Here is a 141,912-nt window from a genome sequence, read left to right as displayed (position 1 = left end):
ATTGCTGATAACACACTGATGTTTTAGTTGTTGCCAAGCAGTTAAGAACTCTTCAGCTTCTCATATTCACCTCCCAGTGAGAAGGCAAGGGTCATCTAAGAACCTGGGAGGGGACACAATCAGGTCAGCTGACCCAAACTGGCCAAAGGGGTATTCCATACCATATGGCATCATGCTTCACATATATAACTGTGGGGTTAGCTGGGAGCCAGCATAACTCAGAACTAGCTGAGTGTCAGCTTTGGGTGGTGAGCAACTGTGCTGTCCATCACTTATTTTGCATATAACATCAATTAATATCTATATTATTCACCTCTTCCTTTTCTGCCCTATTTAACTGTCTTCATCTCAACCTGTGAGCTTTACCTTTCTTTTCTTTTCAATTGTCTCCCCCCCTCCCACAGGGGCTGAGGGGGAGGAGAGTGAACAGCTGTGTGGTTGGCTTAGCCTGACACCAGCTTAAACCCCAGCAGTCCTTTTGGTGCCCAACATGGGGTACGAAGGGCAGAGGTACTGACAGATCTGACCAGAGAACAAATTCATTATAAGCTTTCATACTGTTAGTTCGGTAGTCGCTGGTCACAACGTTGAACTGTTCGTTTCTATGGCTGTGCAAAGCAATTCCTCGCTTGCCTGAGGTATCTCCTGCGCTGCTGTTTGCCTTGCCCGGGAGCTGGAGGAGAAATCCCTTGGCTGCACCCTGCGCGCCTCGCTGAAGGTAAGAGATGCTCACTGGAGAGGGGAGCGATTTGGTGGCGCAGTCAGCATCGCTGCCATTCCCGTACCTCGGGCGCCATCTCCCGGGAATTAGTAGTTACCACACGCTCTGCCTTTTCCCCCCGAAGAACCAGCCTGTGAGGGAGAGGAGGGAAACACTTACGGCTTCACCTCCCCTTTTTTGCTTCCGGCTGGTTCCGACAGATCAGGAGAATGCTGAATACCCTTGGGATGGTCAGGCCAGCCTGATTCCGTTGCCGGGTCCCTGAATGTGGTGCGGGTCTTGTTTAGGGTTAAACAGTTTCTCAGAGGTAGCACTCAGAGGTCTGACCCGAGGCCGGTAGTTATGAGTGGCAGGGTGCATGGGGTAGCAGGGGCAGATGCCTGGGATGCTGGGCACCTCCAGAGTTTTGGAAGGAGCAGAAGCCATCTGTGACAGGAGGATCCCAACAACTGACTGTACTAGAGGCCAAAGTGAATCCAACTGGGAATCAGAGACCTCTGGGCCAGAGGTTCTGTGCATCCTTGGTATGGACTACCACAGGAGAAGGTTTTTCAAGGACCCAAAAGGGTAACACCGGTGGGCTTTTGGCATAGCTGCCTTGGGGACAGTGGAAACTGAACAGCTGCCTACCTTGCCCAGTCTCTCAGAACACCCTTATGTTGTGGGCTTGCTCAGGGTCAGAGTACAACAGGTGCTGATCACTACCACAGCAGCACATCCAGGGCAATATTGCACCTGTGGAGACTCCCTGATTCCCACCCGCAAGCTGATTCGTCAGCTGGAGAGCCAGGAGCAATCAGCAGAAGGAAGTGTGACCCCTTAGCACCCACCCTCTCACCTACCCTCTGCACTACAGTGGCTCCATAATTAAGAATGACTGTAGATAGTTGCTAGGTGCTTGTTGAGAAAAGGATCAAAGGGAATTTTTTGAAGGAACGCCTGATAAACCAGCTGTCCAGCACCATGAAGAACATCTAATCTTATCTCCACACACAGAGCCAATTTGGCAGTGAAGACAAGTCCATGTGTCTTGAAATAAAATGTCTCCATTATAAAACCACTCCCACAGGTCAAGCAGACCCTTGCCCAGGTGGAGAAGGCCCTTCCTCTACATAAGTGCAGTGGTTGAAGATGACACAGCGATTGTTACATGTGAATTACTGGCCAGTGACTGTCACTGGGCACGTGCTGCCTGGTGACACTTGTGTATAAACACAACAGGAGAGCTGGCTGGGCGTGTGTGTGACCTGTGGGACTCCACTGAGCGCCCGGACCCAAATAAAAGTGCTGCCACCCCTGTGTGCGTGGGGGGACCAGCTGACTGTGCCCCAGGCAAGGAATCTGCTTTTCAGACAGAAACAGTGGCTGTCCTGCCCTGGCTGAAGTCACGCCGCCCATGGGTGTTGCTGTGCTGGACGTGCTGGAACTTCAACATGAACTGAGTCAAAGGCAGACAAGACATGTCACAACTGGTACCACTGATGTGCTTTTCTCCAAATTAACCAGGGAACAGCCCATGCAGGAGCCCTTGGGCCAGTCCAGGCAGGACCAGATGTAACACACGTGCTTCACAACTGGCCCTACCTGGAAACCCTGACAGAAAGCACCAGGGGAGACTCAAGGTCAACCCCTGGGGTTTTGGATTTGGGGATACACAGGGTCTGAAGCCGGCTACACTCCAGCTGAAAAGGAGATACTGGCAGAATATGGGGTGATTTGATCCCCTTCAGAAGTGATTGCTGCTGAAGCCCAGCTCCTCCTGGCACCCTGACTGCTGGTGCTGGGATGGGAATTCAAAGGGAGGGTCCCCTCTACACAGCATCCAGCTGATGCTGCGTGGAGTAAGCGTGTTCCACTGGTCTCACAGCAGGCTCAAATAAGAAACCTCAGTTGCCCAGGAATTCTGGAAGCGATCTGGGATGGGCCAGAAGGCAAAGATTTGGGAATGTCACCAGAGGAGGTGGTGTCACAAGCTGAAGGTGCCCCACTGTGTAGGAAACTGCTTCTCATTTTGTGTCCATGTGTCCTGTTCACTGATGGGTCCTGTCCCATTGTGGGAAAGCACCAGAGGTGGGAGGCTGCTGTGTGGAGTCAGGGCACTGAGGAACAGCAAAAGAACCAGCAGGTGGATCAGGCTACTGACACTGAAGTGACTTGGGTGGATTTTTACTGGCACCATAAGGGTCAGTTATTTATAGCTCCGTGGGTCCATGGTGTCTCAGGCCATCAAGGAAGGGATGCAATTAGAGATGGGCTTGTAATTGAGGTCTGGACTCAACCATGAATTATATCACACAATCTAGTAATGTTGACTCATCTAATATACATGAAACAGGAATCCTACAAAGAAAAAAAAATCTTCATATGGTCATTCTTAATAAAGACAGAACTCAACACCACACAGCTGGTTTTGCTCGATAACGTTGAGAGTTTGGTGAGCAGTTACTGTAAGACATTTTACGTCTTTTAGTAAATGCTAAGCAAAAAAATAAAGCAATGCAGTGAATTTTCTTAAAATATTCTTTTGCTAAAAATTCCATTTATGCTTGTATTTTTAGACAATTTTGTTATTATTAGTACTGAACTTATATTACAGTAACACTCAAAAGCCTTCATCTTCTCTATACAAATTTAAGAGTTAATTTCCATTCCACGCTCTGAAAACAAAGAACTCAATTATTACCTCTTGCTTGTTGCTCTTTTCAAAAAAATTAATTATGGGTTATAAAACACTGTCTTATAAACTTCACTTTACCTGTAAATGCCTTGGGCTTTACAATCACTGAATCAGGTCCATTGGAGAGTATCGGCCTTTTGATATTCACATCACTTGAATAAAAAAAAAAACAGCCAAACTTGTAAAATTTACTGTAAAATGTGAAGGAAGAAGGTTTTTTTAATCTACTCCAAATAAGCACATAGAGCTCAACCCCTTCATTTCCTTGAGACCACTATCACTATTCCGAATCAGGATTCAAAATTTCACGGCACTGGGGCACACATCTTGTGCACATCTTTCTTCACTGGCACAAACCCAGATCAAGCTATCAAGATATCAGAGGTCTGCAAGAAGCGTTGGGGGATTTTCTACAAAGATGGGAAGTTTCCAGTTTGCAGGAGACAAGCCATGGGAAGGGCATGCAGCAGCAGCAGCTCCCAGCTCTCTTCCGGGGGGGAACTTGCCACAGCGTGTCCCTCTGCTGAGGTGGTTACTACCATAATCCCACAGCCTGCTCTGCAGTACACAGCAGAGGACGTGGCAGTCCAGCATCACCACTGTCAGCAGTTCTAGCTCTAGGCTAGGCTGGCAGTGGTGCGTCCTGCCTCTGGGGGAGACCACAAGCCAATGTCCAACCAATTCCAGAGGTCTCTAGCAAGGTGGTCTTCTAGGGGGATGGTGATTTTCTGAACAGAGAAACAAAGCTCATTCTCCTAAACACCAAGACACATCACTATGATACACCTGGGACAGAGGCAGAGGTTTAATACTAGGTTCTTGCTCTGTCTTTTGTTGCTGCTTCCATGAGAATCCCCATCTAATGTTTTTCTCTATGCAAGAAATAAATTGTTTGGAATGTCTATAAGCAGTTTCAGTCAAGAATCTGAGCTGAACGAAACAAACAAAACAAGCTAAAGAAAAAAATAAAATACCCACTCCCATTTGATAACATCATGAAGCAGTATCAGCCCCATTTCACAGACAAACTGCTTGAGGCACAGAAAGTCAAAAGACCCACTTACAAACTTAGAAGGAATAGCAAAATAAAGAATTTCTCTGATTTTGATTTCTGGTCTTCAGCGACAAGCATGCATACGCACTTTTCTAATTAAACTATTTGGAGCTGCTACTCTCAAATCTTGCCCCAATTTAAGCCTCAAGAAGACATACTACCAAAATACTTTCTTTCAACACCTTTTCTGGAGAGCAAGGCAGTAGCTTACAACTACAGCTCTGACACTTCCCAGTAGCTCATTTTGTCTAATTTCAGCCGAGGGTACTTAAAGAGGCAGCCCTATCACATCTACCCATCCACTGAGAGATGTATCTTTTTACTATGCTAAATGCAGAAGAAAATGATGACTATGAAACTAATTTAACTTGATGCTTTATATAATATTCAGAGATGATTTCCACTTGCACAGGTATCAGGCAGTTTGTTGTACCGAGTGTTTTCTTCATGAGTGACTTACAATTACTCCTAAGATTTGAAAGTCAAAGTCATAGTGAGCAACAAGGAATATGCTGCACTACCTGTAAGATGATTTTTCCTGAGGATAAAAGCAATTGGCATTTTGTGTAAAAATAAGCCTAAAATCTGAACCTTTCTTAGGGAGTTCAGACTTGGCCAAAAATACATCTGAAAAAGTTGTTATTGGCATTGCAAACTTAGGTGTGGAAACAAAAAAATTTAAGGGAACAGTCCCTGCATTGACCCCTGTGTTGGGTCTGCCTTAGGGGCAGTCAGTGTCCCCACAGCAGCCCTCACAGCGCTGTGCTGCGCACAGGCAGCCAGCAAGGTTCCCAGCTGGGAACACACTGGTGTTTCCCCCTCACCAGCAGGCTGGGGGTGGGCAAGGTCTTGGGAAGGGGCACAGCCAGGACAGCCGGCCCCAGCTGACCAAGGGGAGGTTCCATACTGTAGGGTCCGTACTGCAGGGAGGCTGCTCAGTAAGAAAAAGCCACCAGATTTAGACAGCACGCTCTTGTGGAATGTATCAAGTGCACCAGGGCTGAATTCAAAACATAAAGAAGTACACTCCAGGTTTCTTCAGTTTAAGATTACTGTGTTCACTCATGGCTGAATGGGTGGGAAGAGAATATTCAACACTACATATCGAACACCTGTTACTGCAGTCACACACCTCCTCAAAGGCAATCCATCATATTTCACCAATAACCTAGTTTGTCTTATTAAAAAAAAGAATTACTTAACAGAGTATATGTAAATTCATCTATATACATACCTTTGGAAAAAGAGGCTTTCCTCCTTTGTCAGAAGACCTTTTTGATATCCACCCTTGGCATGGCTGATTCGGCTGGCACAGGACAGTTTCCGAGGCTTATAACAAAACCACGGCTCACCCGTGTAGAGGTCTGTGTAGTTACAGACTGGGAGATCTCCAGACAAGCAAACATTGCACTCAGTAGTTTCTGAATACCTTCCAGACTTGAACGAGCTTTTGAAGTAGACCCTGTCGGGCCGCTCTTCTCGTAAACGCAGGAGGACTTGGACCCCTTCGCTGGGATGGACAAGTGTCACAGAAATTTTGACCTCTCCTGGCCAAAGCAAGGTGAAGAAGACTCTGTAAAGGCCGTTAAGGCAATCCACAATCCTTCCTGTTGCTCCAGCTTTCAGCAGAGGAGAGTGAATTCGTGCCTGCAGATAGTCTCCACCATACTGCTTGGGTTTGCCTTGGAAATCCTTCACACGAACGAGCACCTCTAACTCATCACCCACCTTGAAGAACCTGCTGGGTTTCACAATCACGAAGTCACTGTGTGCAGGATCAGTGCTTTCTGCAAAGGCAACGTTGCCATCAGGAGGTTTTGGCCACAGTATTTCAGCAAGCAGCGATTCCTGTTCTGCTTGTTCTCTTTTGGACAAAGTCTGCTGCTTGTAACTGCAGTAAGGCTTCCTGGTGGTTTTGGTTGTCTGTGACAGAGAATGTTGGACATTGTTTTCTGTTATCCAATTTGATCCTGAAACTGTGTCATCATCCAGGTGCTGGGGAAGAAAAAAAGATTACCTGAATCTGTGCCATTGAATGAAACACAGGGAATAATACATGCTCATAAGGAAATGATCCCAAGAACTGGGCTTTGCTTTACACAGCTACGCAGCTGACCAAATGAGGCAACTTTACTAGAAGACACAGATCTATTACCTTGACCACAGGCTTTCTAAGGAAAGAGCTGGGCAACCTGTGGTTGGCAAAGAGGCTTTTAGATAAACAGACCCAGTATTTTCTGTGTCAGTATTCTGGCTGCCAGTATGATCAGCAATGTGAAAGAAAGTTACCAGAGGTCGTATAGTCAAATAGTAAACTGTAACTCCTGTTTAATTTTCCTACTGTTGGGAACATTTTAGTCTTCGAGCGCTACCAGGTCTGAAAGCCACCCAATATAATGCAAGGAAATGGGGTTTCTTTGACATTAATCTGAAGCACCCCCAGCACACGCCTTCAGGAGAAGTCTGCTGCATGCAGCAGCTGCCATCATTTATCTGGTTACAGTGACTCAATGATGTAGCTTAAGAGACATTGCTTCTTAGCTAATTATCAGAAATGTGGGTTTCCCTGTAATTACAGGCTGAAAGAAATGGAAGGGAAGAAAGGAATGCTTCGGGGACAATGAATTAACGAACTGGTGTGCAACTACAGTAGGCTATGACAAGCTGGGGCTAATCAGGAAAAGAAAAAAAGAAGTTTATTTTTAAGATTTTCAAATCTATATGTGGCTGCTTCTAAAGCCAAATGAAACACAAGCAAAGCTCCCTCTGAACCACACAAGAGTTTACAAAATAAAGTCATGAAATACAATGCTAGACTAAGAGAGGAGGCTTCTGCTCTGGCTTGAGATCACCTTCCTAAATTGTATTTTTATGCAAATGACTGCAGAGATACCATCTTCTCCATGACACTGCACAATTCTGCAGGTTTGCCTTAGGGAAATTTGAAAAGCAGCAGCCTAAGGCTCCAGAAGTAGATTTCCAATCAGCAAATCCAAACTTACAACTCTAATATGCACCATATCTGCAGTAAACGAGTACTTATCAGGTGTATAGAGCAGAACTTATCTATACTCATATTTCATAGGGAAGCAAAGTAAGTTGAACTGTTTTTCAAGCAAAGATTAAAGTTATACAGCGTGCCATTCACACGGCATCGGAGAATATGCTAGTTTAGATGTGAAGGATTGCTAAAAAATTTAAGCCACAGTATTTGAAATTTTTTAAAAGATCATTGTACTTACCAATAACCTGACGTTTCCCATTCACTTCCTCCATAATTAGCTACTCAGTAATGTACCCAAATTCCCAGCACTTACATTAAAGACTTACTGTTGCAAACCTTTCTTAGGTTCATTGAAATATCACCTAGGGTACACGTACATACTGAGCAGTTGTTCCCTCACCCCCTGCTACATTTTATTTGAATTTGCCAGTATATTAAAGTCATCTGAACAACACGGAGATTTGATTTACTGTTCCAGAAAAAAGGTGAATGGAACAAGCCAGTGAAAGGCAGAGGCTTTTGAAGGCTGTTACATAAGAAGTTGGTTTTGATCAGTTTAAGAGTAAGAGGATAAGGGGCACACTAGGATGTAGGATGGATACACAGAATCTTCTCTGTTTGATATCCCCGTTAGCTATTAAATCCAAAACATTTTAACCGTAAGTGTAAATTACAAGTATCCACAGATACACAGAATGTTATTACCACAACAGAAGCTTTTGCTTCTGTGTTACATTTCCACCTAGGGTTTAACAATTTTTCCCTGAAGGCCATTTGAGGTAATTCATAATTATTCCTGTTTTCCACCACAGCAGGCACAACCACAAATGTATCACGGCACGTTGCTTTGATTAAACCGGGAAATCTCAGGCAAGTCTGCAAATGAATCTCAAGCACAGTTCTACTTTACATCTTGCCTACACGTGCTCTTGAATTAAGCCAAGTTTCTGTTTTTCGGTGCCTCTACAACTTCTTCCTTTCACTTGGTTTTTTTTTGGGTTTTTTTTTTTTTTGAGTTAGCTACATATTTTGATGCATCCAACAATCTGGCAACTCTGTGTTAGCCTGCAAAAATATTTAAGTCTTTTTCTAAGGAGGGGTGGAAAGGAGGAGTACATGTGTTTCATTAACTCTTGTGTAAGCTCTCAATAGAAAGTTTCTGCATTTCAGTTGGTTCTTCAGTGGTTGGCACCTCAAGGGGCAAAGGGGGCATGGTAAAAAAATTCCTTTCAAATGAAGAAGAGAGATGGCTATCTAAAGGGGGATTACAAACAGAACCATCACTAGTTTTAACCTTCTGTAAATTTTTTTTTAAGGGTCTCTAACCCAGTCTTTCTGTCAGACCTCTGGAAGATGTCATTTATGGCCTTGCTGAAGTCTTTGCAAGGACACACTAATGTCTTTCAGTGGAAAGGAATGTAGAGAACACCCTGCCAACAAACTCATACATTCAGAAAGCAGTCCACCTACACAGCCTTTTTAGCAAAGCCCCAGGACAGAGCTCTTCACTGGTATGCAACTAAAGCCCTAGGCAAGTACTGTCACTTCAGGTCCAGCATCTCTAGGTTATAACCCATTCATTAAACAGAATAGGTCATACCACAAATGTTTCCTCAGCCAGTCTTCAAGGGGAAAAAACAATCCCTATGAATGTAAAAACAGAGTTTCTTCAACATCCTGAAGGACCCATTTTTTCTGTAACATCCTTATTCATTCCAGTTAAGAAAAGGAATGCATCAATTAATATGCCAAATATCCTTGAATAGAATAGAAAAGCTTTCCAAACCATCTCCCTTTCTTAAGTGCTTCTCAGGCTCATCTCCAAACAAGTGCTCAAGCTCTCCTACCCCTAAGGATACACATGGCTTGCCCTGAGACAGATTAATAGCTTAGTCTCTCCCATTTTATTCCCCTTCTTTCTCTGAAATTTCCAAATCTCTGCGGCTCCTGTATGTTAAGAAGTCATACAGAGACCAAGCAGAACTGTGGGCTCTCTACTGTACTTAGCAGCCAACATAAAGTTTCCTTTAAGTAGGGCAGATAAAGAGCATTAATCAAGATTTCTCCAGAGCCCTCTTCCTTGTCATGGTTTATCTTAAGCCAGCAGTTAAATACTACACAGCCACTCCATCACTCACCCCGACATGGGGTGGGAGGGAGAACTGGAAGAGTGAAAGTGAGAGAACTGAGATAATTCATGGGTTTTGATAAAGGGACTTTAACAGAAAAAGCCGTGCATGCAAGCAAAGACAAACCAGGAATTAATTCAGCACTCCCCTTAAACCAGGCAGGGGTTCAACCATCATCAGGAAATCGGGACTCTGTCGCAAGTAACAGTTACTTGGGAAGACAAACACCATAACTCTGAACCTTCCCCCACTTCCTCCATTTTTCTCAGTTTTATATGCTGAGCATGATGTCATATAGTATGACATATCCCTTTGGTCAGTTGGCATCAGCTTTCTCAGCTGTGTTCCCCTCCCAATTTCCTGGGTACGCCCAGCCTGCACACTGATGGGGTGGGGTGAGAAGCAGAAAAAGCCTTGACTCTATGTAAGCACTACTCAGCAATAAGAAAAACATCTCTGTATTGTCAATTCCATTTCCAGAACAAATCCAAACTGAAGCCCCATACAAGCTACTACAAAGAAAGTTAACTATACCTCAGCCAATACCAGCAAACTCTGCACCCCTTATTCCATACCAAATCCTGGGTTGCAACAATTTAAAGGTTTTTCCATTACAATCTCCACCCTCGGTCCCTTTAGACCAGGTTCATAGGGTTTACCATTGCAATGAACTCCTGCCCTTGCTCCTAGCCTTACTAGAAACAAGGTGTTCCAGCTATGGTAATCCCCATAAAATACAACCCAAATGATGGGTTATATCCACCCAGGATTAAATTCCCTTGAGGTACACATTCTTTTGCATTACTCACCAAGTGCAACCAGGTCCTTGAGCAAAAATAACCCCAGAAATAGGTTTAGCTTTGCCCAAGGAAGGAGTAACCTCGACTCTTTTCCCCAGCAAGTTCCTTATACATACTGCAGGGATCTTCTCTCCTTTTACAGCATGCAGGTGTTTGTGGGGCAGGGCCAGGCCAACTGGCAGATCCCCTAATGTAAACTAACCAGGTGGCCTTTGATAAATGTGTATGCCAAAGTTTGAGGGTCCACCCATTACTCTCAGTGTAGTCTTTGGCAGCCCATTGTACCATTCCACTTGCCCAGGGACTGGTGCACGGCCGGGACTGTGATACACCCACTCCATGCCCAGATGCCTCTTCAGCCCAGGTGTCTGTCAGGGTGTTGCCCAAAAGAGTCCCCATGTCTGACCCAATTCTTTCTAGGGTGCCGTGTCACCACAGGACTTGCTTCTCAAGGCCCAGGACACAGTTCCAGGCAGTAGCAGGGGACACAGGATGTGTTTCCAGCCATCTGGTGGTTGGTTCCACCACTGTAAGCACATGGCACCTGCCTTGGTGAGTCTGTGGGAGTGGGATATAATAACCCAGGCCTCCCCACACTGACATTGCAGCCATCGCCCTGAGTACCAGGGAGGCTTTTACCACTCGGCTTTTTTGATTGCAGCAAGTTTCACATTCATGGATGACCTGAACGATAGTGTCCAGACCTCAAATCATGACCCCATCTCTAATTGCATCCCTTCCTTGATGGCCTGAGACACCATGGACCCCTGGACCTATAAATAATTGATCCTTATGGTGCCAGTCCAAATCCACCCAAGTCACTTCAGTGTCAGCAGCCTGATCCACCTGCTGGTTCTTTTGCTGTTCCTCAGTGCCCTGACTCCACACAGCAGCCTCCCACCTCTGGTGCTTTCCCACAACTGGACAGGACCCATCGGTGAACAGGACACATGGACACAAAATGAGAAGCGGTTTCCTACACAGCGGGGCACCTTCAGCTTGTGACACCACCTCCTCTGGTGACATTCCCAAATCTTTGCCTTCTGGCCCATCCCAGATCGCTTCCAGAATTCCTGGGCAACTGGGGTTTCTTATTTGAGCCTGATGTGAGACCAGTGGAACACACTTACTCCACGCAGCATCTGCTGGATGCTGTGTAGAGGGGACCCTCCCTTTGAATTCCCATCCCAGCACCAGCAGTCAGGGTGCCAGGAGGAGCTGGGCTTCAGCAGCAATCACTTCTGAAGGGGATCAAATCACCCCATATTCTGCCAGTATCTCCTTTTCAGCTGGAGTGTAGCCGGCTTCAGACCCTGTGTATCCCCAACTCCAAAACCCATGGGGTTGACCTTGAGTCTCCCCTGGTGCTTTCTGCCAGGGTCTCCAGGTAGGGCCATTACCTCCGGCTGTTGTGAAGCACGTGTGTTACATCTGGTCCTGCCTGGACTGGCCCATGGGCTGTTCCCTGGTTAATTTGGAGAAAAGCACATCAGTGGTACCAGTTGTGACACGTCTTGTCTGCCTTTGACTCAGTTCATGTTGAAGTTCCAGCACGTCCAGCACAGCAACACCCATGGGCAGGGTGACTTCAGCCAGGGCACGACAGCCACTGTTTCTGTCTGAAAAGCAGATTCCTTGCCTGGGGCACAATCAGCTGGTCCCCCCACGCACACAGGGGCAACAGCACTTTTATTTGGGTCTGGGCGCTCAGTGGAGTCCCACAGGTCACACACATGCCCAGCCAGCTCTCCTGTTGTGTTTATACACAAGTGTCACCAGGCAGCACATGCCCAGTGACAGTCACTGGCCAGTAATTGACATGTAACAATCGCTGTGTCATCTTCAGTCACTGCACTTATGTAGAGGAAGGGCCTTCTCCACCTGGGCAAGGGTCTGCTTGACCTGTGGGAGTGGTTTTATAATGGAGACATTTTATTTCAGGACACATGGACTTGTCTTCACTGCCAAATTGGCTCTGTGTGTGGAGATAAGATTAGATGTTCTTCATGGTGCTGGACAGCTGGTTTATCAGGCGTTCCTTCAAAAAATTCCCTCTGATCCTTTTCTCAACAAGCACCTAGCAACTATCTACTACAGTCATTCTTAATTATGGAGCCACTACAGTGGTACAGTGTAGTACAGAGGGTAGGTGAGAGGGTGGGTGCTAAGGGGTCACACTTCCTTCTGCTGATTGCTCCTGGCTCTCCAGCTGATGAATCAGCTTGTGGATGGGAATCAGGGAGTCTCCACAGGTGCAATATTGCCCTGGATGTGCTGTTGTGGTAGTGATCAGCACCTGTTGTACTCTGACCCTGAGCAAGCCCACAACATAAGGGTGTTCTGAGAGACGGGGCAAAGTAGGCAGCTGTTCAGTTTCCACTGTCCCCAAGGCAGCTATGCCAAAAGCCCACCGGTGTTACCCTTTTGGGTCCTTGAAAAACCTTCTCCTGTGGTAGTCTATACCAAGGATGCACAGAACCTCTGGCCCAGAGGTCTCCGATTCCCAGTTGGATTCACTTTGGCCTCTGGTACAGTCAGTTGTTGGGATCCTCCTGTCACAGATGGCTTCTGCTTCTTCATGGCTCGATGGCATTAAGGTGCACTGTGTCCAGTGTCCTCTAGAGCTTTATACTCCTGTTGGGTCTGATGTGCTCAGTCATCAGTCATAGTCTGATAAACCCAGTTGTCCCTTTTTTCCACCTGGCTGGAGGCTGGGCCCCTCTGGTCCTGGTCACTGTGTTCATTGCTCACTTCTTGCAGAAAAGACTTAGCAATAGTCCCTGTGAGAGGATCTAAGTAGAATCAGGCCTCCGTTCTGGGGAACTGCCTGGTGGAAACTGGTCCAGCAATTGTCCTGGAAGAATCCCCTTTTTTGATGGTTTTTCTGTGCAGCTCACCTCTGCAACTCCCTCTTGGGTCAAGGCAAGTCTTCTGTGTTGTTTCCTCGTGTCCTGTCCATGGTCACTCAAGTAGAACCACAGGGTGCCTCATGATGTGTACCTCTATTTCCTGAGTAGGGGAAAGCTTACCCCTCTGGTCTGTACAGGTGGGGAGTAGGATCTTGGAGCTCTTGAAGCTGCCAGACCAGCTTCTCCACAGACAAGAGGGGGAGGAAGTGAGATTTTCTTTCTATTGCCAGAGTTGGCAGCCACTTCTGCTGTTGCTGCCTCCTCACCTTTCCAGTCCAGTAGTGCCAACCAGTTGGTATGTGATGATGGTATGCTCTGTACAAACTTCTACCACATGTGGGTAACTGCACACTGTCCAGATCATAATAAACCCTACACTGTATGGCTAATTACTTCAGGTGTTTGATACCTTTCTCCATGCTGCTCCACTTGCTTGGATGACATTCAACATCTTCACTGAACCTGACAGCAGTTGCTTCCAGAGGTTGAGGGCTTGTATCTTTTATCCAATTGCTTTGTCAACGCCCCCTTCCCTGGACAGGGATCCCAGCTGCTTGGCCTCCCTGCCTTCTAATTCCAGGCTACTGTCCCCATTATCCCAGCATCGGAGCAGCCAGGTGACAACGAGCTTGCCTGGGCAGCTGCTGAAATCTCTTCACATATCTCACAGCTCACTCGGGGACAGGGGTCAGCTGATGACCTCTGGTTCTGCCCCTTCCTCCTGTTCTTGGGATGGCCCTGGCTCGTTGTCCCTTACAATGGGAACTGATATTTTGTGTATTTTTTCTTCTGTGTAGGGGTGACTGATAGTGGCACAGGTGTGTTCTCTGGTTTAGCTACACTATCACAGGGGTTGATGTGGCTGCTGTGCCTGTCAGTTTGTCTTAGCCTCAGGTCCAGGGACCTTATCTTACCTTTGAGGGCACTGAGTAGTGTTGAACACAGCTCAGTGGGCATGGGCCAGGCTCCAGCATGTTGCAGTGATTTGTGTCTCTCTAGAGCTGCCAGCATACTTTTACCAAACATTCTATTGGGTTTTCAGGATTCTGTCCTTGTTCAGTGGGCAAGTCCCAAAGCTCTGGAGGTGCCCAGCATCTTAGGCATTTGTCCACCATGCTTCAATTGTTACACACCATTTGGCAGCCTTTGACTCCTGTTCATTTTGGGAATTCTAGAACGCAGTTAAAGGGTGATGGAGTTCCACTGAACACTCCTTGGATCTCCAGTTGCCAGATCAAGTTATGGACAAGAACAAGGATGTCTTGGTTGGTACAATTTTGTCACTCATACACTGTCATGGTAGCAAGTAGCACTTGCTCTTATTCAACCAGTCACAGCCCAACAACAGATGGATCCCCTGAGAGAGCAGACAAGCTAAACAGGTGCTTAATCTCTCTGTACTGAAAGCAGCTACTACTAAATACCATCTTAAAGACCAACCCCAGGTACCAGTACAGGTTGGAGACTAGCCTGTTGGAGAGCAGCAAAGGTGAAAGGGACCTGGGGGTCCCAGTGGGCTGCAGGATGATCACAAGATAGCAATGTCCCCTTGTGGCTAAGGCCAATGGTATCCTGGGTGTATTAGAAGGGGCGTGGTTAGTAGGTGGAGAGAGGTTCTCCTCCCCCTCTATTCCGCCCTGGTGAGACCACACCTGGAATATCATGTTCAGTTCTGGTCCCCTCAGTTCAAGAAGGGCAGGAAACTCCTTGAAAGTGTCCAGTGCAGGGCCACCAAGATGATTAAGGGATTGGAACACCTTCCTTACGAGGAAAGGCCGAGGGAGCTGGATGTCTTTAGCTTGGAGAAGAGGAGACTGAGTGGTGATCTCATTAATGTCTATAAATATGTAAAGGTTGAGTCAGGAGGACAAAGCCAGGCTCTTCTCAGTGATGGCCAGCGATAGGACAAGGGGCAGCAAGTGCAAGCTGGAGCATAGGAAGTTCCATACGAGTATAAGGGAAAACTTTATCACTGTGAGGGTGATGGGGCACTGGCACAGACCGCCCAGAGAGGCTGTGGAGTCCCCTTCTCTAGAGACATTCAAATCCCACCTGGACATGCTCCTGTGTGATTTAGTCTATGTGATTCTGTTCTGGCAGAGGGATTGGACTAGATGATATTTTAATGTCCCTTCCATCTCCTAACATTCTGTGATCTGCACCCTTTTTGTTCCTTGAAGTACTGTCTCCTGAGATAGTCCATACCAAGGATGCATGGAGCCTCTGGACCTGTCACAATAGGATGCTTTTGCCACTCATTCCCTGTTAGGCTTAACTCAGCCTCCAACATGGACACTTTTTGGGATTTTCTGTCACTCCAGAAATACAGATGGATTCTGTTCCTTTGCAATATGATAGTATTAGGGTACACCGTGAACCAGTGTCCACTAGACCTTTATACTCCCATGAGGCTTATGTGTCAAGCCACTGAATCCACACAGTCCAGTGTATCTGGTTGCCCCTTTCCTCCACCTGGCTGAAGCAGGGCCCCTCTATTCCTTGTCAGAATCTTAGTTTTATTTTAGTAATTGCAAAATAGAAGCCCGTTCATCAGGGTCAAAAGTATAATCAGCCCTTCCACTCTACCCAATGGGCACTAGAGCAGTAATTTTCCTGGATGGCAGCTTTTTGGCTGTTGTTTTCCTTGTGGCTCCTGCACCCAAGCTTCTAGTCTCCAGGCAGATGACTTCCTCATGTCCTACCTCGGATCACACAGGAAAAATCATAGAATGGCATGGGTTGGAAGGGACCACAAGGATCATAGAGTTCCAACCCCTCTGCCACAGACAGGGCCACCAACCTCTCCAGGTCTGGATCTACACAAGGTTGCCCAGGGCCCCATCCAACCTGGCCAGGGACAGGGCATCCACCACCTCTCTGGGCAGCCTGTTCCAGCATCTCCCCACGCTCTCTGTAAAAGACTTCCCCCTAGTATCTAATTTATTTAATATCTAATTTAAACCTAAAAAAAAAATTACAGGGTCGCACATGGTAGGTGCCAAGGGTACCTTTTCCCTGGAACAGAGTAAGCATGACTCTCTACAGCTGAGGCCTTCATTGCAGTGCATGACAAAGACCTATCCTTCTCAGTTTGCTTGGACATTTTAAGTCTGTCCACAGCTGAGACACAGGCCCATGTGGAGGAAGTAAGATAATCTTTGTATTCTCAAGAGTTGTCTGGCCAGTTCCTCTATAGCTTGTGCCTCTGTGTCCATCCAGCTTGTTATTGCCAGGGTTTACACCATCAGTGCATTTCATACACTGATTTCATCCAGGTCTCGGGATGGCTGGTTGTCAAAGATCGCCTCCAGCATAGCTAATTCCCTCAGATACTGGATACCTCCCTCAACATTGGTCCATTTGCTTCAAGAATTTGCAGATTCTTTCTTGAAGGGATACCTGCCCTTCACACTTGACACTTACCAAGCCTTCTCCTAAGCAAGGAATCCTAGCTGCCAGGCTTCCTTAGCCTCTAATTCCTGACTACTGTTCCAAATATATCAGCATCAGAGCAGCCAGCTGAAAATCAGCTCATCTGGTTGATGGCTAAAAATCTTTGCACATACCTCACAGCACAATTTGGGATAGGGTAGTTTCTGTCTTATTTATGATTTCAGTCTATTCCTGTTCTTGTGACTGCTCTGCTGCAGAAGAGGCTGCTTCTTCTGATTCTTTCTCCTGCTCCCTCTTCAAAGAAGTTTCTTCATCCCTTACTAAACAAGATGACTTCTGTTTCTTTTTAGTTGTAGGGGTGACTGATACAGTACCTTGTTTAGCCATACAGTCTGATTTCTTTTTCTTGTCCCTGAGGATGATACATAATATCAAGAAGTGTTTGGTAGATACTGGCCAGGCAGTAAGTTGTGCCTCTTTGCAATAGCCACGGCATATATATTTTTTTGAAGCTTTCTATCACTTCATTGGGTTCCTGTAGTTGTTTGGGAGTAAAGTTCCAAACCATTGGAGGAGAGAAGCTCTCTAGCTACCTGCCCATATTCTCCCACATGCAGTGCCACCCATGACCATATTCTCACAGAGCCTGGGTCATGTTTCTAAATTGTTCATTAACCTTAGATGAAACAGAAGCAATACTTCTAAGTAATACCACATCACCTACAAGTCCTGCTCTGTTCATGAACGAGCCCAGCAGAACATCTTCCTTAGTTGGCTCAATCACCCATTTATTGGATGTCCACCAAGTAACACAGACGGACAGAACAAATTGCATGTCAATTAAGTAAGCACAAACAATACACAAGCTGTTCCTGGTGCATGAGAGATGTCATTGCAAGGGAAAAAAAAAAAAAAAAAAGCATTCTCACTGCCAACTAAGCAAGAATTAGATATAACATGTAGCCACACACAGGCAATCATGCTTTCAAAGATATTCTAGAGGTGTTCACAGGGTTCTTGTTTAGACCTGCCATGAACACTTGTCCTCAGTTAAACACAATAATGTTGGTGGCTAAATAAAAGACGCTGAGTGTTTCAATCAAGTATTCCCACCATATTTCAAGTATCCCACCTGAAAAAGGTGGGACCCTGTCTCAAAACCCAGTATCTTTCACCAGCTGTACCTTTTAGCATGGCCAGTACATTTAGAACAATAGCTGCAAACCTGTGTGTGTCATCAGTGTGAGAGCTGGGAACATCACAGGAGGTTCCCAGGTGATGGGCACGGAGAGGGGAGAAAGTTCCAGGTGGCCCAATAGAAAGCCTTAATTTATGCAGCAGAAAGTATTTGATACTGAACAAAAACCAATTACTGAAAGGTTGGTCACCTTATTTTCAGTAATTTTATGCTCCAGGTACATTCTCCCTATTTATTGCCTAAGACAGACATGAGATCACTTCACTGCCTTTACTGTCTCACAGCACTGAGTGGGTGCAAAGTTATTCTAAGTGTCAAAGCCAATCCTAAAAAGCCATCACATGACAGAGAAGTGTTCCAGCAATAATGGGAGTGAGATACAGTTATCTTTTGTAGGCATCTGCAAATTAGCAGCAAGAATGAAAAAAAACAACCCCAAACCAAACCACCTCTGTTACGCTGTTCCTTTGTTCATCCTTGCAAGAAACTTCCCCTCTCCCCACACACTCTCTTTTCTAAGTGCTTTTAAATAAAAGAAAGCTCACAACCAATCCTGAAGTGGTTCTGTCACTCTAAAGGCAATAGGAACCCATCCACAAACTCTCCCTATCCTAAAGCTGTGATGTTGCCTCTTGGCAACAACCTGATACTCAGCAGAAAAAAATTGTGTCATCCTATGTTTGAAAAAAACACCCCAACACAGCAAAAACCTCCACCAACAATAAAAATACATTTCTTCTGGTACTATAATGCAGCTGTGAACCTCAAGTAACTCCTTAAAAAGCAAATTAAGCAATAAACACACTACCCACAAGGTAAAATTCCAACATGGGTAGGACTGTTGAGAAGATATCATCAGTGGCCTAAGATAAGAATTCAAGAGGGAAGATTCCAATATGAAAAAGTATAAAATCCTAAAAAGAATAAGCAGGGAGGCTAGCTGGGGGCTAATTAATAACTGCCTTAGCTCTTTAGCTTTATCCAGCTAGATTAGATGCTTGGAGGATGAGAAGCATGGCTGAGGCATTTACAAATACAAGTTTGGAATATCAGATACGTAAAGGTCAACAAAGCCACATAGACACTTATCATGAATTGTGGCAAGAAAAAGCACAAAGTGAACACCCATACTGCATTCTCCCTTTCACTCAAAGCTCTGTCAAAGCCCTTTTCCATAAGAAAACTAATTAAAAAAAAAGTCTAAGATTAAAAATATCAAAACTGTTCTTCACGCAACATAAATAGGCCCAAAAAGCCCAGTAACCAGAGACAAAAAGAGAAGAGCTACCCTCTGTGTTACATAAACAGGATCACACTAACTCAAACAAAAGGTTTACCAAACACAGCATGTTGATTTCCAGTAGTTTCCAACACCAGGTATGTGGGAAAAGAATACACACTGGACATGTTGCATTACTTCCTCCTGAAGACTTAATCCAGTTTCTAGCCCTTTATGGATTAAACACTTCTTAAACACTAAGGTTGACATCTTTAAGATCTAATATCACCTAATGGATATTTCTTTTATGAATTCATGCAGAGTTTTTGAATGGAACTTTTAGCAGCTACGCAGTCTTACTGCAAGGACTTCCATAAAACACACTCCTGCTTTCTCTGAATTTGGCATCTGCAGTTTATAGTTAATGTCTCCACCAGTATTGGAATAGGTAACAAATATTCACGCTTTAGTTATTGATCCTGTGCCACTCTTGAACATCTTCCTTGCCCTTATCTGAACCTCTTCCAAGTCAGCTATACCTTTTTAGGGGTGAGAGGAGATTTTACAGCCCCTCTTTTGGATCATTTCACTCTGGCATCACTAGCCAGGAGGGGAAAAAAAAAACCAAACCCCAATCAACCCAACAAAACAACCACCCCCCAAAAAACCCCTCTGCAAGCAAGATACATACAACTTAAACACACAAAGCAATTACTGATGGACTAACATGAGGAAGAGATAGCTAGAGTTTAATGAGGTATTATACTAAGCATTTTTATGCTCACCCACTAAATGCTGCCCTGGACAGTTTGGCAGCCAATGGACAGGGTCAGCCTCCAAGACTCCCTGGAACTGTTCCTCAGTGATTTAATCTGTTTTGACTTTAGTCTGGGTTTAATGATTCATGCAGTTTGAGCATACCTCTGCACTAAAGCAAGAAGTGAAGAAATATGCAAGTCAGACAGGAAGACAGAAAAAGGGAAAGGCAAAATACTTGAGGAGAAAGACTTGGATCAAGTAGCTGGGTAACAGCTCTGCAGAGAAAGACCTCGGGATGCCAGTGGACAGCAAACTGACTGTGTGTCAGTATCATCACATTGTGGCAATGAATTAACAAGAGCATAACCAGCGAATCGAGCAATGTGGTAAGTCATCTCAAACTGACCTTGGTGAAGCCACATCAGGGACACCGTGTCTGGTTTTCGGACACCCTGTATCACAGTCAGACTGAAGACCAGCTAGGAACCCCTGAGGTGATTAGGGGACTGAAATACATGACCACAAGGAGACACTCAGGGAACCAGACCTTTTTTAAAATTTACCTCTCTCTAAATGTCTGCAGAAGACCAACAGGAGATCTAACTACAGTCTTTTACTACCTAAAGGGGAATTACAGAGGAACTGAAATCAGAAGTACCCACTAAAAGGACAAGAGGCAACTTCCACCTGCACATAAGGGAAACATTCACCCCTAAGAGGTGGTTGCAGCACTGCAGCAAGCTGTCCAGGCCCGCTGTGAAACCTGACTGTCCTTGAAGACTGTCAAAACTCAACTGAACAATACCTTGTGCCATCCAAGCTAACTTTGAAGTTTGCCTCTTGAGAAGGGTGTTGGATTAAATACCTTCAGAGTTCCCTTCCAGCCTGCATTTTCTGTGATTCTGAGTTCTAGCTTAATGCTGTCAGTCACAACTCTAACCTCACAGTCAGAGCAATAGCACTGATCAAGCCAAGAAACAGAAGAACAGAAGAAACAGTTTCCACTTACCTCTAACTGAAAAAAATTATGGACCAGCACCACAACAGCCAGTACTGCCATAAGCAGGCAGAAAATTTGCAATCTGAATGAGTCACGCCACATTGTCTGCTCATGTCTTTCCCTCCCATGTTAGATGCTGCCATGACTTCCATCCACCACAAGTATGAATGGCATCTCGTCTCCGCAGTGCACAGGAGAATTCAGTTGACTTCCACGTCATTCCTGCAGATGCATTTATAAAAATTATATTAGGACACCAGAATATTATTAGAAGTTAACACTGGAAGTATATAGAGGGTGGAGCTTCACGTGGCAACAGCTGATAAAGGAGAGCAGTTAAAACTGATTTTTGTGTCATCAATCTGACCTGTACTATGTCACTCTCTCTCAGGCACGCCAAGGCAAAACCTTATCATAGAGCCAGTCTTGCCTGATTTGATTTAAAACTATAAATAAATAAACAAACAGATAAATAAAGGGGAAAGAAGAGTGCAAAATTCCTTTCTGCCAACCAAAAAACCAAGCCACCAAAACAAAATGAACCATCACCACCCTACTTATCCTTTGGGCCACACTGTAACCATCCATCATAAACCCAAGACTTGTAGCAGAAGCTTGTGGTTTTAGACATCTGCATATTTACCTGATTAGAGATTCCAGTAAGTTATTATTAAAGACTAAGGTTTGAAGCAAGTCTGGATAAGCAAGATAAAAGATACTCTCTTCAGTTTGCTGCTGAGGAGAGGGGGAAAAAATAGCTTTAACACCCATCAGCTAAACCAGAGGTATCTATCAGGGTTGAATGCACTACAATTGAGCTCCAGAAATCTCTTATAACATCAGACTACAACCTGCCTGTTGGGTTTGAGGTTTTTTGTTTTGTTTTGTTTTGTTTTTTTAATAATTCCTTTTACATCATGTGCTCTTATGCAGCTCTAAAGGTAAAAAAAGTAAACTTCTTGAAAGAATAGAGTATGGTGGGTTTCAGGTCTGTTGTGATTTTGGGGGTCAATTGGGTTAGTTGGGGGGTTTTTAAAATATAATAATAGTAGTGGTTTTATATATACTTTCTTTGAGGTTGCTTGATAGCTGGTCTGTTACAAAGTTACAGCCTTAACAGCTGCTGACACAAAGTTCTCACAGCTTAATACTTGCTCGGTTTCACTCTTACATGTTCCTACTTTCATATATGGTCCTTCTTTCTCAAAGGGACAATTTTTGAGACAGTTACTTTGCAAGCAAAGAAAGGTACTGTTCTTGCAGAAGGAGAAGCTCTAAACTTGGAAACAGACAACAGATGGCAAGGAGAGACAGTCAAAAGACACCAGTCTCTTCAAACCTAATATTCTCAAAGCAGAGTTACTCATACAGCCATCCACCGACTGCAACAATTCATCAAATTATTAGATGAACTTTGTAGAACTTATTTATACATAGCATAACCAAGAAGTTATACTATTTAATAAGAGCACATGAAGAACTCTGTGTAAAATCAAGTGAAAAGTAATGATACATTAAACATCAAAATTAGCTAATTAAATAATTCATTAAATGAACACAGACTAAAAAACTGAAATGTATTGCTGGTATAACCAGGGCAGGCTCAAAATAGACCTCACATGAAATTGCTTTACGAGGATTATAAAGGATTATAACTTCAAATGCTTCACTGAGAATTACAGAGATTGTATTTCTGGCTGAGGAACAAGCACTGAAAGAGCAAAGCATCCATTAAAGTGAAAGTATCAAACTGACAAAATGCAATTAAAAAAGTGCAGCTTTGTTGGAACAGTTTGCCACTAACTTAAAGTGCAAACTTGGTATGAAATACCAACTCCAGTTTTAAATGGTAACCAGTAATGAATACACCTAAATGTATTAAAATGCTTATTTAAGGCCATATGTAATGATTTGAGGAACAGAAACAAATACATTAGAGAAAAGGGGAATTTCCAATTTTGTTGCTGTGAATTACCTTTCTATCACTGAAAAGAAGTACAAGACATGGGAAATTAATAGAATGCAATTTCACATACCTAAAAAGGTCAGAGAAGCTACTCCTGCATATCTTTGTTCAAAAGTTTTTGTTCAAAATTTTCTGCATTTCTGCAAACGCCAGACCTTTTAGAACATTCCAATGCACAGGTTTGGACCCTTCTTTACACTGAAGGCCTTGACGTCCTTCCAGTTCCATCCTCCCTGCATAATTCATTGCTTTCATTCTTCCTATGATGGAAGCATATGAGTATGCAAAAAAAGCTTCTGATTCTTACCCTATTCCTGGGAGCATTCTCCAAAGTGATCCATGCGAAAGGCCAAAAATAAGGCCTGGAAATGATAAAGGGGGGAAAAAAGTTTACGTATGTATAATACACACAAATGTGTTAATAATAAAATCTCATATACTGGTGGTTTGGCTGCAGCAACGCAAGGTAAGGTGACACTTAAGACTCCTTACCCACAAGTTTGTTTCTATGATAATCCAAGGATTTTTATGTTTTAGAGGCTCTGCTAACTTCAGCCCTGTACCTTTGAACTCCCCACTACCCCTTGTTAAACGCTACCCCTCTCCGCTTCCTCCCGTGCCACCACAGGCCCGGCCAAGGTTAAACGAACGCAAACCAGTTCGATGAGATTTTTACTGACTGCCCCTACAGCTCTCTTACGCTTACTTACAGATTAGGTTTTTGTTTGGTTCGCTGGGTGGGTGAGGGGTTGGGTTTTTTTTAAAGCCTCAGCAGCATCGCACCAGCGCGACTGCTTCGCACGGCCGCCCTGCCCACCGCCACGGCCGGCGGGCCGCAAGGCTCCTTCCTCTGGCGACCGCCGGCTCCTCTGGCGACCGCCGAGGCGCGACGCCTCTGGGCTGGGCGCTTGCGCGGCTGCCGGCACAGGCAAGCCGGGTTTGCCACCGTTTTTCCCCTAACTGAGCCCGGCTCCGCAAGGCGCGGGAATAACCAAGAGCCCCCGCGGCAGGCTGACACTCGGGGCTCGGCTCGGCTCTGCTGCAGCCCTCCGCAGCGGCAGGATCGAGGGGAACCAGCCCGCTCCCGCCAGGCGGCACGGGCACAGCCCAACTCCCCGAGTAAGGTACCTGCACCCGCCAGCGAGGGACAGGGGGGGGACACAAGCAGGCAGGAAGCACCGCGCTGCCAGCTGCGCAAACCCCAGAGCGTGTTTTCCTGCTCGGAGGGTACTTTCTATCGCGCACTTTCCGACCAGAAGCGCGTATTCTGCCCGCGGCTCGGCAGACCCACACGGCAGCCCGGGCACACGCCGCGGAGCCGGCCGGCCTGCGGCTGGCGCAGCAGCTCGTACCCCTCGGGAGAGCGGCGCAAGAGGCTGCCGGCCAAATTCGGCAGCCCCTTGTGCCAGCAGGAAGCATCTTCTTCAGGCGCGAGCATCTTCAACCGTCGCCGAGGCGAAAGCCCAGCGAGGAACGCAGGAGGGCCCGGCAGCGGGGGGACAGGGCTGGGGGGAATCTAAGCAGGACACCGGCCAAACCCGGGAGCCCTCAACCTCAGCCGAGCACCCGTCCCCGCCGCAGCACCCCGCGCCCGAGGCCGCCCGGCCTCCCTGCAACAGCCCCAGCCCCGCTGCTGCTCCTCCCCGGCGCTGCTCCGGCTTCCCCCGCCAGAGTTTCCCCCCACCTCCTCAGGCAAGCCCCGCAGGCCTCACCACCGGCGCTGGCGTCCCCCTTATCGCAGTCACCATTCGCTCCCCCAGGCCAGAGAGAAACCTCGAGCCCCGACCCGGCGGCGGCTTGTCGTATATCTATCGGCCCCGCCGCCCCTCCTCCCTCCCCGCCCCTGACACGAACGGCGGCGGCCATCGCACCACCTCCCGGTCCCGCCTCTCGCAGCCGCTCCGCCCGGCCACCTCCGCCGGCCGCTTATTCCGATTTGACACGAGGAGAATTTTTCACCGGGAGAAACATCAGGCCTTGGAGTAACGTCCTGAGGAAAGCGGCGGATCCCCCGACTCTGGGTGCGGCAGGGCTGGTGATGGAAGAAAGGCTCTAGGTTTTCTCGGTGGCTCCTCTACAGCAGGGATAAGCTCCTCAGCTCATTTCCCATGCACTTCCCACACCAGGAGGCCCGCTGCAAGTTCTCAAGGGACTGGAGAACTTCGGCTGGTGTGACAAAAACGGACAGGAAGAGACAGCACAAAGGCACACAATAGTAAGAAAACAGCCCCGGCTGTTTCTCACACCCTCGCCTTGCTTGAGAATTGTTTATAGGCTTTAGTAACAGTTTAATTCTTTCAGCCCAACACACAAACAATTTCAACACCACGTGCAGAAATTTTACATTTTCCAGGGCATCCTTTGTGGTCATGGGCCTCCCGGATTTCCAAGATTAGGTAAAATGGTGTGGAAGTCAAAGCTTGTGACTGGTTTTGTTTGAACAAGGGAAGAAATAACAGGAACTATGTACAGGATGCCCAATGTTGTCCTGCACGTATCAGAAGGCGGCAAACAGGATCTTGGCAAGGAACAAGAGGATAGATGTCAGCAGTCCCAAAGCCCTCACATTCACAAATTCTGCCAGAATTTGCGTGGTCTGTACCTGAAAAGGTCCTAGCAATCCTCCCCGGGACAAGAGGCATGAGTGCCCGGGTTGGTATGTTAACTTCATTGGTATCGATGCTCCAGGACCAAGGAACATGCTGGATCACTTGCAGGACTTGTGGCAGTCACATGCACCTTTCCAGACCCACAAGAAGTTATGATGGAGTGTCACAAGGAACAGGTCTGAAAATATCCTTATGTATAGGCAGTCTCCACAACAAGCTATAGAAAATTAGAATGATCTCTTCCAGAGGCAGGGGTAAAGTTGGAACCTGTATGTTAAAGTCTGTCAAGATCTCTACATGCTGTCTCATGCAGGTCAAGTGCTTCCCTCTACCTAGACACCACATTGCTGGATTACATCACCACGGATCCTTCACAGATGGAGTACTATGGCTTGAAAGCAAAGACGTGCTGATGCAAGCTATACTTGGACATCCTGGGTTGTGCTTTTGCAACTGTATGAATACAGCAGAGAAAAATCAGCTTTCACGCTGTAACACCCGAGTGAAGGGGAAAAGTACCTCACCTACCACCTGGACATAGCGTTATGTAGCATTAACAGGAGTTTTTCAAACCATGGTGTCATACACAATGGAAACTCAGCTCCTAGTGTGTGTAAGAATTTCAGCCTGTAAAACTCAAAGTTGAACAAACTTGGGTCTGTCCACTAGATACGACTATCCCTTTATTTTCCAACTTTTTTTGCCAAATATTTTAACTTCTGATCTTATTACAAATACGGATCAAAAACAGGGACAAGAGGGACCTTCAACCTGAGCTCCTGGAGTGTTACGGTTACTATCCCTACAGTACACAGCATTTAAACTTAACAGTACAGCTTTAATGTCTTAACTACTCCAAGAGAAAACAGCACTTCTCTAAGACGTCAAGTCACTTTTGCTATGCCCATTTCCATCTTCCAGATATCTTCACAGAAGAAAAAAAAAGAGTCTCACCCTTCAGTTAATTTCTTCAGTGCAACGAAGTGGAAACACCTTGTTAAAAAAGCACCGGCTAACTTCTGTGTGCCAAATGAAAGTTAAACAAGACAAAAACTATTTGGGGTTTTTTTTTTTTGTTGTTGGTTTGGGGTTATTTTGCCTTTGAGATGACTGTCTTGCAGTAAAATGTGACTTTCATACACGTCTGAGCTTCTGGACTGTTTTGTCTGCTAAAGCCTGAAAGATGTGTAATTAGCATCCACTTACATAAGCACGCAGCAGGTACCCAACCAAACCCATACAGCAGGAGAGGGACCAACATGCTAACATGCTTTGCAACTCAGTTTCTCTTGATAAGCCCACAGCCTTATTTCTCTTTCTCCACAGCCAGGTACAGAATACTGCCACACTTTTTAAAGACAGTAGGGAATGAAGAGCATGGAAGAGAGGGCCAGTGATAGAAACAAAGGACTGCAGGTCACAGGTAGCAGTTTCAGTGGCATTTGCTGATCAGCTGAGTGGTGTATAAATCTCAAGCACCCTACCACACCCTGCAGGCTGGGCCCGTAGATGCCTCACCTGTCCCACCTCACGGACACTAACGCTTACCTTGCCGCCACTACTGCTTTCTATTTCCAAACTTTTTATCCCCAAAATAGCTCTCCAGTGGTAAGACAACAGCTATTAGCTGTAAGATTAAGGATCAAGTACAAATCCATATTTTCAATAAACGTACAAATCATTTATTTGAAGTCAAAACTCAGAGGTACAAACAAAATATTTAAGAAACAATAAATCCAGGAATGTCAACACTTATAGAAAATATACGAACTGTACCAATTTAACCACCCACCATTCTTCACAGAAAACAGTGAGAAGTAGAAAGATAAGTTAATGCCTGATTGCTTTTTTTTTTTCTTCAAATTCTAGTTTAGAGGTAGAATACTGTAAAAGCCTCAAGAAGATTTAGTTCAGTAGAATTATGCTACAAATTAATTTGGCCCATATACTTATAACTCTAATGAAGCCAGAAATGAAGTTCCTTATTGAGAGCTCTTATACAATGAAATTTGGCATGGCACTTTTGAAGAGATAAAGCACCTTTCCTGATAAATACTGTTTCATGTTTTTGCAAGTAAAGGATCCTGTGCTTTTTTCCACTGTTGACACAAAGGATTTAAAAATAGACAGGAACTCCCAATTTTTCAACAGGCATACAGAAAGCAAGTGTTTTTTAGTAACTCGCCCTAGAAAACCAAACTGGGGGAAAAAACCCAACCCTGTAACTATGAAAGATGACTTTTTGAAAGACTTCGTGAATTCTTGATGCTTACTTGTTTGGGTGGCACAGTCCACAAGGGGGAGGGGGAAATAAAAATTAATGCAACAGGAAAAAAAAGTCTCTTTTTCAGTAGCTGAAAGCAGGGGAACTGACCAGTTTTTATGGTCATTGGGTCAGTCTCCACTAAATGCTACATTTCTATCCATCCTCTCAGGAAAAAGTATATCTCTTATGGTGCAAGACACACTGTAACTTCAAGTCCAGTAAAAAGTACCCAGGTAGTCTCAAAGGAATGTATCTTCCGTGTTTGTTCATCAAACAACCTGCTACAAGTAGAAACTAAACTTAGAGTTCTTCAGACAATATATACAAATTAATAAAAAACCAGAAACAACTTGCAAGCTCAATGACATACAATATTATTCAGGAAAAAAAAAAAAACCCAAACTTGGTTTGTTTTTTTTTTTAATATATATATATATACACACAGGCTGGCTGCTAAGTGCATCATTTAAATTGCTGCATGCAAATAGAAACTACAGTATTTTAAGGAACTGAACTATAAACAAGCAGTCAGGCCTCTGCAATTTAGTTTAAGGAGGACTTCCTCAAGTATTTGCTGAAAGACACCTGTGTTTTAGAAGCAAGAAGATAAAATTTGCTGCCTTAACGCCTTCCTGCTTTGTGGTCTAAGAACACTTCTGGAGGTGTAAATATGACAAAATCCCAATTTTGACAGCCAGCTCACAAGGACTCAACTTGAGCACAGCCCTGCTTCTTTTAAGGAAAAAAAAGCAGGGTTAGGCTTCAGTACCATTTAAAAATGCCATCCTTACCACACATACTTCGTTTACAAAATAGCACCAGCCATCACAACCCTTTCCCCACCTCCCAACCCCCCTCCCTTCAGAGTTGCTGCATTCATTCAACAGCTAAACCTCCCATTCATTTAAATTACATCTTTAGGGACTAAAACCAGACTTGTGCCCCTTAGGGTCAGTACATAGAAGGCGAGGAAACAGAAGTTGGCTTAATCTCATTAACAAGGCATTGCCTTGTGATTTTCTTTTGTGAAGAAGTAATCTAACAGAGAGGAAAAAATGCAATCCATATACCTTACACCCCCCCTTGAAATGTAAAATGAGAACAGGCCTGCTTTCATGATATTCTCCCTTTTGAAAGACCATCTGGAACAGCATCTATCAAATATTAAATGCAGTAGAAAAAAAGCTGCATTCTTGAGCACATAGGAGGTTGAAATGTGCCAGCTATAGACACACTGCAGAGAAAACTGAAATGGTAACACCAACTCTTCTATGGTTGCTATCACAGACCAAACCTGAAAACACAGGTAAATGCATTTCCACCTCCCCCCTTGTCCCTACCTTCAGAAAAGCAGGCAAAAGGGTAACTTCTGCCACAGACTAGCTGAAAGAGGTTTGCACATGCCAACCACCTGACCTGGGGCAAAAGTAGCTGTGTTTAAACAGTTAGTCTGAGCTGTATTTAGCTCATTTTACTGAAGCAAATTAAAGGAGCGCTTAAATTGTGCTCACGACAGAGCTGTCAACACTGCCTGACAAATAACCACTGGTAATCTCTTCCATCAGCTCCGGAGGATCAGTCCAGGACAGAACAACACACAAGCTCTACCTTCTGCAAAGCCCATTCTTCTGGTGAATATGAAGCCTTGCAAAAGGAAATGCCAAAAGACATACAGCAGCAACACAGGAAAATCTCAGACACGGATTTTCACATATTAGGCCTTCTGATTCCCTTATGAGTTTTTCATTATATCCAAAGGGAGCTGAACAATCCCTATTCAGGTAAAAAAAATATAAAAATTACATACCTAGATTAAGAAAATGTACACAGAAAAAGAAGGGTGAGTGTTAAGCCATATATTAAACTATGATTATTTTCCATGTCATGGTTCTTTCAAAGCTGGTAAAGAGACTGAAAGAAGTAATTTTTTAAGTATGCAACCAGTTTGAGTTCTCATTTGCCCCCTCCATCCCCCACTACATCTCTCCCTGTACGTGTTTTAATGGTCAAGAAGAAAATAGTTTTTGTATATACAAACTAATTACATTCAACCCTGTAAAAAGTAATCCAAAACTTCACCCTTCTTTGTGATTTCTGTGTAGTTAGGCAACTCATCTTTTACACATACAAGATACTTTTCAGAACATCAGAAAACTACTATTTCCTATTTTACACCTTCCCCAAAAGAGTAAGATAAAAGTCAATTGTATGTCAGTACACACTTCACTGTACCTCATAAAATCACTCTTTGATACAAAAGTTTAAACAAGCCAACAGTTGACCTAGGCATTAGTTAAAATAAGTCATCCTGGGTTTCTGTTTGCAAGCCCTAATAACAGGGGGAATGTCAAGAAACATCTAGGGCTTCCATAAAAAAAAAATTAAATTTCACCAGGTTTCCCCTTTTGACATCTCCAAAATCAAAGTTGCTTCTCCTGCAATTCTGCAGCAAAAATGACAATAATACAAAATAGCAAAATATATATGGTCCCTCAGTGTCTTCAGTAAGTGACACATTTTTATCCAGACACCTAGTTTCTCCCAGGCCTTGTGTATGTTAATACAGCACCTTGTCACAAAAGAGAACTTGCTGCTTTATTAAACCTAGCCACTGCCTCCAGAATGTACGCCCCAACAACTGTTTCACAGACAGATATAATTTCTCTCTCAAAACCCAAATAAAGTCTCTTTCAAGGTTTGCACAAGATTATATATATATATATATATATATATATATATATATATATTTAATAACAGATCGACAGGGCCAAATCCTGCAAACTGTAGAGATCTCCAGGCATGGCAGGTTTAAATCCAAGTTGAGAACCTTCAGAGGTTCATGTAGATTACACACTTCTTTGCATGGTTAATTAGATGTTGTGATACATTAATACACCTGTACCACTTTGAATACCCAAGCACACTCATGCTCTAAGATCTAATTATGAATATGGTTATGCCACAAACACGCTGTAACTAGACTGAGTCAGAAAGAGAGTGCATTAAGAATCTACCACCTCAGTTGGTGGTTTTTGGGGTTGTGGGTTCTTTTGTTCTGTTTTGGGTTGGGTTTTTTGTGTGTGTCTGTGTGTGTTTTAAATGCTCTAATGTATGCAAGGAACAGCCAAATGTCAGCTTGACTGCAGTGATGCCTTTTCCGAGAAGTTAGTACCACAGAGCTTTTTTTTTTTGGGGTGCTGAGGGTTAGGGGAGTGGGGTAGGGAAAGACAGATTATGGTTACTCTACAGAGGCAAGCTTTATTCTTCCAAGGTGACCTTCACCACTGGGCAGATATCTGGTAGAAGTCCAATACACCATTTACATTCTAAATAAAGGCTAATGTGAAGCCTCAAGTGGATACTGGCCTCATGCCAAACTCCTGAGTAGTGGTAAATTTCAGCTCAGAACCTAAAGGAGACAAGCAAGCAAAGCTTTTACAAAATTTAAATTATTTTATGCAGTAAAATGGCCATAAGAGTCACTTTAAAACAGCACTAGTTGATTTTAATGACACCATAGCACCAGAAGTTAACCTATGAATTCAGAGAATTGTAATATCCATGTGTCATATCTGAGAAGTTAGTACTAGCAAACTACTGAAACACTGGCTTTCCAGTACACGTTGCAGCAAACTGAACTGACCCCTAGAAATCACAACATCAATTTTTATTTTACTAGTGTCCATCACAAATGACATGGCAAACCAGACTTCCCTTGCCACTTTCTCAGTATACTAAGACACTTGATCTTTCTTTCCATTAAAGACCCAACATGGCTAGACAAGATACACAGTGAAAGGCATTGCCCAGGTAACTTAGCACGTTTTGCCACAAGGAAGAAGTACAGCTTTTTATCTACATCTAATTAGACTAGGCACACAGAGAAAAAAAAATCCAATTAAAAACCCAACAGAGATGTCAAGAAATTGTTTTAAGTCATGGCATGTGCTTTTAGTGTTTGTACCTGTAGACAGACGTAGTCACGATCCATCAAATACACTAATGTCTTGAAAGCCATGCAGATCCAAATCCCAAAAATGGCATCCTTGTGGAGCTAAAAGGTAAGTCACCCTTTGCTGCTGTAACCCAGCAGTGCACTCTTGGAAACTGTGTTTCCAAATCACATGCCCTTTTGAAACATTTATTTAGTAAAGGCTGCTACTGGTCACACTTTGAGTCTTACCTGAGAAAGCAGGGAAGTTCAACCCCAGGGCAGAAAAGTGTCAAAGTTAGTTGAAGCCCCCTAAGGTATGAGTCCTCTAAGTCCTTGATTCAGTGCATATGTAACAGACCTAATTCCTTGCCAGCAGCTTCAAGTAAATGACAAAGAGTTACTGACTTGGACGTGGTTTTTATGGAATGCAGCTTTGAAACACTGACCAAACTACCCTTGTTCAAGTCCAAAGAAGTCTGAAGAGCAACAGCTTTCATCTTTCTCATAAGGCTGTACCCATACAAGCACACGCTGCCTACATTGATATTCCCATGTTGTTTCCTTCTCTTTGCAAAATAAGAACGCAATCCTGCTTTCTAGAAAAAAACACATACTTATTAACACATTCACCAAAGTGAATTTACAGCAAACACCCTCCCCAACAATACACCTACAATCTTCAGAATTAATTTAATGGAAGCCAGGTACTAGGATATCAGTTTTCTGTTTGAAAATAAAGTGCATAATAACGACTGTGACTGAGGCTTTTGCTGATTGCAGGTTAGCATAGTTAGTGTCAGTCCTCAGCAACATCGATAAAATACTAATTAAAACATGAACTGGTAACATGAGTCAAAGTCTGAAACAGCACACATGAAAACCAAGTTTTGATAACTGGGAGAAAGAGGGAGTAAAACGAGATGGAATCCCTAGTCCTTTGTGGAACTGAGCCTACTATACAGCTATCCCGACATGCAGCATCTGAAATGAAGAATCGCAGTCTGTTTGCTTCCCTTCTACTATTCCTGAATTCAGTTTGCAGCTTTCTGGTGCCTGACTGATTTCACCTCGAGCAGGAGAAGAGGTGTCTTGAGGGAAGTCTACAGAGACAGCGTCGGATGAAGCATCTTGGCTTTCCGCTGAAATAGCGATGGGTGGCCAGCTGCCTTCTGCTTCATCGTTGTGATGTGCCCCTTCATCAGCCTCTTCCAACTGCTGAACAGACTCCAAATACTGTTGTATTAGTCCGTTGTCCTGCTCATTACCAGAGCTCTCTTTACTTTGCCCACATTCCCCACAGCCATCCTCTATATCTGAGGAATACGCTGAAACAGAATTGCCACAAGGTTTGACAGTTTCCACCGAAAGAGCGCTCTCGGTCCCTTCTGTTAAACTCTTTTCAGAGCCACAGAAGTCACTGGCAGCCGTCTGATCAGCCATGGAAGAATGGAAACCAGAATCTGGGAAACGCAACACAGACTTTTCCTGAAGAGCATCACTTGCTGGAAGTAACCAAGCAGAACTAACAGCTGGAGCTGGTGGGGTTTCCTGCTCAAGCGTGGATGATTGAATAGGTGGTTCGGACGGACAGAAAGTACCGGCTGAAGAGATCCCAGGTTGCCACGTGGCACCTACGTTTTGTGTCACTGAAAGCTGCCACTGTTGAAGGGATTTAACCTGTAAAACATAGGGAGAATTTCATTATGAAATGCCATTAAGAAAGTACTTTGGTTTCTAAAGTATGTCTTGCAACAAAAATTTAACGTAAAACTTCTGACAGAGAGAACTAACAGGAGGTTCACCATACCTTTGGGGAAAAATATGTTCTTCCCACTGTTACATAATGGGTTTTAAACCTAGGTGCCCAACACTGACAGGGCACATAAGCCTCCCAGTTCAAATACCTGAAAAAAAAAGGAATCTGCTCGGAAAAAAAAAAAAAAAAAAGATGGGGAACCTTTATGAGTAACTCAGGCTTAAGAAAACAACGTCTCATTTTTGACAGAATAGCTTAAGAGAAGATGTGGTAATAATTTCTTGCTGTGGAAGTGAGTTGCTCAAAAGCAACAAAGTTTGACCCCATTTCATTTGCCCTGGGCGTCTAGCAGTCACATAGTTCTTCAAGGTTCTGCTATGTTTGGTTAGCTTCCCTTGCATTTTGTCCTCCTCCTCACACCAGGCTATAATATCACCTCCTGTAACAAAACCTGTGTTATTGCACTGATTCTTCTGAACATTATTTTCCACCAGCATATCAGCATAAAAAACAAGATGGCAATTAGATTCTAATAAGCCACCCAAGTTATCATTATTAAAAATTAATCATATTGACAAACTCTTCAGGATCAGCAGTATGAAATAGTGCCTTTCAAATTCACACATAAACAGAAAAATAAGAGAACTAAAACCATTTACCTGGTTCCAAAGAAATCTGACCGCTTCCTCCTGTACAAGCCTCTGAATCTTATCTTCCTCTCTTTCTTTTCTTAGTCTGCAAGAACACACATCCAAATTTATGCAGCTTAAATAAGCACCATTTGGGTATCAAGAACAGGGATACATAAAAATGCCTACTTATGTAACAGCACTTGAACGACAGAACAGAGCCAAACATTAAGACATTACTGCAGTCTGGCTTGCCATCGATACCCAGCTGCTGACTTCAAGTTTCTCTTTCCAAGTTACATTAAAGATTCTGCTTCCTTTTGCTGCAGCACATTTATTGACTTGCTAATACTTTAACTATCTTTTTGTAAGCTGAAGCTGAACTCTTCATATTAAGTAGACACGCTTCTTTTTCCAGCAGAAAAAAAAAAAAAACCCACAAAAAAACCCCCAGCAAACCCTAAAATAGTGCTTCTGGATTTCAAATTATGCTCTCTCCTGCTGATATCACTTGGATGCAGGCATGATGTGTAAGCACTAGGAGTTTCTGGAGGAAGCAGAGGAATGACTCTCAATACAGACACTTTATTTAAAGACTTTCTTAACTGCTAGGAGACAAGTAGGAAAAAAAAATTGCACTTAACAATTTCTGTTTTCATTGTGCAGTGAAACATGCAAGTCCTGCTAACAGGAACAGAAAAAGTTACTCTAACGCAATCCACTCTTAGAAAGCACTGGAGATGAACAGCTATTTGCATAACTGTGCTTATCTTACAGGAAGCACACACACACACACACACACACACACACACACACACACCCCGTCCGTAATCAGTTTTCTACTACCAACAGTAGATTCTACAATGAGTTGTTGTATCAAGACCTGCTTATGCCTGGTTATATTCATTCAGATTTTAAAATAGACAGCATGACCTGAACTTACTTTTCTATTTCATCAGTTAAACAAATTATATGCTCCTGCATTCTGTTCAGGCGAATTTCATACCGCACTTCTTTGGCTCTGGGGTGGTGGTTCCTCGTGTAAAATCCTCTCCAGCAAGCCTGAAGCTTGGTAGCCGCTTTGGTCATTCTTTGTAGTTCACCTGTACCTTGATCAGCAACAGTTAATGAACTTTCTCTTGTCATCTGGTCAGGACAGAGAGTTGTAACTCCCGATTCAGCACCTACCGAGGTGCTGGGGTGACTGTGCAGAGCTTGGTCTTCAGAGGATACTGAAGAGTTGCTTGTATTGACTGTCAGGCTCGCTGTTACTGGATCAGAAGACAACAGCATACCCTCTTTGATATTCTCTTGAGGTTCCACACCTCCCACTGTTCTGCTGGAGTGCTCTCTTGTAACACATAAAGCCTCTTGCTTGTTAGCTGTTTCTCCACTATTAACATCTTTCACACATTCAATCACTGTATCATCATCTTCTAAGCCCAAATTGATTTCATGTAGCTTCAGGTCTGAAGAAGGAGACACGGGAGACAAGCCTGAAGCAACTGGCATGAAAGTAGACTCCGAGGACAAAAGGCTGCTGTTGAGCTTGTCTTCATCTGTTTGTATATCTTCAAGGTACAGCTCCTTGCGAAAACTTCTTTCAAGAAGCAAAGTGTTCTTTACTGCATAGGAATGATCATCATTTGCACTTGGTCCAACCCAAGAATTCTTCTGGATGACAGGTTCTAGATAGGCAGAAAGCCATATTCAAAAGTGTCGTCATATTTCAGTAACGTATCTTCTTTTATTTCACAGGGATGCACAATTTGGTTTAGATAATCAGAATTTAGAATCAGAGGATCTAGAATGCTAGCAAGGATAAGCATTACTTCTACATAGCAATAAGGACAATAACTACTTCTCACAGTAACATCTAGTAACTTGGTAAATTCCAGGTACACTAAATTGCACACACTGCCTCCCCCTGGAGAAGTTACACTTTTATCAGATGGAACAGCCCAAGTAATAACTCTTCAGTTTACTGGACTGCGGTTTTCACCTAACAAACTCACTACCATTTCAAGATATGAATATGCATTGAATGTTTTTCAAAAGCAAAGTATAACCTTAATGGAAACAAACCCTAAATAATAATAAAAATCAACTGAATAAAACAATAGGGCCTTGTTCTGATATTCTCACCCCAAAGTTTCCAGTTAAAAAATATATTTATTTCCAGAGAATCATCACAGGTGCAGGTTAGCTTCTTACCGCTTTCAAGAACTATCTGTGTTGGCTGGGCTGGACTGCTGTGTTCATAAGTAACTGGCAGTGTTTTGTTGGGAGTAGAAGATGTAGGTGGTCCTTCATTCTGGTTTTGATGCATCAACTGCCTCTGGTGGAGCCTAAGCACAGAGTTCCAAAAGATTTTATATTTCTTTTAAACTTTTTTGGTACAGAAGACATCTAAAAGAAACTATCCACTACTTTAAAGGAAATGAGTGCTCGAACCATGCTAAAGAAAAAGGCTAATTCTGAAGATCCCTACACCTACAAGACACTAACAGGACTACTCACAAAGTAGGGGACTGCACAGACTGCTCCTGTTCCCCTTCCTCCTGTCTCTTTTTCTTCGTTACATGTACCAAAAAAAAAAAAGAAAAAAATCCAACATGCAATTCTGACTACAGACTGAAAACCACAAAGGATTTCTACATGCAAAGGACTACAGATAGGTTAAATGCCTGCTGCAGCATACAGTATGTTTGTATGCACAGAGGAGTCTGATGACTGAAGGGAGTATCTTTTACATTTGGAAATGACTGGAGCAAGGAGAGGGTATCCCTGTTACTAAAGGGACAAAAACCAAATACAAATCAACATGTCTTGTCATAAACATAAAAAAAATCCTTTACATACTGAGAAAACAGAAATTAGCTGTTTCAGCCCAGCTAAATTCAAAGACCGTGAAGCAGAGGTCAGAAAATAAGAGTCTTAAAAATCATATGCATGTGTGTATATACACACACATACACACACATACACACATGGGTGAGGATTTGGGGGGGGGCATATTTTTGGTGAGGTTTTTGAGTTACATTTTTCAAGGCAACTTCCTGAATTTTCCCCAGAAACATGATATGATTGTCAGAGCACTTAGCTGGAAATTCCTAGGCCAATGTGTTTTTACTATACCTTCTCCTCTAAATTGGCCCAAATATTTCTGTAATTTTTTCCTGGAGATCAATCTCCACTGGCAAAACAGCAGGTACATCAGGACTGGGATGTTCCCAGGTTTCCATCCCTTTTGATGAGATGCTGCCCTTCTGCTTACCATTAGGGCTTTTGTTACCCAACTTTCTACCCACACTATGCCATTTACATGCAGCCTGAGTTGAGTCTTCTGCTCTGATTTTCCCACAAAAAAAGTCTGTCAGTAGGTCCTGGGGAATAAATACCTGTATTGTAATGCTTTCTGGCTTTTAATGCCAATTCATCCACCTTTTCATGGGAGGAAAATGCACCACGGAACTATTCTGATCCAGCTACTGCTGGCAGAACCAGCAGGCTCTACAGCGGCCTCTGCTGTCAGACCCAGGCGCCAGATACAGAGATCGTCAAGCGCATCAAGTATCCCTCAAAAGGACAACCTTAATTTCAAAGCCAAGAACGAACGTGCCAAGAACAAAAATGACTAATTTACCAGTGTACCGTAATAGTCCTCATTTACAACTATAACAAAAATTAATCTAAGCTCATTTTTCAGGTTTTCCACTCTTTCTCTGTGGAAAAAAAAAGCTTAGCAGGTAGTTCATTTATTTTAATCACAGTCCTAACACAAATCACCTTCAATGTCCTACAAAGCATGGACTGAACAACAGAGAAAACGTGCCCCTAGATGGCCGAGCAAGCAGTAAAACAGTCCTGCTGCTGCTCTCTTGCCTCTCATTCCCCTCTAGGACACATCCAGTACCACCATGAGTCCTTTTATCTCCAGCATTCACTGTTGCTTTTAAATACTTTAAAGGAGATGTTACTATATTTAACACAAAATAAGACACATCACTATGTTCTCAATTACATTCTCTAACAACAGAGAAACAAGTTCTCACCTTTGCTTACTCAGTATTTTTTCCAGTTTAGCATCCTCTTCAGTCTGGAGACCATATGCAGATATAAGAGGGCAAACAGTAGCCAAGTACTGGACCAGATGAACATGCTGCCCAGGGCGATATGATCTTCCTTTACCTTGACTGTAGAGCCACTCTGCTTTCAAACTGTGAGGAAGGGGGAAAATGGTCACCACTAATGTATGGAATAAACCCCGTAACTCCTCTTTGATTACTGTCTTTCTATCAGGTACCTAGGAAATAACCTGTAAATCCAACCAAAATTTGGAACATGAGCAGTGCCCAGAAGAACTGGGATGAATAAAGTATTCCCTCGCATCGCAACAACAAAAAGAACCTCTGACCAACACTATGCAGTCTCTGCTTTATCTGTGACTAATTTTTGAGCACTGAAAACAGTCACAGAATGATAAGGGTTTAGAAGAGACCTTGAAAGATCATCTAGTCCAATCCCCCTGCCAGAGCAGAATCACCTAGACTAGGTCACACAGGAACATGTCCAGGAGGGTTTTGAATGTCTCTAGAGAAGGAGACCCCACAGCCTCTCTAGACAGCCTGTGCCAGTGCTCCATTACTCTCACAGTGATAAAGTTTTCCCTTATGTTCACATGGAACTTCCTATGCTCCAGCTTGCACCTGCTGCCCCTTGTCCTACCACTGGACATCACTGAGAAGAGCCTGGCTCCACCCTCCTGATACTCACCCTATACATATTTATAAACATTAATAAGGTCACCCCTCAGTTTCCTCTTCTCCCAGCTCCCTCAGCCTTTCCTCATAAGGAAGGTGTTCCAATCCCTTAATCATCTTGGTGGCCCTGCACTAGACTCTTTCAAGTAGCTCCTTGTCCTTCTTGAACTGAGGGGCTCGGCACTGGACACAATATTCCAGATGTGGTCTCACCAGGGCAGAGCAGAGGAGGAGAGAACCTCTCTTGACCTACTAACCACACCTCTTCTAATACACCCCATGATGCCACTGGCCTTGGCCACGAGGGCATGTTGCTGGCTCGTAGTCATCCTGCTGTCCACTGGGACGCCCAGGTCCCTTTCCCCTGTGCTGGTCTCCAACAGATACATCCCCAACCTACACTGGTACATGGGGTTGCTTTTCCCCAAATGCAAGACTCTTTAATTCACATGATATAATTTATCTATATATAATAGAGAACACTTTATATACCTGTATTAATAATACGGGTAATACAGAAAAACCCCATTAATCACGAAAAAAAATCCACAATTCTTACAGGCAACTTTTGGGGAAAGTCATAATATATTTTTGTAAAACAGAAACAGGATAATTTTTTACTTCAACCAAAAAGGCCGCTTTTTATTTTAGTAATGAAAAAAAAAAGACACTAATGTCCTAGAACATGCTAACGTACTGGGCTAAAATGTGTTTATACTGGATAATATTTATGTTTGGGCTGTTCTGATATCAAGCACTTTAAGAAGACATCTCTACTGCAATACAGATATCACAGTGATACGCTGGTACAGTAACAAATGATTAGAGCAAAATAATATTTGAGCAATCGATACAAAAGTGCCAGATCTAGAAACACACATGCAAATTGAGCCCTGTATAAAAAGGGCATATTTGAGATCCCCCCCAAGACAATAGCCTTAGTATCTCCTTATTGTCTCATTCTGCTAAGTCAAAGAGGCTGTAAAGGTGGAAAGGGTAACAGACCATTGATGAATTGCTACCACAGCTTTCCTTTGTAAAAGTGCTACTGTGAGTTGAGTAACAAAACCAAAGCTTAAGGTTATACTTCTACTTCAATTAACTTGTGATCTTACATAATAATTCCACTCTAACAGTTGTAATACTTTGCAAAAGTCCCCTATCTCATATGGCCATTAGCAAGACAAACAGAATTTCAGATCATTAGTACTTTTCCATTTTTTTATTATATAAAAATGCAATTTCAGCATAGCCCAGCTTTATTTCATCATTTCAGAGACTTAATACTGTTACCTTTCCTTCTGAGAAATCACATATCCATCAAGAACTTTAAGGTTCAGACACCAGCTGACAATATATGGCCTGTAGTCAAAGCCAGGGATAGAAGGTGTGGCCATCACACAAGGATTGTTCATAATTGACAACTGTTCCAAGTGACGAAGAGAGGCCAGGAAAGAAACCTTGAGAGAACAAGATACAGAAGTTAACTGAACAGAACCCATAAACGTTTACAGAACGTGCCACATTTCTCCTAGTTACAGCTAGACATCTCACACAACACAGCACTGAAAAAAATCACTATTGCTTTTTGAATATCTTCAAAAGATCTTGTATCAACCCCTGCCCTTTTCCCATTAATTATCCTGCAAGTAGTATAGTCCTTTGAAAGTACTGCCTTCTTTTAAAGTCAGGGAATGGGGCTTTAGGTATAGAAAAGTATGATATGTCTAAGATTCCAGTTCAGTACAGCAAGCTGTGAGATTTTTACCCCCCCAAAAAAAAAAGGTAACCCAAGAAGCTGGAGAAACACCATTCTGTTTTGAAGAGAAATGCATTAGCAAAATATTTCAATTCAAATCTCTGTTCTAAACATAGCAGCTGCAAAGCCCTCTGCAGCAGTTAATCAGCTCAGCTTTCAACTTTCAATCATCAAAAGCTCTCTGAATTTTAGTCCTTAGAGTACACTTTTGACATCCTTGAATAATAGAAAACAGTAAGATAAAAATGGGAAAGTTTCTTTCAAGGACAAATTGTAAAAGGTATCACTTAGCTTGTGCAACTAATGCAAGTATAGTTATTACATATAAACTATTAAAAGTTACTTCTATCAACATGAGTTGTTTCAAAAAAAGAGCCAATTTCCAGCCACATCCTCAGAAGACTTTTCCAACTTGCTGCTTTCAGTTTGCCAAAAGCCAAGGCATCTCCTACATCTTACCTCATTTAAGTCTCTGATTTCATTTTCTGCCAAAGAAAAAACAGTCAGATTCTGAGGTAGGCAAACAGGGGCAGTGCGAAGTGAAGTTATAATATTTCCATGTAGCAACAGAGTCTACAGAATAAAAATACAGTGATGAAATACAAGTTTTATCAAGCTCCCCGTATTTTTTGTTCAGGCAACACCCACAATACACACAAAGGAACTATAACTCAGGTTTTCGGATATCATCATCATCATTTTTGTTTATTCCAGTAAGGGAAAACAAATTTTTATATTTTTAGAGAAAAACCTTCTCATTTTAAAATGCAGAACTGAAGTATAGTTATAGTTAGAAAAAACATATTTGGAAACATTCTTTTTTCCTCTACAGTGATCATGCTGCAAGAGTTAACACTATGTTTTATCTTGATTCATGGAGAGATACAAACAAGACCACACCATGTTATCTTTATTAAAATCTTTAGAAAAATCACTGCCTCGGTTCCTGCAACTTTAAAACAAGGAAAAGACTTTTTACATGCTTCCCTCTAGAAATTACAGTGATTAATTAAAATCCATTAAGAGCTACTGTGTGAATAATAAATGTTTTAAAAGCTAGCAATTTTCAAGGCAAATTTCTTTATGCAAAGAATGTAGCAAAAACAGATATAAAAGCAGCATTTACCTTCAGTGACGTTAGCTTGGAGAGATCGCCTAACTGAGCTATGTTATTGTCTGACAAATCAAGATGCTGAAGAGATAGGCAGGAATTGATTTGTTCAATGGCCTACAAAAGGAAAAACAGACAATTACTCACAGTAACTCTTTAGTCATTAAATAAAACTGAGTATCAATAATTCTAAATTATATTGAAAGCTTAAAAACACAAGATAACTAACCCAACATGAAACCCATGTTTTTACAGTTTCATTTTAAAGACACTAATTCTTTTCTTGTTTTGAGGACTATTTCCCAATTCTCCTTTACATTTTGATGTCAAAAATTTTTGGGTTTGGTTTGTTTTTTTTGGTGGTAGACAATTCTTGTCAGAAAGTTGCCCTCTTTTATCTTATAATCTAGTTGAAGCAAAAGTTCAACATTTCACAGAATCATAAGGTTGGAAAACCTTTGAGATCATTGAGTCCAACCATTCCTGTCCTCTACTAAACCATATCCCTAAGCACCTCATCTGCCCATCTTTTAAATACATCCAGGGATGGTGACTCAACCACCTCCCCGGGCAGCCTGTTCCAACACCCAATCAAAACCAGAAACACATTTCAGATTTCTTTCCAGCATTTTCCAAATTTCTCTAACACTAGATTCTGCAAAAAAAATGTGTAACGACTAAATATTTTACCTTAAGGTTATTTCCTGCCAAGTTCAGCCATTCGAGGTGCACCAAATCCTTCAGCCCTTCCACATACCCAATGCTGTTATGAGGCAAGTTTAGCACCCGGAGTTTAGTCAGTTTTGCTACACCCATCATTCGCACCAAACGGTTGTTGGCTACAGAGAGCTACAGATTGACACACAAATAAAACAAACAGTTTTAACTGTTGAACTGCAGAGACAGACTAGGCTTTTGTTTTTAGTGGCCAAATATCTAATCCCATGGGGTTAGATACAGGATCTCTAACAGGATATCTAATGCAACAGGATTAGATACAGGATATTCAATCTACACATTCCATTTCCAAACAAGTAACAGACAGAACATAGTGCGAAAGCCAGGAAATAAACTACTGATCAAAGAAAGCAGTCTTCACAACTCACTCTGCAAGCTTAAGAGGAAATCCCCCTAACAACAGCTAAATAAAGGAGAATGAATGAGGAAACATGTCATATGAAAATAAGATTTTAATATCAGAATTGCCAAATCGTTGAGCAAATCGTTGTACCGTCTGTGGTAAAATTCATACTTACTGTCAGCATGGCAGAGACCAAAATGTATTTCCCAGTTCTCAAAAAGGTCCTGTGCTAACAGGCCTGGAAATCACACACTTTGAAAAGGCTAAAACCTGATTAGACATACGCATAAGTAACACCACTGCCAAGCTGGAAGACTACTGAAGGTTTGTTGTAGCAACAACCTCTCCTACCTCAGTTTAGCCTGTCTCTAGGAGCTATTAAGTAACTTCAAGTCTATCTGGAGGCACTTTCAGCGATAATCAACATTGAATTGTACAATTTTGCCCTGCATGGACTAATACTCATTTTTGCAAGCACCATGCACAGGCTTGATACTGTTATGACTAGTAGTGTCATGCTTAAATGGACTGCTGCTAGTATTAATAAGCACATGCAACATCAGGGCCTGCAGGAATTGATACATTAACAAGACTACAGAGATTCCTCCCTCTTCACTCTTTTAAAACCTTCTTTCTCTATTTTAAGATAATTCACATGGCTTTGTTTCTTCTTGCAAATTAAGGCTACTAATCCTCTTCCTCTGTCAAGTTCTGAAACCCAAATGGAGAGGACAGTCTTCTGAATCTCTGCATGTTTACAATTACACAGAGGAAAGATAAAACAAAGTCAATTTTAAGGTTACAAAGCTCAAATATTCAAAAGCTAACGAGCATAAAAGTCTGGATTTTTGGTGACTTTTCTAAGTGTTCTTACAATGCCTCCTTCCCCCCTCAGGATTTATTTAGTTCATTTTTAATTACCTAGGTAACCAGCAAAACAGCCTCCCACGCTATCAACTGTAGAGCTACACTGAAAACAAAGGTTTCTATTTTAGTTAACCATCACTTATTTTCCTACGAAGACATGAAGTGCCAACTTACCTCAACTGCACATTATGGCCTTAAAACAGAAGCTTGTTAATTGGCATCACAGTACCATTATTTCATTGCAAATTCAAGTCCAGTAACACTGACCTGCATCAGATTCCTGCATTTCTCCAAGTGTTCCAATTTAATGATCTGGTTTTTGTCCAGTATCAGCGTGTGAGTATCGGCATCACAGAGTAAGGTTGGACCCAGTTTTTGCAACCCTTGACCTGACAAGTTGACTACTAAACCTTTGAAGAAAAAGGAGAAGAAAAAAAAGCAGGGTGGGGGGAAGCCTCAAAGTCAACAATTTCTATATGAGAACAAGTACTGAAAAAGCAAAGCAAGACTAAGAGAGTTGTTTTACAATGCACACAACTAAACTGCAAATACAAGCCAACTTTCTTTTCCAGGTAATGCTGCAGCAAACACAGACCAAAACACAGACCAAACACATCAGACTAACTAATTCAGTTACTGGAAGATGTGGATTCCAGGCCCCAACCTAATAAAGTATTCTGGTAGAATTCTGGAAAAGTTGGTAACAGATCCTCCGAAGTGGTAAGTAGAGCAAAATATGAGTACCTAAATTAAGAGGTGTGATTCTCAAAACCCCAAATTTCAAAAGCCCCTATTTTAAAATTTTTTTTCCACTGTGTTTCACATGCATACATCATTCCAGTGCTTGCTCTTCTTTTCCTACCTGCTGAGTATATAATGCAGCCTTTTTCAGCAGCATGTTCCAGACCAGTGTTCTCACCCTAACATGCACCATATATTAATATTCTTACCTTTTACAGGTTTTTAGGATTCAGTTATGCAAAGGAGGGATACAAACATCTTTTTTTTTGTGTACCACTTTGCCAGTAAGAGAATATGGTCTTCTAGGAAGCACCTCTGATGACATTTATTACGTCTCAATTGCTTCCCAAATCCACAGCCACCCTCTGAAGAGAGGCAATGCGGAGCCAGCAGTAACAGAAATAGTCACACTCAGGTCTTTGCACATTCATGGAGAAGTTACTGCATGTTTCTTATTTAAGTAACCATCTCTGCAACCAGTTGGCCACTTTAACTAAACTGAGAAATTTTGCATCTGCCCATTTATCCAAGGGCAACTGAGAGGGTAGGTAGGCCTCACAGCATAGAATCACAAGAGTACTCCTTTTATTCATGCCCATGAGGTGTCTCGTTCAAACCAGGACACCCAGAATGTGGTTTTTATACATGATTCTTATACCTTTTAAGTATTCAGGTACAACATGATTTCACTAATCGCTATTTAGAACACACACACCCTACACTTGCAAAGAAACTATATTTCTATGGCATCATCATCCACCTGCTTCTCTATTGATCTATATGTCCCTGAAGTCAGTCTTGCTATAGTTACTTATCTATGATGCCAGACAGTGAGAGGATTTCACAGAGGTGTTAGAGGAGCTAGGATGCTGGTTATCCAGTTATCCAGGTGTATCCTTTGTGGGCTGCTTTGAAATTCAGAGAAACAAAGGTCCATCTTTCCCGGGGGTCTGTCCTCCCTTGTGACGAGCTGGGGTACTTAAGTTTGCTTGCTTAAGCATGACTACTAAGTATATAGCATGAGCTATATACATATATATATACATGTATATAAAGAAAATTAATGCAATTTCATACTACAAAGACTCATTAGGATAATAATTTGATAATTAGATTTTCTTAACAGGCTCTCAGGGCCCGGGAAAACGTGTTAGAGTTGCTTATTACTTGTTTGATAGCTACGTACATCAGTAGATCTCAGAAGCTCACAATTTTTGCTCAGGCCTCTGCTCGCTCACTCAGCCCTTAAGCCCTCAAAGCCAGACTTGCACTATTACAGGGCACCGTCCTTTCAGACGGAGGCGGAAAGCCAGAAACTGTCCCCTCAGAGGAGACTCTGTCTTTCCAAGGCCTCTCTGCCTTCCCATTGCAGCTAAAAAGAAAAGAGGCCTAATTTCAACTCCTGCCCTACCTTCTACAAGGCTGCGGACATATCCCTCCGCAGGGGACCGGGCCTCAGGAGGACGGGCGGCCTCGCTCCTCTCTCTCTCTCTCCAGTCCCGAGCCCAACCCGCTGCCAGGCGGTGACCCCTGCTGCTCAGGGCGGGAAGCCGCGCCGACAACGGGCTCCTCACACACACCCCCCACCCGCTGTCCTGATCGCTTCAGGCCCGTTTGGGAACCCCAGGGGCCAGCCATCCAAGGGTAGGAAAGCTAAAGAAAGGGTCAACCAAGCCGCCCCCGAGCCCTCGAAAGGAGGGTGCGCTCCCCCTCGGCCCGAGCCCCCCCAAGCGCCCCACACCAAAGGGCCGCAGAGGCTTTCGGGACTTGTAGTTCGAACTCCCCCCCCCGCAGGGAGCGCAGGGGCCGCCGGGCACTACAGCTCCCAGGGAGCGCCGCGCGCCCCCGCCTCTCACCGGCACACAGCGCGGACCCAAACAACCGCCCGCCGGCGCAACGCCCAAGCGACCCCCGTCACCTGTCACCCGGCCGCGCAGCCCCCAGTAGCCTGGATGCCTCCGGTGCTCCCCTTACCCGCTCCAGCCGGCGAGACAGCCTCGGCCCGCGCCGCAACCCCCGTCGCCGCCATGCTTTCCCGCTTGCCGTCGCCGCCAGGCAACCGAGCGCCGAGCGCCGATTGGCTGCCTCGCTCCGCCACGGGGAAATCGCGTCCTTTACCCTCGGTAGGACGGGAGATTCCACCTATTGATGCCGCCCGGTGAGAGTTTAACCGAATAGCGGTAAAGCCCGGCCGGCGCCAGCACCCCTGCAAAGACTGCCCGCTCCCCCTCCGGCCGGGGAGCTGCCCGCCCGCCCTCAGTCTCTCCGCTCCCGTCAGGCGCGGCGCGGGAGGAGCCGTCCCGGCGTGCTGCGCGCGGCGCACGGAACGCCGTTTCCCGTCATCCTCTCTTCCTCTTCGCCCCGGCCGCCGCCAGCTTCGGAGCTGCCGCCATCATGAAGTAAGAGGCTCAGCGGCTCCTCGCCGCCCCATCCGGGGCCATCCGCCGCGGGGAGGCCGCCGGAGGGCCGTGCCTCCGCCCTCCGCTAACCCCACTAACTCTTCTCTCCCGCGCAGGGTCGAGCTGTGCAGCTTCAGCGGGTACAAGATCTACCCGGGCCATGGGCGCCGCTACGCCCGCACCGACGGCAAGGTGAGGGCGGGGGCCAGGCAGGGAAGCCGAGGCGAGCCCCCCGGGTTGCCTGGGACTGTCGGGAGCGGGCCTCGGAGGAGGGAGAGGCCAGTAGGCCTGAGAGGGAGGCCAGCGCGGCGCGGTGGGATGCGGAGGCCTCGCACCGGGTGCGCGGAGGGGAGCTCGGGTGTTTGCCGCCTTCCCCGGGGGTGTTGCCGTAGCGTCTGTCTGAACTGTTCGCGTTGAGCGGCGTGAGGATAATGGCATCGCAGTGCCTCCGTCGGTGCCCAGATGTCACGCCTGCTGTCAGGCCTGGTCCACGGGAGAACTGTGCTTGCGCTGTAGCTGGGGGGTTTTGAGTCCGGTTTTAGGTTGTGGTTTGGGAAGGGTGTCTTAAAGCGTCTGGTCTGAAGTACCGAAGTTCTGTGGAAGACGGTATTTAGACATGCTGCATCTAATGCTTGGGTTTGCTGAAGCAATCAGCTGGTCTTACAGTTCAGGTGATTTGGGTAGGGATCATTGGAATAAAATAGGGAGGAGAACCCTTTTGGGGTGTCCCAGCTTATACTGATAGGACTGTTGTAGACAGGAACAGCATATTTCTATTCACAGCATGGGGTTTGGGTTTTGAATATTCTAGTACAGTAGTCTGCCTATTTGGAATCTTCTGGGAAAGGATGGTTAGGTAAATGGACTGAATCATCAGATGTTTTCCTGGGAATTTGTTTACACTTCATGTAATTGTACGGCCACATAGCCTGCTAATTCTGCCTGTTACGCTAGGCAGGGGAGGTTCATGTAACTGCAAGAAGGAATTGGGTGGAATATTGGTCTCTGTGTGTTCTTTGAGCAAAGTTTTGACTCGCTTACACATACAGGAAGCACATAGTTACCTGAGGATAGATGCTTGAAAAATACGATGCTGGGTATGGCTGTTCCTGCTGTAACTAGAATGCAGTGCAGCAGTGGGTGCAAGTGGTGATTTGAGTTTTCCTTGGAAAAAATAAGCTGCTTCATTGTGTTATGAAAACAAAACCTGTAGTATTAGGGTTTATTGTGAGAACTAAATTGGGCTTGCAAAACTTCTAGAATGACTTGGTTAGTCAATGGAACAAAATGCCAAACTTCCAATCTTTTAAATTATTCTTAGCCTTTGGGTTTTCAGAGCTGAGGAAAGAAATACAAAAGCATTGCTGTTGAAAAACAAATAATTACTTGAAGTGTTAATGTAATGTGTCCATCATAGAAACAAAGCTCACACAAAATACTTTACCTTCTCAGGTTTTTCAGTTCTTGAATGCAAAATGTGAGTCTGCATTCCTGTCCAAGAGAAACCCCCGTCAAATCAACTGGACTGTTCTGTACCGGCGTAAACACAAGAAAGGACAGTCAGTAAGTACACACCAACTGACGCTGCTCTGAAGTTTTCCATCAAAAGATATGGTGCTAGAATAGAGGTAGCTTTGGTATGCTGCTGTTCAGCAGAAGCACAACCTATGTATCTAGCATGATGACTGGCTAGTCACGATGAAAACGTGAGTGTGTTTATGTGAGTATGGCTGCTGCTTTACATTTGAAAGCTAACCAGTTCAGCAAAAGCACTGCATTTGTATTTTATGACTTCTTTGAGGCCTCACTCAGAACCACAGTAGGTTCAGTTGGTTTTAACACTTGCATGAATAGCATTGTATGTTTTGAAAACTTGGTTTCCCAGACAGTGGGTAATCCTGTTAAGTACATAGACTTTGTAGACTTCCTGAATGACGATAGCATAGAGCTGAGAATCTGATGTGTCACATTTCCAAACAGATGATGTGGGTTAAAGGGTGGGGAGGCTTTTCATGTACTCTTGAAAACATTGGGCTGTAACATAGTAGCAAGTCATTCCTGTGTAGTTGGCGTTGCATGAGAAAGAGAACAGGGCATGTAGCATGAGTATTTCCAGAGCTCTTGCTTAAACCTGCGCTTTGAGAGAGGAGCATTTCGAAGAGCTCACAGGTGTGTTCAGTCAATGTTTTTACCAGTTTGGAGATGGAAAGGTTGAGGCTCGATGGGTTACGCTATGGCACAGCACTGTGATCCCACTTGAAACAGTCTTCCTTTCAAAACATTCAACCAAAGCTGACTTTATCCCTCCCCCATTTTTTTTCCCTGGGAGTTACAGAAGGCTGAACTTGTGACATTCTTCCAAAAGACTTTAATACCTTGCAAGGGATAACGCATTGTTCTTTTTGAGCTATATATCTGCTTTGGCAAATGAAGAAATGCACTGTCTGCAAAACAGGGAGTAAAATCCTACTCCTGCATACAGTTTTATAATAGCTTCAATCTTAATAGCAGCTTGTTTCTGTAATTGTCTTTAGCCTGTTAATTAATGTCTTGTGATGCTAATTGTCTGTCTCTTCCCCTGCCATTTTAGGAAGAGATACAGAAGAAGCGCACGCGTCGCGCAGTGAAGTTTCAGAGGGCTATCACTGGCGCGTCTTTAGCCGAGATCATGGCCAAGCGTAACCAGAAGCCCGAAGTGCGGAAGGCGCAGAGGGAACAAGCTATCCGGTGAGAAATCGGAGATGAACGGAGCTATCCTAGGCTTTTCAAAGTTTATTAGTGCTTTCATCACAAAAGCTTAAATGCTAAATGAGCTTGTGTGTTTTGTAAGCTTTTCTGTTGGCTTGTTGGTGCTTTGTTTGGTTGGGGGTTTTATTTGTTTATTTGGAGATAATCGTAACTTCATCAAGAGGTAGAAGCAGCAAAAGGGCCTCATCTCTCCTTCCCCCATTGTGAAGATACTGCTTTTTGTCACTCACTGTTATCTCTGAGTCTCTAGTAGTCTCCTAGAGGGTACTAAATGCCGAGTATAAACAATGAAATAATGCATTCCTGTCTCCAATTCGTGGACTTCTGTTGTGGTTTTGCCCCCAGCTGGGAAGCTGAGCACCACACAGATGTTCTCTCTGGAGGGGGGAAAAGAAAAACCAAAGGCAAACCTCGTAGATTGGGATAAGGACAGCTTACTGGGACAGCAGAGAGCGAGCAAGCAGTAATAGGACTTTATAGTAAAATATACAAATCTGGTGATACACAAAGCAGTTTCTCACTGAACCACACAGTTCAAGCCACGCAGCTTAGACCTGTCCTGAAGCTGAACTGTTCCCAAAAACTGTGTGTCCTGGAGCTGTGTGCTCCTCTCCTCACCACCCCCCTTTATGCTGAGCATGGATAACCCCTTTGGCCAGTTTGGGTCACCTGGCCTGGTTGTCTTCCCTCCCAGCTTCCTGGGTGCACCCCTCCTGCCTTCTTGTTAGCAGGGCTGTAAAAACAACTAAAAACTCCTTGACTGCTTGGCAACAACTAAAACCATCAGGGTGTTAACAGCACTGCTCTCACCCTGACTGCCAAACACCAGCTGCTAGAAAGAAAATTAACTCTTATCATAGCCGAAACCAGGACAACTTCCTGCAGTGCCAAGACAAAAACTAAACAGCAGACACAAATAACTTCTTTTTTTCCCTGTGAATTGACAGGGCTGCAAAAGAAGCCAAGAAGGCAAAGCAGGCGACCAAGAAAACTGCTGTTTCTGCTGCAAAGGTAAGTTGCAAGAGGTGGACAGAAATCAGAGTATACGGTGTTGCAACACAACATTCTGTTGCAGTGCTTCATTGCAAATTCCCCTTTGTGTTTGGAAGAAGCATTTGCTTGCCTATTTTGATCTGGAAGCACGTTGACCAAACTTCAGGACAAAAGTTCAACATACCCAAACAGCTGAATAAAATGAACCTTTTTTTACAGAAGTAGTAAATATTACAGTAAAGCAACATTCTTGCTGTATGTCAGATTCTTGGTAGCTAAAAAACTTGTCTGGATGTGTCATCTTCACTCTCTAGGAACTTGGTAACAATATATTGACCACCAGCATCCACTTCATTATTACTTACAAGTTAATCACATTGATCTCATTCATTTCTCTGCAGGCTCCCACAAAGGCAGCACCGAAGCAGAAGATTGTCAAACCAGTGAAGGTTTCTGCTCCCCGTGTTGGTGGGAAGCGCTAACTCTGAGCTGTTAGTCATGCTGAATAAATGTCTAACCAACTTCTATAACTTGTGCCATATCTTCTCTTCACATTGGGGGAGAGACACTGAAGAGAAGTATCTGTGAAATAACCATGCCTGGCTTTGCACACTGAAAAACACCTTGTTGCCATAAAACATTTGGTTTCTTAAGACAACCTGCTGTATTAGCACACGTTTCTTAAGGCTTTAAGGAATGGCCCAGGTGGCAGGGGAGATGGAGACGATGTTTGAGAAGCTGATCTTGCCTGGAGGACAAAACAAGCACACAAGTACAAGTTTATTCTGCATGTGTCAAGTAGCATAAAAAGTGGTTTCTAAGTTGAGAGGTGCATACCAAAGGATGTGTGAAGCAGTGCCCTCTGCTTTAAGTGACTTAAGAAGGTTGCTGCTCTTCTTGTGGAACGCATTGTTGTAGAGGGTAAAACAGCTGAGGAAAGGGAATGGATTGGTTTCATGTACTGATGGCTGTTATGCACAAAGGCCTAGGTGCAACTCCTGGGTCAGAAGTAGCAAAAACACGGATTGTTGGAAGTTGTGTTCAGCCTTACTGTTCCTGACGAGGTCCTACCATGCACTCCTACGGTGAGCTAAATGGATTTTTCTGACCCAGGCCATTCTTCTGCAATTATGATCTATGCAGCAGCACTTGGAACAAACTCTGAAGGATCTTCCAACGTAGCTGATGGTGTGCATGTACTTCACACCAATTTACACTTTGTTTTTTAACTTCCAGAATGCAGATAAGGGTTCCTGTAGCAATTCCCATTAAAACTTTTCATGTCAGGTATTCATCTGGGCTACTCCACAGTAATAACAATGTGTAGGCAGTGTGCCCAGGCTTTGCTGTAGTTCTGATCAAGAGGCTGGGGAAAGCAATGCCCTCTGACTGACTAAAAGCATAGGAAAAAAAATGAGCCACCTCTGTTTTCTGGATGAGATACAATGCAGCATCAATAAATTCACAAGTAATACCTGTTAGATTTGAGGGCTTGATTTGTTATCTTGGTGCCCCTGTCAGGAAAGCAGCTATGTGCTTCCAGTGAGTGAGGCAGCCTGTTCAAAGCAGGGCCTTAACCTCATGTAATGGCAGGTGACTCAGCCCAAATGATAGTAGACCCACTGAATAATTTTGGTTTTAAAGTCCAACCCATTCCTCAAAGCGTGTCTATTTAGATCAGGTCACATTTGTATCCAGCTCTTCAGCTCCAGACAGGTTCTGCCATCTCCTGGGGCAACTCAGTCCAGTATTTCACTACCACCATGGTTTAAAAAAAAAACAAAACCAATCCTAAAAAAGCCCTCAGGAAACACAACTACACAACTACGATTTCTGGTGTTCTAGCCTGTGCCTGTTTCCTATTGGTATACAACTATGAGAAGAGCTTGCCTGCATCTCCTCTCTATCCTCTGGTGGGGTAGCTGTGGGCAGCAGCAAGGTCCTCACAAAACCAACGCTTTTTAATGCTGAAAAAGACAGTCTCTCAGCCTCACCTCATCCCTTATGCTCTGATACATGATCATCTCTGCAGCCTTCTGCCAGACTTGCTCCATCCAGTCAGTATCTTGCATCTGGGGGAGAGATGGACTTCCAGATACTGTCTCACAGGTACTACTAAGCACATGGGGAGGAAGGGTAACTGACAGCTATGCTCCTTGCCTGGGGTACTGCATTTTATGTCTGTCTTACAGGTGTTAAAAAAGCAAGGTCAGAATTCAAGACAAGGAAAACCAGCAGGTGACAGAATATTTTTTTTCTTTCCTTTTACAGAGAAAAAAGTGTGCCCACAGTGTGCCAAGGCACAGCCATGGAGCCACTCTGCCCATGCTGGTGCAGCTGTCACCAGCTATGAGACTCCTGATAGGTATGCTCACACTTCAACAGAATCACAGAATGCTTGGGTGGGAAGGGACCTCAAAAAATGATCAAGTTCCAACACCCTGCCATGGGCAGGGACACCCTCCACTAGCCCAGGTTGCCCAAAGCCCCATCCAACCTGGCCATGAACACTGCCAGGGAGGGTGCAGTCACAGGTTCTCTGGGCAGCCTGTGCCAGGGCCTCACCACCCCCACAAGGGAGAATTTCCTTCTTATCATAGAATCATAGAATTGTAGGGGTTGGAAGGGACCTTGAGAGATCATTGGGTCCAACCCCCCTGCCAAAGCAGCTCCCTAGGACATATCACTCAGACAAGCGTCCAGATGGGTCTTGAATATTTCCAGAGAAGGAGACTCCACCACCTCCCTGGGCAGCCTGTCCCAGGGCTCTGTCACCCTCACTGTGAAAAAGTTTTTCTGCATGTTGGTGCGGAACTTCCTGTGCTTCAAGAGCTTGTCATCGATCAGCACCCCCAAGTCCTTCTCCTCAGGGCTGCTGTCAATGCATTCTCTGCCCAGCCTGTAGCTGTACTTGGGATTGTGCTGACCCACATGCAGGACCTTGCAGTTGGTCTTGTTGAACTTCAGGCAGTTTGCATGGGCCCAACTCTCCAGCCTGTCAGCATCCCTCTGGATGCCATCCCTTCCCTCCAGCGTGTCGACCTCACCATACAGCCTGGTGTCATCAGCAGACTTGCTGAGGGTGCACTTGATCCCACTGCCCGTGTCACTGACAAAGATGTTGAACAGTGCCGGTCCCAGTGCTGACCCCTGAGGAACACCATTCATCACGGATCTTCACATGGACACTGAGCCAGTGACCCCAACTCTTCGGGTGCAACCACCCAGCCAGCTCCTCATCCACCGACTGGTCCACCCACCCAGTCCGTGTCTCTGCAATTTAGAGACCGGGATGCCGCGCTGGGCGCTGCTGGACGCCTTGCGCAGCTCCAGGAAGATGATGTCGCGGTCCCGGGCTCCTGGCAGCTCGGGCTCCCGCGGCAGCTCTGAAGCGAAGGCAGCCCCGCTTCGGAGCTCGGGCTGCCGAGGTCCCGCCTCAGGAGCGCCCCTCCTCCCGGCGCCGCGGCCGTGCCCGCCCGCACGCGCTCTGGCCGGCGTTAAGATGGCCGTCCCGAGCTTTCCGCCCGGCCTCTCTGTTGCCCGGTTCCAAGATGGCGACTTCGCACCTCCTACTTAACTGCGCCTCCCGGAGCCCTCTGCCCCTCCCATGCGCGCGGGCTTGTGACCTCACTTCCTCTTGTGCAGCAGCCATTTTGTCTTTCCGTTGCTGCTGCCCGAGCTTCTCCCTCCCACCCGCCGCCGCTGGCTGCGAAACTCCAGTTCCCCCTCCGGGCCTGGCTCCCGCCGGACCCGCCGCCTGCGCTCTCAGGGCTCCCCGCGCCCGGGCGAGGGGCGGCGGAGGTGCGGGAGGCCCCGAGCCTCCTTCCCTCGGCCGCGCGTGCTTCCCCTGCCCCGGGAGCCGCCTCCGCAGCCCCCCGGGCCCCCCCGGCCAGGGCCGGAGCGCCTCTCCCCCAGCGACTCCGCCGCATGTGACTGGCCTGGGAGGACCACGTCCCGCGCGGAGACGCTGCCCGGCAGCCGCGTTTGCCCCGGGGGGGCGACAGCCGGACCCTCCTCCCCCCCTCCCCCCCCGCCCTTCCCCGCCCTCCGAGAGCGGCGGTGCCCAGCACCGCGCCCTTGCCCGCCAGCGAGGGGGCAAGCCCGGCGTGGCTCAGAGGGCGCGGGGAGCCGCGCGGAGGCTGCCCCTTCACCCCTACACCCCGTCCTCCTCCTCACCCTCTTCCCCCGTCCTCCTCCCGACCCTCTCCTTCCCCTTCCCGCTCTCCCCCGACCCCCTCCCACCATGTCCAGCGAGGAGAGCTACCTGGCCATCCTGCGCTACCTGACCAACGAGCGGGAGCCCTACGCGCCGGGGACGGAGGGCAACGCCAAGCGGAAGATCCGCAAAGCCGCCGCCTGCTACGTGGTGCGCGGCGGCACCCTCTACTACCAGCGGCGGCAGCGGGACCAGCAGCGGTTCGCCGAGCTCGAGGTGGTGCTGCAGGCCGAGCGCCGCGCCCGCCTCATCCGCGCCGCCCACCTGGCGCCCGACGGCGCCCACCGCACCCGGCTGCAGACCTGGCAGGGGCTCTCGCAGAAGTACTGGTGGCGAGGTGAGTGCCCGGGGGTCGGGGGTGTGTGTGTGTGTGCAGTTCGGCCGGGCAGCGGGAGAAGCCCCGCCGAGATGGGGGCCGGGGGAGGCGGGGGAGGCCGGGGTTGCAGCCCCAGCGGCGCTGGGACGGCAGCCCGGGTTTGGGAGGAAGGTTGGCCGTGTGCTCTCCCCGAGAGGAAGCGGGAGGGAACGTCTCTGGCGGAGTGACTGAACGCACCATCCCAAAGCGCCCCGCCTTTGGGCAGCTCCCTCAGTGACAGGCCGGGCTCTGCCAGCTGCACCTCGGTCAGCGGGCTGTGTCCTCGGGCTTCCCGTGCGGTAGCGCTGTCCTGAGTGCGTGGAAGCGCGGAGGAGCATCTCTGTCCCCACCCAAGCGCTGGGCAGGCAGCCTGCTTAAGGTAGCGATTTCTCAACTTCTGTGCTTTGTACGGGGTGGTGAGTCGTTCCACGTGACCTAGTTTAGCTTTTAACCTCGCAGTACCTTTTCCAGCTAGCCTGTGGATGGTGTTCGTGTTTAAACAGCAGAGCTGCCAGTGATGGATGGTTCATAGTCCCTGCATTCATTGTTATATTTGTCTGTTCCAATGACAAGCTAAAAAGACCAAACTAATTCTAAGCTGGGTCCTGAGTGATGTCACAGCCTTTAGAAATGGTTACTGTATGAACAGCAATAATTCCCAATTGGGCCCTTTTTTGGGTGAAGTCAGTAACTTGGTACCTATGTTCCCTTTGGATTTGGTGTTCTACTTTTAGTCCTATGTATTCATTAAACAAATATCCTGCTTTTCAGTTGCCCAGGGCCCAGTTTCTGTTAGAACTGTTTCTCCTCCTCTGCTTTTCTGGTCCATCAGTCAACACATCTGTCATTGCAGCTTTAGTGTTCCCTGTCTTCATTTGCGGTCCAGATCTAGTTGACTTGAAGATCTTTGATGTGAAAAAGGATTTGATATCTCAAAGTTGATATATCCATTCAAGGTGATGGTCATCTTGCCTGTATCTGGGACCTTGTTGTCTACCCAATATTGGGTTGTGCTAGCACATGCTGGAAACTGTAATGGACCTCAGTATATTGTCTGTCTGTCAGAAGAGGTCATTTTAAATAGAATCTACATCTTTTGATGTTATTGGTTACCTTTATTTGCACAACATACGTTCTCTTGTGTCTCTTGCACTGAGAATACTAAAATTCTTGCCCTGCTTTCAGTTGAAGCATTTTGCTTCATGTCTGTGTCTCCTTGAAAACATTGTTTTCCACTGCTGTGAAAATACTCTTCTGCTGCTAGTGGACAGAAGCTTTGACCCAGTCATCATCCTGAGACTGGTGCCAGTCTGTTGTGGCTGCAGTTCTGTAACTGGGAAGCAATGGGATGGAGTGTGGCCTGGGCGCCAGGCAGGGTGCTAGAGATGGGGTCTGAAGACCAGAGACCTTCAGTCCTGAGAGCCAGCCTTGTTTTCATCAGAAATCAAGGAAATCTTAAAGAAAGAAAAGTTTGAAATGGGCATGAATGTCTCAGGTCACCTGAAGTCAGTGTTTTCCTGACCCTACAGAGATGCGTACGCTACCTTAGTGCATCTCATACTCTGAAAAGGTGTGAGTAGTGCAGGTCTATAACTCTGTCAGCCAAGGTTCTGAGCTGATTTTGAACTACAGAGGCACGACTGCTGTTAGGTTGTTAAGGTATGCTGTGCTTTTCCCTTGTCCTACTGAAGAAAACAAATTTGGGTTGAAAGCCATGCACTGAAAATGCTTTGGTACCTAGAGGAGGATCCTGAGCTTAGGAACTGTTGAGTATCTAAGATTATTTACTTACACTGGTTAAAGTAGTCGTGGGAAATGAATTTCCTTAAAATTCCGAAGTCATAGGCAATTGGTTTAAATTGGTGTTGATAATACATATCAGTGCCATTGCACGTGAGACAGTCCCAATTTTGAAAGAGCCCTCAGGTGAGCCTCCCAAATTTCATCCCCTTCCCAAGCAGAGTGGGACCACTTGTGTGGGCTAAATACAGGATCAGGTTGCAGCTTTCCTTGTCTTGGCATTCTTTGGGTGAATGTATAAATAGAAATATTTTTTCTAGGCTTAAAACTCTTTCTAGGAGGGTCTGCTTGATAGAGTGATGCTCCAAATGTCCTACCCCAAATTACAGGTGCATTACAGCCCTGACAGGCAATATTATACAATTGTGTGAGGGAGGCAGAAGTGGTAAGAAGTCAGAGAAGGAACGTGTAGGGTGACTGGCTTAATTTTTCTCAGTAAGTATACAATAACACTTTGCTAATCACTGGCATATTTAATTACATGTTTAAGGTAAATTAAATGAAGATTATAAATCTAATTAAGCTCCATTAATTTTTCTTAGGTATTCTTAAGCAGGTTAAAGATTACATTAAAGAATGCAGCAAGTGCCAGGAGAAGCTAGATCGCTCTAGATCTCTGACAGATCCTTCTGAAATGCTGGAGGAGCTAGGACTGGATGTAAGATCTCATGAAGATGGTAATGAAACAGATGATGAATTGAGTAATACAACATCAATCCCAGCTGCATCCCCAAAGCCTGTGAAGAAGAAGCCAATAGCAAAGCATGAGCTTGTTTTTGTAAGTACCATTGTTTACATCTGAATGCATTTAAAATGTTTGTCAATGCGTTCTTAGTCACATACTTATTATTGCAAGATAGTCACAACAATGGAAAACAAGGCAATATAAATTTTGCCAAAGATACTCAGTGTGTGGAAATGGGTTGCTGGTATATATGACACAAAATTAACTGTAGTGTATCATCTTTGGAAAATAAAGTCACTCAGGCTCCTATCTATGCATATAGTGCCCAAGGGAAAATGAATGGCAAAAGTATAAGTAGTAAAACGTCACATAGAAGATTCTCATGGAATCCATATCTGTTCCTTAATAAATTGTTATATATATAAGATTATGTTACTCATGGTAACGGGGGGCCTGTCTGCATGTAAAAGACTTTTGAGTCTGGAAACCGTTTCAGACTGCAGCCTTGGAAAACATGGTCGAAGAGCTGTTTGAGCATGTCTTCCTGATGCTCCAGCTGTCTGTTTTAACTCTGTTTGGAGGGAGGGTGAGACTTGGTGCATCTAAAGAAGGAAACCCATGGTAAAGTTAAGCTGTAATAGCACAGCTCTCTTGAACTGATTGTACAGTTGCAGAAAATAACCCTTTTCTGTGTTTCAGTGTGAATGCATAAAAAGGCACAGTCTAAATGTAATGAAGTTCTCATAATGTTGTTTATGACAGGTTGACAGTAAGGGCCTTGTGAAGCAGTCATCTTCCAAACATTGTCTGTCAGTCTTAAACCAACTGAATCAGCAGAGGCTTTCCAATCAGTTCTGTGATGTGACTCTGCTGATTGAAGGAGAGGAATACAAAGCTCACAAATCTGTCTTGGCAGCCAACAGCGAGTACTTCCGAGAGCTCTTCATTGAAAAGGGAGCTGTCTCTAGTCATGAAGCTGTAGTGGATCTGTCAGGTGAATTGTTGTGGGTTTCGAAGCTAGAAATCATAATATCCTAAGTAAGGTGTACAGTATTTGATTCAGTCTTTTTTGAGTGTTCAAGACAACCAAGTATCTTATCTTGCTTTTTCTCTCTTTTAATCTAAAGCTATTTTGTATGGATTTTAATGCTAAAGTGATCGCTCTGGTGTTGCATAATCTGATCTTCCACATTGAATGGACTGTGGGATTTCATCTTAAAATTTGAGAAGCTTTTTTTTAACCTTGCTTAGGCATGTTCTTATCCTTGTGTCAGTCACAAATGTCAGTGCTTGAATACATGGAGAGGAGATGTTGAGTAGCTTCTCAGCTGTTTGCTGAACAAATACTGAACTGTTTATGTCTGTGACACGCTGTTGTACATGTTTCCACTTATTTCCCAAACCTTCTGGTACCTTAAAGATAGGAGACAGTCCTAAAATAAATGTTCTAAAAATAGCTTTGTAGGGATGAAGAATATTGTACAGAACATATGCCTACTGCGTTGCTTTCTCCTTAGCTGCTTAACTGTGTCTGTCTCTGCATGAACTGTCGACGTGCATTAACAATAGTTCTAGTATGATGGTCCAGAAGGTTCCCCCCCAAATTAAATACTCGATTTGAGATTTACAGAACTAAGGAAAATTATACCAAATGCTTGGTTTTGAAGCATTTCATATATATATATATATATACACACACGTTATTTTTTTTCATTAACTACTTTCTTGTCTGCTTTTTCTGCCACGTTGGTTGTTACTTAAGTCCTGACTACTTTCTGAATGTAGCAGGTTCAGAAAGACTTTGGTTAAATTAGGGTTAATCTGCTTGAAAAAATTGTGGCTCTCCAAGCACCTTGAAATGTTCTTCTAGAGTATTTTATTCTGAAAATACTTTCCTTACTTACTGAAAAAGTTGTCTGAGCTTACTTCCTGTAGAAAACACCCAAGGAGGATGCTTTTGTGTAAATGACAATTAATTGAGTCCCAGAGAAAGGGCTTCAATGTTACTTGCAGCTGTGTTTGGCTCTAAATTTCAGCCTTAACCATGTCAAAGGTGAAGTGTTGTGTCCCTCAAGGGATATTTTGGTGTAATTCGGGGCCATCGGTGTTGGTTCTAATCTCTTGTTTTATTCCTGGTAGGGTTCTGCAAGTCCAGTTTCCTGCCTTTACTGGAATTTGCTTACACTTCAGAGCTAACTTTTGACTTCTGCAGCATGGCAGAAGTGGCCATGCTTGCCCGGCATCTCTTCATGTCAGAGGTCCTCGAAATCTGTGAAAACGTGCACAAGCAGATGGAAGAGAAGCAAATCACGGTGTACCAGAAGGGAGATGTGCACACGGTAGAGTCAACAGAGAATGTAGCAGAGCAGGCTGAGGCTGAGACACAGCCCATGGAAGGGGCTGAGCAACCTGAGCCAGCAGCCAGCAAGGAGCCGGAGGCTGTGAATGGAGCTCCGGTGGCTGTGAATGGAGCTCCTTCAGCTGCTGGGCCAGAGGAGGCACCAGCACCCCAGCCTGAGGCCCTGCCCCCGGGGCCTGTGGCCATCACTCTGGATGGCCTTGGGAAGCCCGAAGAGCCGCGTGACGCAGCTGGAAACGGCATCAAAATGCAGCTGCTGGAGAACGCTTCGTCCGGCGCCGCGTCTGTCATACACGCTGAGCCGTTGCCCGTGGAAGCCGCAGAGATAAAAACTAAAGCAGAACTCGAGGCAGATGAAAAGGAAAGGGATAAAGCAAACACGGATGCTGCTTCTGAGGACTCCTCAGAAACACTCCAGCCTGGTGGGCAAAGTCAAGAACAGAGCGTTCCAGCTTCACAAGCGGAAGGCGTAGCTGGCAGCCAGGACGATACGTACAGAAGCAAGCTTCGCCAGCGTTCTGTTAGTGAAGGGGGATATATCAGGTTGCATAAAGGAATTGAAAAAAAACTGCAGAACAGAAAGACAAATCCTAAGTCTGCGATACAGCAGGTATTCTCTCTGTCTTTAGGCCTGTTGTCAGTAATCATCCTGTGTTTGTTGAGACCAATCTGAAAAGTCTGTTCCCTGATTCCAAGCACTGTCTGGGAAATGTGTTTCTTTTCTGGGTGATTAACATCACTGCAAAACAAAGTAACTGCTAAGTTGTGACAGTTGTGCAAAAAAACCCCAACCCCAGCCATTGGCATCAAAATCATCCCATATGGAAGATATTTAGAATGCTCAGTGACCTTAGCCCAGCTTGAGTATCTCCTCACAGCTTCTTACGGTTGGACAGAAGGTGTATCTTCTTCTTAAAATTCTTAATGATCTGGGAATTGAATTCTTAACTAGTATGTGTGTATGTTAGTCATAGACAAATGAGTTTATCTGTTAGAGAGCGAGTCATTTGTTAAGACTTGAAAACAGAGCATTGGGGATGAGAAAATTGACATCCTTTGTAGATCTTAAAACATACTCCTAAGTCACAGTAATGCAGCCCTGCAACCTTTATACTGGGGTTGGTTCAACAAAGTCTCCAGAAAGCACTGGTATTAAAACTCTGGCACTCAGGCATACTCAGTGTTTAGTAATTGAACTAGTTGTTTCAATGTATTTTTTTTTTTTCTTTTTTTAAATGAAAGGGTTGCCTTACTCTTTCCCCTTCAGGAGCTTTTAATCTTTTAGTGCTTATGGGTAGCTGACATAAATATATCTGGTTTTGGGACAGGATACACTTTGCATTGCTCATTGCATGTTGGCCCAAATCTTACAAGGAACTGTTAATTTCCAAGGGTGTTTTGTGAGGTGTTTACATACTACAGCTACCAGTCCCACAGGCTTGGGGGTAGTTTGTTATCCTTCCAACAGCCATGTGGATAGAAATTGTAGCATCACTCTGCTTTTACAGATGAGCAACTTAAAGCCCAGTTGATAAAAGCAGCACCAGTTTAGCAACCTGTTTACGATGGTTGGAAAATGACACATTTTTGTTCTGTTTTGGGGTGGGGGGAAGAGGGGAGAAATCTACCTTCAGGAACAGCTTCTGTTATTTTGCATTTTTCACATCTGGCCCCTTAACCACCGAGTCACAGAATCATTAGGTTGGAAAAGAGCTTTGAGACTGAGTCCAACTGTACCTGTTGTCTACTAAACCTGAGCACCTCATCTACCCATCCTTCAAACACATCCAGTGATGGTGACTCAGCTGCCTCCCTGGGCAGCCTGTTCCAATGCCCAATAACCCTTCTGGTGAAGAACTTTTCCCTAATGTCTAATCTGCACCTGCCCTGGCGCAGCTTGAGGCCATATGACGTCTAGAGACAGTGATCACCTGTGGAAAATATTTTTTTTTAAAAAAGGTGTTTCTGTGTTGAGCTTCACTTTGGTTTTGAGATGTGGAAGCATGTTTTCATAAACTGCTAGATACCTCACTTGAGGGAATAGGAAGAAGAAATGGGCTTACTGGTACTTTTTTCCCTGCCTTATTCCTAGAGACCTGAAGGGGAGATGCCCAATACCAGGAGTTCCAGCCTGATCGCTTACAGTTTGACTTTTAAAGAATTTGACAGCAGGTTTCTACAAAGGAAAATGAGATTATCAGCTCCAGGCAGCACTGGCAATACTGCCACACACAAAACCACTAGTGCCTAACAAAAAATACAGTAGTAAAGCAGGAATGTTCTTAACTGGAAGTAGCTTTACTTAAATACATACTTTTTTTTTACAGGTTATGAATAGTTTTTACTGACAGGTAAAAATTAATTAGGCTTTTTTTGTTTGTTTTTTTTACTTTTTCTAGTAATACAAATGTAAATCCTGAAAAGGGAAGCTGGAGTTCAGGAAAGGGTTGGAAACATCTGACAGAAGTTGTGAGTTGTGGTACTTTGTGGTTCCTCTGTAACTCTCCCTTAGGTCTCACTGAGGCAGTTATTTAGGGTTGAATAGTTGAGTTGTCTCTGAACTGGTAAGTCATCTGTTCATAATTGTAATTAGCTTATAGTTTTAAAACAAGACCAGTTTTTCACCCACTGTGAGTTTTGCAGTGAACTGAAAGGAAGTATCTTTCTAGCAGTTAAGTAAACAGAGCTAAATTAGTAATAGAAGCATCACCTTTTAGTACTAACTTGCAGAGGAGATACACAGCTTAGTAAAATTCCTTCAAGGGTTATGTGGGTTTTTTTCAACTTAGGTTGCCATGAAGCTGGTACAAAGAGGGAAAAAAATGAAACAGCCCAAAAGAGACACCACGGAAAATAATGAAGTAGAACCTCAGCACAAATGCACGGAGTGTGGGATGGTCTTCCAGCGGCGCTACGCACTTATAATGCACACCCTGAAACATGAAAGGTCTAAAGACTATAAATGCCCAGTAAGTTGGATGTTTGGTTTGGGTTTTTTTTAATCAGCAAACCTCTCCCTTTAGGATAATTTATTCAGTAATTATGTTAGTAATTCTTTTTCTTGCCTCTTTTCATACATGGATTTGTTTTCCTTATGGATTTACAGCTGTTAATTAACCTGAGATAAAATGCCTACTGGAGTGAGGCTGTAGACCTAGCTAGTCGTGTTGCTCTACTTAGAACCTTTGATTACCTTTTTATTGTTTGCTCTACATAATTTTGGAGTGCTAAATGCAAAGCAAATCTGTAATATTTCCTTCCCCAGCTGTGTAAAAAAGAGTTCCAGTACGGTGCCTCCCTGCGAGCCCACCTCGTCCGGCACACTCGGAAGACCGAAGTGAACGCTGGAGCTGCGAGCGTAGAAGAGACAGGCACGTCTTTGGTGAAAGGGAGAACTAAGAGAGAATTTATATGTGATATATGTGGGAGAACTCTACCTAAGCTCTATTCTCTCAGAATACATATGCTCAAACACACAGGTGTAAAACCACATGCATGCAAGGTAAAGAGAAAGTCCTTTTATTCTGTGATCAAATTACTCATGTTTTCTTGGTGTTTTAGTATCGGCACTCTGTCCTAAAAATCAAGTTAATTTAGGCCACTTCAGAATGGGGAAAACTGCTGTAATGTTCCTGATGAAAATTATTGTAGCCCAGGACAGAAAACTAGAATGAAGTTGAATCATGACAGTTCGTGTTCCTGTGTCTAGAAGAATGCCTTCCCTTGAGTATTCCTTTTTTTACCAGACCAGTTCCACTACTGGTGCAAAATCACAGGCTTGGCCATCCTGGTTCCCAAGGAAATGCAGGAGGTTTTGTTGTGTTTGAAGTTAAACACCTACTACATAATGAGTTTTATTTGTCCCATTCCACCGGATACTGATTTGTTTAGGTGTGTGGAAAGACCTTTACGTATAAGCACGGATTAAAAATGCACTTGGCTCTCCATGAAGTACAGAAACAGTTCAAGTGTGACTTGTGTGAAAAGTCTTTTGTCACAAAAAGAAGTCTTCAGGAACATATGAGCATTCATACTGGTAAGTGATAGAAAGAGGCTCCTTTTACTTTGGTGGGCTGTGTATGCTGCTGATCCTTAACATTGTTCTCCAGTGTCAAGGAACTGTTTAAAACAAGGGAGGAAAAAAAAAAAGGTAGTTTCTCCTTTTTTCTTCTGGTCAGGCAGCTGAGACAGAGATCAGTCACTTTACATATATTGCTTGGGCTTACTCTGCAGTAGCTGAGTGTTGTAGAAACCTTCTGTGCAAGGACAGGGAATCGTGGTTGGTCCATTCTGATGTTCTTATGTCCGTATTTGTGCCTGTGTCCTGTCAGTTCAGCAAAGACAGGCAGTGGGTTGGTATGTTCTGGAGCGCTCACGCTCCCAGCCTGTCCTTTGAGAGGAAAGCATGCTAAATTCAGTCTCTGAGAATCTCCACATGTGTTTTGCAAGACTTTCTGTAGTAATGCTGAAATTTTAAAAAAACTTGGTATCTTGAAAGATCTCAGCATGTGGAAGACAACAGTATAATAATCTAATGCTTTTTTTTAAAAAAAAGGTTTGTTTTAAAACTGTAATGTGTAGAAAATGTGTTCCTTGTTTCCTGAGTTGGGTGGAATCGAAAGTGAAGAGGCTGTTTTTGCTAAGACAGATTGTTCTAGAAATGAAGGAATTTATATTGGTACTTGGCACTCCTAAACTGATGAATTGGGGCAGAAAGCTTTTTTTTTTTAAGGTGTTATTCCACACATTCAAGATGTGAGTCATCCATAAGCAATGCTGCGTTGGTGGAGAAGTTGCATGTTTTATGAACACAGACAATTGTGATTTGTTTGTTGTGGGGCTTCATTCACACAAGAGTTAATGTTTTTTTTTAGGCTGTTCACAATTCAGGAGTAATGAGCAGCTGCGACATTGTGCATGTGGTTAAAAACACACAGTGAAGTAATGCTGAGTTGCTGCTCCCGCCCTCTGCATATTAATTACATTGGAACATACAAAATACACTGAAAAATTCCGTCTGTGTCTAATCAAACCAACTTCTCTTTGTAACAGTGCTCTGATTACTTAAGATAAGGAAGGAAATAGACCACACAAAACATTCCAGAGGTAAAGAGGCTTGGCTTTGTAATGTCTTTTGTTTTCTTTTTTTTTGTTAGGAGAATCCAAGTATCTTTGCTCCATCTGTGGAAAATCTTTCCACAGGGCATCAGGACTCAGTAAACACATCAAGAAACACCAGCCAAAGCCTGAAGTTCGTGGCTTTCAGTGCACGCAGTAAGTTGGTGGTTGGCTTTTTTGGTGGGCCTCCTTTCTTAACGTTAATGATCCTAGCAATTTTAAAGATTTTTAAAAGCAGGTCTTTGTTGTAGGGTAGAACTGGTAAAACTGTTCACTGGCCTAGGAGTTAATACGCGTGTGGAAGAGCATGAGCTTGGTTTTTAACTGCTACCTTGCCCTGGTTTCTTACAGCTGTTATTTAGTGAGCGTGTGTGCGCTCGTAGCTGTCACCAGTAGCTACAGGTGCTCCCTTGTAGGATGGGTAGAAGAGCGGTGAGCTTGTCACAGGTCAAGGGCCTGGAGCCTCTTGTTGCCCTTGTTTACCATGAGGGTTGACTTCAGTTTAAGCTGAAAATTCCCCATGCAGTCTGTGGTGTCATGTGCTTGTGTGCACTGCAGTGGACCCTGTGTTTAGCAAACAGCCCAGCACTCTAGGAATGACTGTCACTACTTTCAGATGCTTTCCTGTAGAATTCTTAAGTTATTGTTTAATTTCTAAAATCAAGACGCTTAAGCATTACAGACAACAAATCCTGTTTACCTGCGTAATGAACCCTTTCTGGTGAAGGGAAGAAGCAGCTGCTACTATCATTTTAAGTTCATATGATATAATACAAGTTTCTGATGTCTTCCAGTCAGTTTGCCCTTTGTTAGTCCCCCCCAACATACAACAGAAGGAATATAGTGACCCATAAAAGACAAAAGTGTTTCAGAGGTCCTTGAGTTACATTTCAGACTTCCAGAGAAGCTGCTGTTCCTTTTAGTTTTCCCTAGTTTGGGAAGGGATTGTATTTTGCATAGACACTGGTGACACAGTAGATGTCTTCTCAGAGTCTTCAGTTGCCATTAAAGAAAAGGGTTCCAGTGCCTTTGAAATCAGGACCACCGAGATCTTTGTTATCTGGGATGCTGAAACCTTTACTGTTGCAGGTGTGAGAAGAGTTTCTACGAAGCTCGAGATCTTCGGCAGCATATGAACAAACACCTGGGTGTGAAGCCATTTCAGTGCCAGGTCTGTGGAAAGTGTTACAGTTGGAAGAAAGACTGGTACTCTCATGTAAAATCTCATTCTGTCACAGACCCTTACAGGTAAGAGGAAATTCATTTAGCAACTGAAATGTACTTACCAATATGAGATGATGCAGATCCGCAGCCGGTCACAGAGGAACTGCCCAGTCCGTTTTTAAAGTACCAATTGATTGATGTGTTCTGGGGTCTTGAGTACTTGAGAACAGCTGGATGACTTCATGTAGGGTGGTCCAGCTGTGAAGTTGTTGGCACAATCCTGGAACTGACACGTGTGACGTTGTAAGAGGATAACGATAACTGAGGAAGCTTTGTATGTGAGCTCGCTTTTCTAGAACGGTAAGTGGGAGGTTTGTGGCTGTGAGTAAGAGAAAATGTAGCTCAGTCCAGCAACGTTATTTCTAATTATGGAACTACTTGTCAAACGAGACAGTTTTCCCAATAAACTTTGCCTGTGATTGAAGTGCATTTTGGTTTAAAAAGCGTAACATGAGCATAGAATAATGGCTTCAGTAGATTTCTCAATGCTTTTTAGGTGTAATATATGTGGTAAGGAGTTTTATGAGAAAGCTTTGTACAGAAGGCATGTACAGAAAGCCACCCATGGTAAAAAAGGAAGAGCCAAACAGAATCTGGAACGAGTTTGTGAGCACTGTGGGAGGAAATTCACACAGCTCCGGGAATACAGGAGGCACATGAACAATCACGAAGGTACGTAGAAAACAAGTAGTCGTGACATCCCTCAACCCCTAAAACCATGATGGAGAAAGAGGTGGTTTAATTGTTGCTTCGAGCCTGTGCGTGTCCTGTGCTGCAGGATGCACAGAAGTTCGAACAGATTCTCTCCAGTTGGTTTATGTACCAGTCCTGGTTTGTTAACTTCCCGTCCTTCCCAGAGGTGTCTGTTGGGATCTTCCTGAAATGCCAGCCACGCACAGGGACAGCTGGTCCTTCTCAGAACTTTAATGGAAGGCTTAACTTTTTTAGAAGCGATTAGAAGATGTACATGTGGCAAAGAATTGGATGTAAAATGTTCTCCAGGTTGGAAGGTGAACACAGTTAATGAAATATTCTTCAACCAGGAGAGCGATTGGCCTGAATTTACAAAAAGGCCACTGCTGGTAATTGGTCAACCTTGTGACTTGTAACAGCAGTAAATTAGATGATGTCTGGGGAAAACATGAGAACATTTTACAGAACAATAATAATCAGAAAGTCTGTGCTTTTTTACTTTAGATATCAGGTATGATACTGATTCTTGAGTATTTGTGCTGGAAGTCTACATGTACATATATCTTGGGGCAAAAGCTGCCTTTTTGAGGCATGTCTTCTTCTAAAGAGCTGTTACAAATAAATCTAAGAGCTGTCAGGCTGTTGAAATAGAGATTTTTTTGTTTGTTTCTGAACAGAGGAAGCATCCTGTAGCAGGTACCTAGCCTCAATCTACAGTAAGCGTTACAGAGGAAAAGCCAGGGTTGGCGTAGTGTTTGTTGCCACCCCCGTGCCCCATTGGACTCTACAAGCCACAGAACTCTGGTTGCTGTAAGGGGGAGTGAGCTCACAGGAACGTCAGACTCAGTATTTGAACGTGTGTTGTGGAGGAGGAGGGGGAATAAAGCTGTAGGTGGCGTTATGAGCTCAGAGTAAGCTCGGATGTGATGTGACGTGTGTGGTAAGGCTGACAGAAACACTGTGTGAGTAAGAACCTAAGCGGCAAATTCCACTGAGTAAAACAGTGGGTTTAGAATGGCGTCGTGGGCAAGAAAAGTAATGAGAATTCTACAAAGTGGTGTGTTCTTAAAATAGGGGAGAAACTGCGTTTTTATGGTGGTTTTTTTTTTTAAAAAGTGAAATGTTAGCTTGGGCAGAGCTGTTGTGGAGGATCTGAACCACTGGGCGCGTGTTATGCTTGCGTTGCACTGCAGTGCAGAAACGGTAGCCAAGGTCTCTCACATGGAGAAACCACAGCAATACTTCTGTTGTTGTGTACTGCCCTTCCCACTGTCACCACTCGCGCCTGTTTGCAAACGCTGGCGGTCACCTTGTCCTTCCCTTCCCTCTGAGAGCAGGTGTGAAGCCCTTTGAGTGCCTGACCTGCGGCGTCGCCTGGGCCGACGCCCGTTCGTTGAAGCGCCACGTGCGGACGCACACTGGGGAGCGGCCGTACGTCTGCCCGGTGTGCAATGAAGCTTACATAGACGCCCGGACGCTGCGGAAGCACATGACGAAGTTCCACAGGGACTACGTGCCCTGCAAAATCATGCTGGAGAAAGATACTCTGCAGTTCCACAACCAGGGGACGCAAGTGGAACACGCCATCAGCATTTTGGCTGACATGCAGGAACAGGAAACGGAGATCAGCGGTGGTGAGATCGAGACTGTGGTAGTGACCGGAGAGACGCTGGAGGCCATCGAAGCGGTGGCAGCTACCGAGGAATGTACGTCCGTCTCCACTCTCTCTGACCAAAGCATCATGCAGGTGGTGAATTACGTCTTGGCGCAGCAGCAAGGACAGAAAATGGCTGAAGTGACGCAGGCCATCGAGACTGTCGAGGTAGAAGTGGCCCATGTTGCAAAGACAGAGTGAATACCGTACGTGAGAGGGCAAGGAGGGCGAGGTCCTACGATCTGCGAGAGCCCAGTGTCTCACTGGGTATCTGCAGCTTACAGTAATACCTGTTTTCAAACCGTTAACCCCCAGTACAGAGCGTCTTGGTGACAAAGTACTGCACCGTGCGTTATGGGGTGAAAAAGAGAAGATGCTTCAGTGGGGGCCGAGGCTTTGAATGCAATGATTTCTGCACTGGCCAAAACCTGGGGCGGGGGGCAGGGGGAAATGTTGGAATAATGATGTTTTCTGTGTTATAGAGTAAGCATCATGCTGTAACTTTTAAAAAATTAAAAGGACAAAAATAGCAAGAGGCTGCACTAAAAGCTAGACATGCACAGGTATCGGTAGTGGCTTTTTACTTCTGTTTTTGTGTACATTTCATTGAGTATGTGGACAAATCACCTGCACTAGGTTCTGTCTGTTTCATGCAGCGTGTGCTCCATGTGACCTACAGCAAATCTGAGACTCTTTCCTTTGGGGAGATGCACCACTGGCAGCTAGTGAGCCCCAGTTCTAAAGACTCTTCAGATCCCAGCTCGGTGGGCGGCAGGTCTGACCGAGGTTCCACAGAAAGCTGTAACATGTTTCCAGATGGTGGGCACGGGTGTGCTGGAGTCTGAGGCAGTGGTTCTCTGAATTCCAGTTGACCAGAAACAGCCCACTGCAGGGAGACTGCTGCTTAAGAGGCGTAAGCCGCTTTTTATTTGGGAGTGAGGAGCTTGCACTTGAGCCCCTGGGCTCAGCCGTGTTTCACTTAGTGGTGGTTGGTCCCACAGAGGAAGCCACCAAATGCACTGTAAGTATCCAGAGTGGGTAACCCAACGATGGGTGCCACTGATTTTGTGTTACGTTTTATGTAGGAACTCTCAAACAAAAAAGGTCTGATGACACATTCGTGTTATCTCATATCATGTTGAGTCTTGCTCATCCCCAAATGGGGCACATGGCAAGATCAGGATAGAGAGCTATGGAAATATTAGTATGGGGTAAAAATGAACTTGCTCTCAACATACCAGGGTCTCCAGAAGCTGTTACTACTGTTGCTGTAGGAAAGTACTTCTAGGGTGAGCTAATTCTTGGTGTTGCAGCACTTGGATGGAAAAACGCTCCCTAGGTTTTCCTGGGAGTAAGCGTCAGTCACAGCCGTGCTCGGCCCACGTTTCATTGTCTCTGATTTAATGCTGTGAACTCTGCAAGTCTTAATCAGTCCGAGGTGTGGGCTCTTCCGTTGCTGTCTGGCTGGGCTTTTTGGGTGAGAAGCAGTCGACCAAGGGGTAACCGATGGTGAACAGTCAGACATGAGTTCTTCATGTTGTTCTCCGTCTATAGAATTATCTAATGTTTGGTGGCAGCGAGATACCCGAGGGGCCAGGAGCCCATAACAGTGCAAGCTAAACCTCCTAAATAAAGTTACCTGCCTGTAACTCTCTCACTGCCTGTGAAATGGATCCGCTGGACAAAATCCAAGCAAAAACTGTGACAAAGCAACTGCCTTGTTGGAATGAGTCTTTCTACCTTTCATCTTCTTCAGCCCTTTGAGTACCTGTCTGCTGAGCTACAGAACAGACTGTTCTTTTTATACTGTGTGAGCGTGTAGATAAGCAGCTGAAAGATTTTTAAGCAATATGTAACTTGGGTTCCTGCCTTGGATGCGAATTAATCTGCAGATGACTGTTGCTGTGGTTGAGGTCTTCCTGCAGAGAAATAATGTTATTTATACATTCTGCAGCCCTTTACAATTGCATTATTTTCCAGCTACCAGAGAAAAACTAAAATGAAGACTTAAAAAAATAATAATAAACTGCTAGCTGCAACTCTTGAATTGTCATATGGTCGAGAATCTGGAGAGAGATAGCCATCCTGCTTAAGGCTCAAGTACCGCTGTCTATTGAGTATGTCACTCTGTATCCTACAAATAATTATGTATTGCTCAAGTGAAGAAATGCTCAAGGAAAAACTGCTGTAAATAGCACTAGGATGTTATTTGTATATTTGGTGTGTTACCGTACAGAAAGAATATTGCCAGCACCTTAGCTTGATCTTGGGTGTGTTGATTATTTATTGGCCCAAGCTCTGGGAGAGGGAGAAGTGCATCTGAACTGCAGAACCTTGTTACCCGCTGTAGCAGCGCTTCAGCTCACCTGATGGCCTGCCACTCAAAAGCAAAACCCCGCTGCCACAACCAAATAATAACCACCCAGCAGGTGGTTTCCTTGGATGAGACTCAGCCAGGAATGTCGAAGCTGAAAGTTGGGGCACCCCTCCCTCTGCTAAGTCAGGTGCCTTACCTTTCCGGGAGGCCGTGAGGTAAGTAGGGAGCGTCGCGCTCAGCGTCGCTGTTCCCCCACGCGTGAAGTTGCCTTATCTTTTTCTTTAAACCCCAGCTCCTAAGTTAAGACGTTTGCTCCCCCTCTGAGGTCTGCGCGGTCAGGCTGCACTGCCCATACGCGGTTGATACTATTTAATTTGATTTTTTTTTATAAAAATGAATTTAATGAGAAGTGTCCATTTATAAAGTGTCCTAGTGGATTCCTGTACATAGCGATTTTGTTCTGTACATCCTGCTGGTTTTATTTAGTGTTAGATGTACAAAGTTACTGTCACTTCTGTCATTAAATAAACTGAGCTTTGCCATTAATTACTTTCAAGAACTTTTCTTATTGTTGCAAAACTACTTAGTCCTCTGTCATGTATAGATGGATGCCTGATCTGTTCTAACCCCACCTACTTTTTTAAGGCTTGACTAATTTTTTGAGCTGTGTCTAAGGCCAGGCCAGCCCCTGACTTCCTGAGCTGAGTCAGAGCGCAGCTACACACACGAGGAGAGGGCCTGAGCATCTGCAGTCTGCGTCTGGCACCACTTTGGCTGCAAGTCCTTTGGTGGATGGGGCACCCACTCACCCCCTGGTGCATACACAGAACTGCAGCCCTGCACACATTTAATACAGCAACATTCAGGGGCTGGTGTCAGAGCTGCTGCAGCCGCCAAGGCACTGGGAACCCAGCACCTCTTGAGAAGTCCTTTTTTGAGACTAATCCTCATGCCAAAGAGCTCCAGCTGCTGGAGGTGAGAGGCCCCCATGCTCTGGTCCCCCGGCCACAACTGCTCGTGAGGCGCTGAGCACATACGCTGTTGGGTATGTGCTTATGAGTCCAGTGGGACTTTGAAGGGACTTTTCAAAAAGGAAGTTTGTCCACCACTGCCCCCCAACCGCCCCCAATTTTTGTCCTGAGGGCAGTATTTCTTCTCTAGGTACAGGTCTCTGTTGGCTGAAAGCTGGCAAATGTCCCAGTTTTCAAGAAGGGTAAGAATCCTGGTAATTACAGGCCTGTCAGTCTCACCACAGTGCCTGGTAAAATTAATGAGAAAGTCATACAGGGAGTTCCTGCAAAATACCTAAAGGACAAGGCAGTCATTGGCCGCAGCCAACATGGGTTCAGGAGAGGAAGGTCACAGAATCACAGAATCACAGAATCATAGGGGTTGGAAGGGACCTCAAAATATCATCGGGTCCAACCCCCCTGCCAAAGCAGCTCCCCAGCTCATATTGCACAGATGGGTGTCCAGACGGGTCTTGAATATCTCCAGAGAAGGAGACTCCACCACCTCCCTGGGCAGCCTGTCCCAGGGCTCTGTCACCCTCACTGTGACAAAGTTCTTCTGCACGTTGATGCAGAACTTCCTGTGCTCCAACTTGCAGTCATTGCCCCTTGTCCTGTCCCCACAGAGCACTGAAAAGGGGCTGGCCAATTCCCCCCGCATCCCATACTTAAAATATTTATAAACATTAATAAGGTCCCCCCTTAGTCGTCTTTTCTCCAGGCTGAACAGTCCCAGCTCACTCAGCCTTTCCTCATAGGGGAGATGCTCCAGGCCCTTCATCATCTTTGTAGCCCTTCTTTGGAGTCTCTCCAAGAGATCTCTGGCTTTTTTATACCAGGAAGCCCAGAACTGGATACAATACTCCAGGTGGGGCCTGACCAGGGCAGAGTAGAGGGGGAGGATCACATCCTTCAACCTGCTGGCCACACTCCTCCTGATGCACCCCAGGATCCGATTGGGTGTCTCAGCCACCAGGGCACACTGCTGGCTCATGGCCAACCTGTCATCAACTAGGACCCCCGGGCCCTTCTCCACAGAGCTCTTCTCCAGCAGGTCATCCCCCAGCTTGTACTGATACAAGTGGTTACTCCTTCCCAGGTCCTGTCTACCCAATCTGATTTCATTTTACAACAAGGTCACCCAGCTGGTTGACGGAGGGAAACCAGCTGATGTTACTTCTTTGGATTTCAGTAAGGTTTTCCATACTGTGAGACAATGTATCTCTATGGACAAAACTTCCAGCAACCGGCTGATGGGTCAGGCCCAGAGGGTGATGGTGAATGGTCAGTATTGGGGTTCCCCAGGGCTACATTTTAGGGCTTTTTTTTTTTGTTTTTTAACATTTTCACAAATGGCCTGGATGTGGGACTAGGGATGTCAGGTATGTATGCAGAAGAGGAGCTGTTGACTCCATTGAGAGTGGAGAAGCCTTGCAGAGAGACCTGGACAGAGCAGAGAGCTGGGCAATCACCAACAGCATGAAGTTCAACAAAGGCAAGTGCTGGATTTTGCATCTGGGAAGGGGCAACCCTGGCTGCACATCAAGTGGGGGTATGAGGCACTGGAGGCCAGCCATATGAGAGGTATTTGGGGGTCTTGGTCAACAGCAAGTTAAAAGTGAGCCAGCAGGGCCAACCATATTCTGGGGGGCATGAAGCATGGCATGGCCAGCCGGTCCAGGGACATCAGGTCTCAGTGGAGCTCTGGCTACAGAGCCACACTTCAGTTGTGCATCTGTCTCACCAGGAAACTCAATCCCAAGAAACAAATTTAAGAACTAAGACAGACGATTAGTAGAGGTTTTTAGGATCCCCCTCTGTGCCACTGAATCAAGAAATACATATACAGAAGTCACACACACTCCCATACCCACACCCCCAAGACTACCTTCAAGCAAAGACAGTGATGATTGCAACAAAAGCCTGGAACATCCTGCAGTGGGTTGATCTTGGCTGACCAGCTGGTGCCCACCAAGCCACTCTCTCACTCCCCTCAAGGGCACAGAAGGGGAGAAAATAAGATGGAAAAAACTCGTGGGTCAAGATAAAGGCAGTTTAATAAAGCAAAAGCAAAGGTCACGTGCAGAAGCAAAGAAAACCAGAAGATTTATTCTCTACTTCCTATCAACAGGCGATGCCTGGCCACTTCCCAGAAGACGAAATATTACAAATAACAACTGCCCCCCCCCCCAGCTTTCTCTCAGCTTTTCTTCCTGAGCAGCCACCCTGCAGTATTGACCCTATGGTATGGGAGCCTCCCTTCAGTCAGCTGGGGCCAGTTGTCCTGGCTGTGCCCTCTCCCAAGACCTTGCCCACCCCAAGCCTGCTGGTGAGGGAGACGCAGGAGAGAGACAGCCTTGGTGCTGTGCCAGGGCTGGTCAGCAGCAGCTGAAACACTGGTGTGTTCCCAGCTGGGAACCTTGCTGGCTGCCCATGCGCAGCACTGTGCTGTGAGGGCTGCTGCAGGGACACCAACTCCCCCTGTCAGACCCAATGCGATGTTCTTTCCTGCAGCCATCAGACAGTAAACATCAGCAGATACCTTTGCAGCTACAAGATCAAGCTTGTTAGGTGCTCAGTCCCGGGAGGCTTTCAGCTATCCTGATCAATTTTCACCTGTGAAGCTCTGAGAAGGAACAGAACTCACACATCACGTGAGGCAGGATCTCTGCTCACCTTCAGCCAAGAGCTAGAAGCTGCTGCAGCCTCTCCCCCTGCCTAGGGTTACGTGTACTGACCAGGGGGTAAGTGTGACTTTTCCTCTCTGGGCAGAAGGTAAATCCTCACACAGCTGCAGCTTTGCCTGGCAGCTTCCTACAGGCTTGTGAAGTACCAGGAAACCCCATGGAAATGATTGTCTACTTCAGCCAGAGATGTGGAAGACATTGTCAGTGGCAGGTTAACTAAACAAGAACAGGTCTCCCAGTCACCCTCAGCTTTTACTCAAAGTTCCCTTTTGCTTCTTCCTCACCCAGGTGACCAAGACGGTATCAAACAACTACTAAGGAGCAAGATAAAATAGTTCTTCACTGTGAGTTACCACTACCTTGAAGGGGTTTATTTCAACAAACATAACCACATGTGACCAAATAAGTGAAAAGCAAATGCTTTGTTTTGCCTTGCCTAGTTCCAGTAATCCCCAAAACAGTTTTGGAAGTTCCAAAAGTCAGTTCTGAAAGTGTGTTTTGTTTCAAACGACCCAAAGACTTCTGCTATGAAGGAAAAAAATAAAAGTATACGTTTTTATGTTACGTTTATAACAAGGCTTTTAAAGAAAATAGTTACAGGTATTCAACTGCATCAGACTTCAAAAGAAAAAAGATTACACATACAATACAAAAATACAAAAAAAATATTTTTTAGAACTTACAAACTCAAAAGTCTAAGTGGTAAGAGCTTTCCTAAAATAAAATAAAAAACCAAAAATACTTCAAGATGCACTTTCCTTTCTGCACTCGCAGGTTCAACTTTAGCATGAAGAAAGGTTTGAGAGGCAGGATGAAAGCAATTAACATACTGAATTTTACAACCTGTTCCAGGCTGAAGTTCATTTACTGGTTGACACTATCAGGTATTCGAGTTTAAAAAGAATCTTACATTTGGCTTGGGGGAGGGGGGGATGGGCTGCCTGTGGGGTGTACATTGCTGTTGATGACTTCTGGTTTAACCAATTCTGCTAGTAAAATGTTTTACAAATGCATGATCTCAATGAGACCGACGAGCACACGGTCCTTACGAGGTCTGAAGTCCTACAGCACTGTTCTGCAGTGTGGAAGCTGGGAGGTTAAACTGCCCGGGCCGATGCCATTGCTGAAGGCTACAGCAAAAGGCCGGCAGGTAGGAGGAGGTCGAGTTTTGTTTCTGAAGTTGACTCCTGTTAGAAGCATCAGGCCTGAAGAACACAGGATCCTTCTTTAACCTGATAGTGTCCACTGAGGTCTCAGGCATCAAGGCGCTTTGTTTGTTTTAAACAGCAAGACAGGGAAAGTGCATCTTCGATCTTTCACACTTAAGCAGTGAGCTACTGATTTTTGGTGTGGCTTTTATTCCTTCTAGGCATAGTAAAGAAAACTATTTCAACCAAATGTGAAGCTTAATGTACATTAGCTTGTCTTTTTGGTGGTGGCTTTTCTGTACCACAAGGAAATGCTAACAAGCACTACTCAAGGCTAATGATTTAAGAGGAGCACACTGAAAATACCGATTTACCTTTGTAGTGAATATTCTTTACAGACTGTATCTAATATACAGACAAGGCCCGTCTCCTTAGGGTGGAACGGGCCACAGAAGGTTACACAACCTACATGAAGTTTTAAACAAAATTAGACCTAAGTTATCAGAGCCACTCAGAGCAGTGTAATTCAGTTTGCAGAGACTTAACAAAAGGTGACTGCAGGGAGGGGGGGGGAAAAATATCCAGGTTCTTATTATTTCCTGCATAAGTTTATAGTCAAATGAATAGTCCAGTAACACTTCTAGCACAAGACAATGCTCACTTTCTTTAGCAGTATTCCTACGAGTCGACTGTTCCTCCTGTTCCGAAGAGGGAGCCAGAAGTGAGAATGCGAGAGCATTCAATGTTAACCTGATTAAAGAGACAGTAACCTTTTTCATCCACCTCCAGTAATCACTGACCAAAATAAAAATCTTAAAAAGGTACCACTCCAATTTCTTTATTATCTTTAACCTTTTGAAACTAATCACATGGAACTACAAAATTAGCAAATGCCTTGAAATCTGTATACAAAACATAAATTACCTCTAATTTCAAACTCAGTTATTAGTGTACCACTCAAAAATCTTAAAAAAGTGGCTCCAAAGATAGTCTTATACCATTCTTAAAAAAGGAAACTGTTCCTTTAATGTTACACCCTCCCCTCCCCCCAAGCACCCAACTCTCAATCAACAGCATTTAGTTGTTTTCTTGGTCATGGACATTTCCAAGATGAGATTTTATATTTCGTTCCCATAGCTTCTGGTTGTCAGAAAAACCATGCTTTCCTTTGTTGAAGGAATTTGGTCCTGCTGAGGTTGGTGTATCCCTGTGAAAAGTAAAACAAGGCCAGTTGAGAAAGCTGGTTCCAGTGTAGTAGTTTGTGCAACATGACAATGAAAACACCAATTTCAAGTCCAGCATGTCGCCAGAAGCTACATCACTTATCTCTCTCTCTCTGTTATATCAGGAGTCCTCACTATTACCAACTCTATGTTGGCCACACAACTGACCTCTCTGCAGCCCACCAAGAGACAGCGATGAGGTGGGGTGGCAGAGGAGGGGAGTGGCAGTAACAACTGCCAGCTGTGAAGAATTTGTTGCAAGGGATACAAACTTGAGTATCTGAACTTGCTACTGGAGGATAAAGTACAGTGAACAGTAAGGAGCCTCCAGGGGACTGACTTTAAAAGCAGCCTGTCATGATAAACATCTTTAAAATATATTTGCTCAAAAACTTAAGTGAAGTTTCCCCTGAAAAGTGGGCCTGTTTTAGAATTGGGCCAATATTCAAATTCGTGGCAAGCAGAAGAAATGATATATATTTGTTTTAAAAGTAAACAAGCTATTCTTTGTCTCTCTGAAAGAGATGATTCTCATCTTCCCCTTGCACAGGACTGTAAAAGTCTGACCAGACTGCCCTACTTCAGGACAATTTCTAAAATGGAGAACTAGAAAGACCGAGAATTTAGCAGCAAGCAAGAACCTGTTACTTTCCAAAGCAGCAAGCTAGCTTCTATTTCATATAGAATCAATTTCTTGCTCAGAAGGTGGCCAGTAAGATTCAAAGTACAGAAGTTATGGTATTACTTTGAACATACAGCTGGAAACATTAGAACACATCTACATTAAGATCTTCTTGCTTCAGGAGAAAGACTTTTAGAACCTCTTCTGTCTTCCCGTATTTCTAAACCATCTGCAAGACCTGACCTGCGCTCAAGAAGGTATGGTCACAGACTGTCCCTTCCCCACACCACAGTTCAGAGCTGACCTACCTTCCAATGTTCTTCATGCGCATCTTGGCTTCTGGAGGCATTTCTTCTGGTTCACTCTACAGGGAGAAAGGAGGTTAGAGTGTGGCTGCCTGCTATCTTTTGAATATTTCAATTGCCTGACAAGATACAGTATGGACTACAGCCCCATGGGAAAGCACAGTGACTTAGGACAAAACAGAGGTCTACAAGGTCGTGGAAAGAAATGCAAATTCCTTTATTCACCTCCGTATAAGATGGAGCAGTAACGAGACAAATCTTTTGCTAAAGAAAAGCAGCCCGATTTTTCTCTGCCTCCCCTTTATCAAGCCCAGAGAAAGCAACCATTAATTCAAATTAAGCTGTGTATCTCATTTCCAGGGGGAGTTATCAGCACTTTAGCAATGGCTTTGACCCAACACAGCGCTTTGTAATTGCACATTCTTAAACAGAAACACAAGAGATGTTTCTAGACTGAAAAATCCTGACATTTCTGTAAAGAACCTTTAAAGATCCACCGCCTCTGCCTGATTCTAACCCACTATGATGCTTTATGTTGTGTTGATCACTGGCTTATTACTCACATCTTCATCTTCATTGAAAGCTGCTGCTACAGAAAGGGTTTTTGGAGCAAGGGTTGGAACGGGCTCTTTAGGCTTCTGAAAAAGACCAAACGCACAAGTAAAGTAAGTCTGCTGACTCAAAAAGCAAAATCACCTACCCTTGGTATGCTGACTATTTTGGCAAAAGTCAGCCCAAGATCTTCCCTGAATCGGGCAATGAGGGGTAAAAGTGGTTGTGTTTGAATCAAGCAGATAAAGGTTTCTCTCTAATGAAAAAAGAAAACTGCTGCTCATTTGCGCTAGAGACTCTGAAAAGCAAGCTGGGCCCTCTCATGTTACAGCTCCCCACAAGCCAGTCTTTGCTTTCCAGCACACTGCAGGGTATGCAGCCACTGCTGCATGACATGAACAATTAAATCAAAACCTGAATGAGTTGTATCCAGAATTTTTTTTATGTCACTGTTTCTGTTAAATGTTTTTTGTATTCTTGTCCATCAGTGCCAGGAAGATGAGTATTTTTATTTTCCTGTCTTAACAACATACCACCTTTCTGGCTTGAAATAAATCAATACCTTTTAACTAGCATCAGTGTACATCACACAGTCCAGTTACTATCAGGCTCCTTTAAAAAGTATTATTTTCATTTCCATTAAGTACTTTCCTCTATTTAAAGCATAAGAGGCTACTAAACTCATGATTGTTACACGTATTACAGCAGAGACATCAAAAGTCATTTCAAGACCACTAAGAAAGCACTGAGTCATCAGTAACCTTGCTTCTGCAGTACTACCAATTACCAAAATCAATCCTACAAAGTGCTCCCTCCATTTTGATTTTACTGATGATTATTTCATAAACATTTGTAGTTTTGAAGCTGACGTTGCAGCAGAGTCCTTATGTTACTGTCTACAGCTATTCCTCACCAATAGTGTATAACAAATAAATACTGTCATTTTTTCAAGCACTGGCTCCACAGGAACAGGTAGCATACTAAGGGAGTAAAAATGGCTACAAAGAAACAGGTAAGTTGCAGTACTGCCCAATCTGGCACACTCTCAGTCACCGCTAACTTCAATGAGCCAGAAATCCCAAGACCAAATTATTGTTATTGGAAGTATCTTTCTACATGAGAAACTGGAGCTTGCTAGTGGCTCAGAGAAGGCAGCTTTGTGAATTTTTCCAAAGTCTGCGCTGACCTGATTGCATTTATACCCTAGAACGCTGCCAACCCATATGTCCCTCCCATCTCAAAGTAACAGAGCACTCTCTTCATCTTCTGCAGATCTGTAAAGTGCTGGCGTTGCAGGTGCAAGCCTTTCATGGTTACAGTTTGAATTTAATCCAGACAAAGATTTATACTGCATCCACCAGAGCGGTACATGGGAAGTGTAAATGAACTGTATTAAGAGAGAGGCAGCGTCTGGCCTGTCCTCTACCAAGCTAGTAGAGGATTCCTTTGGCAGTAAAGAGAAGCATCAGATTCGCATCTGAACAAGCACAGGGATACCTTGTATTGGACAATAAAGGGGAGCAAAATTCTTAGTAACCTATGTAACGAAGCACACAGCGTAACTGAGTCATATTGACATTGCCAGGAAAGTCACTGAAAACTATAGTTCCCTGTGCTAAAATCTTTGGAGTGGAAGAGGACCTATTAAGCCACCTAGCAGAGCACTTGGAGCTTTAAGCATCCTGTGCCACGAAGCTCCCAGCACTCATTTCAAAGTAGCCTGAACAGTTCAACAGGTCTGCTCATCTCCCTCAGGAGAGTATTCCAGACTTATCAAATCTCATTACAAAATTATTCTACATGTTCAAAGGTCTACAGTTCATTTCAATCAAGTCTTATGCTTCCTGAGACAATTGGCCCAGTATTAATCACTCATAAGTACTTACACATGCATGACTGGCTGACTCTGCAATGCCTTCTTAAAACATCACCCAAGTTACCCACATTCAATTCAAGGCTTTCCTTCCTTCCACACAGAAGCCTCCCCAAAGTATTTCCCCCTTGCCTCACTTTCCATCAAACCAAAAGCCCTCAGACAACTTACATTTGCTCCTAGCTTGATGGATATTGCAGATGTCTTCTTTGCTGTCTGACTGCCTATGGAAAATCCAAACTTGGACATTTTGGCAGGAGCAGGCTTTGTGGTGAAGTCTTCAGCTTCTTCATTAGCTGCCCGTTTCTCTGCGCTGCGACTCGAACTTTCTCCTCCATTACTGGAAGAAACAGTCTTAGTTTTCACAGGTTTTTCTGCCTCTTCTTCAGGTCCTGGTGAAGTCGAAACAACTTACCAAGATGAGCTATTTTTACTGAGCAGATTGATGGGAGCAGCAACCTCAAAAAGCATTATACTTTGAGTGCAATAGGTAAGGTGTTTTTAGTGACAGCAGTTTCCACCAATTCACATTTAGTGGACAGGAAAACACAAAGAAGAGAAGAAACTGCAAGCACGCCACTGCTTGTAAAGCACTTCTTGCGTATGAGCCAGGGAAACAATCTTGAAGCACCATCTCTCTTTATTTAGTATGGAAGTCAAAGTTCACAAAGTAAATTAAATGTAGACCACTAAATCTTTTTAGGGTTTAAGTTGCCATAGATAAGCTTTCAGAATTGGAATCCCAATTCCACATCTAGAGTAGATAATCTAAGTTAAAACTACTTCTAAATTTCTACAAAAACATGTCCATGCCAGTCTCTAGGCTTGTCTGGCACAACTCTAAAATCATGGATGTGACTACAGTGAGGCCAGCTGTCTCAATCACGTTTCAAGTCACTGCTTGTCCACATCTCATCTGTAATAAATCTGCCAAGCTCTGCTTGAGGAAAGAATCAGCACTAGAAAAACATATATAATTTTTCATCTTTTCTGGTTTTGTATGAAGTCATGGAAAATACAGCAGCTGAACAATGATCGACAGAGAAAAAACAGTCAAATCACATTTTCATTCCTATACACTCAGTTTCTTCAGCTACACCAAGAGACAAAAGATGTCCTTGGAAAACTCATACTGAGCACAGTAAATGTTTCAGCAAAAATGCATTTCTCTGCTGCTGCAATAAGCAAATCAGCAGGAGCGGAAAGGAAAAAAAATAATCCTCAAACAACAAAAAAATCCCCCAACCCCCAAACAAACAAAAACCCCTCTAACAAACCCCACACATTGGGGAATGGACAGGAAAACACTCCTACTAACAGTCTAAGAAAAACTGGAGCTATCACCAGCTCCTCATTACATTAAGTGGAGAACAAGCCCCTCTACGCACAGCAAATTCAGACCACGAGGTAAGAATGTTCTTTGTGCTGCTCTCCAACAGCAAAAAGCTATTAAGTAACATAGAGCAATGGGAGAGAAGCTACTCTGAAACAGGGGTCAACAACACTGTAGCTCTGAGGGGAAACAAGGAAGCAAACAACATTAGAAGAAAGAAAACCTGAGGATACCATCTGTACATATTTTTCTGCTATTTCCCAAATCATAAGCAGAAGAGTATATACCCTTCCTACCCGACTCCTCTAGCTATCAAGATCATAAGTGTTAGGAACAAAAATGAATTTATTCTTGACCTTTGGAAACATGGCAGATCACACACACGCAAAATTAGTATCTTTAATCATTTTCAAGCTATTAAAAATGCCACTAAGCTGCAACGCTAAAAATCTGACCCAGAACATAAAGATATAAGAAGCGGCAAAGAAAGGAGGGAAGAGAAACAAACAAATTTTACAGCAGTGACCTTGGGTACAGGTTGCTGTCTTCTCACAGTTTTCCAAATAGCTGTCTTCAAGTCTATGGGAAGCTCTTTACAGCTAGTACATGAAGTGACATTAAACAGAATACTCAATTACAGGCCCAATCTAGGTACACTACAGACTGTAAGGTGATTTGAGGGTAAGTAGAAAATTCATTGGCCTTAAAAGCGTTGAAACCGTGGGCCTAGAAATCCCCTTTTCCAAATCCACAGCAGGCCAAATCTTGGAGCACACTGGACCAAGATAACTACACTACAGCTTGCTGCTTTGACTGCAAATTCTAGAACACTGCTAAGCACAAGACGAAGCCTAACACAATCTACCCACTGCTGTTCTCTCACCAAAGTGTTAGATAGCTTCTCTCCCAGTATTAGCTACTATCACCACTGCCATTCTGAATGCTACTGCTAACTAGGCTCTGCTTAGGATGAACTGCAGACTGGCAGACTTCAGTTCAGCACCTTGATGAAGGTGCTATAAAGGGTGTAGGACAGTTGGGATAGGTGGGGAGGAAGCGACTGTACTGTTACATTTCTGCAGGAAACAGAACTGCAGATGTACAGGTCTCTTCTACCTCCCAGGGCAACGCTTATATATTTTTCAAGACATTAAGGCCTCTTTCCTAGAGATCTCAAGGAGATCACACTTCATCTACAGAAAGCACCAATACTATGGCAAAAACTAGTCCAACCTGGTGCTCTTTTCATCGATCACAGTAATAAAAAAGTATCCTACTTTCATGGATGAGTTTTCTTCTCATGAGCATCAACAAGCCACCCAAGTGAACAACTTCCACTGCTAGGCGGTTCCAGGGACAAGACTGACAGTGCCAATTGCACAGCATTTTGGATCTCTTTGCCTCTGGGAGTGTGAACATGGATGGTGGTGGGAACAAACTATTCACAACTAAGTTAATTTTAAGGTAAACTCCACTGACCTCAGCAAAAGCTAAAAGACTTTCAAAAAATCATCAGGGAGTAATTACCTTTCTTAGGGCCAAAGTACCACAACTCATTAAGATCATGTTCCACTACACAAGAGGGTACATACAACTGATGTACCGATGCTGTCCAGCTACTGTATTAGTAATTAAAAAAAAACCCCACACCAAAATCCCATCTAACAACAACAAAAAAAACCCCCAAAAACCAAAAAAGAACCAAGATGCAAGGAACTACCTAAAATAAGGTATTACTGTCCATATTTTAGCAATGATTGTCAGAAATAACATTCACTGTTGAGGCTATCCTAATTGGTTTACAAGCTTGATTTAATCTTTCCACAGATCAAATAAATACCCTCTGCCTATAGATATACTTAAAAGGAAAAAGCAACACACACACACACACAAAACCCCCCCAAAATCCCTGCACACAGGAAAGGGAAGCTTTCTCTTTGCACAGGCATTATTGTCTTAATTTTAAGTCAGGGGAAAAAAAGAAGAAATGAAACATAGGATTAAAAAATTTTAGAATTGATAGTAGTACAGAAGATGACAGGAATGTCCAAGTCATAATATACATAAATAACGTTAAACCAAACACAAAACTTCCAGATTGATGTCAAGCAAAAAAAAAAAAAAAAAAAAAAACCAAACTGAGAAGATTATTAAAAGAGCACATAAAAAATAGTCACTCTAGCCATTCTTGTAAAAGGAGCACGGCTGTTAAAAGCTACTCTTTAGGCGTTTTCATCATCCTCGCCAGTAGCAACAGTCACATTTCTCTCAATACACGGCAAAACTATTCCGTATATTGATTTTTTTTCTTTAAAAAGAGAGAGAAATAACGAATTTACGCGGACGAGGATAAGCCGTTAGATATTTTCAAAGCTGCTCTACAGCTGAGGCTAACCCTCAGGCGTGAGGACGGCGGGCCCAGACTCGGCCTCTCCTCCAGCGCAGTCCCCTCAGGCCTGGGCCGCCCCCACTCCCCGCGGGGCCGGTAACCGCTCGCCCCGGCCTCGGCCTGCGCGGCCGAGAGTAGCGCCCCCGAACCCCCCAAAACCCTGAGGGACTGGCCCACTCCCCACGCCCACCCCACCCCACAGCTACGCGGCGAGAGGCGCTACATGTTCACCTCCTCCGGGCTGCGGCCGCTTCGCCTTCTCCCCCTCAGCTCTGCTGTCCGCCATTTTCCCCCACCTCCGCCTCCCGCGCCGCGCATGCGCGCCTCCCCGCCGCAGCTCTTCCACCCCCCTCGACCCTCCCCCGACCATAGAGAAAAGCGCGGGCGGACGCCAGAGCGGCCGGGCAGGCCCCGCCCTCAGCGGCGCAGCGGGAATGACGCGGCGGGAAGCTTTGTTCTCTGAGCCGCCTAGGAGAAACCAAAGGCTTCGAGTGACGCTCCTCTGACGCGCTTCCGGCAAGTGGGGCCAGGCGCCGCCCCACACGCTGCCTGCGAAGGTGCACGGCGCGTCCCTCCCTCCCTCGGGGGGCCCTTGTGCCCAACGTCAGGCGCGCACCCCGCGCCACTACCCCCCTCCGCCCAGGCTGCCGAAAGGGAGCGGGTCTTGCTCAATCGGGGAGGGGTGGGGGGGAGGTCCTGCCTGCCCGGATGCCCCGCACATCACAAGGGAGGGGTGGGAGGGCAGTGTTGGGGTAGCGTGTCCCCCCCCCCTGCCGAGCCCCCCTTGCAGGCAGGAGGCGGCGAGACAGCACGGATCACCGCCCCTCCTCCGCCCCACCCCACCCCGCCCTCGTTTATTTGGGGTTTGCTCTTCAGAATCGCACTCTCCCTGCTGTGTCTTGGAATTCTCAGGGCCTAACCCTCCATCCGCCATCATGGAGTTCACACCTCGCGGTAGTCACCTCCATTAAATCAGGAAGGTTGAGGCACCCATAAAGCCACCAAGAAATGCCTCCCCTCCCCTCGCCCTACTAAGAGCAGAGAGAACAGCTTTTAACAACACACCCCTGGCAGCTCTGTGTGTGTCCAAACGCAGGCCTTCAGGCAGACACAGACAGTACATGGTCCATCAGCTGTGAGGGGTACAGAAAGACTCTCTGCCCCTCTGGGTATTTACCATCAGGACATTCCAGCACCTCGGGAAACCTACGTAATGCAGGCTGAAAGCACACACACTCCTGCACAAAAGGATGTAGGTATCTTCTCGGCAGGGGCAAGAAAACTTGGGATTACTCCTTCCACACAGGGACTCGATTCATGCCAGAAATAGAACACCCAGAAACAAACCGTGCAACTCCCTGATCTCGTGCTAGGTTTTAACTGTGTGGCTTCAGCTCAGCACCAAAAGCCTACACCCAAAAGGAGGATTCAGGTTGTGATGGGGAAAGGTCTCTCCTATTTTGTGTTGCCTAACCTTTCAGACTGAGGCTGGATGGCCTCCACCTGTTGCAGACCCCAGGCACAGAGGTATTCTCTGAAGAACCTTTGCATTCAGTGACAGTCACCCTTGTCCCAGCATGATTCAACTCAATAGATTTGTATTCTTTGTACAGAGCAATTTTTTTATAACAGATTATCTCATTTCTCTTACATAATTTCGTAACATGTGAATAAGTTCCAGCAGCTGGAATATTAAGGTAATTAAAAAAAAAAAATCCCTAACAATGGTCTTTTCAAACTTGCAGAACAAAGGCATTTTTAGGGATAAATAGCTGAACACCGTTCTAGAAAGTCCCGAGACACTGGAGCATTCAAGGGCACATCTTGCCCATACTAAGTCATTCTCTTCTCCATCACTCTACTTTCGCATTAACTTCTTAGAGTAGTTCTTGGCAAACTGCTGTTGTAGCTCCTCCGGTCCCCTTCTAAGCTTAAGTGCGTTGATGAGGTTTAAGGTTTTTTTCAGTTGGTGGACAGGCTTGCTTACAAAGCCGCAGTATTTCCTTTTCGGAACGAATTCCAGAGCCTTCTTCCAGTCTCCAGTATCTTTCAGGGTTAATAAGATAAGCATCATTTGATCCAGCGTGAGATTTTTAGCCCCGCTGTTCCAAAGCAGGTACCGCTCCAGCGGAAGGGCCGCCGTCTCCAGCCCCAGCCGCTTTGCCCGTGCCAAAGAGACTCCCGTTTTTATGCTCTTGTCAACCATTGACCCAACAATGTAGATTTTATCATGATCGAATGTTTTCATTACTTTGGGAGAATCGGCAGTCAGATAGATCAGCTTCTCCTTTGGAAAGATCTCTGTGTAGCACTGGTCTGTCACAGTGACGAGCAGCCTGCCCCACGCCTCTCTGTAATGCTTGATAAATTCGCTATGGTAGAGGCTGTCGTCTTTTAGGTTACAGAAGTGGATGTGGAAGGGATCCACAGATCTTCGATTGCTGCTTTCACTCAGCACTATCTGCCTCACTGTGTTTTTTACTTCCCGGACAGACATATCTTTTTCGTAAGACATGTCAAATATTAGAGGCTGGCCAAAGATCATTGACTGAGCAGCCCTCCAATTGTATGCCTTATCCATACACTTGGCCCACACACATACTGAAGGAGTCCTTTTGGCCACATCCGTTTCTGAAGCTTGCTCTTGTGATGCCAACCTCCTTTCCCTTTTCTCATCCATCTTTCTTTTGTCGTTTTTCTTGTAAAGTTCTTTGAGATGCAAATATTTTAAATACTTCTTTTTGGCTGACTTGGAAGGACACTCCACAAAGGCTTTTAGCTGTTCTTCACTGAGATTTTCTGGAACCAATCTGCCTGCTAGTCTCCACATCTCCAACATCTCACGTGCAGCAGCCAGTTCAGAAAGCTCCTTAGGCTCAGAGACAGCCTCACTGACTTCTTCTTGCAACCCAGACTTCATCACCTTCTTCCATGCATCTAAATCTAGTTTTTCTGAGGGAGCGCGTGAATTGTCCTGCTTCAGGCAAAGCGATGAACTCAGAGGCCTACTGAATGGGAACAAGTCCTTCTTCATCCCATGTTGTGCAGCAAATGGAAGGACAGAACTCCTTACAATTTTCTTCAGAAGCACGTTAGCAGACTGCATGCTTGTGCTGTGCACCCTTATCTGCAATAAACAACAGTGAGAGAGAAAAAACACTTGTCAAGAAATCACTTAAGAAAACACACACACATTTTTCATCCTTAGTAACGCTGACAGACAATGGCTTAATTCTTGGAAAACAGTACAAATTCTTGCTTCTGCTATTACTTTTCTATTGTTTTCTAAATAAAAGCAGCATACATGGCACTGCTGAGAACAGACAAGATGACCTCTTCCACTTGAAAGGGCTATGCTTACTGCAGTTCCAAATTTAGGCAACACTTGCAGGTTATTTGACCGAGATCTATTTGAGTTACCTGCATCACACGGCAGGTAAGAACCTTCACGACCAAAGCAAGCAAAATGCTACATGGGACTGAAAATATTTCTATGCACTTCTAGAGAGGTGCCTACCTAATTCACCTACACCGTGCAGGCAGACAAGATGTGTCTTGTGCAACTCAATCACAGACAATCACATTTTCTCTTTTACCACTGTATTTTGGGAAAGCTCTTTTAAGCAAACCTTAGTACTGAAGTTTTTTCTCTTCTACGCATTTCCACATTGCAGCTCCTGAAACTACGTACACGATAGTTTTGCTAAGCCAAAACTATTGCCAGTAAAGACATTCTTATGTCCCCTGAGCCTCTTTTTCCTGGCTCTGACAGCAATCCAAGCATTCAGATAGCTGCACTATCAGAGAACTGATTTGAGGGACACTTAAGCAGCCAACAAGGAGGCGAAGAAAGGAAAAAAAATCTCGTTACCATCCCGGCCAAACAAGCTTCCACACCTGACTAAGAATTAAATGATTAGAAAAAGACCATCATCATCTTCCTGCCAAACTGCCTGTGATGTTGGCACATAACGCTAAAGACATGAAACCTACATTAACTTCATACATATTTGTAGTAAAATGTAAAAGGGTCTAGAAAAAGGAACAAAAAAAGACCCCAAGCAACAAAGCATTTTCCTTTCTATACTGTTTAATATACAAATGTACTTAAGTAAAATCACAGTAATGTCTGTGTTTGAGGAAACATGATATGGCCAAAACAAAAATTAGCTCAAAAAAAGAGCGAAATTCATCACCTCCCTAACAACTTACTTAAAATAGTCCAATATCCTGAAGAACAAGTTAAATCTAATTGGGGATATGTATATATATATGTATGTATATATATATATATGCACACACACCTGCCCAGATAAAGACCCACAGAAAGAGCAGTGTATTACAAGGAATTATTATATAACCTGGCATACATTTTACTATACAGTAGCTGGTCAAATTGGTGATTGACCTTTCACTTCGTTCATTTCATGAACAAAAAAACCCCCACCTCTTAGTAGTGTGAAGTTAAGAGAAAATCATTAAGCATTACAATAGAGATGTTAGTAACTTTCCATTTAAGTGTTACAAATACTGACAAAAAAAATAAGCAAACCAGTCTGTTGTCCAGCTAGGAGAAGTGAAGGGCTGAGTTCCTCAGTTAACTTATGCTACTGGAGCGCCAAGCCAACAGTTAAAAGTTACCTTTCAGTGTGTCCAACATGCACACTACTGTTGCATTGCTGCAAGAATTACTCTAAATCTCTTTGATCAGCCTACATCTGTAGAATTTAAAATATTTTTTCTGGATTTTTTTTGGTTGGTTTTTGGTTGTTGTTGTTTTGGGGTTTTTTTTAGCTTGACTTCACTATAGCTAACATCAGGAATCTAGGCCCTTCACCCATGCTTCTGAGACTGAGTAACTCGTTACTTTTCTATCAGTGAGGGTGACAGAGCACTGGAATAGGTTGCCCAGGGAGGTGGTGGAGTCTCCTTCTCTGGAGATATTCAAGACCCGCCTGGACGCCTATCTGAGTGATATGTCCTAGGGAGCTGCTTTGGCAGGGGGGTTGGACCCGATGATCTCTCGAGGTCCCTTCCAACCCCTACAGTTCTATGATTCTATGATTCCCCCGGCACAGATGCCTACACAGGGCTGTCCGTCCGCAGGCCTGAGCCCTGTGCAGCAGTGCGGGCCAGAAAGGTTGTGCGGGGAACACACCGGACCAGAGCACGCAGCGGTGCGGCTCCTTCCGAGACCGGCACGCCACGCTCCTTAACGACTTCTACATCGGCCCACGCCGGAACCGAACTGCGAAAAGCTGGGCAACACCCCAAAGCACCGCGCCGTGCCCCACAGCCCGCCCGGGGACACCGGCGCGTCCCGCTCCCTGCTGCTGCGGCGGGGAACGAGGAGGCAGCGTGGCCTCTGCAGCGCCGCGGCCTCTGCAGCCCCGCACCGCAAGCCCGACCCGCGCCCGCCGAGGACGGCCGAGCTGAGCGGCGCGGCAGGGAGGCCAAAGGCTGCTCCCGAGGCCAGCGGGAGCCACCGGCAGGAGCAGGACTGGGCACCCTCAGGCGCCAACGCCCGCAGGCGGACCTGCCGCTCGTGCCCCCCAATAGCGGGAAACACGGGGCGGGAGAGGCCTCCCCGCGTCCGACGGCGGCACCCACACCTGCCCCAGCTCCGGCCGCGTTCCAGCCCGCCTGACCGTCGTTTCATCCCACCCGGGAAGGGGGCGGGCGGACACCTCCGGACGGCGGGCGCAGGTAACCACCGCGTGGCGACAGCACCGTCAGCGCCAACGCCTCGGGTCCGCCTGAGGGAGAGCGGCCTGCCCCACGCGCATGCGCGGGGAGGGGCGCAGCGCCCCGTCTCGTTACCTGTCCCCAGCGTTCCGCGGCTGCACAGCGAAGGTTCCGGCTGCTTCTTTTCTCCGCGCCGCAAGGCTTTGCGGGGTACGGCGATCCTCCTCGGGGCCTGTCCGCGCCGGCGAGGCGGCCTGCGCTGGGGCCCCGCGGGGAGTTTCCGGGCCTTGAGGCGGGCTGCCGGTGAGGCCCTGCCGCTGCCCGCCGTGAGGGCCGGGGCCTTGCGGCGGGAGTGCCCTAGCGCTAGGCGGGATGGGGGTGGGGAGGGCGGGGGATGTCGGGTAGTTGCGCCTGTGCTCTGGCCTGAGGCAGGAGTGGGAGCCCGAGGGGTCTCTCAGCCCGGTGCAGTGGACGGTGATTTCTCTCCCTCTCTTTTTTATTTGTTTGTTTTGCTTTTATGTTTTTTAATAGCATGGAGAAGTTTTGAGAATTTTGACGATTTTTTTCCCCCTAACCCCTCAGGGATTTTCGTGGAAGCCGTGGTCTGTCGGGATGAGTTTTCTGCTGCCCAAACTGACCTGCAAGAGGGAAGTGGATCAAGCAATAAAAAGTGTCGCCGAGAAGGTTTTGGTTCTCCGGTTTGGAAGAGATAACGATGCAGTTTGTCTGCAGCTCGATGATATTGTAAGAATTTTTTTTCTGGGTTGTTTTTTTTTTTCCTTTACCAGTATAAGTATTGTATACAAGAGAATGTCATGTGTTGCTTTTGGATAACACAGTGACTCATGAAAACTTTGGCGACAAATGTAAAATGAAAAAATACTGTATTCACAAGCTGGTTTGAAAATCAAGCAGAGGTTCATGTTATTATAGTAGGTGTACAAAGGTCTTGAAGTAGATGACATGATATTCTAGTCCTGCTTAAACTGATAAGACACAGGGAAATGAATTTTATAATGCTTGCTACCCTGTTTCCCCTTGTGTCTCAATCCATTTGTAATCCATCTTTCTCACTCTTTTCAGCTTGCAAAGACAGCTCATGACCTAAGTAAAATGGCAGTCATTTACCTGGTGGATGTGAACAAGGTTCCAGTGTACACTCAGTATTTTGACATCAGTTATATTCCCTCTACGGTGTTTTTCTTCAATGGACAACACATGAAGGTTGATTACGGGTATGTTGTCCTACCTGGCATTATCTATTATGTCTGTAAGAATATTGGTCCCTATGTTACCATGTCTGAGGAAGGCAGTGTTTGAAAACTGTAACATTGTTACCAACATCTGCATTGAGAACTCCGTAGGAAGCCAGAAGGCATAAAATTAAGAAGTATTTTGAAATATGCTGTGATGCAATAGGTAGGTATTGGGTGAAACATGCCTGACTCTGCAAAAAGTAGTATGTGTAAAGCCTTAGACATGACACTGCACCTTTTTGGGCCATGGGGTCACAGTATGTTCCTGACTTGGTTATTAAGGCTGAGTGAGCTGGGACTGTTCAGCCTAGAGAAAAGAAGGCTAAGGGGGGACCTTATTAATGTTTATAAATATCTTAAGTATGGGATGCAGGGGGAATTGGCCAGCGCCTTTTCAGTGGTCTGTGGGGACAGGACAAGGGGCAATGGCTGCAAGTTGGAGCACAGGAAGTTCCGCACCAACATGCAGAAGAACTTTTTCACAGTGAGGGCGACAGAGCCCTGGGACAGGCTGCCCAGGGAGGTGGTGGAGTCTCCTTCTCTGGAGATATTCAAGACCTGTCTGGACGCCTATCTGTGCAATAAGAGCTAGGGAGCTGCTTTGGCAGGGGGGTTGGACCCTTCCAACCCCTATGATTCTATGCCATTACCAGTGCAGTTCATTGTTTTGGAATGACCAAACGAGAACCCCTGATGTCATCATACGTCTTTCTTCGGGTGTCTGTGCTTGAACATTACAATTCTGCCTTTATCTTATGCTTATATTTAGGTCGCCAGATCATACCAAATTTGTAGGAAGCTTCAAAACCAAGCAAGACTTTATAGATCTGATTGAAGTGATTTACCGTGGAGCAATGCGTGGAAAGCTCATTGTGAGAAGTCCTATTGATCCCAACAACATCCCTAAATACGACCTTCTCTACCAAGGAATTTAATGGCTTGCCCTGAGATAATTATGGAAATGGCCAATGTCCTAGAACTCTTTGGGTGTTTTTTTTTTAACCCTGCACAAGTATTTTTAGCCCCCTCTGACACAGTGGGGCAGTTTGAGCATTTATGCTGAAGGATCATATTGGTCTCTTTCTGAAGACAGATATTCTGTCAGCTTGTACTCCTCTCATAAATAAAGCTACACGTTTACGTACGGAATTCACACACCCGACTGTTGTTTGAGTCGCATGCTGACCGGCACTGACAAAACAGGCAGGCTCTATGCCTCCTCAAGGGCAGCCTCTCCACGGCAACTTTTCTTAAGTGGCGTAAAGCACCGCATCAAGTGACTAGTACAATTTTTCATTCAGATGTAGTAGCAGTGAGCCTGTCTTTATGTAAAAAGCTACGCTTGCTCTCAAGAGCACTGAACTGATTATTCCTTTCCCATGAAATTTTATACTTTCATACTGGATCATGGGGCAGAAGCTTTTCCAAACACTTATTCAAGATGACTGAAATGGATATAAATACAAAAGGGAGGTGGAAAGTCTCTTCTCTCTGATACAGTATTCCTGTTCAAGAAATTTTTTGACTGAGATGAGAACTGAAGGTGTAGGAAAAGGTTTTGTCATCCTTCAAAGCTCTTTTGCAGACACTTTTAATTCCCACGGGATTAATCTGGAAGTTCAGAACAACTGTTTTGTTTACATTTGCTGTGAAAGTTATTTGACCTGCTGCCATAAATTGCAAACCTTGCTAAGGGAGATTTAAAAGTTGTGCCTACTTCCCACCTCTGTTTAGCAGCTGAGAGAAAACAGCAATGTCATTTTTTTGCATCAGTTTGGTAACTGCAGATTCCTAGAGTACTGTATTTCTGTAGCAGCTCATGTCTAGTAATCTCACTGGCTTAATTTGCTTTAAAATGGAAAGTGCTTTAGCTCACTGTATCATGTTTGGCACATGCTATCTCTGACTGGAGGGAAGGTAGTAGCATGTATACCCTGAAATATTTTTCAACAGTAAACATTTCAAGGAGGAACATGGACGTTCCAGCCTTCGAAAGATTTTAAACACTATATGGTATACAGCAAGAAGGAAATAGATCCCTTTACATGCTTTTCTTATTCCAGATTTGTCCTTTTAATGAAAACTCAGCACTTAAGTGAGGGTTTTCCTGATCCTTTAGTCTGATTAGGGAGCCCTAAGTGCAGAATGTTTACTTTAAAGACAAAACAGTTGAGAGTCAATACACCTTAACATCTTTATTTTGTACAACTTTAAATTTCTTAGCTGCCTGAAGGGCTGTGGCTTAAAGCCTTCAACAATGCACTTCTTTCCCAATAGGTATCTTGTCTATTTCTCAAAACAAAACAAACTAGATTCAAACTTGGACCTGTAAGTTGCTTTGCAGAGAGCAGAAGGTCCTTAGATGACTGAAAGGTGCAGGGGTCTGTTCCTTTCATAACTACCACTATTGAGAGAAGGTTGGTATACCTTCATTTATTGACCATCTTCTTACTCGTGCTGCTTCTGGTTGCAACAGGTGAATGCCTAAAGGCTGTTATGGTCCTGGCTTTCAGTGTCCTCTTCAGGTACTTAAAGATGGCACGTAAGCAACAGGAGGGTGCTAAATCATACTTCTCCGTTCCAGCAGAGACAGTAAGGCAGTCAGCTTTCCTGGGAGAACCCACGGCTTTATCCAGAGGCTTTCTGCTGGACACCCACTCACGGCAGCATTTCTGTATCCATTCTTGTATCTGGGGGTCATTTCTCGTCTGGTGCTGGGTGTTGTGCACCGAGTCGATGAAGGCCACGGCGTACACTTTATTCATTACCTCCTGCTTCCTCTGCACCAGCAGGTCAACAAACACCAAGCCACCATAGCCGTGGGCAATGAAGGCCACGTTGTTGGCTGCACTCTTTGAAATGAAATGGTCCCATACGTACATGGTATGCTCCTCGGGGCTGCTGCTGCCCCTCTTGGGGATCCACCAGACAGACTGTGCAGAAGGCAGTGCTTGTTCCCCGGTGTAAAAGCTCACCTTCTCCTTGTCATTCTTCAGATCAAAAATGTTGTCATTGGGATTCAGCACAACCACTCCCCAGTGGCTTTGAAGGGCCGTTTTGATGAATGGTATTTGTGTCCCATGCCCCAAGCCCTCGCTGACAATTGTCCTTTGTCCCCATTGTCCTGCACGGAAAACTCCGTGATCCTGAAGGAGGACAACCAGGCTAGAGGAACTTGTCAGTGCGTTCTCACTCATGAAAAAGAAACTCCTCGGTTCATTCTCTGTAGCATCAGTAGGAATATAACTCTTTTGCAGCATGCAAACTCTCTCCAGGAGCTCATAAACATATTGGGTAATCAAGCGTCCCAAAACTTCATAACGCTTATGATTCAGCTCATGTGCATTCTTGAAATAATTGAAAACAAAGGACTCATTTGTATCTAGGTGCCTCAGTTCCCCGTTTAGATTGAAGTCATACTTCAGTTGCTCGTCATACTCTGAACCCTCTATTAGTTTCCTCAGGCTTAGTTGGTGCTCTGTTTGAAACCACTGCAAATTAAGAAGATTATGTCAATATAGTGATAGACCTCTATACAATTCCTACAGAAAGAAAAGCTGTTGTGTTGGAATTCTGTTTTAAAAGTGGTTATGAACAAGGTACTCCTTGATACAGGCTGATCTCTTGGTGGTCTGTAGTAAACCAGCTGCTTGTAAAGCCTCTCTCAGATTTTGGTTGCTGAATTCCAATGGAGGTACACTAATACTAATATCTAGCTACCAATTTATCCCTGCAAGCGCTTGTCACGTGGAAATCATGGAATGGAGGAGAGAATAAGCTAGCCACTGTGACCCGGGAACAGGAGAAAAGGCAGTCCATGCAGCAAACTCTCATGAGATTACATGGAGGCTTCCAGTTTCAGCTGAGATAATTTTTCAGCTTTTATGACTGATCAACTGATAATTGTCCCAGGAAGTGGCTTCCAAGCAACTGAAAAATTAATCTTACCGTAATCTTCTCTTTTCCCAGTAACTATCCAGTCTACCACTGACAAATATGGGGGTAACCTTTGGTGTGGTTAGAAGCCTGCTTTTACAGGATTTTGTCCTAACAGCAGAGAATTCCAAGCACGAATTTCCCTCAATTATCAGTATTTGGAAAATGAATTTATCATCTTCACACAGTAATTTTGTTTTGGCAAATGATTCCTATGCTGTTATATCTGTCAAACACATTGGTACAAACTTTTCAGTTTTTCTTGCTGAACTATTGGAGGCTTTCAGAACACAGTAAATCACATTCTGACTGTGATAAAACTCGCTATGCAGTCTGATAAAGCTGGTTACTAGGATGGAAAGTCATCTGAAAATGTTCACGTGAGCAACTCGAGTTGGAGCCCAATTCCTTTATGGAATGCAAGTTTCCTTGAGTGAATTGCTTAGAGTATCGAAAATTATTTCTTACACTTCCAAATTTATTAAATAAAGTTACTTGCTCTTCAATAGAGCAACACCATATATATTTTCCTTTTGAGCAATTTCCCCTGGGCCAGAGACGTTAAGTCACCTCTTCAGGGTCATTCCTGTCTTCTGATTAGTAGAGAGTAGGCTAGAAAATGCTGCCTTCTCCATTTTTATCTTCTGTAAGTACACAATGAACAGGGGAAAACCCCACCAGATTCTAAGATCTATAATGCATTTACTGTCTTGCCAGTTTCTTAGAATGAAAACAACGCAAAGAATTTGGAAGTATTTCACTCAGCAGAAAGGTACAAAAGACACAAAGCAGATTGGAGGACAATGTTTGCTATATTACTAAGATACAAGCAGTGCACACAAAAGGGATCACATTTAGTAGGGAGGAAGCTACTCTTAGTCCTGTTGTTTTTCCCATGCAGTGAAGTGGGACAAAAATGAATGTAGCTTATGGAAAGATATCTATGGAGAAAGGTAAGGCACAGAGGAAGCATTCCATATCCATCAGGAAGAGGTAAATGCAGTTTCGTCAGGGAGTTATGTGCTGTCCAACACATCTCTGTCCCTTTCTCTCCTCAGCCCTAAAAGGTCAGAGATCCTAGTTTCCCCAGGTACTACAAACAGGGAGTTACTATGCTCTTACTTCAGCTACTACCAGCAACGTTACCTTTTCAGTTCTAAAACAAACCAAGGATAAGTGATTCCAAATTAAACCCTGTGTATCCCATATCAAATATCTGCTTAAATACCTACTTCACAAAACATTGTGAAAGGTTTCTGACGATTTCAGGAAACAGAAAGAAAAAAACCCCACCACCCAGTTTTACCTCAGGCAAAAGTATGGCTTACCTTGCTAAAATTGCCTTCAAGATCCAAACAGGAAATTTTGAAGTAATTTATAGCAGGTTATCATGTAGGAGTTCGCTCTTGAGAATCATATGTATATTTAGACTAGAAGACTGATTTTATTGTAGTAATGCCATGTATCGAATTAAAAAAGCAACATTTATAGATTGTTCTAGATATTGCTGCGTAATGCATTTACTTTTTGGTAAATGTACATGCTAAATCAGTGTGGACTGCTGCTTGTGCTTCATGGCCTGTTGAAATGCAACATGCAAAGGTATTTATTCTGGAAGCCTTTATAATTGCTATTTTTAAAAGTTACTGTTGAGGGGTGGAAATCCCATTTCCTTCCTCCCACTTTTCTGTTTGGACTGTGAGATTCTTCAGCTGTGAACTTGGCTAGTGTTTATCACAGCAGTTGGTGTATCTCTAACACTACTGCAGTGTAAGTATTTACCTTCATGAGACTTTCCATTTAAAAACAGTTTCATCTATTCTAAAAAAGCCCAACATTACCGTATGCACTTCTGAAAAATACGTCATCATAGATGGAAATCTTTTTCACACTGGATTTGTAAGCAATTCCTCTGCATAAAAAAAAATAAATAAATCCCATCTTAGCTCAGGTTTCACTACTTTTTTGTAATAGAATCATAGAATGGTTTTGGTTGGAAAAGACCTTCAAGATTCACAGAATTGTAGGGGTTGGAAGGGACCTCCAGAGACCATCGGGTCCAACCCCCCTGCCAAAGCAGGTTCCCTAGGACAGGTCGCACAGGGAGGCGTCCAGACGGGTCTTGCATATCTCCAGAGAAGGAGGCTCCACAACCCCCCTGGGCAGCCAAGATCGTGGAGTGAAAAGCCTTTTACGTGCTTTACTCCGGGGTGTTTCAGTAACATCTATCAGTTTGGTAGGTAAGGCCACCTGGAGCCTTTCAGATCGTTACGAGCCAACACCTGATCGTTGGAATTCACAGCTGACCACGTTAGAGCTAAACCTTGTTGGTGTGAAACCGAAACGCTATTGCCACCGGTGCTGCAGGGCTTCCAGTTCCGTGACGTGCAGGCAGCAACGGGAGAGCGAAACAAAAAGTTACAAGGCGAAACTTCACCAGCCCGAAGCTGCCCTGAAAAAAAAACCTCCAAGCCCCCGAAAGCCAACGGCCAGATCTTTGCCTCCAGCTGCCTTGCGGGAAGGCTCCCGCGGCCGCCGCCCGAACGTCGCGGCGGCAACGGGGGCTGCGAGGGCGCCCGGCCGCGTAACCTCCCCGCGGGCTCCGGCGGCAGCGCCGTGCCCCGGGGCCGCCCGCCCGCCCCCTAGACTGGCCGTTAGCCCGGCCCCGCACGGCCTCGGCGCGCTCTGGCTGGGTTGTGCGGAGCTTATTTAAAACTAACCGGGTTTTCGTGATTCCTGGCACAGACTTTAGCGCGCCTCCCGCGCAGCCTCAGCTACTGCTGCCCTGCGCGCCCTTTGACTGCGTTTCAGTGCCTTCGCGGAGCTACGGGTTTCGCTTCTAACTCATCAGCCTGCCCGGCGCAGGGCAGGGCAGTGTACGGGGCACAGGGCACCTGTGGCGCTAGCAGCGGCTCTACGTCACTTACAATCCTTCCCATCTCCCCGGTCCGCCCCAGCGCCCCAGCACCGGGCTAAACTCGAGGTTACGCTAAACACCGGGGGCCCGCGGGGACGGTGAGAAGCGTTGGGGAGCCCGAGCTCGGCACACGCAGATGCGGGGCGGCACCTCGGGGCTGGGACGCCCCGAGGAGAGGACGGGGGGGGGGGGGGGTCGGTTACCGCCGTTGCGGGGCGGTACCTCGGGGCCAGGACGCCCCAGGCAGAGGGCCGGTTACCGCCGCTGTGGGGCGGGGAGCGAGCGGCCGCGCCAGGCGGAAGCAGTACCAGTTCCGGAAGTACCTGAGGAAGCCGCGCAGGCGGCGGTGGGGTCCGGGTAAACAAGAGCGACGGCGGTGAGCGTTGCGACGTACTGCGGGTCCTGCCTCGATTGCCCGCCTTTTAGCCATTGGAGGGGAGCGGGGGGAGTAAAGCTGAAATAAAGCTGCCCGGCGGCACCCCCGAAGGGGGTGGGGGCTGCTGGTGTGGCGGTGGTGGGCTCACGGTGGTGGGCTCACGGTGGTGCTTCCTCCCACGCTAGGGCTCGCAGATGGCCGCTCTGCCTCTTCGCAGGCGCTGGGGCAGGCAGTAGTTGGGGTTTGCGGGAGGCGTTGTAGCGCTCAGCCAGCGGGCCGGGGCTGCGAGCTGCACTAACCCCGAGCTACGTGGGAGCGCAGGGACTTGGCGGGTTTCTTGAGAGATTTCAAACCAGCTGTGAGGCTTGAGGGTCTGGCGCTGGGCTTGTACAGGGTATTCGTAAAGAGGAGCGCTGGGAGCTCTGAAGCTGTGTTGTTGAGTTTTATTTGTTCTTTGTTTGTTGGCTTACAGGTCTCTTCAGTGACTTCTTTTTCATGTTCTAATCGAAACCTGAATTGCTTATTAATTGCTGCTTCCTGCGGGGTGGAGTTAAGAAGCAAATGCCTTCACTAAAAAGTCTAGTGAAAACTTTATGAACAGCTATGTCCATGCTGATAATTCTGCTGCTTGCCCATGCACACACATCTTTCTCGTAATGTGGCTGTCAGTGACTTTGTGCCAAAGCCTGTAATGACAGGACAAAGGGCAGTGGCTTTAAACTGAAACATTTAGATCAGACATAAGGAGGAAATTCTTCCCTGTGAGGGCAGTGAGGCCCTGGCACAGGCTGTCCAGAGGAGCTGTGGCTGCTCCCTCCCTGGCAGTGCTCAAGGCCAGGCTGGATGGGGCTTTGGGCAGCCTGGGCTAGTGGAGGGTGTTGCTGCCCATGGTGGGTGTGTGCGTAGCTGGATGGTCTTTAGAGGTCCCTTTCAATCCAAACCATTCAGTGAATGAATTTTCTTTGTACTAGCTTATGCTCTAAAATTCTTCTCTTGTTCTTGCTTAGTACCTGTCACGGTGGTCCTACTTCCCCCAAATAAATAACATCCAACTTGCTAAGCTTATTTGTTTTGTTTTGTTTTTCTTTTAGTGGAAAATATAATGGAAAGAAGAAGATCGTCTTCAAGTTGTGGCAGGGTAAGTCTTCCTAGGCTATTCAACAATTTACTTGGAGGCTGTGGGTAGCCTAGGGTGTTCTGATGTGTTTGCACAACCAAAATTATTCTCCAGTGGTCCAACTTTTGCTTTGTTGGAGTACTCTTTCCTGAGAAATGTTTTATTCTGATAGCAGTCAATGGTAACGTCTGTTGTTGAACCTGTATTAATAAATGCTAGGTCTATTTAATTTTGCATAAACGCCATGCTAATGTAGGTCTGAACATATCCTTGAAAACATCTAAAATATTAAAAGTAATGTTGAAATAAGTGGAGCACCTATGCAATACTTAGTGATCTGCAGAGATGTGCTTAGAGACCACTTATGCTAGTGTTTATTTTATCTAATATATCTCTATTAATGCTAGTTTCTAGCAATGAAAGAAAGTACTGGTGAAAACAAATTTTAGACGCAGTAACTGCTTGGATCTGGTAAGGTCTGGAGTGTTTTAGAAATAACCTGTTTTCAGCACCTTGTTTATGCACTTTCTCAGACCCTTCTGCAGGTGGGAACCTTCATAAAAGTACTGCTGATTTAGATGAGGACTCCAGGAAGTGTGTGTGTGTGTGTGTGTGCATATATGTGTTGAGCTAGTCATTATTAAGGAAAAGGTGAAGCAGCTGTATAAGGTTCCACTTACCATACAGAACTCTCTTGGATGCCTTTAACTTTGTGCTTGTTCATTAAGTTTGTTGTGGGTGCTACAAACCAGCATCATCTTAATGAGTGCAAGTATTGGGAAGTTATTATGTGGTGAGGTGGAAATTTTGCTGATGAATGTATCTTGTGTGTTTTTATCTCTTGCTGTGTGTCCATCTGTCTCTCTTCTGAATCTGACTTCACCTGTTCCTAAAGTTATGTGCTCTATTACTACAGAGGATATCCAAACCCTTAGCTTTAAATATATATTCAAATTTAAATAAATACATGTTCTTAGACTCTTGTAACAGAAGTGACTAGTTGGGTGACAGATGGAGTTCTGACATTGTACCTGGCCACTAAGATGCGTATCAGAAAAATGTATTCTGACACTTGCAGGCCACTTCTCAAAAAAACCCCACCCCACAAAAAACAGGGTCAGATGTTCTTGAATAAGGAAGTGTCTCTTTCAGTCCTTAAGTGTTGATTGAAAGGTAAGGGAGGTACTTGTATTAGAAGTTGTTGCCTGTGTGTAATGTTTACATCCCTTATTATTTGAGGAATATATTACTAAAGGCATGTTTGTTATGACAGCATTTGACCAGCAAAAGCAGTTTGAGGAACTGTATAGAAATTCTAATTACTAAAAAATAAAAAAAATTCCCCGAAACTTTTTGAAACAAAGAAGTGTGGAGAAGGAATAAGAGCATTCACAATTCAAATTGAAGAACTGAAGGATTATCTCATTGTGTTATAGTACACCTCAGTTGTGGTCTGTCTGAATGACTACCTACAGAGCTAATGGATGCAGTTTCTGTCTTTAATAATTGAGTTGTTGGCATCTCTGCTCTGAAATCCTTGCTTGTAACAAGGTAAGGCATCTGGTAGGTTGCAAATTAAGTTTGTAACACACTTAAATGTAGTCATCGTGTGGGGTAGCTTTGGATTTTTCCTGGCTGAGATATACTCATTTGTCTGAAAGATGTAAATATTGCATTCCCTTTTTGATACGTCGTAATGTAGTTGTATTTACAGTATAAGCTTTTGCTTCTCGGGATACCTGGAGAAATGTCACCTTTCCTTGTCTTGATGAAATGGTAGAAGTTTAGTTTGACCACTTTTTGTTTTGAATTTCAATGAATAAATACTGTTTCTGACATAGTTTTTCTCAATTGGCAAACTTCTATGAATTACTATTGCTGTATCTTTCAATAAGTACTTTTGAAATGCTGGTTCTATTTTTGTGAAGGTTGGCAATGACAGTAGCTGATACCATTTTCAGTACATCATAGTGACTTAATGCTAAATTATCATACCAAAATAACTTACTATTCTAAGATATAATTGTTCTTAATCCTGATTTTTTTTTTCTTTGAGATAGAGCAAACCTGGTGTGGTATTCATCATGACATTCAGCTATTTTGTTTTCTCTTTATTATTCTCAAAGCTGAGTTGATTCAAATAGTGTAATCAAATTGGAGAGAACTAAGGAAACTGTGATCGCCGGTAGCTTGGTTGTCACCTTTTGGGCACGTGTTTACAGTTGTTGCAAAGTTAATGAGATAGGAATAGCTTTTCATTGCTTTTTTAAAAGACAGTTCTCACATTTGAACGTATGGAGTTAAAGAGTTAAAACTTCTCAGGTGATGACAGACATGGTTTGGGATCAAGCATCAGTGAGGAGTGCATTTAGAGTCACAGGTCAGTGCTTCCCTTGCAACTTTGTTATTTTGCCTGACAGTTAAGAAAGTTTTGTACGTGGCAGTATGTCAGCTCATAGCATCAGTGGGTGATTTAGTTTTATCGTGTGTGTAACATCATCTATTTTCAGTTTCTCATACCAAAGAAGAAAGCAAACACCAAGTCAGAGGATGTCCAAGTTCAGTCCCCTTTGGCAAGTCTCTCAGGCTCCCACCACTGGGACTACCCTTTAAAAGAGGTAAAGAGAAGTTCTTTGGAGTGTAAAGTGCATAGGAGAACGTTATGTGGGGTTTTGGTTCTGTTTTGGAGGCTGCATATTTTTCAGTACTGAGTGCTGCCTTGTAACCAATATCTGACGTAGCTTGTCTTGGAAAGAGATGAGTGTGTAGGTCTGAAACCTGCCTGCAAGCATACAGTTACAGAAACAGAAGTCTCACTGCCGTGTTTCCAGCCTAAATCATTAATCATCAGAGTTAGTCTTCAGGTGTAGCTTAAAATTATCTTGAAAATATTTCATTTAAAGGTAGGGTTTTGTGGGGTTAATTATCTTCCGATTCCTGAACTCTTCAGTAAGTGACCTGAATATAACTAAACTTTTTGTTACTCTATGGAAATAATTTTTACATTGAGTTTTCAAGTCGTCATTATGTATCCAAGAGCTTTAAACTTTAAGAGAATATGTTAAATGCTATATGACTTCTGACAGATTTTTAAGTGCTACTGCAGAAATAACTGATTTCAGTATTAAGACCAAAAGACTGCAAGAGTACTTGTATGGCATTTATCATAAATGACTGTCTTGATCATCTCAGTCACATATAGAAGGAAATATTTGCTTCTATAAATCTGTTCCAAATTCAGTAAGTGTCTTTAAAAAGCTAAGTGTTGGAAAAATATTTTGCTACTCTTGGCTCTGTGAGCTCATCATCGAGGGTTTGTTGGTAGTTTTAATGCTTTTAGAATCATGGGGCTGGACAAAGAGGCTCCTCCACAGAGAAATTAAAAAAAAAAACAAAACAAACAACCCACTAGTGAGGGAAGTTAGAAATTTGTTTGGACTTAGAGTAGTGGTAACAATGTGACCCAGGTCTCTCCATAGGCCTGGTCGGTTGAGCATGCTGCGATACAGACTCACTGTGCGGTTGCCTGCTAAGCTGTTAGTACTTAAAGTGAGCAGTGCACCCAGTTACAGTCAGGTTTGTAAGTAATGTCTCTTGTGGTTACAAGCAGAAATCTCTTAGGCAAAGCCAAACAATGTTTGTTTGGACTTCTTCCTTTTTGTCTTTCTCCCTCTGTAAAAACAAAGATTAGATTGGGTGAATTGAGAAATCTTTTTTTTATGCCTTATTTCCTGTATGTTGTCTGATTTTCCATTTCTTATTTTCCTTACCTGTGTGCATATATCTGACTCTTCTGTGCGATAGAAGGCTGAGTATGTTTTAAACTGACTAGTCATTGTATTTTATTTAAAAAAAGATTGCTTCTAAGTTATCATAATTCTAAGAAATATTACTCTTTTATCCATACAAAGGGCTGTCTGGGTTGTATTTAGTGTTGCTCTGTGTTTCAGAAATTTTGTGCCGCTTTCAGTGATTTGAGCATATGGGTACTTAACATGCCTGAGGACCAGTGCTATGAAGTGCACTAGATGAAGGTGGGGAGAGGGCCTTCCAGGCAATTTCATGCTGCCACCTGTTTTAATAACAAGGGTGTTTTTCATGAAAGCATTGCCCTTGATAGTAAGGAAAAGACTATTTTGGGATGCAAATTCAGACCACTAAAGTATGTGAAATACGTGTGGGCATGAACTTTTCAGATGCCCTTTTACTCTACACTTACACAGAAATGAAGATAAGTTTGTCTGCTTTCAGCCTGACTGGTGTAATTAATAAGCAGACGTTTGATTTATTATCTTTTACATAAAAAAAAAAGTGTGGAGAGATTAGGAAGAGGTAATGGCAGAATGTGATAGATATCTGGAATTATATGTTTTAGTGGGGCTTCATTTAATTAATTTGAAAATTAAAGTGCATTCTGTTAAGGTAAGATAATTTTGGGAAAAAAAATAAGTCTAGCTGCTGTGAAGTTTGCTACTAGAGTATCAAACCATCAGATTCCTTTTCCTTCTCAGAATTTTATATCTGAGTGGAATATATTTTGGTTAACCTCTGCTTAACTCCATGGGTTTATATTCTTTATTCATGGTTATGTAAAACAGGCCGAATGCTTAAGCCCCTGTTTGGGATGGTCCTCCTTTAAATAGGAAAAAAGTTACATTTAAGATCATGTGGTAAGTGGGTGCTTTAAATCAAACCCATTAATTCTTTGCAAAATTCATGTGTCTGGTTTATTTGATCAGTTACATTATTTCAATGTCTGGCATTGTTTCCTTTTTCTAGTGCAATATCCATTAGGACATATTTATGTCTGTGGGGACCTGCCAATTTTATTTATTTTATTTCAGTGGAACTTAAGTGCCAACAACAGAGAGCCTTCCACAAAAGGAAAAAGGCAAAAGGACTGTGACAGACACAGCTCTAATGATCAAGGATCAGTTGGGTAAGAAGTTGTCTCGAAAATGGTTCTTCTCTGTATATTCAGAGTTTTATAATCTTTCTTGAAGACTAGTATCTCTGGTCTCTAACTAATTATTTGTGTCATGCAGAAACAGTTTTCAAGCTGTTAAGTAGCCCACCTCTAGAAAAATTATATTTCAGTGATTTAAGGACACTGGGAATTATGTAACAACTGTAACTCTTCTTTGTTTTAACACAATATGAGGTTGTGACATCAGAAGGGGAATCAATTCTTACTGGAGGAATGACTGCTTCGAGTCCTGAGTTGGTTAGTTAAGTGTAAATTCTCATTCTAGCTCTAGATATTTTAGATATTTGAGTAGTTTTTCTGCTGATTCTCTTTTGACACTTTTTGCTCTGTAATCAATCCTTATGCTGTCTTTATCAGCCCTTAAAGACAATGACAAAGCCCAAACCCCAAGCGATTTGATGATTAGTAGGGGAAGACAGTAATAACCTAGAGGTCTTTGTTAGTTATAGTCCAGATGCCTAAGTGACAGACTGCCTGTGTGCCACTCTTCATGCTCTGTTACCAAAAGCAAGTGTCTTTGCTTTGAGACTTTGGTAAAGTTTCTTTGAGATTGTGGTCAATTATTTAAAAGGTCAATTATTTAAAATCAGCTTCTGTGGAGTTGTCAGATAATTGTTTATCCATGAAAAATTTGAAGCTTTAAGTGCCATAGTTGACAAATAGAAATTAAAAAGTAGAATCAGCTTCATTAATAGCAGCTAGGAAGCATAATGACTTAATGATGAAATTAATTGTATTTTTTTAATGAAGCAGCTGTCATTCCACACATCAATTAATTCTAAACAAATAAAAGTATGCATTCTGTGCTCTGTTTTCTGACTGGAACTGAACTTGACCATAAGTGATTTCTTGTTGGGAGAAACTCTTAAAAACAAAGTGCAAAGGTAATGAAAATACCTAATGACATGAGGTGGTTTTTAACACTGCTGGCCTCTGTTTTTGTCACTTCTAGTCACTGTTTAGCCTGGTCTTTTTATTCGGAATGCCTCAAAACTGTTACAGAAAAGAGCTGAACTTATAAAATGTTTTGAATTTTTTTTTCATACCACCTCAGAGGCGTAGCTGTCAGTTTACACGTAGTTACCTCAAAATGCTTCTCTCAGTAACTTTAATTTAGGGAGTGCCTCACAGGGTCAACCTAGAAGAATTTAAAAGCGATGTTAATTGCAGTTTGCAGAGTTTTAATTATGCTGTGAAAGGGTTGATATCTGATACTTATCTGTAAAGGTCTTTCAGTAAACTTTGAACTGACCTTTCAATGTTGAGGAGCTTTAAAAGAAAAAGCTACCTTTGGATCTGTTACATTTGTTACTTTTGTTATGCAAGAGACATTCAAGGAGCATTTGTAGGCGTTCCAACACTTTTACCAGAATCCTTACCAGGACATTAGTGAGACATGATTTAGACTCTAAATTAGAGACAGTAAATATCCAGATATTAAACCTGTGCATTTTTCACTTCTTCAGAGGTGTGTATCTAGAGACTAGCTGGAGATTCTCTGTAAAATAAGCTTAATCTACTGACTTCAGGAAGGTTTGTTCTAAGTATTCCATCTGGGTACCTGGTGTTTCTCAGTAAGTCAAGATCAGCACACACGGACTTTGTTGCCTGTTAAGTAGAAACTGTGTGCTCTTTCTAAGGAGGTGGTGTTTCTAGAGCTGGAGCCTGAGGACTGATAAAACTCAGAAGAGGAAAGTGTGAAGTGGCATGGTGAGAATCTCTCTAATCCAAAAGTTTCTCTGTTCCTTCTTCCTGGTGATGAATTTCTCATTTGCATTGAAAAGCAGGAAGTAAGTCTGACCGACAGATTACTGTTAGCTCCTGACGATAAAACCACTCTCCTTTACTGATAGGAGCTCATCTCAAATACTTAGGGAAGCATGTTTCATCTTAAGTGTTGCTTGTGCTTTATTATTGCCACTTAATTTAGCCAGAAAGGCTAAAGTTGATGTTTTTGCAATACCCCACACTCACATGTTTACCTGAAGTTCTGCATTTATGCTGTAGTAGTTAATTGCTTATGTCAGTCGTGCAGCAATGTGAGACCACAGGGGCTGGAAGCAGCAGCCACAGCTGCTCTCACTTGAACAGCTCTGCTCATGGCCTTGTGAAAGGTCACTGTCTGGTGATTGGTTTGTCATCCCATACAGCATGCTCAGAGCAGGTTAGTTCTCTAGTCCTCACGCACTGGATGGAGGTCTCTTACATGTCCCTACAATTATGTCACAAAACAGATTAGGACTATCATAAAATATAGCACAATTTCTTACTGTCACTGCAGAAAGTATTGTAGTATCTGTAATTAGTCCATTGATGTTTTGTATCCCACTTAGGAAACTTTTTATTGTCAAAGCAGATAAGGCTATTTCAAGGTTAGCTAACACCACCTGGAAGTAGAGTTGAGAGGCATCTACTTAATTCATCTGTGTTACTCCTGCATTCCCCCAAGAGGGAAATAAAAACAGTAAATAAAGACACAAATGGAACACTGTTTTGAAATTTAAACTTCTTGCTCTGGTGCGTCGTGTGTGTGTGTTAGAGAGAAGGTGGGAGGAGTACTTAAGATGTGATCATTTCAGCTCAGTATTTTAAACATTAATTGAAATACAATGTTATGGCTGAATCAAGCTCCGACAAGAATGGCTTAAAGCAGGAAATTACAGACCCATCAGTCTTACTTAAATCCCTGGAAAAGTTATGGAATGAATTCTCCTAGGGGCTATTGCAAGTCAAATGAAACACGATTGGGAAAAGCCATTGTGCATTCACTAAGGGCAAATCACGTTTGACAAACCTGATTGCCTTTATGACAAAGTAACCTGCTCACTTGGTGTACAGCAAGTATGGATGTTGTCTACATGGATTTCTCCAAGGCTTTTGGTACAGTTCCCCACAGCCTCTTCCTAGAGTAATGGATGTGTTATGACAAGTGGTCTATGCTGACAGGAACTGGCTGACAGGCTGCACCCCAAGCATGGCTCTTTTTTCAGCTGGCAACCTGTCACAAGTGGAGTTCCTTGAGGGTTGATACTGGGCCAAATGTTGCTTAATATCTTTAAGTGATCTGGAGGACGGGATCATGTGCACCCTGAAGAACTTTATGTATGATACCATAGTGGTGAAGGAAATGCTTCAGCAGGGAGAGCTACCTGGCAGAAAGACCTGGGTAGGCTGGAAGAGTGGGCTAAAAGGAATGTTATGAAGATCAACGGAGACAAGTGTAAGGTCTTGCATGTGGGAAAACACAATCCAGGAGGGTGATGCAGGCTGTGATCCACCTGGCTGGAGCGTAACTCTGTGGAGAGGGACCTAGGAGACCTGGTGGATAGCAAGCTCAATATGACCGAACAGTGTGCTGCAGCAGCAAAGAAAACCAATGGGATTCTGGGTTGCACCAACAAGGGCGTCACCAGCAGAGATAAAGAAGTCTTTATCCCTCTCTATTCAGCACTTGTCAGGCCACACCTGGAATACTGTGGTCAGTTTTGGTTCCCACTATGCAAGAAAGATGTGGACAGGAGAGGGCCCAGAGAAGGACTGCCAAGCCTGTTCGATGAGGGAAGGCTGAGAGACTTGGGTTTGTTCAGCCTTGAGAAGAGAAGGCTTAGGGGGGATCTCATCACCATCTTCTAGTACTTGAAGATGGCTACAAAGAAGATGGGGACTCCCTTTTTACAAGGGTCTCATGGAGAAGATGAGGTTAATGCGTGCATATCACTTTTGGGGAGATCCCAATTAGACTCTAAAGGAAAACTTTTCACAATGAGAACAATCAGCCATTGGAATAATCTCCCCAAGGAAGTGGTGGATTCCTCAACATTGGGCATTTGTTATGATTTGGCTGGCCAGGATGGTGGCCATCTTGTCTAGACCATGCTTTTATCCAGATGGAGATTTTGCAGAGAAAGGTTGAGCCAGGTGATCCTTGAGGTACCTGCCAACCCGGTGTTCTATGAATCTATGAAGTACTGTCCCAGTAGCAGTCAGGTTTTGTGGTAATGACTTACATGCTGTTTCTCCTTGCCCTGACAAGCATGTCTTAGCAGTAGTAACTTCCTAGTCTGGCAGAGCAAGAAGATTAGTACAGGTGTTCAAGTTTGCTGTTAAAACATTGACAGTTGTCAAGTATTTTCCCCAAAGGGGTGCAAACAATTAAAAGCTTTTGGTCCTGTGCTTTGTAAGGTAGGACAATCCTTTTTTTTGCCTGTGAAAAGTGATTTGAGACTTGTCAGGAGCAGCTAACACCTTTTTTCATAATAGATATGTTTTTTCTGTTCCATCCTCACGTGTGTAAGTATGTTTTTGTTACCTTTGCTTACGTATTTTTTTCTCTTTTGTGGAGGTAGGGGAGGAGTATGGTAGGTGCTTGTTTTAGAAACATAAATAAGTGCCTTTGGTTTTCCTTCACCAAGATGCCTCCAGTCTTACTGTTGTGCAGGTTACTTGCTGGGTTTGCTGGTGGGACTTGCTTTTAACATATACTTTGCGTACGTTTTTCCTGCTTAACACTAATTTTCATCTTCTGAAATGCCTTTTGTGTGACTTGCTTACTTTATTCTGAAGACAATTCACCTGTGAATTAGGGATCTGAGTCCCAACCATTATTTACAGGTGTTCAGGCTGTCTTAAGTGTAGATGTTTCTCCTGAACCTATTTTATGCTCAGTCTTAATAACATGATTTTTGTAAGCAATGCTGCTAGATGCCATTCTTCCTCTAGAAAGGGAGGCCACTGAAAGCTCTTTACAAAGCCTATGTACAACTCTGAAGATCAGGTCACGATCAACTGTCCCATCAAGGTCTTCAGTCAAAATCTGGTGCTGCATAAGAAGTGATGCATGACCCTAGGACTGACACCTTTGGCCAAATGGAGCCTGTCAGGGTCTAGCATGATGTGAATGTGAACAAAGGATGTCAGACCTGAGTTTACAATGTGGCCAACAAACTATAGTATATGAAATCCAGTTTCACTGGAAATTCTTTTGACTCTAGGCTTTGGCATGATGATATTGTTAAAGACCCTGAAGGTTGGAATCTTCTGTTACATTTGAGTCCTGAATCTGCAATTAAAATAAAGACTTTGACCGTGTATTTTCCCACAGGACTAATTACTTTGAAAGTTCAGGCTAAATTTATTAAAACTTTATTATGGTATCTGGAATAATTTAGATCTGGAAAACAATTAAGCTCAGCATGAGTCAGAAGAACTGTAGCGTTCCATAGGGAATAACACATTTATGTTGTCTAAGGGTGCTCTATGGTTTGGTGGTGTTTGGGTGGCTTTTTGTTTTCTGTTTCTTAAGGGGAAACAGTTTCTGATTCACATCTTCTATTGCTAGGGCCCACTTGTGCAAATGTGTTATTTGTTGGAAAAATGCCATTTAGATATTTCAAGGTTTGATTTGTGATTTCATGTCCTGCTAAAGGAAGATAGATATTGCTATTATGTTCCTTACTTCTAATATACCCTACAGTTGGGCATAGATTACATGAAGTCGGGTGGTTGTAAACTCTGACAGAACCTTTTTGACTAAGAAATGTCACTGCAGCATGCTATGTGAGCCCTAGAAGGTTTTCTGTAGCTATAGAAGAAGGAATCTTGCTCTACAATGTCGACAGCTTAGTTATGCAAGACATGTAACAGAAAAAAAAAATAAATCCTGCCTTGGTTATATTTTAAAAACAAAAGATGAGCATCAGACTCCATGTCCTGTTAGGACCATCCCGAGGAAAATAATTCCAATTCTCATCTGTTTGAAAATAAAGTCAATTCTTATAGATCTTCTATGATGTATAGTACTTACAAGCTGATAAGAAAACTGTACAAATTACTGACCATGCTGCAGAATTAAATTCTTTATATGAAGTCTTCCACACTGATCTAGCAGAACCAGTGAAGCATAGATAATTGCTTAAACTTCAGTAGGGAGTTTTTACTAACTTTATAATTCATAATTATGCGCTGTTTCTTCAGTGAAATTAAATGAAAAACATTTGGAGTTTCAAAATGGAGATGTTGTACTAGCTGCTTAATTTATTTTTTTCTCTAGCAAGGTCATAATCTAATTTTTGATATGGGAACCAATAATAATAATAATGATTCTAAAATAAAACGCTACCCTATTAGTGCTTTTTTTCATATCCTACATTTGCTCAAGTGCATGCTTTCAGAGTTAGTTTGTAAAAACCACAGAGACACCACTTCCAGCATATATTCAATTAAAAGATGCACCAAAAAATCCATGTTTGGCACTCAAAGTTTAGCTCTTTGAGATCACATATAGATGTGTTAGTCCCTGATGCCAGAAGAGTAAACCTTGAAAAGCTGTCCTTATCAAGAGCTCTCTTTGTGATGCCTCCTATCCGAAGAGTACTGCTTTGTAAATTGTCAAGGAAGTGAACTTAATTCTACTGAAGGTATAAGGTACGATGCAGAGACAGTAAACTCATTGAGCTTTGTTGAATTTGTGTAATTTAAGAAGTTCTCAGCACCATATTATTAACTTATTATTATATGTATGGCAGGCAACCCAGAGTTATCTTGACGAATGTCCTGAGGACGAAAATAGGAAGAAAATACACACAGGTACAACCTAAAACTGATGCTAGTTTTTCTGATGCTGGCAAGCTGCAGTCAGATCAACCAACTTCCTCATATGCTGCCAGCCTAAAGATATGGCAGACTTTAAACCCCACACACCAAAGCATTTTTCTGTCAGAAAGGTATGTTGTCTTTGCTTGTGTCACTAAATGAATTCCCTTTCAGTTGTCTTTTTAATAAGAAAGTATTCTTTGTTTGTGAAATATATTCTCATTTTCATGTCATCTGACTTGTTTGAATTCCCTTATACTTGGTTCCTTTTGGTAATCAGAGAGATGGTGCCAGGCACACTGTGGTGGGTATTCTGATCAAATGGCTTCTAGGTGGCCCTGTAGTGATGAGACCCATTAATTTTGATTCAGCCATTGGATACTCAAAATTGTCTGTATTTTTATTTTATATTTTGTGGGTAAAAAATACACTTTCATTTAACTGCCCTTTTTTCTTAGAAAAAGTATCAAGGTATATTTTCACTGCTATTTCAGACTACTCAAATAAGAGAAGTGGCAGAAGAAAAGCATATTAAAGTCCAGTGTCTCCCTCCCTCTCTCCCTCCCCAAGGGGCTAATTGCAGATACCCAAGGAAAAGTATGGGTAGAGTGAATGCTTATTTCACTGAGCTTTCTTGGTGAGCTTCTGATGATAAACAGTTTAGGGGACTGGCATTATTGGAGTTACTTTCACACTCCAGTGTTCTTCTGTATGCAGCTTTTCCTTCAAGTGGTATTCTCACTGCTTATCACCTGCGTGCCTCTGCAGCATCTTGTCTGTAAGGCAACCTCCTGATTAAAAGTAAATTTGCATCTAAGTGCAAGGTGAGCACTGAGTGCTCCCCAGACGTCACACAGTCTGTGCAGGAGTGTGCTTTGTGGGTGAATCCTGATAACAGGAGAATTTCAGAGTCGATACATAAAAGACAATGTTTGTAACAGTCAAACAAGGCTGTGACATTACATCTTAATCCAAAATAAACTGCAATGAAAACAGTAGAATTTAAATTCCACTTTGAGAAACTAGGTAAAAACAAGGGCTATACAGCGGGCTGGCTGCAGTGGCATTGTATGAATTAAATTGTGCTGCTCACACGCATCTCTGCTCAAGTGGGCAGTTGCATCTTCTTATTTCTGGTTAGCTTATTTGCAGTGCTTGTCTCTAAATCGAATGCTACCTTTTTGTGTATGTGCTACTTTTCTACCTGTTGTGCTTGAGAAAATTCGTTCTGCTTTACTGGAGGCTTCTTGCTCACAGGAAAATCAAGATTATTTGCTCCATAGTTCTGAGAAACACGTACACGTATTGCATGAAAAGAGTATTTAGAGAAAAACGTTTACCAATTTTTAAATAATACTTAAATGATATGTTATTGGCAGAGCAGCATGACTTCTGTTTGCCTAAGGTGAAATGAAATGGCTAGCGTTTCTTACTCTGCCTTTTTTTTTTGCTTTTGATATTTAGTGATTATCAAGCTTCTATTATACATGAACTTAACAAGAAGTTTCTTTCTCTAGATTTCAGTGCAGCATATGTGATTTACTGTTATATATATATGGCAGGCAACCCAAAGTTATCTTGACGAATGTCCTGAGGACGAAAATTGGAAGAAAATACTTAGACAGCCACGTAATGATTGGTGCAAATTTATCCGATGCTGACAAATTACAATCGGGCCAACTACCCTCATCATCTGTTGCCAGCCTACAGACATGTAGTTCTCAGGAAAGTTCTTTTCTGTCTGAAAGGTATGTTACTCACTGTTGATGTTGCCAGTCTTCCTGAAATGACATGATTTCAAAATGGAAAATCATTTCCCTGAAACAATTTTTTTACACTCTTGTCTTGAAGCAGGAGGTCAGTTTCCTGAGCACAAACCAACACACTGCTCCACTGAGCCATTTTAATATTGTGTTTATTCTGATTGAATGTATCTAATGTTAATAGGCTAATTCAAACACATTTAAATGGGCTTTGTGTCCAGAACCAAAGTCTTGCTTTCCTTTTGGTTTTGAAGTGTTCTAGCACGATTTCACATAAATTCTTTTGCAAAATTTCTCCAGATTCCTTTTTGTAATAGTTCATTTCTTTTCATGTTAATACAGCAGTTGTCCCAATTCCAACAGGGTGCCATTATTTAAGGGCTCTGTGTGTGTGTCCTCTCATTGCTTCACATCTATTTTTTCCTCTTCCTACGTTTAGATTGACTGGGAATCACACTAATGCTTAACATATAAAGCTAGCAGAAACGAGAAACTAGAGTTATGTGACATTTGTTTTAACCTAAAATAGTAGTTGAGTTCAGAGTAAGCTGTTTCCTCTTGTCTTCTGTGTCTGCCTCTTTGCTCAGCAACAAAGTATCCCCAGGAACAATAGTAAGATGTTTGGGGGAAGAAAATAGAAAGAGGAAGGAAGAGAAGAATGATTTGTGAGGCCGGAATAGGAAGTGATTCCTAGGTTAAAGAAATCATAATAATTCTTGGAAAAAAGTAATATTTTTCATTCAGATACATGAACATCTTAGAGAACCTAAACTAATAAGAATTCTGTTTTTCTGTTAGGTTCCCTATTGCTGCTTAAATTAATCTGACAAAGCTGCAGTTTAAATTAGGAATTTAGAACAGTGTATTGCACTTCTCATTTTAAAAATATTACACTAGTTGCTAGTAGTTTTCTGTAACTCTAGGCTGACTAAAGTGTGGAGAGAGTGTTTGGGTTCTTTGGTATTGTTTTGGATAATGAGAGGTCATAGGTTCTTAGCAAGGACAACATGAAGTCTTGTATTGTCTTCCTCTGAATCTGAGGAAACATCTTGCTCATTCTTTATAAGCTCATATCTGAAGGGTGGCTGTTGAGTTTCGTGTTAAGCACAAGAGTGGTTTGAACTAGTTTGGTTTTTCGGGGTTTTTTTTAGTGTTTTCTTTTTTTTTAGTAGTTGGTGTACTCAATGGTTTAGTAGTGGACAGCTATGGTTGGACTCTATGATACCAAAGTTCTTTTCCAACCTAGTGATTCTGTGAACTTCCTTTAGATTTGTAGTGATTCATCGCCTGAAGGATTAATATTTTGTTACTGTGATATCATAGAACTGTAGGGGTTGGAAGGGACCTCCAGAGACCATCGGGTCCAACACCCCTGCCAAACCAGGGTCCCTAGGACAGGTTGCACAGGGAGGCGTCCAGATGGGTCTTGCGTATCTCCAGAGATGGAGACTCCACAACCCCTCTGGGCAGCCTGTGCCAGTGCTCTGTCACTCTCACTGTGAATAAGTGTGCTTTTCTTTTTATTAAGTAAAAGGCTGGTTATTAGCAGGAACCAACATTAGGAGGATTTGCTAACCCTCCACCATGACTAGGACGTTAGTGCAAGTTGGAGTAGGTATCACTTGGGAAATAGAGAATTGAGGAATTATTTCAACAAAGATTTGATTTGATCCCAGTCACCTCTTGGTAACTAAGTTCTATGCATAAGATACACTTGGCATTGATTCTTACTGGGTCTCTTCTTTCAGAGAAGAGTAGAAGCTGCTTCATCATACTGGTTACGTGCATATATGCACGTGGCCATATTGAGATTCTTTTGTATTGTCAGAGTACCTAGACTGCATGCTCTGTTTTGCTTAACATTGTGCCAATTTTGTGCTATGGAAACTTCAGGTTGTCAAAGAATTGTGTGTGATCAGACCAGAGGTAATAAGTTAGACTTTCTTTATCAGCTAGAACTTGCTGCGAGTTTCCTGGTTCCTTTCTTGCTTTTGGTTTTAGGTAAGTGGTGGATTTTGCATTGGGTGGTCACTGCAGCCTAGGGTGAAATGCATTTGTTTAAGTCACCACTGACCTGTTGGTATAACTAGTGAATTCAAGGTAGGTTTTAAATGTAAAGAAACTTAAGGTTTTAAAGCGTGTCTTCTACTTATTTCTCATGGCTGTTGAGAACACATCAGTATATACTGTCATAGCTTCATAGGCTATATATATAAAAAAATCTGTTAAGAGGTGCATTTTAAACTGAATTATCAGTGAAGATTGGAAGTCAAAGTAAAAAGTGCAGAATTTGTGTATAAATATATTTAGGGGTGTCTGTTAGCTGAAACATTCTTACTTAAGCATTTCATGTCATTGAAATGTCTCAATTATTATGTTGGTATAAAACAAACATTAAAAAACTCGTAATGGTTTTGTGTGTTTTTTAAGGCAGTCAAATCTATATGGCTGTTCTGCATAGAAATACTTGAGACATAGATGTGGGTTTCAAAATCAGGTTTTCTGTAGTGAGGTTATTCTAGAACTAGAGCTGCCTGATCTACTGAGGAATCTGCCTTGTTCATTATACAGACCGAATAATTACACTTACACTTACCAAACGCTTTTTCTGTACGTGATCCAATTAACGATTCTTCATGAATGGAAAGATTATCAGTAAAAGAGAATCAGTAATTTCTTCATGGTGCTTATATACTGTTTATCACTGTAGTGTCAGAGCACTCTGGATATCTTTGTGTGTCTTGACAATGCTCCCAAAGAGCAGCGATACTCCACTCTACAGCTGCACCGCTCGAGAATAGGCATCTGTTTAGAAAGTGTCTAGTAGTTTCCACTATGTAGTTAGAGGTGTCAGGAAACCAACTGATGACTTTCTTGCATGTCCTTCTTTTTAGAATGAAAATGCAAACCCAGCTGAACACCTGTAGGATGTCTAGTTTCTTGTGCAGTAATCCTTTTCTGTTTCTTTTCTGTTTTTTTTTCTGTTTCTCCCTTGTTCATGTGTCCTGTCCCGACCACCTCCTTCAAAGCAACTGTTTCAGGCCCTTTTAAGCTGGAATTTCTATTTCAAATCTTTTCTCGTTGCAGGAACGTACTCAGTGGATTCTATTAGCAGTTCTAAATGTAAATTAAAAATATACTACATTGCCTCATTCCTACCACATTCATGACAAAGGCAAGAATACACTGAACTGACTGTTGTTCTCTGCGTTTTCTTTTTTTCTTGTTATGTGTTCTCGTTGCAGTCATGCTCTACAGCAAAATAGTATTTCAGTGGCTGGCGTCAAGCATGTCAGATTTTCATTCTTTGCACCCTTTAAAATCAACCATTTCATTAACAATGTCAGAGTATCTGTATTTCCATAATGGGAACTGAATTTGTTTGTGTTTCATTTGCCAAGTTCCACATGCTTACAAGAAGCGGAAGTCTGTGGTCTAACCAACTCTTTTTTTCTGTTGACATTTTTATTCAGTAATCTTTCAGAATTAAAGATAAGTCATAGTAAATACTCTTTACAGGTCTGAGCACTGCCTGAGAAAGCCAAATAGTGATGTTTGTAAATTGACCAAGGCTTCTAAGGAACCAGAAAAATATGTCTTCAGTTCTGGAAAACGGAAGCTGCAGAGAAAAGGTTTGTAGTGAGCAATAATCTGTCATTTAAATAAGAATTTTGGAAAGTCTTGGGAAACTTTCTTAGTCTAGTATTATGAGGGCAGCGCAGAAATAAAATAGGCGTTGCACACAGTATATGTGTTTCCACAAAATGTATTATTTTACAGATACAGTAAAATATATCAAATACCTGTTTTTAAATAGAAAGAGTGGATCAGATCCAAAGGGGGGAGGAAGGAAACAGAAGCCTCATTTTACCATAATAATCCTGATTTTACAAAAAGTCTCTTATACTCAAGAAGGTAGTGCATTAAGAATGCTCAAATGGTTTGTGAACCCAGCTAAAACACTGATATTATATGATAACATTTGCATTTACTGCTGAAAAATTATGAACTCTATTCTGAGTCTCTAGAGAGAACATACTATCATCTTAATACTGGTTAGTAATATTTGCAGATTAGAACAGGAAATTGCACTTTAATCATGCTATAGTAATCTTTCCCTAATTATTTTAGCAGATGTGTTCTGGTAGCCACACACAATTAAAAAAGTAAGAACTATTGTGGAAGATATCTACTTCCATGCATTTTATTTAAGGCATAGCAAATACAAAGAAATGGACAGGTCTTTAACAATAACCCATTAAATAACTTTTTTTTTTTTTGGACACAGAAAACAAGAACTATGCTGAACTTGAAAAGAGGAGCAGAAACATGAATAACACCACTGTTAATCAGAAGGAATTGGGTTCTCTTGAGTCTGAGAAAAGGAAAAGAAAATCTAGTGGCCATATTTCTGATGACTGTAGTGCACACATTCCAGAAAAATCACTTCTACTCTCTGTAAGTTACACTTAATTTTAACGCATGTGTTTGTGTACCCACATGCATGCACACTGCCATAGCAGCAGTAGCAACATTCAAAATGGAAGAATTACCCTAGTAAGTGGGGGATCTAGGGATACTGTTATGTGTGTTGAGGGAAAGTAGTTCAGTGGTACCTCTAGAAGAGTGAGTGTATGTGTTTCTGTCAACAACATCAGAATATGCTTGTAGCAGAAAGGGTGTGACTGATGAAGGACAGTGTTTCCTTCAGACAGGAGCATGGAGTAAAACAATTTTGGAAAGAAGCCATCGAGCTACTCCAGTGAAGTTGCTTTCACAGATGGTATAGAACTAATTAGGGATACAAAAATTACAAAGTATGCCTGGGGTTATTGAAACCTTGCAGATGTCATCTTTCTCCTTCCTCAGTCTATCATACCGTTCCCTCAAGTTTTATTTTTATCCGCCAATAAGATTTGGAGGAAAAAAAAAAAAGGATTGAGGGAATCAGTGAAGTACAAACTGTTGTTTATGTTCAAGCATTTCAGTACGATAAAGGCTTCTCTGTAACCTTCTAATTAGAAGCCCACAGAAATAGGTAGCTGCTGAGTCCTGTTCACCCAGTTGACTAAGCTATACGTTTGTGAGGTAACAAACATCACTGGTGTTTGGTCTTTCAGCATCAGACAGTGAGAGTGCTGCTAAAGAATCAGGTGTTCAGTTTGAATGGTGGTCATACTGGACTTTTAAAAGGTTGTCCCTCAGACCTCTGTGTAATAACCTTTGGAATATGAGGAAAGAGAAATTACCCTGACTTGAGTTCTAAATGCTGCTACATTAAGCTGTAATTCTAGCGCATAGCTAAGTCTCGGTGATTCCTGGTCTGAACCATGACAGAAGTGTCAAATAAACATATATCCTGTCTCTGACTCCTGTTTTCCAGAAAGAGAAAAGATTGAGTTCAACTCAGTCTCCTGGCCGCAGAACACCCTGTGAGGATGGAAAAAGTCACAGATCTAATACAATTTTGATGCCAGATTGTATTCCACAGCCATTAGAGAGAGACTATATAGATACTTCCACCCAAAACCACGTAAAGCCTTCTCAGAGCTTCACAGAGGAACCTGGCTCAGAGTCTCCTCCCAGAAATTTATCACAGAAACACCTTTCTGTCACCACTGAGGATGTGATTTCACCACGAGTTAGTATCCTCAGGAAACTAAAGATGAACCCATCAGAGTACCTGAGCAATCTGCGGAACAGAATCTACAGGGGTAATCGGCAACTTGTTTCAGTTGACCCAAGTATGTACTGTGCCTGTGCTGCTGACCTTTATTATTGGTATGCTGAGGTTCTCAGAGAACTCAAGTGTGACTGACTAGTTGAAACATATGGAACAAAAGATCGAAGACAGAGATGGTAATGCGTTGTGCAGGTTAGAGGACAGTACCTACGGCCAGTGTCCTCTGCTGGAATACAGAGGATCTTATACTTGAGAAGCAGGATTTTCAAATTCCAATCCTTGTTTTGCAGCTGTTTGTGCCTATGGAAAATCAAGCTTGTACTTTTTTAGTGATGCTTAAAATGGGAAACAATATGCTCTCTTTTTTGAAGCAGCTGCCTGTTTCTTTTAAAAGTCAATTTTGAGCATCTTGGTTGAAAGGTATTAATGAAGATACAAAGCAGTACTTACTTCATACACTTTGACGCACCAGACCTTGACTGGTTTGGGCAATGTACTTTGGTACTGCAGGAGAGAATAATTTGCTCAGCTGAAATCCACACAATGAAATATTCTCAAGTCTGCATCTTGTAGTATAAACATGCTTCTTTTTTTTTCCTTTTTAGTTGTCCTTTCCAGTGACGATGAAGATGGACTTGCTGACACAGAATGCACGGAGCTGCTGCAGGGTAGTATCACAGACAATAAAGGAACAGAGCAGCACTCTGACTTCTGTTTCTCAGCAAAGCAATTGGAAGACAAGATGGAAAGTCACACAGAGCAGGTGGTCCAGCTTTTTGCTTTTGTATTGCTATTCCAATCCTTTAATTTATTTCTCCAATGTTTATTTTTTTCTTACATGTTTAAACAAAAATGAAATGCTTAGAGCAGATATGATTAGTCCCAGCATCAAGCACTAGCTACAGTTATGTATTTCACAGATAGAATTCTGGGCCATCTTTAGAGAAGTTCTCTGACTGAAGCTTGAGTGTTTTTGCAGCACACGATGTGTTTCATATTTTGAAAATAAACATTTGGAAATGTTAAATATTACAAGACAGGAAGGATCAAATAGTAATCTGAGCTAGAGGTGAACATGATTAAGGTACATCTGTTAAGTTTTTTTTCACACAATACTTAGTATTGATTATAGTTCAAGTCATCAGTTTCTTCTGGTCCTTCAGTCTGCTGTAGTAATTCAGTGCATGGAGAAGTTCATGGATCATTGTTGAAAGCAAACAGAAATAGGGTAAATCTCATTTTTCTGTGTGGCTCGCAGTGGAACTTGAACCTAAAACTACCCATAAAGGTTGTTGCCCCATTTTGGACTTAATTAGCCTTATGCTGCTTGCTTTGACTTGTATTTGGGTTATCTCTGTAATCCCGAAACAAGTCAGAAGAGCCATTGCTGCCTCTTCTCACAGATGCATCATTTTGATCATAAGCATTGAATTGAATTCAGTTCCTTTGATATCAGAAGAGGGGTATTTTTTTGTTGTTCTTCTGTTTAAGTTTTTACTTGGCTCTAAATTTGTAAAGAGCACAGGTTATGCCTTGACAATGGGAACTTTAGAGGTGGAGTAAGATACTGTCCCTAAGAACGTTATCAGTAATGATTGTAATAACATTTACGGCTTTTTAATATGGAATTCTTACGTGGAAGTTGGTTTTGGGAATAAAGTTTTATGGACATGAAAATTCCTAAGGTTACAGGAGGGAAGTATCTCATTTAATCCTTGTAGTAAATATACTTTTTTTTTCCCCAGCTTTTAACAGAGTCAATTGAAGATAAAAGTCCCATCAGCTTACCTTTGGGAAGCAGTCCTAGAAAACAGATGAACCCAGCATTGGATATTGAATTTGATAGTCTATATATTGGGAAATATAAATGGTTATCAACAGGTCCTGCCACGGTAATTTCTTCTGTTTTGAGAATATTTATTCTGGTTAAGAAAAACTAGTGGCACTTAGTGTGGAAATGCTGAGTTTTGATTGTTGGCCATCAAACAGCTTTGGCTAACCAATGAAGTGTGTAGTCCATTACCTTGTATGTTTCTATTGTTATCTGGGATTTTCTGTGGACGTGTTTTTGAGAGGTTAAGGTTCTGTATAAATGCATAAAATTATACTAAGGAAGCTTTTAATGAATCCTAATGGAAAATAATGAGGAACTGACCAAACACCCCATTCCCTGCCCCTCCCCATGCCACAATGGGGGTTGAGGGGTGGGAGAAGGGAGCGAAATCATGACTAAAGTGAAGTCTGCTAAGAAGGGAGGAGTAGGGGGAGGTGCTCTAAGATCTGGTCGCACTTCTCATTACCCAGCTCTGATGTCACTGGGTGTGCAGGGCAGTGTCATTAATTAGAGAGTTTCTTTTCTTTGTTCTGTGTTGAGTCTATTTTGCCCATGATGCTGATTGTGGAATCATCTCTCCCTGTCTTTATCTCGACTCCTGAGCCTCTCAATATATATTTTCTTCCCTTTCCAGCTGAAAAGGGACTGATAGAGCAGCTTTGGTGGGTGTCTGGCCTCTAGCCAAGGCTAAACCACTACATAAGGTCATTATTTTCCATTAGGATTTATGAAAAGCTTCCTTAGGTAACGAGAGTTAATGTCACGTGAAAGAAAAACCACTTTTCTTGTAAATGGTACGGATGTTAAAGTAATTCATAGTGATCAGAGTTCATATATATATATATACACATAGTGTGTATATATATATTTATATCATGTGCTAATCTTTCCTTTTAAACAGAAAATGGTATGTTTTGTAGCTTTAAAAGAGCATAAAGACAGTACTGGAAGCATTAGTGCATAGGCAACGTGCTACTTGCAGGGTGTGGAAATGAAAGTGTAGGTGTACTTTGAATGGAGTAATATCAGCTGCAGAGATTTCAAGAGGTCTTTGACCAGGATCATTCTGTACATTGCAACAGAAAAATAAATGTTTAAACATATGTATCTCTTTCTCCTGAGACTAAGATGTTTTGAAATCTTGGATTGTAGGAATAATTTCAGCTTTTCACAAAACAGCAGTTTTGCATGGCATTTCTCATGCAGCAGTGAAAACATTTCATGAAAATTTCCTGAATTAATAGGCCAAAATAATTTGAGGGGTGAGTTAAAATATTTTAAGAATCAATGCTTTTAGGTGGAAAGTGAAATTTTTTTCCTTGGAAAAAATCCAACTTTGTGCTTACTGTGGTAATGTAAGAGAAACCTCTTCACTCCAAGTGTATGACAACCTTCTGCCAAAGTGACAGTGTAGGTGGAAACTTTAAAGGACTTTAATTCAGAGATTAATGTAAACAGTGGGGTAATGTCCCAGTGTTGGACTGTTTATATAGTGTCTGTAATTCAAATAGTGCAGCTGACAGTCTTTAATTATGGGGTGCTTACAAATAAGCTCCTTTTGTCCCAAGGATTCATCTTTTTTCTTTTTTTTTTTTTTTTCCTCCTTTTTTCCTTTTTGAGCAGCCTGTAGGCAGCTCTGATTTTTTTTTTTTCCTGCTTATTTCTCAATGCTGAGCTCCTCTGGAAGTCAGTTTGCTGTCATTTAGATTCTGCACAGTGTATTTAGGAGTGTTGTTTTAGGTGAAATAGGCAATATGAAGTCTCAAATTAGGGATATTGGACTGGGCAGTGTTAGGTTTAATAGTTGGACTCTGTGATCTTAAGAATCTTTTCCAATCTAAAAGGAATCTATGATATTTTCAGTTAGTTGCTTGTAAGCAGGTGTGAAGGTGATTACAAATTCTTAATTTGCTTCAATCAATTTTTATAAAGCAAACTAATTTAAATTATTTTTAATCTTATTTCAGTTTACAATCAAGTGCATTATGATCCCAATTCAAGGTAAGAGAATTCTTTTCTTTAACCTTCTCTGAACCTTATCTTTAAAATATTGCATTAAAATACTCAATATATATTCTATATAATTTATAATCTTATTTGCCTTCACAAAGACATTAAAGTTTACTTTTATTCATTGAAAAAAGTATCAGCGTCTATAATATAATTAATAACAGCTTCTTACACTTTGAGAGTAAACTTGTAGTTTTAATGGCTTTGCCTCCCTCATTCATGCTTATATTAAGTAGTGTTGAACGTTATTCAATATGATTACGCATGTTTTGGAGGTGAAACACTAATCTTTTCAGACTAGGGTTTTAGACGCTTATGTTTATTAAAGAAAAATATATGTTTACTAAAGCTAAGAAGAATGTAACTGTAGACTTGCATTAATTTCTGTTTCCCAAAGATAATGTGTGCTTTCTGCATCTTGTAGGAGCAGGTTTGTAGCCATTTTGTGTTAGTCTGACAAAAGCAAAAAAGTAACTAATGGTTTGCAATATTTTTTCATTATATGTAGGTATTAACTGTGGTTATTCTGAGCAAAAATACAATTTTAAAATGAAGAATCCTGCATGTAGATGTTTAGCTTTTGGTGTTACAATTTGGTAACTTTGTTTTACACAGTTTGATATAATTGTTTATGTAAAACGTGTTGAGAATGTAATACTTAATGCTAGGAATAAAATCTGTAAGTACCATTTTAAAACAGTCTGATTTTTACTTATATCTTAGCATGTATGACTTTTTTCACAGCTATGGCTAATTATAGATTGTTTTAAATTCTATTTCTACAGTGGCCCTTCATAAGAATATTAAGATGGCAGTGGATACTCTGGATCTGCGAAAGTTTGGCTTGTGGAGAAGCGATGGTGGCTGTTCTTCAACAATGATCATTTTCCTTTGGTTGTCTGTGGATTATATAGAAAAGATTGAAACCCAATTAGGAAAGTTAGTTAACAGCAAGCCATGTGAGTATTTTCTTTCCTTGAATGCAATGAAAAGGTCTAACGTAGGGCGTGTTAATAAAGCAGTTGTGTTACAGTAGTGCTTCTGGAATACAAAGGAAAGCCTATAGCTTTTAAAGAGAAGTTGGTCAGTTTTGCTTTTCTAAAAGGCCTCACTACACCTGTATTTGGAAGAAAATTGTAACATGATGTGATTCAAAAAACCACTACTGCTTAATAAAAAGACCTGGTGACACAGCTCAATTGTAGTCTGAGGAGGCCTTCTAAAACTAGGCTTGTGTATAAAGTACTTCTCCCTTTAAAACAAATGGGATGTTTTAACTGTCCTTACTCTTGAGTATGCTAGACGAAAAGCTTGGCAGATAAAAGTTGATTGTTGTCAAGACTGCATTGGGCCATTGTATTATTACTGGAGAAAATGTCCACCAAAGACCAAATGAGCTATTTAGTCTGTAGGGTCTTATGGACTGGCTCTTTTTGTTCTTACAGTATGAAGCTCTGTAAATTTGAATATATCTTCTGCTGAAATAGTCAGTGGCACAATTACACAAGGCTTTTACATTAACAAAATCGTTGTGAAGTGACATCTAGCAAAATGATGATGTCAGAGTTGCCTGTGTGAAATTTAACAGTATATTTACCCTTTACAATCACCACTGCTCTGAAGAAGAGTTGTAACATGTGGATTTTGATGTAAGATTCTTTAGAGTTACCTTTACTTGGTGTAAGTTTATCAAAGTTAGTGTTATCTTCTATAGACACAGCTTGTAGTGACATGACCAGAGTCATACCAGAGTATGAAGCTGTGGGGCAGTCTTTAATCTTAGGTTTATTTACCTTGATAAATAAAGGTAAATTTATTTGTTGTTATAGGAGAAACCTTCAGGAGTTGTTACTAAATTGAATGGTGTATGCCTTTTAAATATGTAGTAGTAAAAATATTTTGAAATGTACATAGAACTTTGCTGAAACAAATCAGTGGTGGCTTTACAGATTATGGAAGTGGTTGTTGTGATTCTGCTCTGCCTTCCTACTATGTTTAATATTAAAGAAAAATATGTCGTGCCAAATCTGACAGACTAAGAGGGGGGAGGCAGCTCCATGTCCCCAGGTCCATCCAGGAGCAAGGCTGAAGATATAGTCCCAATAGGTAGAGCATACTGAGCACACACATGCACCACATATATACACACCTGGCACATAGTGCCCTTGTGCAGATGGCCTCAACAGCCTCATCCTGCTCCCAATCTGGCAGGCCCACTAGCAAGAAAATACATGTGAATACCTTCATACACACATACAATGTGGATTCCTCAGTCAGATGGGTTCAGATACTCAGTCTGTCCAGCTGCTGGCACCTGGACATACAGCTGCCGGTTGCTGGTAGAGACTGTCATGCACATGCAGGCCGGCAGCTGGCCAGGACTCCCCTGGTCCCAACAGTGACACCCCCCCCCCCGCCCTTCCCTCCCACCCCGTGCACTCCTGATCCTTAAAGACACACAGACAGGCCTGCCCCTTAGTCACGTCCCCAGGCCCCCTGGCTGACAGGGCACTTCACCTATTCATCTAGTTTGGCTTGATTGTCACCAGCCATCATGTGCTCACTCGCAAACATGTGCTCACTCCAGTTACGGTGCTCAGGAGGCAGTTAGAAAGGGATTTAATAAGAAGACAGGACAGGCTGCCCTGATCAATACACAGGGTGTGGCCAGACAAGTATTTAGCTGTGACTGGGTCTTTTTATGCCCCTAGCCCTCTACTTTCCCACACTTGTTCCTCCCCAAATCACCTAAACACCTCCTTTTGATTGTCCATAAATAGCTCTGTGCAACCCCAAAATGCTCATCCCCTGCATCCCATCAAGTGTGCCATACATCTCAGCAGTATAGAAGGTGCTCTGGTCCTGACTCATCTTGGTGGGTTTCAGATTTGGATCATGAGACTGAGGCTGTCCTGGAACAGCCCTGGCAAAGGTCTAGACTGGGTGTCCCTTCTTCCCAGTCCTGCCTGCCATTGTGCCTTTCTGCTCCTCTGGGCTTGTGGAGGTGGGACTTTGGTGGGCTGATGGCCGCTGAGGTGGACCTGCCAGGATATTATTGGGCTCCCCCTCCTGCCATTGTCTCTCTGTGCTCTTTTGTTGGTATGCAGACAAGTTTTTGTGACATAACTTAATGCTATCCACTCTCTCCCTTTTCCAGCCAAATCTACCGAATTTGTATTTCTTGAACTGTCCCAACCACTCACAAAATTGAAAGAAGACAGACTGACTGATTTGATCACAGATGTGGGCAAGAAGAACAGAGCACCAGATCTCCCTTACATTTTGTCCCTGAAGCAAGCGTTACCCTTGTTTAAGGACCTTTCTCCTGAAGAGAGCTCTTTTATGAGTTCCTATAAGGCTCTACTAAAGCCATATATGCCAAAAGAGACTACCTCAGATACTCCTGAGCCAGCAGTTCAGGTTAGTGAGTAGTTGTTACTTGATTCATCACCACCTGCTGGCATTCACATCCTAGTAAATTTTAGATCAGCCAGTTGGAGAAAATAAATTCTTAATTCATAGCTCAAGAAAAAAAAATAAATCAGTCATGTTTGTTATTTCTCTCTCACAATGGGACAAGGTTTGCAGCAAACTAGATTTTGCCCACAGTGGGCTAGTGTGTAGACCTCATCAGTAAGTGGCAGACACTGAATCTTTAGGTTGACTTATGGTTGTGTATGCCTAAAACCACAGGGATTTCCTGCACTTGCAGTGTTTCCAGGGCAGCAAGTTGGGAATTAAGTAATGAGCGATAAAGCCATTCACTTTCAGCTCAGCTGGAGGGGGAAAAAAAAAAAAGGTGAAGCAGAGGAGAGGAGCTGTGTCTCTTTCTTGTTCCAGACACCTCTAGACTTTCTTATGGGGGGTCCACAGTTTGAAATGTATACTGACAACCCAACCACACATTGTCACTTCAGAATTTACGTGTTTATTCACAACAGATCAATCTGGCTATGAAACAGGGAACTTAAAAATTGAGCCAGCTAGTTCAAATCTGCATAATTTTTAGGCAAATCGTTAAAAACTAGATTTACAAACTTTCCAAGCATATACTGCTGCTAGCCTGACTTGTCTCATCCTTTTGGCTCCTGCTGCTTCTCCAAAATCAGTTCTGCTTCAGTTGGCTGAATAACACTTAAACAACTTTACAGAGAGGTTCTGAATTGATGAAGACTTATCATCATTTTTAAAAAGATAATTTTTTTTTTCAATTGTCTGTGCAGTGGCACACTTGTTTAAATACTTCTGCTGTGTAGCAAGATTCCTCTTCAGCAATATAGGATATTTCTGTAGGCTTCAGGCTTGACTTTTGTGTGTTCTGTTTTACATATCAAGCTGTGTAATGCTTTTTACTGCTATTATTATTCTTATTTGGATTTTTTTCTGACAGGAATCAAACCCAAAAGTGGCCAGACCTAGTTATGCCCTTTCAAATAAGCAGAATAGTGGTTGCTATTCTATCTCTCTGTCCTCTCCGCTGAATGAAGAATGGAAAGAAGTAAGAGAAACTGGAGCAGTTAAGAAGTAAGTATATTTTGTATAAATAAAACAAACTGAATATACAAATTGCTGTAATATAAACATTTTCTAGTTGATTTGGAAGTGTTGCGTGGCAGGTACTCTAGAAATCTAAATTATCACCAAGTATGAATGTAGCTAGACAAAATGGATGTTACAGGGTGACAGAAAATCTCAGAAACTGGAGAGTAACCATACTGTGACTACAAGATCACATCCGATAGGAGGGTAGGGACCTCATGGCCTCTGTGAGTGTCTAAGTCCCTATTATAGCAAAACTCTTGCTAAGCTAAGCTGAGCCTTTTTTTTTTATAGCCTCTAAAATGTTTTCTTTCACTGTTCTGTCACAGCCTTTTAGTAGCTCGTTTGTCATACAATTTCCAATTAGGTACCGGAGCTTGGTTAACAAAAGACATTAGAAAATGAGAACACCTGAAGGTATAATGTAGTAAGATACTATGAGAGAACTGTTATACTCAGTTCTCTCTGCAGTAGCCTGTTAGTTCTCATACTTCCAGTTTGGCAAACATTAGTGAAGTAAATTGCTCTTAAGAACTCTTGTCCTTTACCATCACTGTTTTTACTGATGGCATAGCAGTTAGTTTTGTTTCTGCAACAGCAAAAATGAGGTGGTTAATCTAGAGCTTTTAAAATACATTTTAAAGAGTGGCATTAGACATAACTTTGGTAGCTTCAAACCGCTTAGAGTGTCTATGCAGCATGGTGTGTAAACTCAAGTTCTCTGTTTGGGGATGTGAGATTCTTTGTTGGAGTCTTAATGAATAGAAAATCACTGTTCATTCATACCATTTGAGAATATGCCTCCTAGTATTTATTCCCATTTTATGTAGACTTTTGTCAATTATGTTTATCAAAACAGAAAACCAAGATGAAGGTAAAAATAATCTCCTTTTCAAAAGCTTTCTCAAAATTTCAGTGTAGTGGGGTGCATATTTCTTTTGTAGCACTTAACTACTGAGGAAGAAACGGTGAAGGACTTCTGAGTTAAACAATAGTTTTGAGAACTACCACTTTTAACAGGACTTTTAACGGCTTTCTAGTAAAATCTTCTAACTGTGGAACAGCCATACTGAGAAGAATGTCATGCAAAACATGGTTTGTCACTGTTACAACATGATTTGTATTTTCTAGTTTAATTGTTTATCCACCACCACCTGCAAAAGGAGGTCTGGGAGTCACAAGTGAAGACCTTGAGTGCTTAGAATATGGAGAGTTTCTCAATGATGTCATCATTGATTTCTACCTTAAGTAAGTAATCAAGAAAGAAGCACCCTTCTTTCTGGGACCTGACCTGGACTTGAATGGTACTGTAAACGTTGGTCACTAAATATGATACAACAATTTCAACAGTAACAGTATGATGAATTTTTAAGTTGAGCTTTTGAAAAAGGTTTTTATGTATTCTCAGCAGGGTAACTTGTTTGAGTTTCATTCTTACTGTCCCTCTAAAATGGAGTGATGTAATGCAGATAGAACAACTGTAGGGAAGAAAGCCTCTTGGCCACCTCACAGAGCAGAAACTGCTGAACAGTTCTAAGCAGGCAGTTAAACAAAGCAGAAGGTCTGCACTAGGTAGTTTGAATGAAGTGGAGTATCCTCTGCTATCCTGTGCAAGAATTCAGGAAATCTTGTGATGTAAAGCTCCTGCAGAAAGGAACACAACCAATGCTTCTTGAGGAAGGTATGGTTGGCTTACCTGATCGAGCTAACCTGCTTAAAGTTGCTCCCTAAAGCTGAGGTTTGTTTTCCATTTGTGACTTAAATCTAAGCAGAATTCTGGCTCTTTTGAAAGTCATCTGCAAGAATTCAGTTTTGCTTGAAATCCAGCATGGGTGTGGCAACTGTGAGCAATAGGAAGCCAGTTAAAACTGCTTTTCTAGAGAAGTGGGAAAAGAAACATGTACCAGACTGTTTGTGTGGAATTGCAACTGAGCCAATTGTATTTTTCTCTAAACTAGAAAGAATTCACACCGTGTGGCTCTTTCAGTATCTGTAGCTTCATCTCACCCGAAAAGGATGGTTTGAATGTAGGAATTTAATGCAGTGGTTGCAGAAATCCCTCTGTGTTAAAATTTTAGTGTTTCCACATTCTCAGGTTTCATTGTGTTGCAGGCTGTCATGTATGCCCAGGTCGTCAGGTAAAGCTGAAGGCATCTTGTGCTGACAACTGCAACGAGAGCTTTGGCCTTCTAGGATGGCAGGATAAACACTCAAGCTGATGGTCATAGTAAACTGATCAACAGTAAATTCATACAGCATGAGTACCTGTAGAATATTTGTTTTATCTTTCACATGCATAACCTGTTGAAGTAAAAAGGACAATTTATAGTACTGAACTCTTCTGTGCTTTTTATATACTCAGGAGCGTAACGCTCCATAGACACATACCTGATTAGGTTTTCAAGCCTGTCATAATTGCAAGAGCTAGAAGCCTAACTTTAAAAATAAATTCAGAAGCATTAAAACTGGAGAACAAATCTGAGATAAAAAATGACTGCATTCCTAGTAGTTGCTTGGCTGTTACATACTCTGAAGATGTATCCACATTCAGTATCCACCCTTGTGCATACTGAAAACAGAGGAAGGTTTGGCATGATTAGCAACAGTGAAGGCAGCTGATAGGAAGTGTAACTTGAGTACGGTAAATTGTCCTTTTTTAGCAGCAATGGTGCTTTCTAGAGGGGGAAAAAAATAATTTCCTTTTTTTCTTTGGTAGGTACCTGTTGTTGGAGAAGGTGCCAAAACATCTTGCTGATCGTACGCACATTTTTAGCAGTTTCTTCTATAAGTGCCTGACCAGAACCGAGAAAAACTCTGAAGGGGATCTCAAAGTTTCGTAAGTTCATTTTAGATGCCATTATGACCAGAAATAAGCTATTGATGCCACTTGGAAGTTCTGCAGATCATCTCATAATTAGTACATAAAATAGTAATCAGTGTTCTCAAAAGAAATTACTAGTTAAATGTTGAAACTCACAATTTGAACATGCTGGTGTTTTACATTAAAAGCTACGTGCAAATCATACTAAATATAAATGTAGGTGTTATCACCTTTCTCCTGCTTTATCTGGATCTTTACTTCAGGCATTTATTTATGTATTTTGATCTCTTATAAATTTAGTTTTGCAAAGTATGCATCGTTTTAAGAAATTTCACTTCTAAAAAGATTTTTATATTTTGTGGCTCAGAACCACTACAGAGCCACTAAAATACAAAAATTGGTAGTAAATTATTGTTCATATTTTTAGTGAGAAAGTTTTCTTACACACCAAGTTTACAAAGGTGTTTTTTAACACTTAAGGACACTGGGAATGGAGAGTTTCAAAAAAAATTGAGAGCTCCATTATCCCTTTATGTTTCCAGCAAAGACTGTATAAAGGATGGGATCATCCATAACACACTTTCTGTTCCTTCTCAATACTGATGTTTGAAAGTGGAGCTTGCCTTGCCACTTACAGTGATGATTTACCAGCAGGTTTCATTCTGTCTTCATCCTTCATCTTATCGCAGTGGGTTTTTTCTGTTTTCCTGAAGTGATTTTTCTTCTGTTATCCATAAAGTCTTCAGGTTTTTCATTCTACTGGCAAATGTGGCCACCTGCAGAAAGAGGTGTGCCATCTTGTTTGGGTTACAGTTACTGCTGGGTGAAAACTGTGATAAAGGGGAAAAAAAAGTGACTTCTGTAATATTTTCAAAGATGTCTCAAAATTTCAAAGAACTGTGCTTGAGAGAATTTCTTGTATCACTTTACTGTCCTCTGACCATGAATGTTCTGAGGTAGAAACAAAATTATCCATGTTAAGAATGCTGTTGTGCCATGATCTGATTCCTTTTGCAAGGCTGTACTGTCCATAGCCTTCTCAAAGAACTAGAATAGCACTCTTAATACACCATGTTTCAAGGACTGTAGCTGCACCAGATCAGGATATAGCTTTTGAAATTCTAGTTTTGTGTGTGGGTGTGGATACTTACCTGGTCATTACAGGTACTTTAGGTTTTGTTTGTTCCTATGGGTTTTTAAAATAAATGGATAGTAGGAAAATTGAGCTCTGTACTGCTCAACTGATGTAACTACTTAACTTCAAGACCCGTTGCTTCATTTTCTTCACACTGCTTAGGCAGTAGATCAAGCAAACTCCTTCTATGGGTGCTTTCCCAGCCTGCTTTCCTTTTAAGTTCCTAGTGTTTCTGGAGTCGTGTAGCAGAGGAAGTTTGCAGCAAGTCTTCACTGAATGCTGGCTCAGGCAGAGTCTCACAGCAGTTTGTTTTTCCATCCCTCACTCCTCCTATTCCTCCTGCACAAAAGTTTTATTTCTTCATCACAGACCAGGAAGGAACCAGAATGGTAACAGTCATCTCTCCTGAGTAGAGTGAATTTTGCTTTCAGATAATATCGGAGCAAAGTTCTATGAACTGTTGGTTTCTATTTCAACTTGTGCAAACAGAGTTGAAAATCTAAATATAGGTTTCTTCTTAAGTTTTTCCTTTTTCTCCTAGTATCCTGTCCTCATGCTTTCTGTCTGTTGGACTGGAAATAAAATGTGCTCCAGCATATAAAGCTCCAGACTGGAGGGAGCCTGTTTCAGTTCTGGCTTTGCTACAGGTGTTTTGCATGACCCTATGCAAGGCATTTAGCTTTTTCCTTCAGCAGATAAGGTTGTTTAGACAGGCCTTCAAAAGTGTGAGTGTGTAGTTTAATTCATGGATGTTTGTAAATTGCTATGGGTCTGTTTTTACCTGGCTGGTATTTAGGTGGGTCTTTTTTGTGTTTAGCACAGTAAGTAATACTTAGAGGATCAATAATTGCAAGAAATGCTTTCATATCTTGGATTACTCTTTTCCAGAAGAGTTTAAGGTGCTTTGGAAACGGCATGTTAATTACTTGGGCTTAATGGTGTGCTGATTTTTTTGCCTGACAGAAATTTCAAGAATAAAAGAGAAAAACTATTGAGGGATTGGGAAGATGTAGGACTACTAATCCTTATACCTTGCTTTAAGTAGAAAGAACAAATCCAAACACTTGTCGTTTGGTTTCCACAGAGTGGCACAGAGAAGACACAGAAGAGTAAGAACATGGACTCGTCATATAAACATCTTCAATAAAGATTACATCTTTGTGCCTGTGAATGAGGAGTAAGTCTATGTGTTTTAGACACCTTTTCTGATATTTAAATATTTGAATGCTGGGATGATAAGATGATTTATGGTTGTTAGCTTAGATCGTTGGAAATTGAATTTTGAAGAAGGAACAGGTGTGAAATAAGTAATTTTGAAGTCTCCTAAACTTTTTATTCAGTTGTCTTCAGTAAACTCTGCATCAATATTTTGTTTCTTTATTTTACTGAAAATTGCTTTTATGTATTTTTCAAAATAATTTTTGGGTTGTTATGATGATTCCTGTGCACTTGAGTAGTGTATCTATCAAGAAATTGTGGCAGCTCATACTGTGAATGGATCAGGAATTGTACTTCCGTGGCCTGTGCCTTGGCCTGGTTGAATGACTGACCGGCATGTGGAAACTCCAGTAAAACTGAGGTCATTCAGAGTTCCCATGCAAAACAGCTGACCCATACCCTCAGATAGATTCAAAACAGGGGACACCATCACAGATTATTCTACTACTCTTTGGGTATTCTCATTTGGGGTTTTTTTGGGGTGTATTTTTGTTACAGGCTGGGATGGATGGTAAGGCACAGATAAATAGTTGTGGTGGGCTTATTGGGATTTTTTTGAAGGAACTGGTACTTTTTTTTTATTGTTGTGCCAACAATGCAAAGTTAAAAACAAGTGAGAGGATTAGTATGATATGCCATGAAGGAACATGACAACAGTTGTTATGCATCACAGAAAAGTTACCCATGAACTCTCAGTGTCATAAAAACTTTCTGTATCCTTTTCAGAACCAAATGATTAACAGCTCTGACGTTTTTTTCTCCCCTCTCCCCACTTCTGGGCAGGTCTCATTGGTACATTGCAGTTATCTGTTTTCCTTGGTTAGAAGAAGCCGTGTATGAGGAGTGTCCCCATCAGAATTCACTACATCAGCAGCCTCAACAGTCTCCACTTCAGTCAGAGAATGAGAACACTAGAACTGGTTCATTGTTGGCCTTTGCCAGCAACTGCAGTGATGAAGATGAAATGGATACTACCACAAGTTTATTCTTAGAAAGTAGGTAATCTAAAAATTATGTCAAGCCATTTGCAGTTCTACTAGTGCTTTAATCCGTGAAGGAGAGCTATGACTTCTTAAAAAGTGTCATTCATGTGCAAATTGATGTAATACGGCTTTTGTATTACTATGCATAGCAAGGACTGTGCTGCATTATTCTTATCCACAACTCTGGAAAATACTGGGAGGGATGTGTAAAATCAGTGGCTCAGAAACCATCAGGAGTAGAAAGTTTCTTTGGTTTCAGTAAGGATTTTATCAGGAAGGCAGGCCCTCAGTAATTCTGCTGTTTGAACATCCAGAGGAGGAGCAAAATTAGTTTACACTTAACTCTGGTATTTTGAGTATTAATAGTCATGAATTTGGAAATGAAAATATTTTTGTTAGGAGATATTTTCTTAAGACTTTTAAACTTGTTCTTTTGTACTAGGTGGCAGTGAAACTTCTGCTTCAGTCCTGGATGCAGGTATTTCTACAGTAAGTGTCTTTTTTGTACTGACAGGCGAGATGTGTTACTATATTTCCTAAAGCTCTGAGACTTGACTCAAGTGATTTTGTGCCATCTTTTTTGCAGCAGCTGTCAATATTTGCATGGCCTGCAGCATGTGCACTTAGAAATAGCCTCAAGTCCTCCTTTGCCTGCCTATGTTGCCTATGCTATGGTTTCCCGTGGCTTTAAAAATATTTATCAGCGTCTCCATTTCTGAAAAGGGTGCCTCTTTGGCTTTACCTTTAAGTCTGTGAAGACATTTCAGTTTATCATTCTTGCAGGTTTTTTAAAGTTATTTTTATTTTCTCTTCTCCAGATGTCCTTAAATAATTCCACAAGGCAGATTTGTAAAAGGTATGTTTTTGTTTTCATACTGATATTGTAGCATTAAATGATATTAGGGAGTTCTCTAGTCATTCAGCTATTTGTCATAAAACTTGTCAGTTTTTTCCATGTTTGTTCAGATATTGATGCTCTTGTTAAGCTGTACTCAAAATGTTTGCTTCAGTAGCATTGCTGGTGGAGGACTACAATAATTATTGTTTGTTTTTGTTGTGTACAGGCCTTGTATACTCATCTTAGATTCTTTGAAAGCTGGTTCCGTACAGAAAACAGTTCAACTTTTGAGAGAGTAAGTAACCACAGTTTCTATTGATTAGAAAGAGCTGCTGCTGGTCATATTTCTACATTCAAAATACTTTTCTCTGTAAAAGTGTGCATTTCCAATGCTACAGAAAAATCTGTAAAGAGCTGCAACAAAGAAAATTGTAATAGCAATAGAGGGGCTTCTGTGAAAAGCCTTTGTTCTGCAGTGCAGACGTAACACAGAGGCTGTAAAGCCAACAGTCTTTTTGAAATTGAACCTCCCTGCCCCCCGAAACTACAAGGCTGGGGAGAAGGGGGTTCAGTTTATTTGAGGTTTTTTAATCCCCTGTAATGTTTTTATTCTGTAATGGAAAATGATTTTAAGGGTAGTAAAAGTACAGATTTTTTAAAATGAATACATTGAAATTTAAATTACTACTTTCCCAAAAGGTCGATGTTCATTTTTTTGATGGCGCTTACAGAATTAGTGTTAAATCCACTCCTGTCTGTGTACCAAAAAATGGAAACTAGACTGAAGCTAAAAGCTTGATGTGTCTGTGTAATTATATTGGAATGCTGTTATTTGGTTTGAACAGTAAGAGTAAAACTATATTCAGACACTGCTTGTGGTAAGTATAGGTATGGAAGTGTTATAAGAACATGTTCAAACTTCCAGTGCTGTTACACGCTCCTAATGACTTTAAGACCTATCAACAACTTTAAAAAAGTTGCTAATATTAAATACTTGAAGGAAAACAAAATTTTTGTTTTCTGTTGTATCTGCTTCACTGAAAGGAAAACACATCTGTAACCCAAAATGCTTTGTGAGGGTTATGTGAGCATCAGAAATCTTGCTGAAACCATCTTTTCCACCGATCTGGAGTGAAAGAATGAAATAGCAATTATTTTTTTTCTTTTAAAATCTCCGAGGAATGCATTAACTTAATGCTTTATGCTTTGAGCTACTCCTGGGGTTGATGTACTAGAGAGGATGCTTTCCTGGAGTTGAGAGAGATGTCATGAAATGTCCAAAAGCAAAGAGGAAATTTATGGAATTGTGAGATTAGGGAAGTTCGGGAAGCAGACCTCTTACTCCTTCAATTTGCAGTTACACCCTGAAAGCAGAAGTTGAAGGAAACTGATGCAGGTGTTCTGTGACATCTTTCTTTGAGTTGATTTTTTGTGTGTTCTATGTAGTGTCCAGGCTCAAAAAAAATTAATTTTAAAGGTCCTTGCAGTTTCTAGAGAATGTGCTTCACTGAACTGTCTTAACCTTTGAATTGTTTAATGTTTGCCACCTTTTCACAGTTGTCATTTTCCCCAAAGGTGTTCTGAGTGTTTTATATTTATTGTTATTCTCAGAACTGCCAGGACTTGGGGCTTTAAGAAATTAAACACAAGGTCTAACTTAATGTATATATTATTTATTCCCTAAAGCCAGACTTTACATTGGATTTTCACAAGCCCTGAGTCTTTGCAACTCTGACTAAAGTCAGCAGAAGAGTTATAGGTAACTGTTGCCTTTGAAAATCGGACCCTTATGCTTTCAATCCCATCTGTGATCTCAGTGGCTGGCACAGAACATGGGGTCAGTGAATTGCTACTGAAGCACAAGACAATAGAAAAGCCTAATAACAAATGGGTCATAATCTTCAAAGAAGCAAACCTGGAAGTTTTTTAGCGAGTCTTTATATACCTTGTACACTAGCAGGTCGCAAGGATTATATTGGTGCAGTTGTAACCAAAGTTGTTGATAAGGTGAATTTAAAGGTTTTCTTAAGTTAGAAACCCACTGCTGGCCTCCTAGGATGAACCCAGGAAAAATCTGTGTGATAGCCAGGAAAGATTACTTGAGTTCTTTCTTTAGTTAACATGTTAAAATGTTCTAGTATCCTAATAGCTTCAAGAAAAGCAGCACAAATAACTGTTTAAATAGTGTCATACATCATTCTGTTTTCTACATTGCCTATTCTGTGGTAGAGGTGCCTCTGAGGGTGACAGAATAATGGACAGTGGGTGACAGAATAATGGATAGTTGAAATTGTGGTGTTCCTCGCATTAATTTCTTTGAAAGATTCTGTGAAAATAAAATAAAATGGTTAAAGCTTTTTAGCCAGCTCCAGGATAACATTGAGTAGTATCTCAACACGCATTGAATTTGGGAGTTATTTCTGGAGTGTTTAATCTGTTTGCTTTCATTTGTAGGTACCTTGAAGTGGAATGGGAAGCTAAACGAAAAACACATCGAGAATTCAATAGTACAACTATGATAGACCTGTATCCCAGAGTGCCTAAACAAGATAACAGCAGTGATTGTGGGGTCTATTTGCTGCAGTATGTGGAAAGCTTCTTCCAGGTACAAATGGAAACTACCTTACCCTTTCCCCAAAATCACCTTAAACCCCCAAAACCTTGTATCTACAAGAAATAGCCAGACACAAAAACCTGTGGTGCTCAGCCTCAAAAGTATCAAAGCCTTTTGAGGAAGACGCATTAAAACCCATTTTTCAAATAGTGGTCAGGGGTCTTTGTATCTGGAGCACAGACTGTTTCTCATCTGTGTTTGTTGGCAAACATTTCTGACCTTGGTGGGTTAATTTTGCTTTTGCAGCGACACATTGCATACCCCGAACTACTTGAGTGTGTTTGAAGTCTATTTAGTTTACACGTTTCTGCCGCAGAGATGGCATATTTTCTGCGCATCTTTTTGTAGTCTCCAAATCTTCAGTCAGCTTGTGCAGCGGCCTTTGAGTGGCTCAGAGGGAGGGGAGATTGCTTAAAAGGGCATGGACTGAGGTGAAGGAGCGCCTCTCTCTCATTGAGTGCATACCTTTCAACATGTGCAGATGCTGGGCTTCAAACGCTGTCTTTTAGGGTGTTCCAACTCTTCCTACCCCTGATCAGTGCATTGCCTCTTGCTCTGTACTTTGAATTGCTCTGCTTGTTTGATGCTTATGTGTGCTCCATGTGTAAGTGGAGAGTCCTGTGCATGGAAAATATGTGGGGCCTTGGCCAACTTGATTAACTTTGTGATGAATTGACTGGCTTGGTAGATGAGGGGAAAGCAGTAGGTGTTGTCTCTGTGGTCTTCAGCAAGGCCTTTGACACTGTCTCCCATAAGATTCTCCTAGAGAAGCTGATGGAGTCTGGGCTGGATAGCCACATCCCAGTCTGTTAAGAGGAATATTACCATCAGTTGGAGGGAGGTGATCCTTCCTCTCTCCTCAGTGCTGTGTCCAGTTCTTGTCTCCCTAGTACAAGATAGAGATGGCACTATTGGAGGAAGTCCAGCTAAGGGTCACAAAGGCCATTATGGTACTGGAGCATCCCTCCTGTGAGGAAAGGTTGAGAGCTGTGACTCAGAGAAGGCTCAGAGAGGATCATATCAATATGTAAAAATATCTGAAGGGAGAGTGCAAAGTGGAGAGCTCTCTCTTTCCAGTGGTGCCCAGTGACAGGACAAGAGGCAGAGGATGCATACTGAAACACAGGAGGCTCCCTCTGCATGTAGAGAAATGCTTTTTTTGTTTGCTGTGAGGGTGACCTGACTGCTCATACCTTTTGCCCAGAGAGGTTGTGGAATGTCCCTCCTTGAAGATATTCAAAAGTCATCTGGACACGGTCCTGGCAACCATCTCTAGGTGGCCTTGCTTGAGCAGGGGATTGGACCAGATGACCTCCACAAATTCCTTCAATCCTTAACCATTCTGTGATGGGTGAGTTCAGCTCTTGTGTAGGCAGAAAATTAAATTCTTTACCAGTGCTTTTTAACTTCCCATTCTCTAACAGTTGGGTCGTGTTCTGCTTGCAGAAGCAAGGCCAAGACAAGGTGGTTGTAACATGTCCTAAACATACCAGGGCTTCAGGTCTCATAGGCTGCAGATTCTGATGTGTTTGTTTTTCCCTTTGCTTTTTCAATTTATCATATACTCATTTATTCAAAGGAAGGAGAAGGTGAAATAAAAGCATGGCAAAAGAATGAAGAGGGAAAGAGGAAAGAAAGTGATTTTGGCAAATCAGATGTGATACTGTGGCCTTACTGCTGAAGCTGCCAGCATCTCTCATTGCAATTTGTTATCCTCTTTTGTTCTGAATTCTGCTCCTCTCATGTCTTGTTAAAACTGCTAGCAGTGTTCTTGCTGCTTTGTTGTCTTCTGTCAGACTGACCAGCTCATGACAGAAAAATACGTGCCTGACACAACAAAACCTTATGGTGCTTAATTGCTGCATGCTTGGTCCTTCCCTATAGTGTGATATGTGTGTGTGTACATAGTACATAGATGTACTATGGCAAAAGTGCATCAAGAGTGTGCCTAATTGTACCAGAGTACAAATCTGCCTTGAATATGTTTCTTTAAGAGAAGCTGTGGCTGTTCCCTCCCTGGCAGTGTTCAAGGACAGCTTTGGGTGACCTGGGCTAGTGGAGGGTGTCCCTTCCCATGGCAGGGGGGTTGGGACTAGAGGATCTTTGAGGTCCCTTCCAACCCAAACCAGCCTGTGATTCTAAGTGGTGATAACCTGTTTGGTGTTTACCGTGAGTAGCTTGTGGTAAGGGTATGTATATAGGCGATTACCATGGAGGAACCGGAGTTTGACTTGTCAGCCTGTGACTGCCTCATGGCAATTTGCTTGTACCTTCTTGGCTTCAGCAGTAATAGCAGAGTTTGAAATTGTTTTTGAAGGTTTCTTTAGGAAATTCATGCTGTAAATATTCCTTCTTTCTTTTTTTTTTTTTTTTTTACCAGAATCCCATAGTTAACTTTGAACAGCCACTGCATCTGGAGAAGTGGTTCCCTCGCCAGCTGATCAGAAGCAAAAGAGAAGAAATTCGAGACCTGATCTTGCAACTGCACTTTCAGCAGCATAGTGGCAGCAGCAGCTAATATATCTAATAAGCCAGACCGGGCAAAGAACATTGCTGCATAAAGTAACTGGAACTCTGCTGAGCAGCATTTGGGCTCTTTCTGCCTTGCAAGGAATGAAAAAGAAAAAAAGAACCACAAGAAGTATTTTGTTTGTTCAGTGTGTATTTATTTAAAGACTTTGTGTTTTTCTTCATTTGGATTGTGTGGTCGTAGAATGCAGTTGGGGGGGGGGGGAGTAGAAGGCTGTAGATGTACAAGTGTAAATACGTAAGTTAAGGTGAACACATACGGATTGCTAACTGATTCCTTACTTGCAATATGGAAGCTGTGTACAGGTACGTGCCACAAGGATGTAAAACTACTTTCATCTTTTGGAGCCTGTTCTTTACAGTTCTGTATAAACATGGATGATCACCTCGGAGTCAAGCCTGAAAACAGGATTTCTGACCCTATACTGTGTATCTTGATTTTGCAGCTCATACGGCTAGAGTTAATATGATGTGTTGTTTTAATTTAAGGATCTAGTATTGAATTTCTTTAGAGATGTATTTTTTTGTTTTGTTTCTGATTCTATACAGCAGTTGTCTGCACATGTCAGAGAACTCTGCCAAGATTTGAGGCTGCTGAGTTTTGATTTTTTTTAAATTATTTTTTTCCCCTTCCATAGAATTTTCATCAAAAAAAATTATTCCTATGAGTGGAAGATGTTTTCTTGAGAGTGACCTTTGAAATCTTTCAAAAGTCAAGAGTGGATTTAAAAAAAATATTTCTAATTAATTTTTCTTGTCAGATTTTAGAAGAGATCTTGCTCTCAAAGTACATGCCAAAGCAATACATGTAGGCAGTAGTTTTTCTTAATCCTGTTTGCCTTATTTTCAGGGGTTATGCGTATGAACCTTATGGCATCCCTTGCATTAGAAAGGCAAGCAGGTTGTGGCTCAACCACCTCAGAAGTTTGAGGTATTTTACTGAAAAAATAAGGCTGTTTTCATTTGAACAGTCATGTTACATGTAAGATCTCTTTAAGATCTTTAAATTTACATGTAAGATCTCTTTAGGATCTTTAAATGTACATATAAGACAAACAGGATTTTTAGTATGTTCAGGAGTGTTGAGTAAAGATGCCTGAATATTTGAGTGTTTCAACTCTGATTTGATTTGATAAACTAGCACAAATTTATTGTTGTCTTAATATATATTTATGTAGTTTTCCCTCAAACAGTGGTCACGTAAAGCTTCAATAACATTGTGACATGTGCACACTCTTTTCTGCAATTACTGCACGATAGAAGGTGACTGTTTTAAGAGGAAGCTTTTTCCTGTTCCCCACTGTAAGTAAGCTTAAGTGTAATCACTCTCTTCAGAGACACCACGTGTCAGATAAACACCAAAACCACCTGTGTCAAAAAGATTCATTTAAAGCTAGACTTAAGCCAGAGAGTTCAAGTAATAATTGAGGGCAACCTAAAGATGTGAACATTTTTATGGCGCTGCAGAATTCTCAGGGCCCCTTCCCTCAAGGCATCTCTGAAACGTAGTACTTGGAAAGTCCAATTGTTACTTCAGGCTCTGTACAGACATTAAAAAAATCCATATCATTGTTCCTCAAACCAGGAAGCATTCTTTTGGAGAAGAGGCTATTTTAAAACACAATAACTTGCTGAGTGCAGTTACCTTCTGTGTAGCTGTGAGCAGCCTAGTGCAATTACCGTGTCTTTTTTGTCTTTGCTCCTACTTTCATTCTATAGTTTGCCACTACCAGCCTCACCAACATCTGTCCCCCTCATCCCAAAGGTTTTGTGGCTTTCATCACCTAAATCATGACGTCAGCATTACTTATAGGGTTAGTCTGTGTATTTATTTTAAGGCACATGGAGGATAAAGTAGAAAAAAAGGGGCCCTTTTTCTGCGGCCCTTTAAGTGATGCCTATGTTCTCTTATGACAAGTAGTTTGGGGATTTTTCCTATGGTAAAGTTAGTTTTTATCATGAAGTAACCTGTTATTTTTTTAGATTGGTTTATAGCTATTGAAAAGCAAAAGTGATGTATCAATTTTCCTAAACTGGTTTTATAATATTAATGGATTGCCTTTGTAGATTTGTTAGATACGTACTATGAGCATGCCAATACATTTGGTATTAAAATTCTCTCTGGAAGTTACTGAATGTGATTGTTGCCATTCTTTTCCCTGCTGCCACAAATAGCCAATGAGCTAAGCAGAGCCAGACCTTCGTACTGCTTCTAAGGTATATGCCCAGTATGTGTGTCCTTAACCCAATTTCTGTCACAGCGATTATTTGGTCTCCAGGCCTTCTAAAGACACGCAGGTAGTTCACAGCTGCTTGTGGCAAGCACGGCTGCTTTTTGACCCGAGAACCTTACAGCTGGTTGTTGTACTTAGGCTAACAACTCTTGACAGCCTGAATGACTGACCAGCCCAGCAAATGCCTGGGTTCCCCAGCTGCAACCCACCTCATTCCAGCCATCTGCATGCAGCAGATACATGGTGAATGCTAGGAAGTGTCTGTGGGGAAAAGTTAAGACTCCAGGTCCTTTTTGTTTCCTTTCTATTTCTGTAACCCCCCAAAGATAACTTGTAGCATATAGAAGAGGTCTGACTTGGGGACCTTTTTGCTTATCTCCTGTGCTTCCATTTCCTGTATTAACCCCTGATTAGCTGAAATAAGGGAGTGGCGTGATACTTGAAAGCAAACCAATCTTTGCATGGCTTTTTGTCTGATGTAGTGTAATTTTGGTTTCAAGGCAAGGAATTTTACTTGAGAGTGTTAAAAGTAGCTATCAGTTTCTTTAAAAGAAGCTGCTGCATTCTGGCTTTCATGAAGAAATCTGAGTCTTGGAGATCTGTTTAAGGTACTGTTAGTAAGCATGACACAAGAAACAAGGTGGAGTAACTTGGAGGAAGTAAATCTTCCAGGAAAACACTAAAAGAAACCCCTTGTTTTCATCAAGAACTGGAGAAGGGAATGATGAAACTGAAAATGTGCTTTTCTAAAAGTGTCTGTGGACTGCTGTGTCTTTCCTATGTGTCCTTCCTGGGATT

At 43.0% G+C, this 141,912-nt stretch overlaps 9 protein-coding genes across 12 annotated transcripts in view; 4 read left to right on the top strand and 5 right to left on the bottom strand.

Moving 5' to 3' along the window:
- NXPE3 (neurexophilin and PC-esterase domain family member 3) overlaps positions 1 to 20,965 on the bottom strand; it is a gene marked incomplete at both ends in the record, with an annotated part of 24,015 nt that extends 3,050 nt beyond the window's left edge. The window contains 3 exons of the mRNA XM_084279047.1: positions 3,477 to 3,550; positions 5,687 to 6,447; positions 20,873 to 20,965. Of these exons, the coding sequence (XP_084135173.1) occupies positions 3,477 to 3,550; positions 5,687 to 6,447; positions 20,873 to 20,965 (928 nt within the window). The remainder of the gene's footprint in view (positions 1 to 3,476; positions 3,551 to 5,686; positions 6,448 to 20,872) is intronic.
- An 11,627-nt stretch (positions 20,966 to 32,592) lies between these two features.
- CEP97 (centrosomal protein 97) lies at positions 32,593 to 46,374 on the bottom strand (the record flags this gene model as incomplete). Its single annotated transcript, XM_084266451.1, has 11 exons — positions 32,593 to 33,315; positions 34,054 to 34,129; positions 34,967 to 35,711; positions 36,238 to 36,371; positions 38,079 to 38,243; positions 40,080 to 40,246; positions 41,005 to 41,118; positions 41,672 to 41,773; positions 42,347 to 42,505; positions 43,872 to 44,014; positions 46,320 to 46,374. The coding sequence occupies 11 exons, from the start codon at positions 46,372 to 46,374 to the stop codon at positions 32,593 to 32,595; spliced, it is 2,583 nt and encodes an 860-aa protein (XP_084122577.1).
- A 201-nt stretch (positions 46,375 to 46,575) lies between these two features.
- Positions 46,576 to 51,015, top strand: RPL24 (ribosomal protein L24). The gene is made up of 6 exons (XM_084266440.1): positions 46,576 to 46,744; positions 46,861 to 46,936; positions 48,197 to 48,307; positions 49,335 to 49,471; positions 50,440 to 50,503; positions 50,887 to 51,015. Exons 1-6 carry the CDS (start codon positions 46,740 to 46,742, stop codon positions 50,965 to 50,967), a joined length of 474 nt encoding a protein of 157 aa, XP_084122566.1. The 5' UTR covers positions 46,576 to 46,739; the 3' UTR covers positions 50,968 to 51,015.
- A 3,713-nt stretch (positions 51,016 to 54,728) lies between these two features.
- Positions 54,729 to 69,706, top strand: ZBTB11 (zinc finger and BTB domain containing 11; the record flags this gene model as incomplete). The annotated part of the gene is made up of 11 exons (XM_084279145.1): positions 54,729 to 55,038; positions 57,399 to 57,634; positions 58,304 to 58,535; positions 59,681 to 60,510; positions 62,690 to 62,869; positions 63,166 to 63,402; positions 63,792 to 63,936; positions 65,057 to 65,174; positions 66,108 to 66,266; positions 66,739 to 66,914; positions 68,273 to 69,706. 11 exons carry the CDS (start codon positions 54,729 to 54,731, stop codon positions 68,788 to 68,790), a joined length of 3,141 nt encoding a protein of 1,046 aa, XP_084135271.1. The 3' UTR covers positions 68,791 to 69,706.
- Positions 69,707 to 74,078: 4,372 nt separating this feature from the next.
- Positions 74,079 to 84,334, bottom strand: PCNP (PEST proteolytic signal containing nuclear protein; the record flags this gene model as incomplete). Of its 2 annotated transcripts, none has more annotated exons than XM_084273209.1 (5): positions 74,079 to 76,958; positions 77,905 to 77,960; positions 78,465 to 78,539; positions 80,498 to 80,718; positions 84,280 to 84,334. In XM_084273209.1, 5 exons carry the CDS (start codon positions 84,332 to 84,334, stop codon positions 76,829 to 76,831), a joined length of 537 nt encoding a protein of 178 aa, XP_084129335.1. In that variant the 3' UTR covers positions 74,079 to 76,828. The 2 variants fall into 2 exon arrangements, with proteins under 2 accessions (XP_084129335.1, XP_084129336.1); XM_084273210.1 differs by lacking the exon at positions 84,280 to 84,334 and adding an exon at positions 80,742 to 80,952 and having other exon boundaries at positions 80,498 to 80,666.
- Positions 84,335 to 85,626: 1,292 nt separating this feature from the next.
- TRMT10C (tRNA methyltransferase 10C, mitochondrial RNase P subunit) lies at positions 85,627 to 89,770 on the bottom strand. 2 transcript variants are annotated; one of them, XM_084267021.1, is made up of 2 exons: positions 89,697 to 89,770; positions 85,627 to 87,175 (listed from the first exon to the last, which is right to left on the bottom strand). In XM_084267021.1, exon 2 carries the CDS (start codon positions 87,152 to 87,154, stop codon positions 85,907 to 85,909), a length of 1,248 nt encoding a protein of 415 aa, XP_084123147.1. In that variant the 5' UTR covers positions 87,155 to 87,175; positions 89,697 to 89,770; the 3' UTR covers positions 85,627 to 85,906. The 2 variants fall into 2 exon arrangements, with proteins under 2 accessions (XP_084123147.1, XP_084123148.1); XM_084267022.1 differs by having other exon boundaries at positions 89,661 to 89,706.
- Positions 89,771 to 89,994: 224 nt separating this feature from the next.
- On the top strand, positions 89,995 to 92,089 carry TXNL4B (thioredoxin like 4B). 2 transcript variants are annotated; one of them, XM_084275864.1, is made up of 4 exons: positions 89,995 to 90,036; positions 90,316 to 90,477; positions 90,817 to 90,968; positions 91,759 to 92,089. In XM_084275864.1, the coding sequence occupies exons 2-4, from the start codon at positions 90,346 to 90,348 to the stop codon at positions 91,922 to 91,924; spliced, it is 450 nt and encodes a 149-aa protein (XP_084131990.1). In that variant the 5' UTR covers positions 89,995 to 90,036; positions 90,316 to 90,345; the 3' UTR covers positions 91,925 to 92,089. The 2 variants fall into 2 exon arrangements, with proteins under 2 accessions (XP_084131990.1, XP_084131989.1); XM_084275863.1 differs by lacking the exon at positions 89,995 to 90,036 and adding an exon at positions 90,171 to 90,207.
- A 1,315-nt stretch (positions 92,090 to 93,404) lies between these two features.
- On the bottom strand, positions 93,405 to 97,864 carry LOC311202503 (putative protein ARB2BP; the record flags this gene model as incomplete). Its single annotated transcript, XM_084277087.1, has 3 exons — positions 93,405 to 94,480; positions 97,471 to 97,614; positions 97,754 to 97,864. The coding sequence occupies 3 exons, from the start codon at positions 97,862 to 97,864 to the stop codon at positions 93,419 to 93,421; spliced, it is 1,317 nt and encodes a 438-aa protein (XP_084133213.1). The 3' UTR covers positions 93,405 to 93,418.
- A 114-nt stretch (positions 97,865 to 97,978) lies between these two features.
- SENP7 (SUMO specific peptidase 7) lies at positions 97,979 to 138,957 on the top strand (the record flags this gene model as incomplete). The annotated part of the gene is made up of 25 exons (XM_084276985.1): positions 97,979 to 98,199; positions 99,310 to 99,356; positions 99,869 to 99,933; positions 101,846 to 101,953; positions 104,180 to 104,274; positions 110,847 to 111,044; positions 112,476 to 112,661; positions 116,196 to 116,308; positions 116,965 to 117,134; positions 118,060 to 118,420; positions 118,965 to 119,122; positions 120,105 to 120,251; positions 122,161 to 122,194; positions 122,989 to 123,162; positions 125,361 to 125,623; positions 126,594 to 126,727; positions 127,874 to 127,990; positions 129,459 to 129,578; positions 131,783 to 131,875; positions 132,700 to 132,911; positions 133,342 to 133,388; positions 133,718 to 133,755; positions 133,964 to 134,032; positions 136,192 to 136,342; positions 138,732 to 138,957. The coding sequence occupies 25 exons, from the start codon at positions 97,979 to 97,981 to the stop codon at positions 138,867 to 138,869; spliced, it is 3,459 nt and encodes a 1,152-aa protein (XP_084133111.1). The 3' UTR covers positions 138,870 to 138,957.
- Between the last annotated feature and the right edge of the window lie 2,955 nt (positions 138,958 to 141,912).

Source organism: Gallinula chloropus, assembly GCF_964237585.1.
Source record: "Gallinula chloropus genome assembly, chromosome: 1".
In the NCBI taxonomy this organism is placed as follows: Eukaryota; Metazoa; Chordata; class Aves; order Gruiformes; family Rallidae; genus Gallinula; species Gallinula chloropus.
The sequence above is the reverse complement of the archived record's forward strand: the minus strand, read 5'-3'. Positions and strand labels throughout refer to the sequence as shown.

Excerpts from the sequence above, each read along its gene's own strand:
- RPL24 (XM_084266440.1), top strand. Across the intron at positions 46,937-48,196 it reads ACGCCCGCACCGACGGCAAG|GTTTTTCAGTTCTTGAATGC; the intron begins GTGAGGGCGGGG and ends TTACCTTCTCAG. Across the intron at positions 50,504-50,886 it reads CTGCTGTTTCTGCTGCAAAG|GCTCCCACAAAGGCAGCACC; the intron begins GTAAGTTGCAAG and ends ATTTCTCTGCAG.
- TRMT10C (XM_084267021.1), bottom strand. The coding sequence starts at position 87,154 with ATGCAGTCTGCTAACGTGCTTCTGAAGAAAATTGTAAGGAGTTCTGTC.
- TXNL4B (XM_084275864.1), top strand. The coding sequence starts at position 90,346 with ATGAGTTTTCTGCTGCCCAAACTGACCTGCAAGAGGGAAGTGGATCAA. Across the intron at positions 90,478-90,816 it reads GTCTGCAGCTCGATGATATT|CTTGCAAAGACAGCTCATGA; the intron begins GTAAGAATTTTT and ends CACTCTTTTCAG. Across the intron at positions 90,969-91,758 it reads CACATGAAGGTTGATTACGG|GTCGCCAGATCATACCAAAT; the intron begins GTATGTTGTCCT and ends GCTTATATTTAG.